The sequence below is a fragment of the Canis aureus genome, chromosome 23 (assembly GCF_053574225.1).
Source record: "Canis aureus isolate CA01 chromosome 23, VMU_Caureus_v.1.0, whole genome shotgun sequence".
In the NCBI taxonomy this organism is placed as follows: Eukaryota; Metazoa; Chordata; class Mammalia; order Carnivora; family Canidae; genus Canis; species Canis aureus.
The window spans coordinates 23678518-23822696 of NC_135633.1; the positions used below are offsets into that span (position 1 = coordinate 23678518).

Sequence of the window (144179 nt, forward strand, 5' to 3'; positions counted from 1 at the left end):
GGAGCTCATCACAGCAAGTGTACTCCTTAACACCCATCACGTATTTTACCTATCACCCCACCCACCTCCCCTTTGGCAGTCACTAGTTTGTCCTCTGTATTTAAGTACAAAAGTTTTAATTTTGATAAAGTCCAGTTAATTTATTTTTACTTTTGTTGTCTATGTTTTGGTGTCATAGCCAAGAGGTTGTCAAATACAATGTCATAATGTTTTTCTCTTTTTTTCCTAGCAATTTGATAGTTTTACCTCTCCTATTTAGGACTTTGATCCATTTTTAGTAATTTTTTATATTCTGGGAGTCCAACATCATTCTATTGTATGTGGATCTATTGTTTTTTTTATCACTGTTTGTTGAGAAAACAAACAAACAATTCTTTCCCCATTGAATGATCTTATAGAAATTATCTGACCCTATATGTGAGTTTATTTGGGAGCTCTCCTTTTTATTCTATAGGTCATATGTCTATCTTTAGGCCATTATCATTTTGGTTTGATTACTTTAGCTTTGTAGTAAGTTATAAAATCAGGAAGTATGAGACTTCAACTTTGTTCTTACTTTTCAAGATTTTTTTTCTTTTGGCTATTTTGGGTTCCTTAAGATTTTGTATGAATTTTACATTGGATTTTTCTGTTTCTGCAAAAATGTCATTGCAACTTTGGTAGAGATTGCATTGGATTTGTAGATCACTTTGGGTAGTATTGACATATTAACAATATTATATCTACCAATCCATGGGTATGGAATAGTTTTCCATTTATTTGTGTCTTCGATGGTATCTTTCAACAATGTTTTCTAGTTTTTAGTGTACAAGTAAATATCTGTCTCTCTCTTCAATTTATTCCTATTTTATTCTTTTTGATACTATTATAAATGGAATTGTTTATATAATTTCCTTTTCAGATTGCTCAAATCTGCAATTTTTGATTTCTGCATGTTGATTTTGAATCCTGCAATTTTTCTGATTTCTTTATCAGTTCTAGTAGATGTGTGTGTGTGCATGTGTGTGTGTGTGTATGTATGATCTTTGTGGTTTTCTTCTTATAAGATCAAATCATCTACAAACAAAGCTAATATTATATCATCCTTCCTAACTTGGATGCCTTTTATGTCTTTTTCTTATCTATTTGTCTTGACTAGGACTTCTAGTACTATGTTGAATACAAGGGACAGAAGAGAGGATTCTTGTCTTGTTCCTGATCATGGAGAAAAAAAAATGTTCAGTATTTCATCATTGAGTACAATGTTAGCACAAGGGCTTTTCATATATGGCCTTTATTATGTTGGGTTCAAGGTTGTTGGTTGTTTTTTATTTTTTCTAAAAAAATATTTCTAATATTTAAGAACAGTTAACAAGGAAATACTGTCATTATTTTAAATTGACCAATTACCAAAGCCATATAGTATTATGAAATGTATTTGTATTAGTCAGAATCTAACTAGGAAACAAAAAGCTCTTGAATATTGAAAGTTTACTCTACAAGGTATATTTAATACTGATAATTATATAAATTATAGAACTTTTGAGAAGTGAATTATTTGAAAATAAAGTCTCCCAGAAATTAAGGACTATAGGTATTCATTGGGGTGTGTGGGTGGCTCAGTTGGTTAAACCTCCAATCTTGATCTCAGCTCAGGTCTTGATCTTAGGGTGATGAGTTCCAGCTCTATGTTGGACTCCCATGCTAAGTGTGGGGCCTACTAAAAAAACATAAAAAATGAAAAAAAAAAAAAGGACTATGGAAAGCCATACCAACTCTAGGTCAGTGAAACAGAGAGAGGAACCAGCAGTTCAATCATAGCTCAAAGATATGAGTCTCTTAGTGGAAGCCGAAACCATAGAAAGATCTGGAGCCCTGGAGCAGACAGATGCAGTTGAAGATAGTGAGAAATAAGGAGAAATAAACCTGACTTTCTTTCCTTTTCCTTAATATTTTCTTGCCAGTGCCTCCACTGAAAAAACCCAGCATAAATATAGGTGATTTGTGATCCTGGGAAATATAGCCTATAATGCTCATCATCACTCCTGAAATACAGAAATAGGAGAGGAGGATGAGGAAGGACATATCTATAAGGAAAACATACCCACTATTTGTATAATATCCCAACCAAAATGCAAATAATGTTTTTTTTTGTTTTTTTTTGTATATGGGGATAATTAATATCCCACAATTGATCAAACAAGTAAAGTTCAGGGGGATTCACAAACAGCAACATGACCAGAAAATATCCTGGAGCTTCAGTTGTTTTTCAGAACTAAGTAAGATTCAAGTAAGTTACTTAAAAATATATGGAGTCAAAAAATAAAAATAAAAATAAAAATAAATAAAATAAATAAAATAAAATAAAATAAAAAATATATATCTGGAGTCATGTGGGGATGTTAATATGCATGCCCTAATTAATTCATAAACATGCGTCTTTCTGGTATCCCCCACTCCTAGCTCTCATCATATAAATTGTAAGAAGGCATTAATTCACAGCACCTGTGTGTGCTTAAGCCCAAGAGGTGTGATGAGTCAAGTATCTCCAGATCTGGCATCCAGAGGCCATCTCCTATTGGTTTCTAAGCTAAAAGCATAGGTGGTGAAGACACTAGTGACAAAGGATTGATTTCCTTCAAGAGACAAAATTATGCCTGGAGAGACTGGGAGAGATTGCTGAAATTGCTTACAATTAGATAGCATTCTCATGAGTGGTGATAGGCAAGTTATTCTTTACAAGCCTCTGGTCCCCCAGGATAAGAGGTATAATGGCTCTTGTAGTTATAGCCAATATTAAGCTGACCTTCAGGGTGAGCAATGAGACCATCTCATTGTAGAGGTAAGATAATTAGGTTATATCCTGCAAAATTGTAGTTGAGTTGGGATGGGAAAATTCAGTGCTTCTGTGAGAAGTGAATGATGGAGCCTAGCATGGTGTCCTAGATCCAGTCTTAAGTAGTTATGGCTCTCTGGAAGGTGGTTAAACTTCTTGACAGAAAAGTAAGGTATATGAAGATGAACTCAATCTTTAAGCTGAGAGGTAAGCTTTGTTCAGAATTTTTGTTAATCTACTCCTAGGATTTAATCCTGAACTGCATTGGTCAAAACCTTTAAAAAAAATCATACTTAGTTCTATTCAGAGTGAAAGGATACCTCATGCTATATAAGCTTACCATGTACCAATATTTGAACCAAAATAATAATTTATCAATTCAAAATTTAGTATTGTTAGGATACCTTTCCAAAATAATTTTTCACAAATTCTAAGGCATGCTTTTTGGCAAGCTGACATGTGGGAGCCAAGAGTTGCATTTAAAAGTTGGCTTCAGGAATCAGACCTGTAAACACAGGCAACAAACCATTGCTAGAGGGAAGGGCGGTGGGAGATGGACAAAATAAGTGAAGAGGAATGGGAGGTAGAGGCTTCCAGTGAGGGAATGAGTAAATCACAGGAATAAAAGGCACAGCATAGGGCATATAGGGAAAAAAAGTTTACTCTGGAAACAAAAGTCAGTATGAAGTGTGTTGTGTGATTGAAGAATGTATTATGCACCTTCTGGAAAAATTCGATGATCTTTTACAAGAAAAACACAAATATCTGGTAATTTGAATACCCATATTTTCCAGATTTGGTCATTTTCTCTATGTTCTTTGCTAAGAATTTTCTTATCATTCAATTGAACTGATTTTATAAAGATAAGTGTCCTTCATTTATTAGCTCGATGACTCACCTTTAAAAATATATCAGTTTGGTTCATACCTATCAATTCTGCCTTTTTAGCTAATTTCCCCAATTGTTATTTAGTATTTTCCAAGTCATCTTTCCTTTATACCTATAAGCCCTATCATTAGGAAGGACAGAAAGAAGAGGGTCTAAAATACCACAAATCACTGATCTCATTCATGACAGTGGTAGTTACACTTTTTTGCTTGTCTCAAATAGTAGAAAATTATATTTTTATACTCAGCAATAAATTTACTACTTCTGTAATACTATAATACTACTGAAATGCATCTGGCTAACTTAGCAACACTTTCTGAAAAAAGGCAAAGAGATTGATAGATGATAGATAGATAGATAGATAGATAGATAGATAGATAGTAGATAGATAGATGATAGATAAATGATAGATGCTTTTCTACTAGTATTTCTTACATGAAAAATATAGTCCCATATATTTGATGCATTTCAAGATTATACTACTGAAGAAATAGTTCAATAGCCAACATCTCTCCCACCCATAATGAAAAAATTGGTATTCATATATTTACAATTTTTGTGATTTTTTAAAAATTTGGACAGGGTCATGGAATATCTACTGTTAAATTACAACAGGACCAGTCTTCGCCCTACCACCTTCCTACTACTTGGCATTCCAGGATTGGAGGCTGTCCACACATGGATTTCTGTCCCTTTTTGCCTCGTCTACTTAGTATCACTGATGGGAAATATTGCTCTTCTATTAATTGTCAAGACAGACCACAAACTGCATGAACCTATGTACCTCTTTCTATGCATGTTGTCAGTAGCTGATTTGATGCTTACTTCTTCTACACTTCCCAAGATACTCAGCCTCTTCTGGTTCAATTACAGAGAGATCTACTTTGAAGCCTGCCTCCTTCAAATGTACCTCATTCATTCTTTGTCTACTATGGAATCTGGATTTATTTTGGCCATGGCTTTTGACCGCTACATAGCCATCTGTCACCCATTAAGACATTCCACTATCCTAACACCTGCAGTGATTGTAGGTTTGGGTTTGGGCATTGTTTTCAGAGGAGCTATACTCCTCAGTCCACACCCCTTTTTACTGCGGTGGCTTTCCTATTGCAGAACTAATGTCATCTCCCATACCTCCTGTGAGTTTATGGCCCTAATAAAACTGGTTTGCACTGAGACCAAGATTCGTAGAGCCTACAGCCTAATTGTGGCATTCCTTACAGGGGGGTTGGATTTCATATTGATCATCTGTTCCTATGTCCTTATTCTTTTCACTGTCTTTAATCTCCCATCCAAAGCTGCCCGCCTCAAGACCTTAAGTACATGTGTCTCCCATGTATGGGTCATCTTAGTGTTTTATACACCAGCCTTCTTCTCTTTTCTCACTCATAGGTTTGGTCACCACATTGCTCCACATATTCATATTTTTGTAGCCAATATATATCTTCTTATTCCACCTATGATGAACCCTATTATTTATGGTGTGAAGACAAAAAGAATCAGGGAGAGATTTTTTAAATTCTTAACAATCAAATGTGTTTGAAAGCATATCGTGTTTCTTTTAAGATTGCCCTTTGTTTTCTTTCAAAAGTTTGACACTTTACTGAAGAATATCTTCTTTTCATTCTATTTCAAATTTGCTGAGCTTCTTGTATATGAGGATTAAAGTTTTTTCTTCAATTTTTGAAAATTTTCAGCCATTATTTCTTTAAATGTTATTTCTGTTTCTATTCTGATTCTAGGATTTCCTTTCTAAGTATGTTGGTATTTTTGTTAGTATCCTGCAGATCTTTGAGACTCTTTATTTCTCTGTACTATTTTTTTTTTTTTTTGCTTCTTTAGCTGGATAGTCTCAATTGGCCTCTTTTTAAGTTTGCTTGTTTTTTCCTATAAGTCTAAACATGCTTTCAAATACCTGTAGTGAATTTTACATTTCGTTTATTATACTTTTCCATTATATTTGGTTCTTTTAAAATAATTCCTATGTCTTTATATTCTCTATTTGGTGACACATAATTCTCAAACTTTCTTTTTCTTCTTTAGACTTGCTTTCTTTTAGTTCTTAGAACTTATTTATAATAGCTGATATCAAGCCTTTAATTAGCAACCAAGATTTTTATTTTGAGTGCTTGTTTTTGTTTGTTTGTTTGTTTTAAACCTTGTGCATGTGCTATGCACTCAGGTATGAGGCTTTCTAGATTCCTAGGAATATTTTGGAACTTTTCAAATCCTCCTATGGACATCTCATTCTGTTTTTTGTTTGTTTGTTTAAGTTTTATAGTCAGTTTTTTGTTAGCCCACTCAGTAAGTTTGCCTTAAGATACTCTAATGTTAAAGAATTGCCACTACAAATGCCTTTTTCTCAGAGGGTGATTTCTGAGTCATGTCAAATAAATAAATAGACAAACAAAGGAAACCAAGCCTTTTAATGGGGCATTTTAGTGAGCTTCCAGTTGTGTCAAATAGTGACAGTTTATTTTGGTGGTGAATTTTGGACTGCCATCCCAATTTTATTTCTTTCCTTGGATGCTTAAATGTTGGTTTTCAATGATATAGAATGTATTTGTAAGGACTTTTAATGCCTATGTCTATTAATTCTAGTATCTGTATCATTTCTGGGTCAGTTTCAATTGATTCATTGTTCTCACTCATTATGAACTTTGTTTTTCTACTTCTTTTCATGACTGATAAATTGGAACAGATACCAGGCATTATATATTTTACCATGTTGGATGCTAAAAATTTTTTTGTATTTCTGTTTTAAAGCTTCATTCTGAGACTTGATTAGATTGAAAAATTGGTCGATCTTGTCAACTGTTGTTATTAGGCTGCACTATGTGAAAGCAGAGCATCTAGTACTCATTTTGCCCCACTCTCTGGTCTCCCTATATCTTTCTATGTCTACTGTGATATTGTTATATAGAGACTATAGATATAGATTTCACAATAAATTATGAAAAATCCCAGTATGGCTTCTCAAAAAGGGTTGGCTTCAAGTATTGGCCCAATTTTTTGCGTGTGGTTCTTCCTCCAGTTTTGGGTAGACTGATTCACACATGTTTTGGGTAGAGTAGCTCAAACTAATCTGAACTAATTAGTTGCTGCACATTTTTTTTCATGTGGAAAGATGCCTTTCCCCCCCATCTTTTACCCCAAACTCAGTGGAAAATCCTGACAGAGGCTTTCTGGCAGATACTACAGACACACAGTGGAGTGAAAAGAAGAGGAAGGGAAAATATTATTACTTGGTTTAGGGATGTAGGACCAGGGGCAACATGACACCAATGTCTGCCCTGTCTGTATTCTGAACCCACTGACAATTGAGGCATTTTAAAGCAAATACTTTGTTTTAAATATACCTTTATTAAAAGCAGAGCTGCTTTTGGAGGATATTGCTTTCATCTGCATGAACGTTGCCTCTATTTTTATTTGTAAGAAAATCTAGACATAATTACCCAATCATTCACAGTCAGGGCTTTATTGCTATCCATCTTTGCACAGGTGTTTACCCATATCAAATTTAGGGCACAGAAGAGCTAAGCAGAACTGGAGCCCCCTGAGGGCAGCTGGCTCTAGGGTATAAGGGAAGATTTCCCTTTTCAATGAGGGAAATTTTTTATTTTATTTTATTTTATTTTATTTTATTTTATTTTATTTTATTTTATTGTATTTTATTTTATTGTATTTTATTTATTTTATTTTAATTGGAGTTCAATATGCCAACATATAGACATGAGGAGAAGAAAATCTATGTACCATTTATTATCATGGCTGCAACTCCCATCATCATTAATCACTACTGCTTATTAATGTGATTCTATGTTATTCATTCTATTTAACACTACAGCTATATTAATTTATTCAAGCTTCATATAGACATTATGATATATGTACTACTAGGTCCATATTTTAAACTGTAGGAAATTTGAGCTTGTAAAGACTAAATTATTGAAAATGGTTGTACAGTCAGTAGATGGCAAAGCCAACCCTGAAACCAGGTCTTCTACAGCATAAGGTTCATCAGTTTTACCTAAAGATGCTCCTGCTGGCCTTAACAATAAAAGGAGGTTCGTCCATTGATAAATCTTAGCCACTTAGTTCCCCAGGTTTACAGAAGAAGACTAAAAACCTTACATTCAGAGTATTCTAGATTATTTAGTAATCAAGAGATACAGAAATATATGTATGCATATATTACTATCTATATATTAATGTATATATATCTCTATTTATTTAAATCTTTTTAAAAAAGAAGAAAAGGGATAGGATATAGAATTCCTGATATTTCACACATTTGTTTTATAATTTGACTATCTATGGAATAGATACTAGTATCAAATATCCTGATATTAATAAGAAATAGATATTAATATCAATATCTTGACATTAATAAGACTATGCTTTACTTGCAGTTTATGTATCAAGTAAGGGCCTTTTACATTACACTGAGAAAAAGGTCTTTGAGAAAGGAAACTCAGATCCTGGGATAAAATATGTTATATAGCATTATACATTTTTTCCTCTTTCATTCAAGTTGACATATTAAATCTCCCAATTATAAATGTGTTCTTTGAGACATCTTCAGTTACTTTTGTTTGAATTAGACAAATCATTTATCCTATAAGCTTTAGTGAAGATATCATAAGCAACATAAACATATGCAAAATTAGCGGTGCAGTTGACGGTCTAGGGAAGTCTGTAATAGCAGATTGGACAGAGAAGACTAATGACAGGAGAAGTAATAGAAAGGGGGACAAAATGACTCATTGAATGGTCTATTTTGACTTATGTCTGGGGTAATAATTGCTCCTTCATGGTCATCAATGATTGTCAGTACTAATTTAAAAGATTCTTTCCAAAGCTATCAATTAATCACAATAGGGAATTTAATTACACTGCTTGACATTGTTACTTAGTTCTTCATGTCCATTTGGAAATGGAAATCTCAAGCTTACATTTGAAAGGCAATATTAGAAAAAAACAGCAACAATAATAAATATAAAATGACATTTTGTCAAATAGTAAATAGGGAATTCTATTTTATATACTACTAATTTTAATATCACAGAACCCCAGAAAAATAGATATCATCCTCCTTTTTAAGATAAGGAAATAACATCAACTAAGCTGATATAACTTGGGCAATATCTGGGAGAAATATGAAATTTTAGGGAATATCTGGATAAATATGATCATTTCAAGCTATCTCTGAGGCAGGTACTGCATGGGTAATACTTTATTGGCATGACACCAAAACATACTGACTTAGAACTCTACTGTTCAGAAATGTGGGGCTATAGAAAGTTGAATCAACCTAATGTTGTAAAGATTATTTTCCCTATACAATCTATACTGTTTAGTCCAACAAAAGTACAGTTAAACAATCACCATTATGACCCTAATACCCACAGACTCTTTAATTCTTAGTTCCTGAGGCTAGTCCTTTGGTGACCAAAACTCTTGAAGACTGTCATCTGTCTCCTCTAGAGGAACAAAGAGATATTCTCACTTGTGATCATTGACAGCCAACTCCATGAAGCATTAATTTTCCATAACCCTCCTGAAAACCCCATGAGTACCAGAACAAGAAGTAGGAGGCAGCCAGTTTGTCTTATAGCCATCTGAAAGCCCAGTACAACACAGTCAAAGACCAGCCAGATGAAGAAATAGGAGGAGTACCTAAGATAGGCATTTCTACTCAAGAGAAAAACCGAAGAGTAATTAAAAACATTAAACAGCTTATATGGCAAGTTTAGTGAGCAGCAAATGGACTCCAACCTAGGAAAGAAACAAGGTCAGAAAGGTCTTCTGCTGGGCCAGTCTTTATGTCAAAAGTTAAATTGTAGGGGCATCTAGAGGGTCTCCAAAATAGGCTAAGGTAAGTAAAAGAAAAGCACTTAGGGAATTTAAAATGGAGGCTATTTATCTAAAAGAACAGAATTATTTGAACATAATATTTTATGGACCTACTGGTGCAGCTGAACAAAATATTTTGAAGATGTAAAAAGAAATTTAAGACCAAAATTAATGACAAACCAAATAAACTCTAAAATAGTGCTCATTTAGCTGCCACTCTAGTGATGTGTCTGAGAGGTATGGCTGGATGCTTTGTTTGAACTTCATAAAGTGAGATTAATATAAAGATCAAGTAAAGCCAAAAATTAAGGTTTGGTTTTTAAAACTAAAAATCAGCATGTTATTAAATTGGTTTTATATGATATAGGTCATCTCACTTTATTCACAATTTCCATATGACAGTGACTGGATACTTTTTCTCATAATGCAATTGAAATATTTTTTTGAAAATTCAAACAACATTGAAAAGGCAAAAGGAAAACATTTGTCTAGAAGCGTAAACACAGGGATGCCTAGGTGGCATAACTGGTTAAGCATCTGACTCTTGGTTTTGGCTTGAGACATGATCTCAGGCTTGTGAGATCAAACCCCACTTCAGTCTCCTCACTCAGCAGAGAGTCTGTTTAAGTCTCTCCCTCTACCCTTCCCCCCCTAAAATACATAAATAGATCTTTAAAAAAAGTGTAAATCCAGTATAATGACAATAAAGACAATGGACATTTTGTTAGTATTCCTTTCATGGAACTCTGTGGTTTGCAGTCTACATAAATATTATAATTTTCCATAATGTGCACAGTATACATTTTTGCTCTAGAAATTACCTTTTATTTTCTACCACCATTCCCTATATAGTCTCAAAGTCTCTCTCAAGTTAGATAGTGTGACCAAATTGTCAATCCTGTTATACCTTTTACCATTCTTATTTGTAGTTTAAAGAAATATTAGGAAAAAAAGAAATATGAAAATCAAGAGAATGTAGGTGGTTTTAAAAATTGCTGAAAATGGAATACATATTTTACATGATATTCTACACTTTCTGACTCTGAGTGACTTAAGAATAATGCCACTGTCAATATCTAATCCTTTCTGATTTCCACAAAATATTTGTTAGTATAGATATATTGGACCTTATTAAACTCATTCTCTGTTGTTAGGCATTCAATTTCTAAAGAAAAAATTCATTTATTAACTATCTAGTTATGTAAATTTTATTTTTTAGAAGACATTTAGTTTAGAAGCAAAATTGAGAGGAAGGTACAGAGAATTCCTATATACTCTCTGACCCCACATACACATAGCATACCCTACTATCAACATCCCTCATAAGGGGATGCATTTGTTACAGTCAGTTAACTTACATTGGCACTTGATTATTGCTCAAAGTCCACAGTTTGCATTAGGGTTAATCCTTGATATTGTACATTCTCTGTGTGGTGACAAACGTATCATGACATGTGGCGTGTATCCATTGTTATAGTATCATACAGAACAATTTCACTGCAATAAAAGCTTCTGTCCTCTCCATATTCTTCCTTCCCATCCCCCAGCTGCTAAAACTGTCTCCCTAGTTTTACATTTTCCAGAGTGTCATAGAATTGGGATCATATAATATGTAGCCTTGGCTTCTTTCATTTAATAATATGCACTTAAGGTTCCTCCATGTTTTTTTCATGGCTTGACTTGTTATTTATTTTTAGTGCTGAATAATATTCTATCTGAGTGTACCACAGACTTTTTTTTTTTTTTTTTTTTGTATAACAGACTATTTATTCATTCACCTACTAAAGAAGATCTTGGTTACCTCCATGTTTTGGCAATTAAGAATAAAGTTGTTATAAACATTCATGTGCAGATTTTTGTGTGGGCTTAAGTTTTCAACTCCTTTGGGTAAATACTAAGGATAGCAATTGCTGACTCATATGGTAAGGTATGTTTAGTTTTGTAAGAAACCACCAAACTTCTTCCAAAGTGAGTGTACAATTTTGCCTTTCCACAAACTACAAATAAGAGTTCCTATTCTTCTACAACCTCATCAACATTTGGTATTGTCATTGTGTCTTGAATCTTCCCAATTACAGCAGGTATGTTATGCTATATCATTGCTGGTTGAATTTGCAATTCCCTAATAGATGATGTTGAGCATCTTTTCATATGCTCTTTGCCATCTGTATAGCTTCTGGTGAGATGTCTGTTCAAATTGGGTTGATCATTTTCTTCTTGTTGAGTTTCAAGAATTCCTTATATATTTTGTGTAACAATCTTTTACCAGATATGTCTTTGCAAATATTTTCTCCCACTTTGTGACTAGTCATCTTATTCTCTTGACTGTCCTTCACATAACAAAAGTTTTAAATTTTAATTGGAGTCTAATAATCAATTATTATTTCATGTGTGGTGCCTTTGGTGTTGTAAAAACTGATCCCCCAATCCAAGGTCATCTGCATGTTCTCCTATGTTATCTTTCAAGAGTTTTCTAGTTTTGCATTTTACTTTTAAGTCTGATTCATTTAGAACTAATTTTTGTGAATGGTTGTAATATCTGTGTCTAGAATTACTTATGGCAGGAATTCAATTTACATTTAAGTTTATGTCACTAAATTTTGCTATGCTAACTACTATTGTACATAGTTTCTGCTTCTATTTATTTTATTATTTTATTTTTTAAAGATTTTATTCTTTTTTAAAATTTTTTATTGGAGTTCAATTTGCCAACATATAGCATAACACCCAGTGCTCATCCCACCAAGTGCCCCCCTCAGTGCCCATTACCCAGTCACCCCAACCCCCCACCCACCTCCCTTTCCACTACCCCTTGTTCGTTTCCCAGAGTTAGGTGTCTCATGTTTTGTCACCCTCACTGATATTTTCACTCATTTTATTCTTAAGTAACTTCTACACCCAACATGGGACCTGAACCCACAACCCCAACATCGATAGTCAGATACTCAACTGACTCAACTAGCCAGGCTCCCTTATTCCTTCTTTTAAAGTCATGTTTATTAAAATATAATTTATGAAGTGTAAATTCTATCCTTTTTAGTGGGTAGTTCTATGAGTTTTATTTATTTATTTTTTATAGTAGTCTCCATGCCCAATGTGGGGCTTCAGCTCATGACCCTGAGATCCAGAATCACATGCTCTACCAACTAAGCTAGCCAGTGCCCCTCTGCTTCTATTTGTATGCGAATTCTGAATCATTATGTTACTTGTTTTACTTATATTACTTGTATTATACTACATTTCAGTTCAAAGTTATATGCATATTGAATATTCTTTAATAAAATGAGCCATTTTTTAAAAAATGTGTAGTCCATAAGAATTGCTGTCTTTTGAATTACTTGCAGATACCCTTTCACTAACTTTTCTGTTTGTTTGAATTGTTTTGTCTTCCTTGATCCATATTTCTTTGTACATTGGGGAGTTTACCATTTTTGTGCAAGGTATTTTTTCTTCTAATCTCATTTTTTAAAAATTGTGATTGTGGTTTTTTTTGCAATGATTGTTAAAAATAATTTCTTAATAGTCAGGTAATTCTGTATTTTCATTTGATAATTCCTGCTTTAATTTTTTTATAACTAGCTAGCACGATAAGAAGATATGCATATATATATGTATAAAGAGGAGAGAATATAGATTATGATATATGAAATTAAATTCTATAATATAATGTAAGATATTGTATATACTAAACCATTTTGTTGTTTTTTATACATTTAAGTTTTCAGTATAATTTAGCTGAACCTTATTTTTCATATATATTTTGCATATAAGTAACCTGTTTTACTGGCACCAGTAGTTGCATAAAATGGATTTACCCTACAGATTTAGAAAACTATATTAGACATATGAAAAATTCCAATGTATATTGGGGTTTATCAATGGGGCTCTTTATATTTTATTATTGTTGGTAGCAGTGGTCTTATTTAAGTGAGCAAAGCCTATTTCAAGATAATAAGATATTTCTGTTTTCTTCTAAAAGCAATATTTTTTTATTTTTTTATTTTTAAGATTTTATTTATTTATTCATGAGAGACACACAAACACAGAGAGAGGCAGAGACACAGGAAGAGGGAGAAGCAGGCTCCATCAAGGGACTCGATCCCAGGTCTCCAGGATCATGCCCTGGGCACTTGGTGGGATGAGCACTGGGTGTTATGCTATATGTTGGCAAATTGAACTCCAATAAAAAAATTTAAACCATTGAGCCACCCGGGCTGCCCTAAAAGCAATATTTTCTAATTCACTAATTGTACAAACTATATAAAGTTGATTTTTGGGGGGAAGAGGGTGTAATATAGGGTGGACATACACATTTCCTTGATATGCCTACCTAATAATCTAATATTCTTTGTTAGAAACTCCATTCTATCCACACATTGTTATAGATCATATGTGGGTTTCTTTTTTCCAGTTTTTTCTTTGTTGAGGTACAATACAGATAACAAAAGATTTACCATCATAACCATTTTTAGGTGTACAGTTCAGTGGAATTAATACATTCACATTGTTTGCTGCTATCAACACCATCCATTCCATGCCTCTTCATTCTGTAAAACTGAAATTCTATGCCTATGAAATAGTAATTCTTCACTTCTTCCTTCACCCAGCTCCTAGCAACAAACAAATATATTTTCTCTTATGTTCTCTGTGCCTTTGGTTTCTTATTTAGTAAATCATTGCTAAATTCAATGTCATAAGGCTTTTTCCTGATATTTTCTCCTAAGAGTTTAGGTCTTTGATCTATTTTGAATTAACTTTCATTTATGGTGTTAAGTAAGAATACAACTTCATTCTTTTGCATGTAGATATCCAATATTCCCAGCACCATTTGTTGAAAACACTGTCCTTTCTTCATTGAATAATGTTAGCACTATTCTGTGGTTGTGAACAAATGTGAAACATATACTTTAGGGTTGTGAACTAATAGTAAATATACATATGTATATACCTGCCTCCAGTTTCTGACTCAGGGCTCCTAAAACTGTTGTAAATTTCTAAGTGATTTGAGCATTAGGAACATCTTTTATTCTAATGAGATGACTCAGTGTGGGCTCCTGGATCGGCACTGGTCACCAGAAAGACCAAACCATAATTAGAAGCTCGAAAGTTTCATCCCTAACCCCCTGCCATTACTCCAGATAGAGGAAAGGGGCTGGAAATGGACTTAGTCGTTGATCATGCCTAAATGACAAAGTCTACATAAAAATCCCAATTGTATTGGGTTGAGAGCTTCCGGGTTGGTGAAAACATCATCCACCTACCAGGAGGGTGATGCACTTCAACTGCACAGGGACAAAAGCTTTTATGCTCAGGACCTTCCTTGACCTTGTCTTATTATCTCTTCATCTAGCTGTTCATCTATATCCTTTATCATACCTTTTAATAAACTAGTAAACGTAGGTAAGTGTGTCTCTGACTTCTGTGACCCATACTAGCAAATTAATCAAAAGTGAGGAGGACAATATAGCAACCTCTGACTTAGAGCTGATAAATCAGAAGCACAGATGACAGCCTGGATTTGTGACTGGCATCCGAAGTGAGAGCACTGTTGTGAGACTGAGCCTTAACGTGTGGGATGTGATGCTATCTCTAGGTGGATAGTGTCAGAATTGAGTTATATATAGGACACCCAGATGGTGGTGCAGAATTGCTAGGTGGGGGAAACCACCCTCACATCTGGTATCAGAAGTGTTGTGAGTAAGGTAGTGGTGTAAGAGTAAATGAGAAATACAAGAGAAAGGACTGAGTTTTTCCTAACACAAAGGTTAAATCCCATTTGTTCATAGTGTGTACTCCTTCTAATATGCTGTTGAAGTTAGTTTGCTGGTATATTAATAAGGATTTGTGCATCAATGTTCATAATGAATATCATCTATAGTTTCCTTTTCTTTTATCTTCTGGAACACCACATATGACTTTGTTTTATCCTTATTCTGTTTCACTGATCTATTTTTCTATCCCTGAACTGATCCACACTGTCTTAATTATCTTAGCTTTTAATTGTTCTACTATCTTGTATTGAATGCCTTCTAGGAAACTCAAGGGGGGAAATCAAATCTTTTGCCTTTAGTGTGATGCTTATTCTAAGGTTACTTATTTATGTTTTGAATATATTTTCTTGGATAGAGGACATTTCATTGTATAGTCAATTTCTGGGCTATACTAAGACTTTTTATCTTTAGTAATGAATGGCTATTGAATTTCAATAAATGCTTTTTCTGCATATATTAATATAATCATATGTTTCCCTTTCTGTTATATGCATTAATATGAGATTATCAAATATTAAGTCAAACTTGCATTTCTTGACAATATTTTGATTATCATTAATGTTGAGAAGTCTTCTGTGAAGAATAATTTATATTTACATGCTTATTTGGGTAATCTGTCTTTTTATTCTATCTGCTTTTAAGATCTCTAGGAGTTCAGAACTCTTGACTTTTTTTATTTTTATTTTTTATTTATATTTTTTTAATAATAAATTTATTTTTTATTGGTGTTCAATTTGCCAACATACAGAATAACACCCAGTACTTCTTGACTTTTTTTAAGAAGTTATTTATATTGAGATACAGTTGATGTATGACATTGTATAAGTTTAAGTTGTACTGTTGTTAATTTGGCACATTTATATATTTATATATTACAGTGTTAATCATACTGCAATATGTTAGCATTAGCTAACATCTTTAATCATATCTTTTTTTAATATTTTTGTGTCTTAGTACCATTTTTTTGAAGGTAGGAACACTTAAAATATAATCTCTTAGCTACTTTGAAGTTTATAATATAGCATCTTTGTCTATAATCATTATGCTATGCATTAGATCTCCAGACATATTACTGGTTGCAACTTTCCATTGACTTTTTGTTAATTTTTAGAAGCATCACTCAAATCAAATTTGATTATCAACTGACATCATGTGATAGAGTAATTGTGAGAATAATTGTGTACTCCCTCTGGTATCATTTATACTTCTCTGAAGGTAAAGAAACATGTGTTGCAGGGTTTGAGCCCCTGGGACTGCCCCAGTAGAGCTATAAAATCTGAAATTAGCCTTCCATATGGGAATAATTCAAATCTCTGAGTTCCTGGCTTTGACTCAATACAACACAATTAATCTGGAGGGATAGACAACTCATCTATGTTTACTCAAGCTTAAGAAGTGAGAGAGGCAGTTATGAGGAGATTGTAATATATTAGTATGAGGAAGACCTTTCTGGAGCTGAAGAACAAATACTCAAAACTACTTTGGACTCCTGAGACTCAACTGGGCCAAAAATAAACTGAGAGCATAAAAACAGGGTGGTCCCTCTGAAGATAAGTTAGAAACTTCTCTGGATTGCCTCGTAGTTGACAGGTACATCAGTGAAGCCCCATCATAAAGAACTACCCACTTAGAAGGTTAGATGAAGATGCTCTTGAAGTTTTCCTCAACCATCCTTTAGAAATTCTGGTTCACAAGTCAACTGGTACCAACTTTGGAAAAGGAAGTGTATCCAGGTATATTCTCTGGGCTTAGGAATAATTTAGTAAGAAATAACATACTAACCATTAGTTTCAGTGTGAATTGATTTCACAGTGAACATCTGGCATTAACAGATATTGTAATAGAAAGTTTAATATTATTTTATGGATTTTATATAAGCCATATTAGTCAATCTATAAACCACAGTTATAAAACAAAGAAATAAGAATTTATGTCTTTATTGTCTCTGTTTATGCTGTGAGGTTCATTTATGATAAAATTGGTGAAAACCTTTATCATGAGCTTTCCCTTTGTTTTTATTGCATATTGTACTGGAACAAAGGTGAAGTATTGTTTTTTTTTTTTCTTTTATAAGATTTCATTTATTTATTCATGAGAGACACAGAGAGAGGCAGAGGGAGAGGCAGGCTTCCTGCGGGGAGTCCTATGTGGGACTCAATCCCAGGATCATGACCTGAGTCAAAGGCAGATGCTCAACCACTGAACCACACCCAGGCGCCCCAAGATGAAGTTTTGAAATGAAACTAGAGTGTGTTTTCCCTGATAATATGCTAATTGTGTGACTTTGGAGGAATAGTTAGCTTATGTAAAGTATAAGTTTCTTCTTTCAGGGGGATCCCTGGGTGGCTCGACGGTTTAACTCCTGCCTTTGGCCCAGGGCGCGATCCTGGAGTCCCGGGATCGTGTCCCGCGTCAGGCTCCCTGTGTGGAGCCTGCTACTCCCTCTGCCTGTGTCTCTGCCTCTCTCTCTCTATCTATCATGAATAAATAAATAAAATCTTTAAAAAAAAAGTTTCTTCTTTCATAGATTGAGAGTAATATCAGCATCACTAGATTTTATACAAATCAGGAATTGGAGCACCAGAAATGACATTTGCATTTTGTGTGGTAACATGTTACGGTACAAGAAGGTAGCCACTGTTACTACTTTCAAATGTTGATGTTGTTTGATTGATTTAGAGCTCATCAGTCCTTCTTTCCCAAGTGTATTCTGATTTCTTTGGTGTGGTAAGAAGCTCGTGTACCTTAATTAGCACTTCAGTATAAATTTGATAAGGAGAAAGATTTAATAACTTAATGAATAATGTATAAAATTGTGGAATCACTATGTTGCCTACTTGAAACTAGTAAAAAATTGTATATCAACTACACTTCAATAATACTAAAAAGAGGCTGTGTTCTTTAGCAAGTAACTTCCTCTCCCTGGGAATTGTTTTAAACAAAATTTAATGGTCATCCTTTTGGGGAAATTATATATACATATTATATATGTATATTGTATATATAATTCAATATATGTGTAATATGAATTACTATGAAAACATGGACAATCTATCTAAGTCACATTTCCCCAGGAATCCTAGAAAATCCAGGAAACGTACTTTTTTGGGTATGTCAATGACTTTGTTGCTGCTTTTAAAGCTATTATACATTTAAGTGCTCAGATGCTGGTTCTTTTATTGCCAAAAACTCCTCAGGGCAGCAAATTTCAAAGGTATTGTCATTCAAAGCATTGTTAAGTTTGGAAAGCTTATTATTCCTTCAGGTCTTGCTTTCAAAAATCTCTATTTAGAATTGACCTCAGGCAAAACGTTTCCAAGACCATAATTATTTTGGAGAGGTACTTTTCACTGAGGACAATGTTATAGGTTCCCTCCATTGGCTTGTTAATGTGAGGAATCTGATTTATTTATCAAAACTTTGGTTCAGCCTGGTATCACAGACAGAAAGAGAATACTTAGCATTAGGCAGAGTACTGTAGAGCTCTAGCTAGTTCTTAGTGAGATTAATAACTTGCAGTGAGTAATGCAATACTTGTAATTTCAGAGAAGCTCATCAAGGAGGACTAAACATTTGAATAAATTTGCACAGTTGTATTTTTTCACTAAGTAATTCTACCTTATATTTATCCGAGCGTATGTGCATTTGACTGCTCCTGGGACAAAGGAGGGAAAGAAAGCAAGAATATATCTTCAGGTAGCCAGAATCACCACCATGGTTGACTTTAACTCCACTACATTCACCAATCCTAGTACCTTCTTCCTGATGGGCATACCCGGTCTAGAAGACTTGCACATTTGGATATCCATCCCTTTTTGCTCAATGTATATTGTTGCTCTCCTAGGAAACATATTCATCCTTTTCATCATCAAAACTGAGACTGCCCTCCATGAACCCATGTTCTATTTTCTTTCCATGTTAGCCATCACAGACCTCACCTTGTCAACCTCCACTCTTCCCAAGATGTTGGGTATATTCTGGTTCAGTGATCATGAAATCAGCTTCCATGCCTGCCTCACTCAGATGTTTTTCATCCATGCTTTTTCTGGGGTGGAGTCAGGGCTTCTTGTGGCCATGGCACTTGACCGGTATGTGGCAATCTGCAACCCACTGAGACACTCATCCATTCTTACAAATTCTGTGGTGGCTTATGTTGGCATGGTGGCACTTCTACGTGGATTAGTACTAATGACACCACATCCCTTCCTGGTGAGGAGATGGCCATATTGCCAGTCCAATGTAGTTCCCCACACATACTGTGAGCACATGGCTGTGGTGAAATTGGCTTGTGCTGACATTTCCATCAATAGTCTTTATAGTTTGGCTGTCATCATCTTAATTGTTGGGACTGATGTGACATGTATCTCTCTGTCCTATGTACAAATACTTCGTACTGTATTTAATCTCCCTTCTAATGATGCCAGGTTGAAAACTCTCAGCACTTGTGGGTCTCATGTATGTGTCATCCTCACCTTCTACATCCCTGCTCTTTTCTCCTTCCTCACCCACCGTTTTAGTAAGCATATACCACTGCACACCCACACCCTGCTGGCCAACATGTACTTGTTGGTACCTCCTATGCTGAACCCTATCATCTATGGAGTAAGGACCAGACACATCCGAGAATGTGTTCTACAATTATTTATGACTAAAATCAATTGAGAATTCTGGGTCCTACTTTTCTACTTATTCTCATCTTCCTATAATTCTTTGGTACAAATTTTTTTTTGGATTCTATTCTAGCTTCAGTAAGACCAAGTATTAGAATCTTAATTCTTCCACTTACTCTTCTGTAAGTGGAAGTTATAGTTAATATATAGAGAATGAATATGGAATGTAAAGTGAGTCATTCCCATTGCTAGTGCAAACACTGTGTATCTTTCAAACTTGTGGAAACTTTCAATCAGAACTCTTATTCCTGAAATGAGCAAATAAAATAAAATGATGACTCATTTTGCATTATCTATCCACTCCTTATCTAGCAAGCATCTGTAATGTGCCTAGCATTTATATGGGCATAGAAAACATGACAGTAAACAAAAGAAGCAGAATTACTTCCCTTAGTGGAATTTATAACCAATAAAGAAAGGTGCTAAATGAAAGCAATTAATGTATACTCACTATAGCCTTTTCTAATACTGTTTAATATCATAAATTTCAGTCAGTTTTTTTAGTTGTATCCCACACTTTTTGATTGCTGATTTTCTATTTGTATTATTGGATACTAAAATAAGAATCTGAAATTCTCCAAATATAATAGTATGTTTGACTATATGTTCTTTCATTCCATCAGTTTCTCTTCATGTAATTTGAAGCTCTACACTTAAGTGCGTATGCACTTAGTATGGTTATGTCTTCTTGGAGGATTCTTTTTTCTTTATATAATACCCATCTTTATCTTTGACAATATTTCTTATTCTGATTTCTACTTTGTCTTATATTAATATAGTTGCTTCAGCCTCTTTTAAAAACTGTCTGCATGGAATATATTTCCCATCTTTTTAACTTACATATGTATTTATATTTAAAGTATGTTTGTGTACACAAATATAGTTTGGATTTTGTTCTTTTATTTTATTTCTATCTCTATCTTAAATAGGTGTGTTTAGAACATTTTCATTTAATAAAACTGGTGATATGGTTGATTTAAGTTTACCATTTTGATGTGTATTTCCTGTTATTCATCTTCATCCCCTTCCGCCACTGCCTACTTTTGGATTTGAATAGTTTTAGTATTGAGTTTTAATTTATCTATTGGTTTCTGGCTATAATTATTATATTTTTTTTAGGGATTGCTCCAGAACACGGTTTTCCAGTTTGAGCACGATTACTATTTTCAGCCAGATAATACTTTGATGCGAAGGTTGTCCTGTGTACTGCAGGATGTTTAGCAGTTTTTATGGTCTGTGGCTGCTAGATACTAGTAACAACCAATAGGGCCTCTGGAAATTGTCAAATGTATTATTGAGAGCAAAAATAACTGAAAACTACCCATCTACAGATTTCAGTATACATACCTAACCTTTCACAATTGACTTCAAGTTAATATTTACCACTTCAAGTGAAATCTAAATGAACCCTACCGTTATAGGATCCTGTACTTCCTTACATGCTGCAGTTGTCATATATACTCCACATGTCTGAAAACCCCACAAGGGCTATTTAAAAGTTATTTTAAACAACTGAAGCAAATGTGTTTTATATTTAGCCAAATTATTATAAATTCTGTTGCTCTTCCTTTACTACTGGTCTAATTTTCTCACTTGTATAATTTCCTTTCAAATGGATCTCATTTTAGGTTTTCATTTTAAGAATGTCTGCTGCTGATGGATTCTCTCAGATTTCCCTCATCTAGCAAAGCCTTTATTTCATCTATATTCCTGAAAAATATTTTTTCTGTATATAGAATTCTGGGGTAACTGATTTTTTAGAAAGTAAATTTCAGCATTTTAAAAATACCGTTCTACTGTTTTCTGATGTTTCAGCTTCTTTTGAGGAATTACAGTCATTCAAATTATTATTCATCTATATATAATATGACATATATTTCTGACTCTGCAATAAATTTTCATTATCTTTGGTTTTTATCAATTCCATGTTTTTTTCTATATGTATGATTTTCATCAAATTTACTTGTTTTGGGAGTCTTAAAATCTGTAAATTTATGTCTTTAACAAGTTTGAAAATGATTTCCCATTGTTTCATTAAATATATTTCTCTGTCCAATATTTTTTTTCTTTTCCCTCTGGGTTCCCAGTGACATGAATATTAGAGATTTTTAAATGTGCTCCACATCCCTGATGCTCTGTTCATGATTTTATTTTTTTCTCTATTCTTCAGATTGAATCATTTTTTCCTAATCTGTTTTCAAGTTTATGCTTTCCTCATCTTCATTCTGCTATTGGGTTCATCTGATGAATTTCAGATGTTAAGACTTTTACTTGTAAAATCATGGCTTTGTTATTTTTTAATACTTTCTATTTTCTCTGCTGAGGCCATCTCTTTTCCATATTTTAACAGTGTTTACTTTTAAGTCAGAATTTATAGTTGTAATGACTGCTTTAGAGTCTTTGTATAATAATTCCAACACTGAGTGATATTGAGATTGGGATCTGTGGATTATTCTTTCCCTTGATAGTCACATGTTTTCTGGTTTTTCATATGTTTAACAATTTTTGAAAAATTTTATTCTGGACATTTTGAATATGGATCTTTTAAAACTCTTTATAGGGAGTTGATTTTGTTTTCCTTCATTTTGTTTTGCTTTACCAGGAAATCAATTTGGTTATATTCAGGCTACAAGTCCACTTTGCCTCCTGTGGTGGTTCTAATAAGTGCCTTTTGTCTGTCCAATATTTGTGTTACTCATCCTGAGTTTTGGAGATGGTTTATACTGTAGTTCAGTTCTCAGTGCCTTCATGTGTTCTGTTGTGTCTGTCCTATGCATGTGCAGTTCAGGAGTAAGCTCATGGTTTGTGTCAGTTCATATACAGAATTTAAAGAGCTACTTATCCATTTCCCTTCTCTCCAGGATTCTTTTAATATTCTGCAGTTATAAAGGGACACCTCTCACATTTCCATGATCAAAAAGGCAGCATTTCTGAAAGAGTTGTAGCTGCATGTATCACCCTGCCGTCAAAACACATACTGCCCTTGGAGAAAGAAGAAAGGAAAGAGGGAAGGAAGAAAGGAAAAAAGGAAGAAAGGAAGAGAGGGAGGGAAGAAGGAAGAAAGGAAGGAAGAGGGAGAGAGACAAAGAGATAGAAAGAAAGAAGAAAGAGGGAAGATAATGGTAGGAATTTCACATACATTCTCCAGTATCAGCCTTATCTTTTTTCTTTCCTTTCCCCTCTCTTCCTTCTCTCCTCCCTCTTTCCCTCCCTCCCTTCCTTTCCTCTGTTCCTCCCTCCTCCTTTTTTTTTTTTGCTTTGCTTTTTTTTAAGATTTTATTTTATTTATTCATGAGAGACACACATACAGAGAGAGAGAGAGAGAGAGAGGCAGAGACACAGGCACAGGAAGAAGCAGGCTCCATGCAGGGAGCCCAATGTGGGACTCAATCCCGGGACTCCAGGATCACCACCTGAGCCAAAGACAGACACTTAACCGCTGAGCCACACAGGCGTTCCTTTTCCTGCTTTCCTTATTTTTCTTTCCTTCCTTCCTTCCTTCCTTCCTTCCTTCCTTCCTTCCTTCTTACTGACCAGAAAGGTAAACCTTTTCTTGGAGTTTCAGCTGATTGTACTTTTCTATGAAAGGGATACAACTTTCAGTTGGGTCCAGTAGAAAAACAAAGAATAAATCAGGAGGATCCTCCTCTTTCTCTTCAGCCCACAGACACCTTGATCCTCTGACCAGAAAACAATGAGGTTTATTTTGTAATTTTGTTCCCTGTAAAACCTGCTATGTCTCTGTGGGATGCTTGTTTTCTAATCAGTGGAGGAAACAAATATAGAGAAAATGTTCTTGAGAACCTATATGCTATAAGCCACTTCTTCAAAATTTGACTTCAATTTTAACTTGATTGATTTGCTAACTTTATAGAATTCTATGGTAACTGTTTTATAATTTGTCCAGATTTTAGTTTTAATCTGTTGGAGAAGCTGGCTATGGTGGACTTGTTGCATTTTAGTAAAACTAGACTCTGTTTATAATATAAAGTTTTAAGTATAAATATAGTAGAACAATTGAAGAGAAATGCTGTGGAAAAAATAAAGGAGAATGAAGAGATGTTGTGTATGCAGTGGAAGATATATTTCTATTTAGTGTTGTCAGAAAAGTATCATTTAATAGATAGTACATGAGAAAGTATTTGGAGACAACAGATTTAACAAGACAAACTCTAAGAGTACTTTAAGGAGAATAAATAGAAAAAAGCATTGCATTTTGCACTGTCCTTCAAATCTGAAAGAAATGAGAAAGCCAATATAGCTTCAGAGTAAGAAGGAAAATGTAAAGGAGAGAATAGTAGAAGAAATAGTTCAAGGATATCTCAACCCCACATGTAGAACACCCAGGTAATGCTAATGTATTTGGCTTATGTTATGAGTAAGAATGGCAGTCATTGGGGATATGTTTTAACAACCTTATTGATGTCTGACATATAGTAAATATAGTTAAAATATACAATTTAAGGTATGTTTTCATATGTATTCAACTGTGAAAGAATTGCCAAGATAATAAACATATCTTTTATTACTTTAAATTTCCTCATGTGCCTATGAAATACATACTTATTGTCTTCTCCTGAAGTCCATCCTGTTTTCCCAAGTAATGACAGCTTGTGTCTATAGATTAGGTAGGGGCTTTTGTTTTTGTTTTAATTTTATATAGATGTAATTATACACTATGTCTCTTTTCTTCTGGTATATTCTTTTTTCATTAAACACATTATTTTAATATTTATCCTCATGTGATATATATCATCAGCTTATTCTCTTATAATGCTGAGGGTATAATATTATGTAGATAAGCCTGAGTTTGTCCATAAAGTCATTATTGATAAATATGTGAGTTGATTCCAGCTTTTGGGTATTGTGAATGAAGTAGCTCTGAGTATTTGTGTATAAAACTTTCTGTGAATATATGCCTACAATTTTCATAGGTAAAATTATTTAGCGGTAATAAGCAATTACAACAATGTTGCAGGATACAAGGTTAATATGCAAAAGTCAGTTACTTTCCAGACTTCCAGGGAAGATGGTGGAGTAGGAGGACCCTAAGCTCACTCATCCAAGATTCAACTAGAAAACACTCACATCAGTGTAAATAAGCCATAAAATGACCTGAAAACTGGCAGAAGAAACTCCACAACTACATGTAGAGAAGAGGTCTAGACACACCTCAGAGGGTAGACAGTGTAGAAATGAAATCAGAAACTAAACAGACTTGTGGGACTGTCCACAACAAGGAGAGATGCTGTAGCCCTGGAGGAGAGGAAAGCAGACAGTCACACCAGGGAGCCCACATGGGGAAGATGAATCACCATAGGAGTACCAGAACACCAGCTTCTTACAACTAGCAGGACTTAAACCATGAATTTTTTTAAAAAAAATCAGTGTGCTAAGTTCTGGGAGAGCCTGGAGGATGAGAAGACACTGAGTCCTTGCCCTTAAAGAGACAGCATAACAAACAGCCCAAGGAGATACAGCATAGAAGCAACAGTTTGAAAGGTGCTTGGAGCATACAGGAGAGTTATTTACTAATCTCAGAATGTGTCCTAGAGGGACAGAAATCACTGGGGAAGTCCTCCAGGAACAGAGGAACTGCCAGAAGCCATTTCCCCTCTCAGGGTAAACACATGGCAACCTGTGGACTCCTTACCTAACTTGCTAGCACTGCTGTGTCCCCCCACTCCATGCTGTATTTCCACCCTCTGGACAGCCTCCTTCAATCTGGGTGGTATAGGTGCCCCACTGTACTGTACTTGAACAGATCTTCCTTTTCCAATACTCTCTTGGCAAGAGGCTATAGAAAGGGATACCACAGGACAGGCAGTGCATGCAGCCACTACAGTGTCAGCACCAGTCCAAAGTCAGTCCTGTTCTGGAAAGTGGGAAAGATAACCATACGCACTAGTTAGATAGAGATCCAGCAGTGGGCTGGAAGAAGACAACTGATCTGATTGCAAGCCCCACCCACCAAAAAAAGGTTCTCAGGAGACAACACAAGGAAAGCACCCTTCAGTTTTATGCAACTAGTCTGAGTCAACCAAGCCCAAGATATCCTTATACTGGCCCAGTAACACCACAGGAACCAAAAACTGCCCACAAAAGGCCATTGCAGATGACTGGACTAAAGGAAAAAGTGGCTCAGCCACAAGAGCAGGGCATACACATCACACATAAAAGATACCCTTGAAGTGCCAGGTTCCAGTGAACAGAGGCACTGCATGGTAGGGCACTACAGGACCTCTTCATCATAAGGCAATTACTTTCAAGTGCAGGAGATACAACTGTCTTTCCTAACACAGAGAAACAGACACTGAGTTAAACAAAATGAAGAGACATAGAAATATATATCAAATGAAAGAACAGGACAAAATCACAGCAAGACACTTAAGCAAGATGTAGATAAGTAGTATACCTAATAGAAAATTAATTAAGTAATTAATTTTATTTATTTATTTTTTAAATGTTTCCTTTATTTATTCGTGAGAGACACAAAGAGAGAGGCAGAGACATGGGCAGAGGGAGACATAAGCAGAGTCCTGCAGGACTCAATCCCAGTATCTCAACCTGGGCCAAAGGCAGATGCTCAACCACTGAGCCACTCAGGTGCCCCTGATAAAGAATTTAAAGTCATAAAAAAAAAAAAGAATTTAAAGTCATGATCATAAAGATACTGGACTTGAGAAAAGAATAGAGGACATCAGCAAAACCCTTAACAATGAGATAAAAAAAAGAACCAATCAGAGATGAAGAATTCAAGAAGTGAAATTTAAAACACACCAGATGGAGTAAACAAACTAAACAAAGCAAGAAAAAATCAGTGACTTGGAGGACAGAGAAATGGAATTAATCAAGCTGAGCAGGTGAAAGGAAAAAAAATTGCAAAAGGAGAAAAGACTTAGGGAACTCAGAGGCACTATAAAGCATAATAATATTTACATTATATGAATCCTAGAAGGAGAAGAGGAAGAAAAAAGGAATTGGAAAATTTGTTTGAAGAAATAATAGCTGAACACATCCTGAATCTGGGGAAGGAAACAGAAATCCATATCCAGGAGGCACAGAGATCACCAAATAAAATCAACCCAAAAAGGTCCACACCAAGACACATAGCAATTAAAGATGGCAAAAAGTAGTGACAAAGAGACAATTTAAAAAGCAGCAAGAGAAAAGAAAGCAGTTATATATAAGGGAAACCCCATTAGGCTCTTAGCTAATTTTTCAGCAGAAATTTTGCAGTCCAGAGAGAGTGGCATAATATATTCAAAGTGCTGAAAAGAAAAAAAAAAATCTATGGCCAAGAATACTCTATCTCGCAAAGGTTTCATGCAGAATAGAAGAAGAGATAATAGTTTCCCAGACAAACAAAAGTTAAAGGAATTCATGATGACTAAATGAGCCCTACAAGAAATGTTACAGGAGACTCTTTGAGTGGGAAAACTGTAAGTGAGAGTAAGGAAAGTAGAAAGCACAAAAGCAATAAAAATAAGTATATTCGTAAAAATCAGTCAATGTATTCACAGACTAAAAAGATATAAAGTATGACACTATATGCCTAAAATGTAGGGAGGAGAGGAATAAGAATGGGTTGAAACTAGAGCTACCATCAACTTAATATAGACTGCTATATACAGAATATGGTATATACAAACCAAGTGGTACCAACAAATAAAAAACCAATAATAGATATACAAAAAATAAAGAGAAAGGAATCTAAACATATCACTAAAGAAAGCCAATTTATTGTGAGAGAAGACAACAAGGGAAGAAAGGAACAGAGAAGAACTAAAAAAAAAAAAACAAAACAACAGGAAATATGTCAAATAAAAACATACCTATCAATAATTACTTTGAGTGTAAATGAGCTAAACACTCCAATTAAAGGACATAAGGTGGTGGAATGGATAAAAAAAAAAAAGTCCAAAACCCATCCATATGCTACCTATAAGGGACTCATTTCAGACCTGAAGACACATGCAGATTGAAAGTGAAAGGATAGAAAAGCATTTATCATTCAAATGAATATGAAAATAAAAGCCAGAGCAGCAATAACTTATCTCAGAAAAAAAAAAGAGACTCTAAAACAAAGATTGTAACAAGATACAAAGAGGGACACTATGCAATTATTCATGGGACTATCCAACAAGGAGATATAATAATTGTAAATATTTAAGTACCCAATATGGGAGCATTCAAATACTTAAAGAAGTTAAAAACAAATATAAGGGATATAATTGATAGCAACACAATAATAATAGGGCACTTTAACATCCCATATACATCCATGGACAGATCATCTAAATAGAAAACCAACAAGGAAACAGTGGTTTTGAATGTCACACTGAACCAGATAGATTTAACAGATACATTCAAAATATCCTGTGCTAAAATAACAGAATACACACTCTTTTCAAGCACACATGGAATATTCTCCAGAATAGATTATATATTAGGCAACAGCACAAGCCTCAACAAATCTAAGAATATTGATCATACCATGCACCTTTTCTGAGCACAATGTTATGAAACTGGAATTCAACCACCAGAAAAAAATTTGGAAAGATCACAAATACATGGAGGTTAAACAACATGCTACTAAACAAAGAATGGGTGATTGAAGAAATCAAAGAGGAAATCAAAAAGTACATTGAAACAAACAAAAATGAAAACACAACTATCCAAAATCTTTGGGATTCAGCAAAAGCAGTTCTAAGACGGATGTTTAGAGCAATACAGGCTTACATAAGAAGCAAGAAAAATCTTACATAAGCAATCTAACCTTACACCAGTAGGAGCTAGAAAAAGAAGAAAAAGTAAAACGCAAAGCCAGCAAAAGGATGGAAATGATAAAGATTAGAGTAGAAATAAGTAACATAGAAACTAAAAACAAAACAAAATAAAACAGGTCAATGAAACCAGGAGTTATTTCTTTGAGAAGATCAACAAAATTTATAAATCTCTAGCCAGACTTATTTTTAAAAAGAGAGAGAAAAGAATCAAATAAACAAAATTACAAATTAAAGAGGTGAAATAACAACCAACATCATAGAATACAAATGATTGTAAAAGAATATTATGAAAAACTATATGCCAACCAATTAGACAACCAAGAAGAAATGGATAAATTCCTAGAAATATATTACCTACAAAAACTGAAGTAGGAAGAAATAGAAAATTTGAATAGACTGATTACCAGTAACAAGCTTGAATAATAAAAAAACATTCCCAACAAATAAAAGTCCAGGACCAAATGGCTTCTCAGGAAAATTCTCCTAATCACTTACAGAATAATTAACACCTATTCTCAACTATTCCAAAAAATTCGAAGAACTTCCAAATTCAATCTATGAGGTTGATATCACCATGATACCAGAATCAGATAAAGACATCACAAGAAAGATAACTACAAGCTAATATCTCTGATGAACATAGATGCAAAAATTCTCAATAAAATATTAGCAAACTGAAAGTAACAACATTACAAAAATAAATCATCCATCATGATCCAGTGGGATTTATCCCCAGGATGCAAGAATAGTTCAATGTTCACAAATCAGTCAATGTGATATGTTACATCAATAAGAGAAAGGACAAAAACCATTTGATCATTTCAGTAGATGCAGAAAAAGCTTTTGACGGAGTACAACATTCATTCACAATAAAAACCCTCAAAAAAGTAAGTTTGGAGGAAACTTACCTCAACATAATAAAGGCCTTATATGGAAAACCCATATCCAGCATTATACTCAATAAGAGACTTCCCCCTAATATCAAGAACAAGGCAAGGATGTCCACTATCACCACTTTCATTCAATATAGTACTGGAAGTCCTGGCCACAACAATCAGATAACATAAAAGAATGAAAGGCATCCAAATTGGTAATAAAGAACTCAACTTTTCGGGATCCCTGGGTGGCGCAGCGGTTTAGCGCCTGCCTTTGGCCCAGGGCACGATCCTGGAGACCCGGGATTGAATCCCACATCAGGCTCCCGGTGCATGGAGCCTGCTTCTCCCTCTGCCTGTGTCTCTGCCTCTCTCTCCTCTCTCTCTCTCTCTGTGACTATCATAAAAAAATAAAAATTTAAAAAAAAATTTAAATATTAAAAAAAAAAGAACTCAACTTTTCACTATTTGCAGATGACGTGATACTCTTAGAGGAAAATCTAAAGACTCCACACACACACACACACAAAATAATAACCTGCTAGAACTGATAAATGAATTCTAAAATTGTAGGTTAAAATATCAACGGACAGAAATCCATTGCATTTCTACACACCAAGAATGAAGCATCAGAAAGAGAAATTAAGAATGCAATCCCATTTATAATTCCACCAAAAACAATAAAATACGTAGAAATAAACATAATCAAGTAGGTGAAAATTCTATACTCTGAAAACCGTAAAACACCAATGAAAGAAATTGAAGATGATGCAAATAAATGGAAAATTAACTATGCTTATGATTGGAAGAACAAATATTCTTAAAATGTCCACAATACCCAAAGCAATCTACAGATTTTATGCAATCCCTATCAAAATACCAACATTTTTCAAAGAACCAGAACAAATAATTTTAAAATTTATGTGGAACTACAAAAGACCCTCAATAGCCAAGACAATCCTGTAAAAGAAAAATACAGCTGGAGATATCATAATTCTAGATTTCATATTAAACTACAAACTGTAATACTCAAAACAGTGTGGAATTATCAGAAAAATAGACACATAGATCATCAGAAGCCCAGAAACAAACCAGTGATTAATTGGTCAATTAATCTTCAATATGGGAGGGAAAAATATATGATAGGGAAAAAATATTTTCAATAAATGGTGTTGGGAAAATTGGACAGCTACATGCAAAGGAATGAAACTGGATTACTTTATTACACCATAAACAAAAATGAATTCAAAATGCATTAAAGACCTAAACCATAAAATTTCTAGAAGAGAGCACAGGCAATAATTTCTCTGACATCAGCAATAGCAATGTTTTTATAAATTTGTCTCCTGAGCCAAAGAGGATAAAAGCAAAAATAAACCATTGGGACTATATCAAAATCAGAAGCAAAGGAAAACAATCAACAAAACTGAAAGACAACCTGCTGAATGGGAGAAGATATTTGCAAATGACATAGGTGGCAAAGTATCTGTATCAAGAGTTTATAAAGAACTTATACAATTCAACACCCAAAAAACAAATAATCCAATTAAAAATGGGCAGAGGACATGAATAGACAATTTTCCAGAGAAGACATACAGATGGGCAACAGACACTTGGAAATATGTTCATCATGACTTGTAAAAGGAAAATGTACATCAAAACTATGATGAGATATCACCCCACACCTGTCAGAATGGCTAAAATCAACAACACAAGAAACAACAGGTATTGGTGGGGATGTAGAGAAAAAGGGACACTAGTACATTATTGGTGGGAATGCAAACTGTTGCGTTTGCCACAAACTGTGGCAACTATGGAAAACAGTATGGAGGTTCCTCAGAAAGTTAAAAATAGTACTAAAAATATCCAGTGGTAGCACTGCAAAGAATACAAAACACTAATTCGAAAGAATATATTCATCTTTAGGTTTATTGCAGGATTATTTGCAATAGCCAAATTATGAAACCAGCCAAACTATCTATAGATGAATGGATAAAGATGCAGTATATATACGATCACATATCATTCAGCCATAAAAAATGAGATTTTGCTATTTGCTACACATGGATAGAGATAGAGAGTATAATGTTAAGTAAGTCAGTCAGAGAAAGACAAATACCACTCATATGTGGAATTTAAGAAATGAAACAAGCAAACAAAGGGGGGAAATGAGAAAGAGAAACAAACCAAGAAATACACTCATAACTGTAGAGAACAAATAGATGGTTACCAGAGGGGAAGTGGGTGGACTGATGGATAAAATAGGTGATGGGGATTAAGGAGTGCACTTATCATGATGAGCACTGAGTGATGTATAGAATTGTTGAATCACCAAATTTTTACACCTATAACTAATATAATACTATATGTTGACAATACTTGAATTAAAAATAAAACCTCTAAAAATGTCAATTACTTTCCTAAATACAAACAATGAAAAAGTGGAATTTAAAATTAAAAACATAATACAATTTACATTAGCAAGTAAAAAATGCTTAGGTATAAATTTTAAAACATGTGTACAATATCTATATGAGAAAAACTGTAAAACTCTGTAAAGAGAAGGATTAAAGAAATAAAAAGAGGAGTAGTACATGTTCACAGTAGGATGACAATATTGTCAAGATGTTAGATCTTCCCAACTTGATGTATAGATTTATTATAATACCAGTCAAAATCTCAGGAAGTGTTACTTGTGAATATTGGAAAATTGATTACAGTTTATATGAAGAGGAAAAAGATGTCCAGAATAGCCAATGCAACATTGAAGGAAAAGAACGAAGTTGGAGAAGTTATACTACCTGACCTAAAGACTTAGTATAAATCTATATAATTAAGACAATGTGATACAGACAAGAGAATAAACAGATCAGTGGAACAGAATAGAGAGCTCAGGAATAGGTCCCTCAAAATAGAGTCAACACATATTAAAGTCATCATAATATTTTTGGACTTCATAATAGTGTGTTGTATGTCACTGAGACTTTAATTACTTTAATTACATTTCCTGATTATTAATGGCACTGAGATGTTTTATGCAGTGATTTTCAATCTGTATATATTTTTCATTTTATTTTTTTTATTTTTATATTAAAAAAGTTTGTCCACTAATATTGAATGGTTAGTTTTTTTTAATCTAATTTTATTTTATTTTTAAAAAAGATTTATTTATTTGAGAGAGAGAGAGAGAGAGAGAGACTGAGAAAGAGGGTGCAAAAGCGGGGGGAGGGGGGGCTGCAGAGGGAGAGGGAGAAGAAGACTTCCCGCTTAGCAGGGAGCCAGATGCAGGCCTCTATCCCAGGACCCTGGCATCATGACCTGAGCTGTAGACAGACACTTACTGGCTGAACCATCCAGGTGCCCATCTTTTTATCTAATTTTAAAACTACCTTGTGTATACTAAATGCAAGTGCACTATCATATAATTAATTTGCTAGATTTTCTTGAACTCTGCAACTTGTGTTTTTATTCTCTTAATTAAACTTTGGAAGAACAGAAGCTCTTAAATTTTTATGAAATGCAGCTCAATAATTTAAAAATATATCTGATTATTAATCTTTAATATAATGTCTCCTAGAAGATTTTTAATTTTAGGTTTTACGTTTAGATTTATGATCCATACTTATTTTTGCATAGGATGGAAGGTATAGATTGAGGGGCATACTTTTGCATATGATCACCCAATTGTTCCAAAATCTATCCATTCTATATTGAATTACCTTAGCATTTTGTTGAAAATCAATTAAGACTATATGTGTGGATCTATTTTAGGCTTCCTATACTAGTTTGTTGATTAATTTGCATTTCTTTATGCCACTACTTTATGCATACTGTCTTTATTAAATCCTCCAACTTTGTTAACATTTTTTCAAAGTTGTTTGGTTAGTTACTTTACATTTCCACATATATTTTTGAAACAGTTTTTCAATTTCTACAAGAGAAAGCCTGCTGGAAATTAAATTGGAATATGATTAAATCTAAATATCAACTTGGAGAGAATAGAAATATTCACAATACCGAGGCTTGGATACATGACAATTGTGTATATATCTCCTTTTATATATGTTCTCACCATTGTTTTTTGTTTTCTTTCTGCAAGTCTTACTTTTTAAAAAAATAAAATGTGTCCCTAAATATTCTATCTTGAGGCTATTGCAAATAATATTTTTATATATTTTTCTAACAGAATGTCATTAGAATAAGAAATTTAAATGTTTGTTTAATAATCTGGTATCCTCTAAACCCACAGATTAGTTCTAGCAGCTTTTAGTATGTTATGTAAGATTTTTCTACATGGAAAAACCATATCAATAGTAAATTTCCTTCTAATATCAATGATTTTTATTTCCTTTTACTGACCTTACTACATTGGCTGGACAAAAGAAAGTAGACATTTTAAGAACAGAGAGGCTTGAATATTTTTGATAATAGAGAGAAAATAGTCTTTCTTCATTATGATGTAATCTACCAATTTCCAGAGGTTTTCCTTATCCTACTGGTGAGTTTCCTTCTCTTTCTCATTTTCTGAAATTTTTATCAGGAATTCATGATGGATTTTGTCAAATTTTTTTCTGCATTTATTAACATCGTATATAATTACCTTTGTTTGAAAATATGTTGAAAAGCATTAATTTATTTTTCAAATTAAAATTTCCCCTGCATTTATTAGGTAAGTGCTACTTGGCCATAATATAGGATTATGTTATTTATCATTAAACTCAATTTACATAATTCTTAATACTTTTTGCAACTGAGTTTATGAAGGAATTTGATAAATAATTTTGTTTTCATGAATGCTTTCCTCTGGTTTTGTAGAGTTGGCAACATAGAATGAGTTTAACTCTTTCAGAGACTCAGTTGAGTGATAAATAGCATGCAGACTGCCATAACCCTCTGAGTGAAATTAAGAAATATCACCTAGATAAAAGTAATATTGGCAGATAAATAGGTAATTGAAGAACAGATTCCAAAATATTGGTGCATCAATATTTTGAAAAACTGAAGGATTTTATGCCACCAGAATCTTTTTTTTTAATCAAATCTGTACATAAATTTCACTGCTGGCATATTTACACACATTTGAGAATTTTGTTACATTCTTTACGAAGCCCCACAGTCTTCTTTCACCTTAAATGAGAAAAAGCAGTATGTAATCTATTGAAAAAAGTGCAAATTACATAAAGGCATGATGAAGTGTGAATTTAGGAGACACTAATAAAGACTGAAGTGATGCCAAAGTGGCCCTTACATGATTCCAGTTTGGGGCACCTTGAGAGATATACAGGTTGAAGGTCAGCCTAAAAGAATTTATTGATTTTTGAATACATTTGGGTCACTCTTTCTTTACAAATATTTTCACAACTCGGTCCCGAATTTGCTTTGTCCTGACCCCATAAATGACTGGGTTTAAACAAGGGGGAACAACCACGTACAGATTGGCCAAGAGGATGTGAATGTAGCGAGGAATATTTCTGCCAAATCGGTGTGTCATAAAAGAGAAAAATGCTGGTGTGTAGAAGGCTAGGATGACACAGACATGTGAACCACATGTACTAAGTGCTTTGAGTCTGGCATCCCTCGAAGGAAGACAGAAAACAGCTCGTAGGATCTGAACATAGGAAAGGGCAATAAGGATCAAGTCAAAAATCAGGGCAGCAATGGTAAATAAACCATAGATGATGTTGACCCTTATATTAGCACAGGCAAGACGGGCGATTCCCATGTGTTCACAGTAAGTGTGAGGAATAATGTAGTGTCCACAAAAGGGCAATCGTTTGAGAAGAGGGCAGAAGGGGATGACAAGGAGGACTGGCCTCCCCACTACAAAGGAGGCCATGATGGCTACCACTCTGTTGGTGAGAATAGTGGTGTATCTCAGTGGATAACAGATAGCAACAAAGCGGTCAATTGCCATGGCCAGCAGTACGACAGATTCCATACCAGTATAGGTATGGATAAAGAACATCTGAATGAGGCAGCCTTCAAATCTTATCTCCCTGAAGTTGAGCCAGAATATAGCTAGCATCTTGGGAATGGTAGAAGTGGAGAGGCCTAGGTCAATAAAGGAGAGGAGAGCCAGAAAATAGAACATGGGTTGATGAAGACTCTGATCAGTCTTAATCACAAACAGGATTGTGACATTCCCCACAAGTGCTATCAGATAAACAACAAAGAAAGGGAAAGCAATCCAGATATGGAAAGCTTCCAAACCAGGTATACCCAACAGAAGGAAGGCAGAGGGATATGAGGCACTGTCATTGACAGAAGACATCCTGCTGAGAACTCTTGGAAAATACTCTATGGTCTTCTTCAGTATTTCTGGGGAGACACAAGGGAATATATATGGTGATTATAAATATATAATGGTACACCAACTAGACACTTACAAATATAATGGGAAAGAATGTAAGGATAATTGACCTTTAAATTTAAATTATTGACTATTCCATGTAATATTCCATGGAGACTGTGAAAGTTAAAAATAGTCTTTTCTGGTGGTAGTGTGTTGTAGTGATCCATGATCATCTTTAGCTCATTCTTTTGTGAAAATCTCATCTGTATTTACTATTATCAACTGAAAACACTTCCAGTAACCAAAATTTGTATTACATTTTCAAATCAACTTGGTGACTTAGTTGAGTGGATATGTAAGAGAAAACTCTACAAAAATGCTATGGAAAAAAAGAATGAGGAATTGGAATGAGAAGAACTTTTGATATGATGATCAAGAAAATATCTACTTACAAGGCTTATTTGTCTATCATAGTGCCCTCTTTGTTAGGTGTTACCTTTCCCTTTACTTGCCTTAATAAGACTGTATTTATATTTATATTTTCACAAAACTGTGCATTTAGGCTGTAAAGAACTTATTAGTAGTGTTTTCTACCTTTACTATCAAAAATTCACCACATAATACAAAAAGAGAGATAATTGTAGTACATGTAAAAAATATTCATTAAATTCAGAATCTAGATGTGATATTTTAAAAATAAGAAACTTTTAGCAAAGTAGGAGAAAAATAAAATGTGTTCAATTTAGTGAAAGGAATATGAAAAACCCATATAGTGAGTGGTGAAACACAGAAAGGTTTGTTTCTGGGGTTGAGAATAAAAGCAAGCATATTACTACCATCAATTATATTTAATATTTTACTGGAGGTTCCAACAAAGTCAATATATCAAGAAAAAGTAAATAAGAAGACATTAAAATTGGAATGAAGGAAGTAAACTTTCTTATTCATAAGTGATATGAACACTTACATAAAAATCAATAAATTTAGGGATGCCTGGGTGGCTCAGCGGTTGAGTGTCTTGCCTTTGGCTCAGGGTGTGGCCCCAGAGACCCAGGATCGAGTCCCACATCAGGCTCCCCTCAAGGAGCCTGCTTCTTCCTCAGCCTGTGTCTCTGACTCTCTGTGTCTCTCATAAATAAATAAATAAAAATTTTAAAAAATCAATAATTTAGAACTAATTATTTAGCTTACCAATTAATCAGATACAAGAATCAATACTTTTCTGTATACTTCCACCATACAATTAGAAATTAAAATTTTAAATTAAAATTTTGTGAAAATTCACATACCATTTATAATGTCATCAAAAGCATGGAGTACTTAACAATAAGCACTTAAAATTTTAAAAGACATTTTAAAACATACAACATGTCCATGGTCTGGAAAACTGAAATATGGTAAGATGTCAGTTCTTCCTAAGTTGATCAATAACTTTAAAACAGCTTCAATTAATACCAAGAAATTTAAGCTTTTTCTAAAATAATTATAAGAATATCCTAAATTCTTTGGAAAAATAATAACAAGACAGAGGTACTTATAATAGACTTCAGACTTTAAGAAGTTCAAGGAAGTGTGCTAATTGCACAAAGATGGACAAATAGATAAATACAGCATAACAGAAAGAACAGAATAGACATATTTTCCATCATCAGGTAAATTTTATAAAGTGAGCAATGTAGTAATTCAGTGTAGATAGGAGAGTTGTTTCTACCAACAATAATGGTGCAACTAAATATACTTATGGAAAACAAAAAAGAATCTTGATTCTAGCTTCACAACAAAATCAAATATTAATTACATTTCTAAAATAGACATAGATGTTGAAATTAAAAAAAAGCAACTCAAATTCTAACATGTATGAAGTCAAAGGAAGGAGAATATCTTTGCAACCCAATGGAAAGTGATGGTTTCTTAGAACACAAAAAGCAATACCATAAAAATATAGCCTCTTAAATGCTATTAAATTTTAAAACTTACTCTTAAGAACATGAATTTAGAGGTCAAAGCCAGGGAGAAATCAGTCACAACCTCTTATTTCTGTAAAAGGATTTGTGTTAAGAGCATATGACAGTGCTTACAGCTAGCAAATAACCAACAAAAACTGAACTCCTAGGAGCCTTCTCAAGATGAGTGAATGTATGTGTCCACACAAAGACTTGTACAAGAATCTTCGTAGCATCAATAGTGAACAGACAAATAAATTTTGAAATACTTATACAATGAAATTCTACTCAGCAATAAAAATGAATTGACTATATGTGTGTTAATGTAGATGAATCTATATCATTATAGTGAAATATCAACTGCTACTAATTACTAAAGAGTACTAATTAAATAACTTCATTTATATGAAGATCTAGACCATACAAAGAAAATGGGAACTGCAGCACATGGCTGTCTCAGTCGGTAGAGCTTGTGACTCCTGATCTCATGGTTGTGAGTTCAAGCACCAACTTGGGTGTAGAAACTACTTAAAATTATTTTTTTTTTTAACTACTTAAAATTAAATATTTAACAAAAAATGGATACTGAAAATATCTATTTAGTGGTAGCCCAGAGTTTGAAAGGGGTCACAGACAGACTGGGAAGGAACACAAAAGGACTTTTTGAGATGATAGAAAAATTTATATCTTTATAGAGGTATAGGATTTATAGATACATACACTTTCCAAAACTGTACAGATATTTTTATATTTAAACAAAATGCAAATTTTACTTAAAAAAAATCAAATCCAAGGCTGGAGAAAATAGAATGTTTACAGTTGTTGACACTGAATACTGAGAACATTATGCATCTCTGCTTAGTCTGTAAATGTTTGAAATGCTCCATTGAAATGGTATAATATATAAATGTAGTTGAAATAAGTGTCATCTTTAATGTTTTATAAAGTACAGTATCATTTGCTTTAATAAAATATTCAGTTTGGGAGCTTATTTTAAACACAGAATTATTTACCCCCCTAAAAATTCCCAAAATTTAAAATATTTCAAAATCCCACTCAAGGAGCATAACATATAATAAATAATCTATGTTAAGTTTAAAAATTCTGTAATAATTTTTGTTTCAAATGGCATTTAGCTTTTATTCCTGATATTTTCCGTTTTATTCACACTCATCAGCTTTTAAGTCAAATGCTAACTGTGGTATTTTCTTTATGATTATGTGCAACAAGTTCACTAACCAAAATCACTCTGAATAATGACAAATTTGAGGGGGAAGTACACAACCACATAGTATGCTAGCAGTGTATCCTAGGATGTGTTTTACTCTTCTCTCTGAGCTTTCTTAAATTTAGCATTTGTTTTGCAGTTAGTAGGGTATTTTTATGTTCTATTGAAATTTCCCAAACATCCTCAACATCTTCAACCAAATTTCAAATTACTCCATTATTAAAATTCATAATTTATTTTAGGAATCCAGAGGCATAATCAACTGAGAATGTACCAATTGAGATGGTCTTTGAAATATATTTTTTCTCTAGTTCAGGTACATACATAGATAATTTAGATACATACATAGATATTATTCTCCTTTATTTGACTGACTTTATGCTACCAAAAGGTCAAGCAAAGAAAAAAATATTTACCAAACACCAATACTCAATGCTTTATAAATATTCTCACTCAAATTTCAAAATGTCTCTCTGAAGTAGCTGTTATCATATCAGATTTATAGGCAAACAAAGCTAAAGTGAAAAGAGTCCAAGGTGTTTGTCTTACATAACTCACAAACATTTGTTGTATGATTAGAAATTGAATTATGTGTCTGTCTCCCTATTGTTAAATTTACCCTGGGCAAATTTAATACCACTGCTAAGGTAAATATAGAAGTAGGGATTAATTATAAATTAAAAATAAAAAACTTCTATTCAGAATTATAGAAATAATTTTATAATTATTAAATATTCATGTTTTTTTTTCTTCCTGTCTCATTTCCTGTAGTGTTTAGCAGTCAGATCCTAAAATAAAAACAATATATGTGTTCTTCAAGTATAAGAAGAAAGAGGTTGACAGTTTAGACCACAAATTATATGATCTAGAATTGGTGGGGGTCTAGAGTGATCCCAGGGCCAGGTAGAGGTGAGATTAGAAGGAAAGAAAAGTCTGAGGATTTCAGTGGTTCTTAGCAACTAAAGCAATGGAAATATGTTGAGTTTTGGGGGAGTACACAAAGGAAAAGTTAGTGAATTTCAGGGAGCTATTTTTACCTAGGAAAAATTGTTGTAATTAAAACATAGAAGTTTCGTCAAGAATGACTTGACAAAGTCATTCTTTGTCAAGAATGACTTGACATTCTCTAGGACCATTTCATCTTCATTTGCTGTTGTGTTGATGATACCATCTGATAAGTACATCCCAGTTGAAACACAGGCATTACAGGCATGTAAAAGGAAATTTCAATGGTTTGAAGTTTAATTAAAGAGAATCATAAATGTGAGGTTCATGGTGAAAGATTCTCTGTTAACAAAGTCAGTCTTCTCCTTAGTATCTATGATTTTGCCACCATTAGGGATTAGTAACTTATTTCAATATTTTCATTACATTCATTTCAGTATAATTCAGGGTTAAAAATATTTGACACCAACAATACATCATTAGATTATTGAGACTAGGTAGGCTTAATGCCAAAATTTCTCCACAGAGTACTTCCGGCATTCACTGTCTATTTATAGACATTTGCCTGACAGATGAACCAGTGTGTCCCATGCCTACCCTTTCTCAAAAGTTGTAAAGGTGTGGATTTATTTGAAAGTCTCATGATTTACATTGTTTCAGACCCTGACCAGCAGATAGAGCCTCTTACTAGACTGTTTTTGCCAACTGATGTACGCTCAGTGTCAAATTCATCTTTCTGTCCCTATCAGAACCCATCTTTCTATTGTGACTGATTAAGAATCAGTTAGGTTGGTGTTCAGTGACGCTCTCTTTTAACCCAGGTAAACATAGCTTTATGTCTTCCTTCACTCTCTCACATACTAATAACCTTTAGAAAGTCATTCCTTGAGCTTTATTTTACTTATCTGTAGAGGTTGAGATAATCATTGTATAAACTTCAAATAGATCTAGTGCTAATACAATAAGAGGCTGTATATATGGTGCCTAACAAAATGTCTTGATGCTATGACCTTAGCACCATTAGGTAGAATAATTTGTCATTGTTATCCATAGATGTGATTCCTGATGTTAATATTTGATTTTCTAAAAACAACACAAAGTGAAAAAAAAAACACTATTAGCTTACTAATACTTTAAACATAGTCCATAGAAAGGACCGTGAGAACTGAGTCCTCACCATTCAAGCTAAATCAAAAATTAAAAACTTAATCTAATTAGATTAGGAGATATGTTTTAAAGCATCTTCATAATATTCCAGGCAAGCATTGCTCATTTAGTTAGGGGACAAATGGTAAGACTTTTAAGACTCCTCTATCGAATTCCATTAAACTTTCTTCCTGAGATAAATATGCAAATTACTTTAATTTCATTCTGAAACACAGAATACATAGGTTGGATTTGATTCAACTGGAACAAAACAGGACTCTATCTCAAATTCTTCGTTTTTTATCACTCAAACTGAAAAACACTCTCATCTTTACAAAATCTAAACACTGGTTAACTCACAGGTAGAATGAATTTTGCAGCTCAGAGCGCAAAGGTCATCATCCTCACTACCACTTTTGTTTCCATGGTTCTGGCCTCTGATCACTCACCCAGGCTAACATCTGTAGGGAAGTGCTCCTTCCTGTGTGCTCCTTCTCTGTGGGGTAGCTGAAAAAAAAAGGACTTCCATCTGTGATATATCTGTAAGTGGCACTACTTGATGCAACTTTCCAAAACTCTCCTCAGTGTTCACTATGCTGAGCTGCCCCGCCCATCTCAACTTTTTCATGGGAGACCTCCCATAAGTATGAAAATATAACTTGGGCGACGTTCTCAGGGAAAATGTTATGCCTTCTTCTGCAGTGTCAGTCTGGCCTTTCTGCCCAGAATTCCTCAAGAAGACTTTATGCAGAGGATGTAGCTCCCGTGGGAAGGACATCATTGGTAAATCCCTTCAGGGACTGAGTATCTGGGGAGCTTGAGTCAAGCTTTCTGAAGCATCTGGGTTCATACCTGCTTCCAGGGAACTGAGAATTCTTTTTGTATTTGTCTCTTAGGCATGCTAATTTTTATGTCGTTCATTTTCATGTCCATCTTTTATATCTATTAATTTTCTCTATTTTAATGATAGTATATTCATATTCAAAGTATATATATATACACTATATATGTCATCTTTCATTCTCATTTCTGAATATTCATGCTCACTGTGTTATATAATTCCATTTTAAGCTACATAATAATATGTTGACACCTACATGTTTTCTTAACCTTTGAGCACCTATTTCACAGTCTGTTTCTATATTAAATTATAGCAAAGCAGGTAAGGGAAGTGTGCTGAAACTAAATAACTCATTTAAAATCCTGTTACATAATAGTTGTAAAAATTACTTAACTTCTGGATCTCCACTTAACTCATTATAAAATGTGAACTACCCAAGAACCAAATGTAGTTCCTAGAACATTATAAAGGGTCAAGAAATATTAGATGCCATTATTAGTAGCCATATTACCTCTTGCTTCATAGAGTTCAATGATTCCTAAGTCATAAGAGATTGTGGAGTGCATCTTCCCATCAATACCTTATATAAAGAGTTCATTTTTCTTACTAATAGTATCTTATCTCTACTTAAATGTAAAATTTACTTACTTGTTTTTGTCCATAGTCTTTTTTATATGCTCATGTTGTGTGTGTAGTTTACTCATCTGAGAAATGAGTTTCTATTTCAACTTTGAAAATAGTATTTACTCTAAAATAATGTTAATATGTAATATTATTATTGCTTCAGTTCCCTCAACTATAGGAAGGGAAAAAAATAGAAATTACTTATTGTAGTTGTAAGAATTTAAAGAATTAACACAAAGTCTTGAAAGCAGTGGCTGGCTCATAATATATGTCTATTTTTGTTATTATTTTTAAATTTTTATCAACTTCATGGAATTTTTTCATGTAAATGCTATTTTATTTATCACAATTTCTGGCATTTGTGATACGTGGTTGAAACTATGCTTATATTAAGTATTTATTATTGTTTCTTTTGGCTGACACTTTCTAAGATGAATGAAAGACTTTATACATCTGCACATAGGATACCATCTTCCCCAAACATTGTACTGTGGCAATTTTGGGAGTAGAGAATAAGTTCCATTTTCTCATACTCAAGCCTCTTAATTTCTGAAGTCCAAACTTCATAGTTTATATGTTAAAATTCTAGTTACTTTTTCTCTTATCTGCCTAGTTCTGACCTCATAAATTACAGGGTTGAGAGCAGGTGGGATGATGACATAAAAGTTGGCAAGAAGAATGTGGATGTATTGAGGAACATTTTGGCCAAATCAGTGGGTCATGAAGGAGAAAAATGCTGGAGTGTAGAAAGCCAACATTACATACACATGGGAGCTACAAGTGCTGAGTGCCTTCATTTGGACATCCCTGGAAGGGAGACAAAAGACAGCATGGAGGGTATAGACATAGGAGATGATAATGGCTATGATGTCAAACACCAAAATAGAGATAGCACATAAGCCATAGATGATGTTTACCTTTATGCTGGCACAGGACAGGCGGGCAATGCCCATGTGCTCACAGTAAGTGTGGGAGATGATTTGGTGTCCACAGAAAGGTAATCTTAAGATGAGCAGAACAAAGGGTATTGCTAGGGATAGCTAGGGATCTCAGAAGGATGATCAATGCTATAATGGATACCACATTGTTTGTCAACACCAGTGTGTACCGAAGAGGGTTAAAGATAGCCACGTAGTGATCATAAGCGATGGCCACGAGCACAGCTGACTCCATACCAGTACATAAGTGGATGAAGAACATCTGAATGAGGCAGCCCTCAAAAGTGATTTCTCTCAAGTTGAACCAGAAAATGCCAACCATCTTGGGGATGGTGGATGTGGATAGGCCCATGTAAACAGAGGAGAGAATGGCCAAAAAGTAGAACATAGGATGATGGAGACTATGATCAGTCTGAATCACAAAAAGAATTGTAAGATTTCCCAATAAGGCTGTCTGTTATATAACACAAAATGGAAAACCAATCCACATATGCATGTCTTCCAGCCCTGGAATTCCCAGCAAGAGAAAGAAATTGGGATGGAATTGTGTGTCATTAGAAGGCACCATGCTTCTGTAGAACTTGTACAGCTGCATAGACTAGATGTCTCCCAATGTTATTGATTTCCTACACAATGATACAAAAATATGTTTGAGGTTTTCTAATATCCCTGACCATCATGACATAACTGTGTGATTTTTTTTGAAAACTGAAGTACATGCTATTATTATTTTATTTCAACCAAGTTTTCAGATTTATTAGATTTGTTTTCATTCATTTCTATAACATAATTAAACTTTCATCAAGGACCAATAGAATATCATGCAAATGGCTAGATATTTGGTGTACAGATTATACATCGTTACTCTTCTTTAAAGCCGTTCTAGCTTAGGAATTAAAATAATAATAAAAGGTATGGTTTCTCTGGGATTTTTTTTTTTTATTTTTATTTATTTATGATAGTCACAGAGAGAGAGAGAGAGAGAGAGAGAGAGGCAGAGACACAGGCAGAGGGAGAAGCAGGCTCCATGCATCGAGAGCCCAATGTGGGATTCGATCCCGGGACTCCAGGATCGCGCCCTGGGTCAAAGGCAGGCGCCAAACCACTGCGCCACCCAGGGATCCCGGTTTCTCTGGGATTTTAATGAGTACATTTTCCTTTTTTATCCCAAGCAACACCATCTCATAGTCAATTGTTATAGCCTGTGGAAGTAAAATTTACACAAAAACCTTTAAATGTGTGAAACCTAATGGAAAAAGCAGCTAGGTCAATTCTTATACTTCTTTCTTCAGAAACATTACAATTAAGGAAGACTGTATTAAATGCAGGAATCCAACTCATGGTGTTTATAATACATACAATTGAGATGACTTCACCATTAGATTTTATAGTTGATTGTTGAAAATAGCAGAAGAGATAACGATGAAACCATAAGAGCAATTTGGGTCAAAGCAGCAGTAACAATCAAAGGTTGACTTTGCATTACCATGTAAATAAATTAAATTTGAATATTTTATGTAGTGTGAACTTTTCCTTATGAAGCTGTGGTAGGAGATATTTTTAATACCTGTGTAGAAACATTCAAAACAATAATAACAAAATAGTGCCAATCTGCATTAAAATAAATTTAGGGATCCCTGGGTGGCGCAGCGGTTTGGCGCCTGCCTTTGGCACGGGGCGCGATCCTGGAGACCCGGGATCGAATCCCACGTCGGGCTCCCGGTGCATGGAGCCTGCTTCTCCCTCTACCTGTGTCTCTGCCTCTCTCTCTCTCTCTCTGTGACTATCATAAATAAATAAAAAATAAAAAAAAAATAAAATAAATTTAGTATCTATGTGTCATTAGCATTGTTTCTATTTCACATCATAAAAAGGTGTGACTTGAATTTCTGACTGGCTTCAATAGCTGTTCATGGCCACACATCTTTTGCTATTTTTCCTACAGTTACATCCTCAGTCTGTTTGCATATATAGATACCCTATCTTTCAATTATTGAACTCTAAGTCGTACAGCCAGATCACACCTCACATTTTCCCCTCCCTCTTACAGATCTTTATTATCACCTCTGTTCCTGGTCATATCAAATTCTGTAGCCCGTGGTTCATTCTTTTTCTTCACAATTATGTATTTCCTGACAGTTTCACTTCTTCAACCCTCCAGATCAGATCCTTTCCCATCTCTCTGCACTTTTCTTTCTTTTGCTGCTATCTCTTCATTCAGTTGTGAAACCAACTGCCCCAAATTTAACCCTGACTTCTGCAACCACTTCCTTTCCAAGTGCTCTGGTTGCTGGAGCTAAACCTTGTTTTCAACACAGTGTCTAATGAAGTTTTTAATGTATTCACCTTTCTAGATCTTCACCAGTCTGTGTTAATAAACACAGCTTTGTGTCAACTTGTATACATTATTTAAGAATCCAGAAAGGGGGATGCCTGGGTGGCTCAGCAGTTGAACATCTGCCTTTGGTTCAGGGTGTGATCCCAGGTCTGGGGATCAAGTCCCATATCAGACTTCCTGGGAGGAGCCTGCTTCTCCCTCTGTCTCTCTGCCTCTCTCTGTCTCTCATGAATTAAAAAAAAAAAAATCCAGAATCCAGAAAGGTAGTAATTATTGACACACTTATAATGAAGAGGAGAGAAGGGCTCTGATGAATCACAAAACCACTTAGTAACCCACCCCAAAAACATCAGAATTAGGGTTTGGGATTCAAAGACCATACTAGTGACAATATGTCATGCTGCTTCCTAAGTACTTAACAAACTTAGTCCAAGGGCTATTTAAGAAATAATAATGTCATCGGAGTAGTGTTTATAAATTTAAATTAGAGAGAGTTGATATAATAGAATTTTTCATACAGGAGAGGGAAAGTCTAGATATTAAAGGTGCATAGCTGAGATGGGCACACTAACAGAATTTTCTGGATTACATGACAACATGGTCACTTTTCACTATTTCCTTCATTATTTTTTCCTCCTTCTTTATGCCCACACTCTACTTCATTTCTCTGTGTCAGATTCCAACCACCTTTCAAAAATACCTGTTATATTTCATTACTGTTTAACATTATCATTTTTCTCATATTTTCTAGCAAATATTTACCTTACCGTATCCTAAGAAATTGAAAGAAGTGACTTCAAAGATTTACGAGCACCTCATGTTTGGCTTCATTTTTGCCAGGTGGTTATATGTGTGACAATTGACTTGCTCTTCAAGGTTATCCCAAGTTAATGCAAGCAAGAAGTAATCAAAGCTCTGCATGAGTTCCTATAAATACACACTGAGAGAGGGTTTGCACAGCAGTGATTTCTAATCCTGACTTTTCATAATAGCCTGTGGATTATTAGACACAAAAACAGATTCTAAGTTCTGACCCTGAAAATTCTGAGATATTAGGTATGGGACAGTACCTTATGATTTCTATAAATCTCCTCAAGTTAATCTGATTTAACTTATTCGACATTTGGAAACTGCTGAAGGATAAGATAATATAGATAAGCAATTATATATGAATTAGAATGTGTTTTAAAAATATAAGGGTGAATTTAATAAAACAGTGTGAATTACAATATCTTGTAGCCCTGATTTTACATGTCTTTTTCTCTCCTTTAAATCCTCAAAACAAAAGATGGGCACTGATTCCATTGTGTACTATGATATTCTCAGGTTTTGTAGTGCTCTATCCCTTCCTCAACTAGAGTTAATTGTGAGAGAACTTTGCTTTACTGAAGTTGTAACTTTCAAGCACTTTTTGAAAAGTATATATTAGGAGCTCTCAAAAGAATTATGTCAAAGAAGAATGACTAGTATGTGGTAAATATAATAATAATAATAATAATAATAATAACAATAACAACATTAGGTAGCTACTAAAGATTTTCTCGGGGTTTTACTGTGTTGATGTTCTCCTTTTAGAGGCGAATAGAGAAGAAAAAGATAAATAGAATTGACGCAGACAAGACATTTTCTGTCTTTTGGAGTTTCTAGAGGTTCAGAGATTCTTAGAACCCTACTTATTCATCAACTCTCATTCAGAAGACTTCCATGAATTTCGCAATTTTTTTTTTTTTAATTTTATGATAGTCACAGAGAGAGAGAGAGAGGCAGAGACATAGGCAGAGGGAGAAGCAGGCTCCATGCACCGGGAGCCCGACGTGGGATTCCATCCCGGGTCTCCAGGATCGCGCCCTGGGCCAAAGGCAGGCGCCAAACCACTGCGCCACCCAGGGATCCCAAATTTCGCAATTATTATGCAAAACTATGGTTACCATGGAAAGGAATATTTTATTTTGTTGATCCTATTCATAGGAAGAATAGTAAGTTAGGTGGTCAGATCTTTTTCAGTTAACTGGATTATGACCGTTTTGGTGACAAGGAGAAAAAATAATAAATTTACATAGAAAAGACAGTGATTGGTAGCAATGATACATACTCAAGGGCAATAATTTGGAGTCAGAAATATAGAAAGGGCTTTATGGGATTGCAGTTTGGGCCCACGTAACCAAAACTGACTTTATGATTATGATATGTAATAATGGAAAAAGTTCAGGATTTGGAGCTAAAAAATTTTGTTTAAATCATAGCTCTGTTTCTTTCAAGCTATCAATATTCTGTAGCCCTATTTCTTTAAAAAATATAGTCTCCACATATGGTAATGAAATGATACATATCTTGCAAATTTAATTCATGAATTATAAACAAATATGATAACATATTAGGAAGACAACATAAATTAGGAAATTTTAATAATATAATTGCTAGATTATTTGAGTCTTTGTACTTGGTGTATATTGTCATATTGTTACCTTTCAATAAGGAAAAATTTTAAAGCAGCTTATAGAAATGAAATTTAGACAGACTATTGCTTAATGATCCTGGTATATATGGATTTAGATATGTTTGGAAAATTTTGGAATTGGTTTTGTAAATGATGAGTCAAGCCTTTAAAAAAACTGTTTTTTTGTTTTTGTTTTTGTTTTTGTTTGTTTTTGTTTTTTTTTTGTTTTGTTTTGTTTTTTTGTAATAGCTTTGAAAATATAAGGATTCTAGATCTGGTATTTTTTTCTGCCAGTTATATGAAGGCATGAATTGTGAAATATTTATCTTGAGAACTGAATGGAGAACAGAGGGGTATACAAAGTTGGGTAAAGTTCAGCAAGATAGATATAAAATGGTGACAGCTAAGAGAAGGCAAGACAAGATTGAAGGTAAAGGTACAACCATAGGAAGCAAAGGAAAAAGTAAATTGAATGACAAAGACTTAAGAAAGAACACAGAAAGCAAGTCAAAAAGGTATTTGCATAAGCATTCACACACATGCACATACCATTTATCCAAATATTTAAGAATGAGATTTATAAAGTCTTCATCATAGTACAAACCTGAGTTTGCATAAATTATTATCTTGTTACACTCTGGGCTCATTGATACGTTTTATATTCAGTGAGCTTTCCTTTTTTTCTCCATTTCCGAAATCTGTTTTATCTCTTCAATCTACATCTCAATGAAATGACCACAATAAAATAGCTTCTTTTTGCTTCTTTGTTTGAAAACAAAAAATGTTCCTGTCTTGGTGGATCCTTCTTGAACCCAAGGCCAAATTCATCAGCATAGCTTCTAACTTTCTTGATGAGCTAGTTCACCCACCTGCCCCAGAATGTTTCCATTTCCATCTGCTCTGACTGAAATGGAAGACTTATACTATAAACACTGACCTTAAAATGGAGTGTCTCTGAAGAAAACAGAGTTGTCCAGAGGCACTGAGCTACATGCTTCATAAATATGAAGCAAAGCATCATTGGTAATGAAAGAAAGGAAGGAAGGAAAGGAAGGAAGGAAGGAAGGAAGGAAGGAAGGAAGGAAGGAAGGAAGGAAGGAAGAAGGAAGGAAGGAAGGAAGGAAGGAAGGAAGGAAGGAAGGAAGGAAGGAAAAAAGAGAAAGAAGAAAGAAAGAAAGAAAGAAAGAAAGAAAGAAAGAAAGAAAGAAAGAAAGAAGAAAGAAAGAGAAAAAAGAGATAAAGAGGAAAGAAGAAAGAAAGAAAGAAAGAAAGAAAGAAAGAAAGAAAGAAAGAAAGAAAGAGAAAGAAAGAAAGAGAAAGAAAAAGAAAGAAAGAAAGAAAGAGAAAGAAAGAAGAAAGAAAGAAAGAAAGAAAGAAAGAAAGAAAGAAGAAAGAAAGAAAGAAAGAAAGAAAGAAAGAAAGAAAGAAAGAAAGAAAAGAAAGAAAGAAAAGAAAGAAAGAAAAGAAAAAAAAGTCCTGATTCTGGATGCTATTTCCCAAGCTTGGGATAACTTGTGATAAATTGGCTTATCTCTAGGCATGGGAGGCTATAAGGAGGGCTTACATCCCATTCTTTCTCCTCAAGATTCCTCTAGTTCTAGATTCCTCTCATGGGCTCCATGTACAAGTCCAGGTCACAAAAAATCTGGGGTGATTTTATGTAAGGGATTGGCAAGTCATTCTGGCTCTTTTTTTCATTACCATATTGTTTACATTACTGTTATCTCATCAATTTCTCCAAAACTTACCTACCTCCTCACTTTCATTCCCATCCTAAACACAATTCAACCTTAAATACTATCATGAAAAAATTGAAGTCCAGCTAGTATCCGTCATTCTATGGAGTATTCATTAGAACTTTGATGGGAGAGAAAATATAATAAATCAAAGACCAGTTGTTTTGAGCACAAATCTCTGCTTCTTGGTTCTTATTAATAGTAAAATATGACAGAGTTAATATACTCGTAAAAGGAGATCTAGGGGAAGAAGTGTGAGATATTGAAAATTGGTTCAATGGATGGACTTTGAGGCAGACTATGTGAGTTAGAATCCCATCTTCCCTACTTAATGGACATATGAGTTTGGGAAAGAAATTTAAACTCTTTGTCTCCATTTCCATCTCTATAATGACCAGGATAATACCTAATACAAAACATTATTGTGAAGAATTTAAAAAGTTAATACTTGTATAACACTTAAAGCATTTCCTGATATATAGTACATAATTTGTAATGGTTTGTTGATAATAATCTAAACTACTTAACTAATACTCAGTATTCCCAGGTTAGGATATTTTGTGGAAATTCATACTGATGGAGTTGCCATAGAGATGTGTCCTAGAGTCACTTTTGGGGTTTTAGGGAAGTTAATAAATATGATATCATCTTCCTTCCAAGATTTATTTCCAATAAAGAACAAAACATATGAGTAAAACAAATAGCTTTAGAACAACAGCATTATTACTGAGTAAAATCTCTGTAGTATTTCTTGGTTTAGTTGTACATCCAAACTGGTCAATTGGGCTTCCTAACAATCTTTTCCCTTTCAAGCCCCTAAATTTAACCTACCTCAAAAGCTCAGGTTTTTGGTTGGAGGCGCAGAGGCTTGTCAGGAAAGTTATGTAATTCCTGAATTTTGGAAAGTGATACTGGGATCTGCAATGTCAGCACTGTCATGTGACAATTAAATCTCTGAGTTTCTAGAATTCTCTATTCAGTGTATTCACTTTTTTTGTTTATTCTTTTGTCAGTTATTTTCTTTGATACTTTCACCAGTATATTAAAATTGTGGATACTTCGTAGAACATACCCTGTTTCTGTCTCCTAGGTATATAAGATAATTTCTGGATAACTGATTTTCTATCTGCTTTTTAAAAAGTGTATTTATAACACTTGTAGATTACAGAAAAATGAAAATATAGGACAAAGAGCTTTCATATAAACACATACATAATTTCCCCTACTAGTAACATTTATTATAATTGATAAAACAATATTAACTACAGTTCATATTTTATTACATTCATATTCAGATTTCTATAGTCATACTTTATGTTCTTCTCTAATGGGATCCCACCCAGGACACCAAATTACATTTACTAGTTTTATCTAGTAGGTCTCTTAGTTTCTCTTGACTGTGACAGTTACTCCAGCTTTTCTTAGTTTTGACGGCTTCACAATTTTTATAAGTACTAGTAAGGTTTTGGAGGTGCCTGGGTGGCTCAGCAATTGAGCCTCTGACTTTTGGTTTCCATTCGGGTTCATGATCCCGAAGGTGGTGGGCTTCCCAGCTTAGCCTGGACCCCTGCTTGAAGATTCTTTCCCACTGCCCTTCCTATCACTGGGACCCATGCGCATATGCATGTGCACACTCGTGCTCAAGTACATAAATTCCTTTCTTCTTTTTAAGATTTTATTTATTTATGAAAGACAGAAAGAGGCAGAGACATAGGCAGAGAGCAGACTCCCTGCAAGGAGCCTGATGCGAGACTCCCTGGGATCAGGAGAGGACCCAGTCCCAAGACCCTGGGATCAAGACCTGAGCCAAAGGCAAATGCTCAACCACTGAGCCACCTAGGCACCCCTCTTTTCTTTTTTATAAAGAAGTACTCGTCAGGTTTTTGTAAAATATCCCTAAATTGAAATTAGGCTGATTATTTCCCCCATGATTAGACCAGAGTTATGTGACTGGGGAAGATCAATGAAGTAAAATACTATTTATGTTAAACCACGTCAAGGATACATACTATCAACACGGTTTATCACTGTTGATATTGAGCTTCATCACCTTGCTGAGGTCATGTTTGTCAGATTCTCTTTCTCTTCCATTTCCAAGTTTTCTCTTTAGAAGTAAGTTACAAAGTGTATGCCACAAATTAAACAGGGAATAGTTATGCTCCACCTCTTGAACATGAGGCATCCTCATATATTGCTTGGATTTTTTTTTTTTTTTGCATGAGAGATAATCTATTCCACCTTTTGTTTATATATTCGCTCATTTATTTTTATCAGTATGGCCTCAAATATTTATTTTGTACTTTATGTCGTAATCCAGTTCTACTTTATTTTGTCACATTGATCAGCTTTGGCTATTGGGAGCTCTTTCAGTTAGCTCCTGTGTCCCTTTGATTTATACCCATAAATGTGTGTTCTTTTTTGGTAGGGGAGGGTCACTTCCTTATTTACCGAGACCATAGGATGCTACAGTCATATCCATACATCACCTGTCCAATCTTAGAAAATCTTAGAATGTGGTATTTCTCCAAGGATTACTGATACTTTTAATTGGATAATAGTATTAGAAACAAAGTTTGGGGTGTTGGATGTATTTGCTCCTGGGATGTCATTGGTTTAGACCATCTCAGCTGGCAGTGAAATACATATGTGTATGCCAACCTGTTTGCATATACACGTATCTGTGAACACATAACATCTATTTATCTATCATCTTTCTATCATCTGTCATCTATCTAGAACTAAACATAGTGATGTCTCTAATCTGTTACATGAATTATTCTAATATCCTTTCATGTTTCTCTATAAACTCATAAACTACAAAAATGAGAAACATAGTCCTCACTACATGCCATACATTTAAAAAATTATTCAATATGCGTATGTAGATGCAGTAGAATTGTTAACCTATAACTCCTTGGGAAAAAAAATTATCCAGTAGAGTACAGTGCTTTATGTGTAGTTCTTTTTGCCTACTCCACTCATTTCCAGAGTTACTTAGGTTAACACATTTTCTTCATCCACTTTAGTGAGGTTTTTTTTTTTCCCTACATTTTGAATGCATAGTATTTCTCATACTGAGCATTTCATCATGGAATTCCCTGAACTTCTCGATGATTTTTTAAAATTTGCAGACATTAAGATCATCTTTTGGGATTATAATTCTAAGGGTTTTGCCAAATGTATTATCAAACATCCACAATTACAGTATCATATAGAATAGTTTCACCAACCTAAAAATTTCCATGTGCTTCACATATTCAACATCTCCCTGGTCCTTCTTCTCCTGGCAACCCTGGATATTTTTGCAGTCTGTATAATTTTGCTTTTCCTCGAATGTAATTTCACTAGAATCACAATGTGATTCTTCATAGTGTGAAGCCCTGTCAGATTGGTTTCATTGACTTCAGAATATGCATTTAAGATTTATCTGTGTCTTTTCATGGCTCAGCATCTTATTTCTTATTAATGCTGGATATATCCATTGTTTTAGTTATACTGTATATACCATAGTTTGGATATTCATTTACCTATTGAGGTCATTTTGGTTGCTTCCAGTTCTTTATGAATAAAGTTGCTGTAAGTATCCATGTGCAGGTTTATGCATGGACATAGTTTAGAAACCCACTGGGTAAATTCTTTAGAATGTAACTATTGGATCATATGGTAAGACTGTATTTAGCTTTGTAAGAAACTTCCAAATTTTTTTCTAAAATGACTGCCATTTTGCATTTCCACCAAAAATGAATGAAAATTTCTATTATTTTCTTTGCTTGCTCACCTACCTATGGTATTGCTTTATTTATTTATTTTTAACTTTAACCATTTTTAGACGTGTGAAGTGGAATCATATTTCATTTTTTAATTTGTAATTCCTTGATGGAAAAATATACTGAGCATTTTTTCATGTCTTTCTTTTCAGTCTGTATATTGTCTTTAGGAGGTGTCTGGACAAATTTTTAGCTCAATTTTTAATTGGGTATTATTTTTTAAAGTTACATGTTTTATTTTTTAAATCAAATTGAGGAAGTTCTTTATTCCTTGTTACCGTGTGTTGTTATAAATGTTTTTTTGTCATTTTTTTTTAAAAAATATTTTTCTTCAACTATTGATATGATTAATATGATTTTTCTTCTTTAGGTTGATGTTCTAGGTTACATTGTTTGTTTTTTAAACATGGAGTCAGTCTTATATACCAAGAATAAATACCATTTAGTCAATGTTGTATAGTTATTCTGTAAATTGTTAGTTTTAATTTACTAATATTTCATTGAGGATTTTTGCATCTGTTCATGAGATGTAATTTTGAGACATGGCCTATATATATATGTTTGGGGGTTTTTTGTTTTGTTTTGTTTTGTTTTTTGGACATCTTAACTGACTCTGGTGTTCAGGTGTGTCCAGCTTCATAAAATTACTGAGTATTTTTTGTGCTTCTGTGATCTGGAAGTGATTTTAGAGAATTGACATCATTTCTTTCCTTAATGTTTGGTAGAATTCATCAGTGAAACCCTCAGAACCTTATTTTTTTAAGATTATTATTTAGTGATACAATTTTTAAATAAATATATTTAGTATTCAGAACTATAAATTTTCTTCTGTGGGCTTTATATCATTTATAAATATTCAGTTGACCATTGAACAACATGAGTTTAAACTGTGTGGATCCACTTAAATACAGTGCAGTACTATGATAAGTTCTTTATTATAAGAATACAGTATATAATACATATAACTTACAAAATATGTATTATTTGACAGTTTATATTATCAGTTAAACTTCAAGTCAACAGTAGGCTATTAGTAGTTAAGTTTGGGGGGTGTCAAAAGTTGTAAGTGGATTTTTGACTGTGTGGGGGTGGGAGGAGAGTGCTCCAATTCTTGTGTTGTTTGGGATCAAGAATCCAACAACACAGCGGTTAGAGGTGCTGACCCTATATGTATGACTTAAAGATATTTTCAATGCTCTTGCTGCTAAACCCTGCTTAGCTTTTAGTTGTAGTGCATAGAATTTACATTAAAAAAAAAAGTTAGGAGATGGTTGGAGACAATGAACATTATCACTATAAAAAACATGCTTAGAACATGAATATAAGGTAGCCATTAACATTTTAATAGAGAACATCATTACTTACAGATTAGCATATGAGAATCTTATCAATCAGAACAAATGGAAATATGTAGGAACTTTCCCTTAAAAGGTAAAATGCTGAATTTAGTTTTTTTGATAACACCTGCTGTTAATCCTGTGTGACTTTGGAGGTAGGGGGTTCCATATTGGATGGAGATTTAAAATCAACTTATAAAAATAAATAATTTATAAATATAAAAATATCAATCTTTATTTTGTGTATTTTATTATTAAATATTATTAAATTTGAGGTGTCCTTAAAGTAAGACACAACATCCGAATTAGGGAAAACACTGGAAAGAATGCTGTTGATATTCTTTTGACAAAAGCTCAGAATGTACATCTTTCTGTCTCTGAGAGAAAAGAGCATTTAATGTGCTCAAAGTGCTCACAGGAAATAAACTCTTCAGGTTCTAAATATCATATTTAGATATCCCTTGTGTCACTTTCCATTAACTCCTTTCAGAAAGTGTTTACTGAAATCTCTAGTCCATGCCCCTTACTGAAAGAATCTTCCAGACTTCCAAACCCTGAAGATACATGTTCTGGTTCAGTCACTTTGCAGAGTTGTACTGTCATTTTTGTACCATCAGATGGTGAACATGCCATCAGGAAATTAGTTCCTGGCGTCCTGAGCTGTCACTTTTGTGTTCTATTTCATGATTTTTTTTTTATGTGCCCAGCAGTTTCTGCTGACAACAAATTCAGGAAGAATAATAAAAAGATCTTTGATGCCCAGGAGTCATGGAGGAAATATGTCCCTATAAGATTACACAAAATGCTTGTAAGAATAACCAGCAAATTCTTGAAAACGTAGGGTACTTTGAAAACTTATTTTCCACCTCAACTTGTGAGATTCATCTACTTTGCAAAGCATCAACTTCCAAAGGATGCATATATGTTGCAGTCTACAAAGAAAGAAGGCTTTGGAAAGGCAGAACTGATGCTATAGATAAAAGGTTGCCTAAATACACTTACCGCACACATAAACACATACATACACACTTTACAACATACCACACACTCTCCCAAGGAAACAATCTGATTAATCATGACTCAAAACCACTGTTAGAATTCCATACATTCAAGCTTCTCTTAAAAATAAGATTTTCATTCTTTAACACAAGTATTATTTTCAGGTATGTTAACTTCATGCTTCTCCTGAAAAGGAGGTGGTGGCACATAGTGCCTACAGGTTTTATGAATAATAAAAAAAAAAAAGGTTGCTAAAATGAAAGGTAAAAACTGGAGACTTTTTTTTTTTAACTGCACTATATATCCCAGTATTGTCTTCAGTTAAATCAGACACGTTTAAATTTTTAACTGAGAAATCTATGAAGATCTTTCTAATTTTACATTCAAATTTAGTTCTTTCTTTCAGAGAAAGCAAGACAATTGACATAAACTAATTGTGCTAGCTGGAATATTATCCTATTTTCAAACACAGAGAAATTGAGACTCACAAAATCTCCATGTTTAAAAGGGAAAGGGCTCTCAGTGGGATGTTTCCCCTACTGTAATGGAACCCTATATTCAGAAGAATAAGCACTCAACACCAATACAGAGAGGAAACATTAAGATTTAAAAACATAAATCATTCTCCAGAGTTTGTACCTTTAGTAGTTGTAAGATCTCTTGATATGAGGAACATTTAAAAAGATAATCAACCTAGCATTAGGGTCAAAATTAACTTCTTTCAGCTACATCCATACCCTCAAGAACTAAGAAAATAAGAGACTCTACTTTGAGGTGAAAGTATGGATTACACGCTCACGAATCTGCTTTGTCCTCACACCATAGATAATAGGATTGAGGGCAGGTGGGAAGACCACATAGAGATTGGCAACCAGGATGTGGACATAACGGGGAATTTTTTTGCCAAATCGGTGGGTGAGGAAGGAGAAGAGAGAAGGTGTATAGAAAACACACATGACCCCAACATGTGACCCACATGTGCTCAAAGCTTTGTGACGAGCATCTTGAGATGGGAGGCGGAAAACTGCTCGAAGGATGTAGGCATAAGAGATTCCAACTAGCGCCACATCCAAAATAAGAAAAGAGGCCACAAAGAGTCCATAAATGGCATTAACTCTAATGTTGGCACAGGCCAACTTGGCAATGCCCATGTGCTCACAGTAGGAATGGGCAATAATTCGTGTCTCACAGAAGGGCAGACGATGGGTTAGGTAGAGAATGGGCAACATGAGCAGGACAGGGCGCATTATAATACCCACCCCAATGCCTGCTAGCACTCGGGGTGTCAGGATGGTTGTGTAGAGGAGTGGTACACAGATAGCCACATAGCGGTCAAAAGCCATAGCCAGCAGAACGGCAGACTCCATTCCTGTAAAAGTGTGTATCAGGAACATCTGAGCCACACATGTTCCAAAACCAATTTCATGTGCATCAAACCAGAAGATACCCAACATTCGGGGCACTGAGGATGTGGAAAGGGCCAAATCTATGGCTGATAAGATGGCCAGAAAGTAGAACATAGGATCCCGCAGAGCACGATCAGACCAGATGATCAGCAAAATTGTAGCATTGCCCAACAGAGCCATTAAGTAAAAGGAGCAAAAAGGCAGGGAGATCCAGCCATGGGAACCCTCAAGTCCTGGAATGCCTATAAGATAAAAGGTTTCTGGGTGGAAAGTGGAAGTATTTGTGTGGAACATCTTGCCACTGATGAGAAGAGAAACGGTTGACTATCTCTAGAAGGAAAAATAAGAGCTATAAATGCATATCTCAAAACTTTCCAGTAGAGTTAATTTTTATCTGTAGTTTTATTATTATAAAATCTAATACTAAAACTTGAGTTCAGAGTAATATGTAGGCAAAGACTGAGCCCCCTTCAAATGGAAGGAATATTAACTTTATGAAAGGTATCCCTCTCAAATTTTGGACGATAATATCTTATATCGATTTGCTGAAACTCCATATAAAACCTGGAATGAATTTTAAAAACATGAAAGGGCTTATATTTACACTGAGAAATCAATCTTCTTTGGAAACAAAATACACTTTACCTAAACACATCAACACAAAACCACAGAACAACTGAAACAAACACTTGCACACAGAATATGACAACATAATAAGAATATAAGTGTATCTAGACCTATAGAATGATAGAAAAAACAGCAGGACTTCTTAAACCAGTTTGAACAGCATCAGTTATTAATCCAAAATGAAGAACTGTGCTTCATTAATGCATCCCTCCATATTTACTCATATGCTCCCATAGACATTCTGGGCTATATCTCAGATATAGTAAAGTTGCACAAAGATGAATAGACACATTGTACTGTACCTCAGATATGAAAAGAGCCACACAAAGATAGGAGGGCAATGCAGATGGAAATCACCTCCAAGAGAGAAATGCATCCCTTTCCTCTACTGTTCTCGTGGGAATTAATTTAATAAAGAATCCCAGTTTCTGTCAGTTGCCAAATTCTCAAAAATTCCTCAAGATACCCAACAATTCTCCCCACCCTTGTATGTGTGTGAGGGAGAGGTTTGGTTGAAGAATAGTGAAAAGGTGTATTCAAAGGAGAAGCTTTGAGAGAAGTAAAGATTTGTTTCCAATGACAATGATGGTGGTCAACACCAGGCTTAAGAAACCCGTGCTCCTGATTCACTACACTGTAGTTATGATTTCTTCTTCCCTCTCTCCTTCCTTCCCTCCCTTCCTTTCTTTCCTTCCTTGCCTTACTTCCTTCTTTCTTTCTCTCTTTCTTTCTTTCCTTCTTTCTTTCTTTAGGAAAAAAAACCAAGCAGAGATAAGATAGTACTATAGAAAAAAGAAGGAAAGGATAAAGAACTATAGGGCTAGAGGGAGTAAAAAAAGAAGTAAAAAGGAAAGAAAAACAGAAGGAAGATAGGGAGGAAGATCATCTCAGCTCTAATTGACTCCTGAGAAAAGTGACAAAGACCAAATTTGAAGAAATATGTTATTAATGACATTTTAAAAATAGAGGCTCTCCAGCTAGTTTTAAGTCCTGCAAGACTGTACATAATGTTGTTGTTCATCTGCAGGCTGCTTTTTTCTCTGCTTCCCTCTTCGTAATCAATTTTATAAACCTACACTTAACTCTGGGCCTCTGATGAGCATATTTTTAAATTATTATTATGAAAGATCATACCCTAATGCACAATTATCACTGAGAATTGAGCTCATTTATAGCACAAATTCAAGTTCTTTCTACAGAGGGTTATTTTAAAAATTTAAGTTGTCTCAGTATAATCTAGTAAGGACCTCTTTCAATCTGGTAATCTTTCTACAGTAATGAGATACAATATATCAGCTTAATAAATTCAGTGGTAGCCTGTTCCTTAACTATTAGACAAGACTCTGATCATTATTCATTTCCATCAGGCATTTAATAAGAAACTCACCTCCAGCAGGACTAGAGCTAGAGAGCTCTGGTATATCTACTAAGGGGAATAAGGCTTTATACTACCCATATTTAGGGTCCTTGGTGGCCTGAAAACAAACCCAACTCAAATTCCCTGCATGAATCAGAACTAATCACCTAAAAGTCTCCTGAGGAAGATCTCATTCTCTGCACCTGGGATAAAGGGACTGATGCAGACATCTCCCTCATTCCTCTCCACCTAACACATCTTGTCAATAGACAAGAAGTCAGAGACACAAAACTAATGCTACCAAATGTATTCATATGAAATATGAAATGGGGGTTCCTGGATGGCTCGGTCGGTTAAAGTTTGACTGGCTCAGGTCATGATCCTGGGGTCCTGGGACCTAGCCCCGAGTTGGGGTCCCTACATTCCAGGGAATCGGCCTCTCCCTCTCCCCCTGTCTCTCCCCCCACTCGTTGTTTATGCTCTCTCTCTGGCTTGCCCTCTCTTTCCCTCTCAAGTAAATAAATAAAAGCTTAAAAAAAGAGAGAGAAAGATGTAATGAATAGAATCTCCTACTGAAAAAAAAAAAAAAAGAATCTCCTACTGTGTAAATTTTGCAACCTGATTTTTATTAGCTATTATAGAAATGCAGATTTAGAACATTAATGAACAATACATTTATCTCCCCTCCCCACACCCATTTCTTAGCAGTCTCTATAATTTATTAATATATCATAGTTATCAAATAAGACAAAATTTCTTGTTTCTTTTCTTTGTAGTGCTGGTCTTACTGGCTTTAACTAAAAGTCAATAAATTAATTTAACAGAAAAATAAAATAACATAAAATGTATTTGAAGAGACAAAATATGTGGAAGCCAAAGAAAGGATAGATGTTACCCTAATATTACAAGATACAAGTCAAAATGTATTTTTCAACATAATGAATAAAAGATAAAAGTGAAATGACATTACTTAGTCATAGAAAAATATAAAAACACCACTTACCAAAGTTTCTATTAGAATGGTGATGCAGTAGGAAAATCATTGACTTGGAGATGATATACCCATTATATATATATATATATATATATATATATATATATATATATATATTAAGCCCTTATATTAATAACACATTAAAATAGTGTATTGGAATTACTATAAGTCTACAGAGAAATGACAACTGAATATAAAATTATAAGAGCAAAAACTTATTCTGGCACTTTAAAGGAAAATGAAAATAAGGATTTACCCCAAAGATTCAGATGCAATTAAACGCCGGGACACCTGCACCCCGATGTTTATAGCAGCAATGTCCATAATAGCCAAACTGTGGAAGGAGCCTCGGTGTCCATCGAAAGATCAATGGATAAAGAAGATGTGGTTTATGTATACAATGGAATATTACTCAGCCATTAGAAATGAGAAATACCTACTATTTGCTTCAACGTGGATGGAACTGGAGGGTATTATGCTGAGTGAAGTAAGTCAATCGGAGAAGGACAAACATTGTATGTTCTCATTCATTTGGGGAATATAAATAATAGTGAAAGGGAATATAAGGGAAGGGAGAAGAAATGGGTAGGAAATATCAGAAAGGGAGACAGAACATAAAGACTCCTAACTCTGGGAAATGAACTAGGGGTGGTGGAAGGGGAGGAGGGCAGAGGGGTGGGGGTGAATGGGTGATGGGCACTGAGGGGGGGCACTTGACGGGATGAGCATTTGGTGTTATTCTGTATGTTGGTAAATTGAACACCAATAAAAAATAAATTTAATAATTCCAAATTATTAAAAAATTTAAAAAAAGAAAATTTTTTCATCACTTTTACTTATCAGAAAAATGTGAATTCAAAGTACAGTGTGACACCCTGCAACCTCTCCAGTATGGCCGAAATTAAGACTGCTAATTCTAAGTATTCTTCATAATAAGGAGCTTCTATGGACCACTTTGGAAAATGGAAGTGTCTATGTATTCTAAATATTCCCTATGTACCAGCAATTACTACTAGGTAAATGTTCAAAGCAAATAAATGATTGTGTTCACCAAAATACATATACAAAAATATTCATAGGAGTGTATTCAGAATAGTGAAAAAAATCAAACAAGTCAAATTATTCAACAATAGTAGACTACATTATTGGGTTTATTCATTAAAGAAAATACTATCTATGAAGAAATAAAACAACACATAAATAAAACAATAAGAAGCAAACAAATGGAAAAAAAGAAACACAACTGAACTATTGTTATATGCAAAATGGATTAATCTAACAGAAATCTTTTTTTTTTTTTTTTCTAACAGAAATCTTGTCAAGATAAAACCAGACACGTCAAGTTGTGCTCTTAAGATTTTTACACTTGATTGTTTTTATGTGGAATTTTGGGGACAAGAAACAGGAACAAAAAAACAAAAAACAAAAACAAAACAAAAAACCAAGCATTCTATACGCATGGATTAAAAGATAAATATAAGGGGTTCCTGGGTGGTTCAGTCGGTTGAGCATCCAACTCTTGATTTAGGCTCAGGTCATGATTTCAGGGTGGTGAGATTAAGCCCCACATTGGGTTCTGTGCTGGGTGTGGAGTCTAGTTGAGATTCTCTCTCTCCCTCTGCCCCTCCCCCTGCTGTGCTCTCTCACTCTTCTCACAATAAGTAGATAACATCTTTAAAAATATATTTTAAAAACAAGAAAAAATAAGAAGGAATGAAATGAGTATTAAACATTTCTGTCAAGCACACTTAAAATTACTTAGTATAACAAGGCAAGTATCTCTGCTCAGAAGTTCCATCTCATATACATTAGGTGTTATTCCTTTTTAATCCTTTATCTTTGCAATAATATTTTCTTCACCCGGTCATAGATCTGCTTGGTCCTGACTCCATATATGACAGGGTTGAGCATTGGTGGCACTATGACATAGAGATTGGCCAGGAGTATGTGGATATAGCGGGGAACATTTCGGCCAAAGCGATGTGTCATAAAGGAAAAGAGGGCTGGTGTATAGAAGGCAAGAATTACACAAACATGAGAACCGCATGTGCTGAGGGATTTGAGTCGGGCTTCACGAGAAGGAAGACGGAAAACAGCTCGCAGTATCTGAACATAAGAAAGGACAATGCCTATGATGTCAAATACTAGATTACAAATTGCACATAAGCCATAAATAATATTGATCTTGATGCTGGCACAAGAGAGACGAGCAAGACCCATGTGTTCACAATAGGTATGGGCAATGACACGATTCCCACAGAAGGGCAATCGCAAAATCAGAAACACAAATGGAATCACAGAAATAAATGCCCTCACTAACACACCAACACCAATCACAGAAACAACCCTGTTGGTGAGGATGGTGCTATATCGAAGTGGGTTGCAGATGGCCACGTAGCGGTCATAAGCCATTGCCAACAGGACAGCTGACTCCATACCAGTGAAGTTGTGGATAAAAAACATCTGAGTGAGACAAGCATCAAAGAGTATCTCCCTGAGACTAAACCAGAAGATTCCAAGCATCTTGGGGATGGTAGTTGTGGACAGACCCAAATCAATAGTAGCCAACATGGCTAGGAAGTAGAACATTGGTTGGTGTAGGCTGCTCTCAGCCTGGATGACAAACAGAATAGTGAGGTTTCCTAGAAGTGCAATCATGTACACAGCACAAAAGGGAAAGCCAATCCACATGTGGACTGTTTCCAGTCCTGGGATACCCAGCAACAAGAATGAAGAGGGATGAAACTGGGTGTCATTGGGAAGGGGCATCCTGCTTGGTAATGCAAAAGTCCATATTCTTACAGATGTGTGTTCACCAATCTGCAGGACACTGGGTAAAACTCTGCAACGTTTTAAACCTAGAGAAAAACAAAAACATCATACAATTGTATACATTCTCTTCGTCAGTTAATTCACACAATCAGAAATATACAAATAGAAATCCATATAGAGCAATATGAAGAAGTGAATTCTCAGCAAGAAGCCTTTGGAAGAAGTACGCAGTGGATTGCAATAAAACATTTTACATAATATATTCATCTTTGTTAGCACCTTTCTTTTCTTTAATTTATAGTGGTCTCACCACTGGTAACATGCTAAGATTTTGCCTTAATACCTATTTCATTAATTACCTTCTATCATCATCAATATAATTTACTTTCCATTTTTGGCATATATATGGGGATATGCCAGTATCTGTAAATAGTTATTTCTATTAGTTCCATTTGGTTATATGGTAACATATAGGTGTGATTTTATAAGGTGGTTAACTAACACAGAATCATTAAAATGTAGTCTAAACTATTAAAAACAAGTCGATGGGATTAAAATCAATCCATTTGTTAATATCCATTCATTATTATTACAAAATAAGAAGTAATTGTGGTTAAAACAGCAGTAATTGCCATTCATTAAGGTATTGCCTATTTCCAAGTTGCCAAACCTGTGCCATTATCAGCTCTAAGCTTTATAAACATATGTAGAGAAACATGGTTACCATATTTTTATATATGTATCTGAACCTAAAATAGTTCAAAACAATTGTCAAATGCTTGAAGTGCTTATAGTTACAGAAGTGCAGAGAGTAGAGAAGAAACAATTAAATCAAAATGGAAAGAGAATGGATAGTAAGGAAAAGTCATGCCTCAGTCATGTCAGACACACAGGTTTCCTTTGTCCACTCACAGTTACACAATCTCTTTTTAAACTCATATGCATTGGAATAAGAGATATCAGTGTCTTCATTATAAATTTTAATAGTTTAAGATACATGACAAATATCTTGAAGAAAAGACTAGATGGCATATTCTGAGTGAGCTGAATGGATCATTTTCAAAGTTACTCAAACGGTTCTTACATATTTTCATATACCTTATTTATTGCAATTGTTAGGGTATTTTCAAAGCATTTGATCATTCATTACATTTAATTGTTTTGTAGTGAAAAGTGTCTTTTTATCATTTTGTATCATTGGAGGATTCCAGAGGAGCAGTACTAAGGATGATCACAGTTTCAGTAAGACAATCAGGGTATTTACCAGACATGGTTATATGGAAAGCAAAGCCAAGAGTGCCATGCCCATGATAAATGAGTAATAGAAGGCATAGTACACTATGGGTAAAGAAAGCTGGAACTCTAGAAAGAAATGGTAGACATTTGAAAAGAAAGGAAGCAAAAAACAATAGATCTTATTTGTAGGAGACACTGTGAAATGACCATAAGAATAAAATCTTTCTTCTATTGTGTTCTGGGCAGATGATGGAATAATGAATACTCTAAAAAGGTGTGATGTGAACAACCAAGTATAAAAAGTATGATTCAATTATGAGGGCTTAATTTTCTGTGATTTATCAATGCCAGTAAAGTGCCAATGGCAGATTATCTTATTAATTTTTTTGTATTCCTCAAGAACATCTCTGAAGCTCAGGAATGTACGCAGCAGTCTCAGAAAGCTATAAAAACCATGCTTTCCTTTTTTCATCATACCCATACATAATAGATTCTCAGTAAATAAGAAAAGTACTTTACTTTTAGGTACAGAGGTCATCATTAAAGGAAAAAAAGAAGTTCCATTTCTGTTTTGTTGTTGTTAATAGAGAGGTAGATAATATGTTCTTTGTTAAAAAATAAAATAGTGGAGAGAAATAAATTAGTGTGTTTCTTAACTCAGATAATTATATCTTACAATGAGGCCTCAGTAGCTAGTGAAGCAGAGAGGCAGTGTTATGAGTAGCCAAGTAGAAATAGTTGGGAGACAGAGAGAACAATGAGATTTGGTAGTTGTCTGTCTTATGTTATTACCAATTAGTGAACTGGCTAGATCGAAACTCGGATTAACTTTGTATGGTGATGGATACTAACCAGTCTTATTGAGGGGATCATTTAGCAATTATACATCATATTGTACACCTGAAACTAATATAATGTTCTATGTTAATTATATCTAAATTCTTTTTAAAAAATTAAAAAGAAAAAATCTGAAAAGCATCTTCTTCCCCTTTCATATATTAAAAAAACTAAAAAGTCCACAACGGATTCTACTTTTCCGATATCTTTAAAATCAGTACATTTGTCTCCATCTTAATGGGATCATTTTGGGAATTTATCACAACACAGTACTTTACAGTGCCTAAAAGTATGAGCTCCTCAGTCTGACCAATTGTGTCGAAACCCAGCTTCATAACTTATTCACTCTGTAATCAAAGGAAAGTAACAAGTACTTTTCATCTATAAAATAGAGGTAATAAAAATAAAAACCTTAAGTACGTTGTTAGTTTTAAACTGATAATTTCTTAAAACACTCTGAGCCATCTTCCAAAGATACTAGTTGTTTATCCTTCCTTAGATATCAGACAGACTGATTTTTCCAAAATGCACATTGAATGGAATCAGGCTAAAATCCAAATGCTTTCACCAGGACTAGATGGTTTTTCCTAACATGATCCTACTCCTTCTCTAAGCATCAGTCTTAATCTTTCCACCCAACTTATCCCACATCTCTTCTCTTCCTTTCCTATCCCCCTTTCATTCCCTTCAGCCATCACTGTGAAGTAAGAATGCCCTGTGAGCTGGGATATGGGAAACTCACCACGCCGAGGACCAGGATGCAATGCTGTCTCTGTTTTATCTCAAACTGCTCAGTCTTTATGAGGATGCTGCTCTTTGCCGGGGGGGGGGGGGGGGGGGGGGGGGGGGCAGTTTTCAATAGAAAATCCCCTAGAGCCAATTTTGTAAAAAACAGAAGGTCTTTGAGGATTCTAGTGTCTAATTCTGATTCAAAAAGAGAACCATTAGGGGTCCCTGATTTCTAAGGAAATAAAGGCAGAAGAGTGAGATTTAGGTCAGCAAAATGACAGAATAGGAAGACTCAGCACTCCCCCCAATACAAAAACACAGATTTAACAAGCATTAATGAATGAAAAGACCTTTATGAGAGGACCAGAATTTGGATGAAAGATTACAGGACCCTGGCCGGGCATACAAGAAAAGACAAACTGAAAAGGAAAAGAAGAAAAGTTTCACTTTACCCACATCCCCTTTTCCCCAACCTAGTACTGTTCTATCCCAAGGGAAATTCCCTCAGCGCATGAGTTCTCTCATGGAAGAAAGAAAGGGCAAGCTGGCCCTGAGACGTGCGTGTTTGTGCGTGTGTGTGTATATGTAAATGTGTGTGTAGACACATATATGTATTCATACAAACATAGTCAGTTCTCATTATTTTCAATAGCTTTGTTCTATAAAGTCACCTTGAACACTGAATTAGACAATTTGGTGCCATTGCTCTTAAAGGAAATCCAGAGTAAGTTTCCCAAGCCTCTTGTCACAACATTTTTGTCAATCAATACATAACCTTTTTTTATGTGTTTCTGTGAAAAGATAGCTCCTTTCATACATAGTTATTATCATAGTTTAATCATAGTTCTTGATTAATCATAGTTCATAGTTAATCACAGTTCATAATTAACTATAGTTCACAGTAAATCGTAGCTCATCATAGTTCATAATTAATTGTGCAGCCTTTACATGATCAAAAACCAAAAAAAAAAAAAAAAAAAAAACAGAAGCTCTGGAGTCACTTGTGTTTCATTCACCAACATCTTTGTACAAGGGAGTCTCATCAGTGTTGAAACTTGTTTTCTACATAATCCTTTTCCGGAACACTTAATAAGCATTTTAAAAACTTTTCTAATTAGCAGAACCTGCCTAGACTCTAAGTTTAATATTGTATATGATTTGTTGCCTTTTGAAATGTGCTGGCCAGTCGGCATTAGCCTACAAGAGCTTGATTTTTTTTTTCTGACTCTGGGTAATGTAAATGTAAATATCTTTGACTTTGCCACAATGTTGTCCACTATACTTTTTGTGGAGGCCGAGGAAATTAAGGCCATTCCACCTTAAATTCAGGTTAGCACAAGTACAGCCATCTCAGGCCCCTGTGAATAAGAGCTGAATTTTACATTACTTCAGTTACAGGGAAAAAACAGTTTACAGCTTACCGCCCTAGAAAGCCCCATATTAGAATAAGAACAGAGCTCAAGCCAGTGGCAGGAAGCCCCAAATTAGAATGAGAACAGAGCTCAATGCTGGTGGCAGAAAGTCCCATATCAGAATGAGAACAGAGCTTAATGCCCTTGAAAGTCCCATATCAAAAAAAAAAAAAGAAAGTCCCATATCAGAATGTAAACAGAATTTGAGAAATTCCTCCCCCCTTCTGGAGGTCCCTTAGACCAGCCCATAAAACTAAGCTGGAACCCACCTCGGGGTCCAAGTCCCTGCTCCGCTGTGTCAGGTACACTTGGACCCAAGCTCAAGCTTGTAAATAAACCCTCATGCGCTTGCATCGATGTGGGCTTCTTGGTGGTTTCTGGGATTCACAATCTTGGGCACAACACTTTTATTAGTTGTCATCTCATGAATCCATAAATTTAGCCTCTTTTTAATCTTTTCCATATTCCTATCACATGCTACCAATGTTACTTTAGTACTTTCCAGAGTGAGTTCATATACAGATAGATGAATTTCCCCTTCCTTTGAATGGTTATATCATATTTTTGATTCATTAACTTTGAACTCACAAGCAACAGTGCTGCAACTCACACCTGAATGAAGTTTATCCAACATGGTTATTTTCTCCATAAAGAACAGTGCGACCTTCCTGCACTTAGGAACACTAGGAAAATATTATTGTATTCTGGTGCACTCCACAAATAAGTAACAAGGTATTTACTTATTCTAGTGCACTTTAGCACTAAACTGGAGCTCCATGTTAAACAGTGGAATCAACAAAAAGCACAAAAATAAGAAAAACCTGGCATTAAACTGAGTGTAAAAACAGTTGTTTATAGCTGAAATAAGAAGTCAGAACATCACTTTGTTCAGCCTCAGCTAAGAATGTGATTGTCAGGCAACTCAAATTTTTCTCAGCTCTTTGCATGTCTGCAAATGACAGCTAAAGTGCCATGAGAGGGGTGCCTGGGTGACTCAGTTGGTTAAGCATGTACTTTTGACTTTGGTCATCATCTCAGGGTCCTGGGATCAAGCCCCTCCTTGGGCTCCCTCCTCAATGGAGAGTCTGCTTTTTCCTCTCCCTTAGCCTCTCACCTCCCACTAGTGCATACTCTTTCTCTCTCTTTCAAATAAATTATTTTTAAGATATAAATAAATAAATAAATAAATAAATAAATAAAAAATAGCCATGAGAATTTATTTGGGGTTACAAATAAATTTTACCGAGTAGACAAACTTATAAATATGGAATTTACATATAATAGGTCCCCACTATATATATGTAATTTATATGACTGTACCCAAAACATACATACATAAAGACATACATAAAGAATATAAGTAAATGTGGGCAGCTCAGGTGGCTCAGCGGTTTAGAGCCACCTTCAGCCCAGGGTGTGATCCTGGAGACCCAGGACTGAGTCCCAAGTCAGGCTCCCTGCATGGAGCCTGCTTCTCTCTCTGCCTGTGTCTTTGCCTCTCTCTGTCTCTCTCTGTCTCTCTGTGTTTCTCATGAATAAATAAATAAAATCTTTTTAAAAAAGAATATAAGTAAATGTAAAATAATGTGATAAAATTCCAATTTAAAAATTGGTGAGGTTGACACAAAAATAATTTAGAAACTGTTCAAAGCTCTCAAAGGATCCTGGAATACATGTAAAAGCACAATCAATCTAGATGGCTGAGAGGATTGCATGTTTAGAGTTGTCAAAATTTCATTAATGTTTAGATGCAATTCAACTTTCATCAAAAACCCATTTTGATTAATTTTGTATAATTAAATAAGTTTTCTGTGAAATTTATTCTGAAAAATTACAAAAGAATAAGGCACTTGTCATAACATGCAATTTAAATTAGGATATAAAGTTTTAAAGTCTACTATGACTTGAATATTATAAATCATAGGAATATGAAAATCAAGGAATAAAATTAAACCAAATATCAAAATGACATTATGGTTGATGCTTGTTTTTTATTTATATTTTCCTATATTAAAAATAAAAAGGCACTATTTAAAGTGAAGGAAATAGACATTCATCTATCCTTTTTTCATACATACACATGATGTATTTAAGAACAAACAATTCTGAGACTCAAGCAATACTGCTGAAAGGCAGGCTCCAGAGACAGTCCAGAAAAACTCTCCTGCCCGCCTCCCCCCACCTTGGATTTCCCTCTTATTAAGATGTGAGCTCCAAAGACTTAGAATGAGTTCTGAACTCAAATTCAACTCCCAGTGGCCTCTTTTCTTGACATGTGGGGAGGCCATCCTCACTCTGTGCCCATGGGAGCCATAGAAATCAGGAGACATGTCTACAACTGAGCTCATTTAGAAACACTGTAAATCTTGAGAGAAGTAAAGGCTTCCTCAGACCGAGGTGCTCATTCTCATCCTCACAGAAACCCTGGTACTTAAGGTAGTTTTTAGTCACACTCATTTGTATCATGAGCTAAGTGGACAATAGCCAAATAGGTTTCAGAACTCTAATCAGAGCGAACAGGCTCTAGGAAAGATATCTTGTTTAACATTTCTTAGAACACCTGAATCCATTTGGGTTTGTGACCCCTGAGTGGATTGCTTCTGTTTTACTATGTTTGGGTTGAGATTAGGCTACAACTTTTACTGAGAATAAATGTGTGCCTGAGGTTCTCCACTTAGTCTAGTAGATCAAAGGAAAGCTGATAAAGGAAAGGATGAGGATATAGATGTATCAGTCCTATATCTTGAGCAAATCTATGGTATTTGAGCAAGGTTTCATGCTTCTCAAGTCGTCTTAAATGCATTATGCCATTTTATATTTATAAAACCTATGGAATGTTCATCTTCTATAATGTAAAGATTACAAACCTGTTAATTATACTTGGGTTCAAATTCCAGATTCTTGAATTCATAGCAGAATGGTTTTGGGGAACTTAAATTATGTTCTTAGGTGTTGGTTTTTTAAATCTGTGTTGTAAGTATAGTTATCTACCTAAAAACTCCCTTAAGCATTAAATAGGATAATGCCTACAATGTAAATACCATATGTACCTACTGTATGTCAACTCATGTTGATTTATTTTATTTTTGTAAAGAGAAGAATAGAGGCGTAGAATTTATCCAGAAGAAGACACTATAAGGTTTTTTTGTTTTCTATTTTATTCCTCCCCAAAAGCAGATATGAGTTTCTTTCCCTCCAATCCTTCTTTTTTTCCATGCTATGTAGTCAGGCAAGGAATCAAATGTTGGCAGATTTCGATTTTGTTGGAAAGTAATCACTGAGTATGTCTTGAAGATTTAATATTAGAATCAGGAAAACTATTAATGCACTTAGTGTTTGAGGATAGTGTGGACTATAATAAATTTATAGTGATTCCACTGGTTGTCTTAAATTTATATTGAAATTATTTACCAGAAAAATAATAACACTCAATTATCTTCTCCTTTTCTTTTTTTTTTTTTTTTTTTTCATTCTTTGGAACAAATATATAAAAATACACGGCCTCTGCTAAGTAAGAATCTGCAGTATAATAAAGGAGAAAAACATGATGAAACATAAAATACAATATGACAAGAGATAGAGGACAGGTAAGTACACGTATCATAGGAACACTTGAAGATGAATATCCATGATGGTTCAAAGTTTTAGAAAAATATTCTCATAGGAGCTGATATATGATCAGTCTTCAATGCTAACCATGTTACTAAGGGTCTGATTGTGTAAAGAAATGCCATGACAAACAAAGATATGGGGTTACCATCTTCATAAATTGAGTAGATGACCAGTTCTGTATATGCAAAGAGATATAGAAAAGGTATTTCCAGAGGTTAGAAAACTTGCTAACATTTGATAAGACATGGAAGATCACATTTTCTTTTTTTTTAATTTTTTAAAATTTTTATTTATTTATGATAGTCACAGAGAGAGAGAGAGAGGCAGAGAGAGAAGCAGGCTCCATGCACCGGGAGCCCAACGTGCGATTTGATCCCGGGTCTCCAGGATCGCGCCCTGGGCCAAAGGCAGGCGCCAAACCACTGCACCACCCAGGGATCCCAAGATCACATTTTCTTTGTGATTTCTTGGTCTGTATTTTTTTCTGATAAATAATGATTGTAATTCTACATTATTTATTTACTTACTTTAAACTGTGTGGCTAACACATGAATATGTATAGAATAAATACATTGACACTGTTTAAAAAGTCAAGCCATATAGATATAGCTAAATTATACTCTCTATATTCTTTTCCATCCATACTACATTTTAGATCTCTTCTACATTGCCTATATATCCTTTTTAGGTTATTTCTTATGTTTGTAAAATTCTCATTATAAATGTGTGTATATGCCTGTCTATATATATGCTTAATTTTTGCATATGTATCAATATTAATGGAAGATTCAAATTTTTGCTTCATTTTTTTCATTGTAATGCTTTTCTCTGTCAGTTGACATAACTATACTTATTCTAAGCATTTCTGGGTGTTCTATAATATAAAGAAACCACAGGTTTTTAAGTTCGGTATTACTTTATTGATGGACATTTTGGATGCTTCAATATTAATTTTATTATAGGCACTTTTACAGCGAGAATTACTTCGTATACTTCCTGCTATATGTATATGTGAACATTATTCCCTAGGATGGCAAGTAGTTAAATTGCTCTTCCTAGATCTTTGTTTTCAATAAGAATAGTTACTATGCAATTTTCCTCTAAGAGTAGAGTCAATTTTCTCCAATCAGTTGGGTGTAAGAACCACTCTTTAATCCAACTCTCACTAATGCTTATTATCATCAATCTTAAAAATTTGTTGGTTAAAAATATAATAGTGTATGAATTGTATCATATTCATTTAATTTTTAATTTCCTAATTTTCAGTAAGAATAAGTTTATTTTGTGTGATTGAACGTTTGCATTCACTGCAGTGTATTTTCTCTACATAATCTGTCCAGATATTTTCTTTCATTTTTTTAAAGACTTACTTGTTTATTTCAAGAGAGAGAGAGAGAGACCGAGACAGAGAGCTGAGGGGAGAGGTCAGAGAGAGGGGGAGAGAATCTCTAGCAGACTCCCCACTGAGCATGGAGCCCCATCCAGGGCTCTATCTCATGACCCTGAAATCATGACACTAGCTGAAATCAAGAGTTGGTCACTTAACTGCCTGAGCCACTCAGGTGCCCCCGTCCACATATTTTCTGTTGGTAAAATATGTATAAATTATGTAATGGCACAGGGCAAATAGAAGGAATGAAGGCAAAAGTGCAAGAGAAATATGAGAATGTTGATGGAACTACAAATATGGATAAAAAGATATGAAGTTTCATTGTAGGACAGAAGAAGTGAAAGTATGTGAAAATGCATTAATTTGATGTATATACATACACATAAACTTCATGGTAGGACAGGGTAAGATTGACAGAGCTATCTGGTTGCAAGTGTTAACCTCTCTGGGGTCAAGAGTTTAATTTTACCTCTGACAGGTCACCTATTGAAAGTGCAGGAAGGGTTAATTAAGAAAAGAAAGGCTTCAATTTGGACCAGTTCCCTTATGGACTATAGTTGGGGCCTTTCAACCAATATTCATAGTCAAATTAATGGTGATGGATTTCTTTACTGTTAGATACAGAACAATCCTCATCTTATATGCAAAAATGCAAACAGACTGTCACATCATTAGGGCAATTTTTATCACCACAGTTAAAAGTAAGTGCTTTAGAATCAGTAAATGGAGTAGAAGCAGGTCCATCACTTATCGGCTATTTAACTATATAGAAATTACCTAAATTCTTCTGATTTTAAAATGGAGATAAAATTTATGAGTTAATACGTGAAATGTTTTCAGGAAAACAACTGACTCACATCAAGCATTGTAAAATGTTTAACTATTACAGTTATTACATAATTCCCCAATAAGCTGGTTTCCCTAGATTTCTCTTCTGTCCCAATTCATCGTGTGCTTTAGACAGAAATGTTATGTAAATTTTCTATAGCTCTGTGATGCTGTATCCAGTTGATTTCACGTTCAAAAGATAATATTTATCTCTAGGGATCTTGAAGGCCAAGTAACCACAGTGAGCAGAAAATCTCTATGCATGAAACTTCAACAGAGAAAGAGGAAAATACGTGTCATCACTGTCACTCCATATTGATGCCCAGTCTGCTGTATATATTCCAATCTCGGCTTCAGTGAATACTCCCTTAAGGATTATTTTTTCTGATCACAACACTCCAAAATCTTCAACTGTCTGCAATAGTGATAGAGTAAAAGAAGTGTCTTTGGAATAGTGTCAATCGTGTTTCTAAGAAGAAAAGGGGAGGAAATCTGTTGATTATGGGATCAATATGACTTTCAAAATGTTCTAATAGTCTTAAGAAATGGTAAAAGTATAGTCAGCAAATCACAGTATGGGGTGGGGAGATGGATCATCCAATGCAGGAAGAAGTGTGCAGAGCAAAAGAAGGTCATGAGGGTAAGTTTGTGTGAAAACTGCCTTGAGAGGAAGCTGAATGGAGAGCAACTCATAAAGTAGTATATATACATGAATACATGCAAGGGAGTGGAAATTCATGATAGAAGTAATAATCACATTGTTGCAATTCTTGTCTGGGAAGTCAAGAGTAAACACAAATGAGTCCCAAGCGATGCAATGAGCTGGAGCTGTTCATTTCCTGACACACTGCTATCAGCCCCACTCTTGCCATCATACTTAATGAGTTCCATGTTGATGTCAATAAACCTCCTTCTGGTACTTCCAAAGCAAGCAATGTATATTCCCAAATTTCAGTGTTCCATTCTCAAAACTATACCCTATAACGGCTTCTTGCCATGTCCCAGAACTAAGATAGATAAAATCTAAAAAAGAAAGATATATTTTCTATTCAAAACTTCCTGTCATCCCTCCTGCCTGTCTAATTTGTGTTAGAACCATTTCTAAGCCCTCCAAATCCATGACTCTTACACGTTTTTCCCATATGATTCTACATAAATGGTTACAAATACATGTATCTTAATGAGAGAAGTTAGTTGAAGGAGCCATTACATACAGTGTAGTTCAATGAGGTAAGCATACAGCTATTCCATGCGCATCTATGCTTCTGTTTATTTTATTGTTTGTCTTTATTTAAGTTCTAGTTAGTTAACATATGATAATACAGGTCTTATATGTAAGTACTGAATCACTAAATTATACACTTGAGGCTCTTACACATTTTTTAGCTTTCAGCTGATACTACTTTCTTCTCAGTGGATAGAAGATTATGGGTTTTCATTTTTCATACAGTTAGCTCCAGTTTTTGGTACCTACATATTTTCCCTCATTTGGCATCTACAGATCAACCACACTGCAAATTACAACTGTGAAACAATATCTGATGGTCAGATATGATGATGAAATCATGTATAAAAACTTATAGACATTGTAACTACTCCATGACATCCAATTCCCTGCATTTTGACTGACTTAACTCACCAAAAGTTTAAAAAATTATAAGCTATTATTTTTGTTTGTTGTAGAGAAAAGCTCCTAAAGAGAAAGCTGAAACTTCTGAAGCTAGGTATGTCAGCATACAATAAGACTGATGTCCATCCATCAATCTTCATTCTCATTGGCATTCCTGGGCTGGAGGCAGCCCACATCTGGATCTCCATCCCCTTTTGTGTGGTCTACCTTTTGGCCCTCCTGGGAAACTGTTCTCTTCTGTTTATCATCAAGACAGACTCCAGCCTCCATGAGCCAATGTACCTCTTCCTCTGCATGCTGGCTGTGGCTGATCTTATTGTGTGTACTACAGCTGTACCAAAACTCCTTAGCCTTTTCTGGTTCCATGATGGAGAAATTCGTATTGAAGCCTGCCTCACTCAAGTGTTCCTGATTCACTCTTGCTCCACCATGGAATCGGGCTTCTTCCTGGCCATGGCTTTTGACCGTTATATAGCCATTTGTAACCCATTAAGACATTCAGCTATTCTGACACAGGCTGTAATAGGGGGGATGGGTCTAGGTATAGTACTCCGTGGCACGGTACTTCTCAGTCCTCACCCCTTTCTGTTACGTTGGCTTCCCTACTGCAGAACCAATATTATTTCCCACACCTACTGTGAGTTCATGGCCCTCATTAAGATTGCCTGTGCTGAGACGAGAATCCGTAGAGCATACAGCCTCATTGTTGCCTTCCTTACTGGTGGGGTGGACTTCATATTGATTATTTGTTCTTATGTTCTCATACTCCACACAGTCTTCCACCTCCCATCCAAGGAGGCCCGACTCAAGACCTTGGGCACCTGTGGCTCCCATATCTGTGTCATCTTAGTGTCTTATACTCCAGCATTCTTCTCGTTCCTCACCCACAGGTTTGGGCATCATGTGGCTCCCCATGTCCACATATTTGTGGCCAACATCTATCTTCTGGTCCCACCCATGGTGAACCCTATTATCTATGGAGTAAGGACCAAGAGGATACGAGACAGGTTCCTTAAATTTTTCAGTTTTTCAAAGTCTGTGAACTAAGTCTTATGTGTATATATGAGTAATATATGAGCAAATGTTATATTATCTACCTTAGAATGTGTTATTTCTTCATGAAACTCCTCTTTTAATGGTCAGAGGGCTAGGATTTTTCTGTGGGAAGTAACTCACCTAAAGATATATTTTATGTTGGAACAATCATCACATTATATGACTCGTCACCAAAATGTTAAAATATTATTTCCTAAAAAACACAAAACAAACATAAAGACTATATAGAATCATCTGTGGCTAAAAACAAGAAATATTTAAAATTAACATGATATATAATCACATATCTTTGGTTTACCATTTAAGATTTACTACCAGATTTACAGGTTTCCTTCTTTTCCCCAGTCATTTTTTCTTAACTAAAGTCCTTTCTCAAGTACATAACTCATTACTTTTTTATTGATAATAGTTTGGTGCTAACTTTTGTGTTCTATGTTCATCTACTGTTTTCTTTATTTCTTCCTGCATGATGCTTTTCTAACTACACAGTTCCATTCTCCAATTATTACATTTCCTTAGCCTTTTGAAATCATTATTCTACAGTCTTCTAGAATCTACTATTAGTTTGAAGAAATCTGTTCTTGGCCAAGTTTTTTTATTTTGTAGGTAATCATCTTTTCTGTCTGACTGTCATTAAATCCTCTTGCTTTCTTTGGTGTTCTATAGTATCACACAGATAAACCTTATAGGCATTATGCTAAGTGACAAAAGATTACATACTGTATGATTCTGTTTAAATGAACCTCTAAGAAAGGAAAACTAGTGTGGGGGTAGTATTCAGGCATTCATGTTTTAAAGTTCTGTAGGTGATTCTTTTTTTTTTTTTTTTTTTTTTCTGTAGGTGATTATTAAATGCAGCTAAGACTGAACTGTAGCTGTATAAGCTGAGGCACAGAAACATTAGTTGACCATAGGAAAAATATTTCAGTCAAGTACCTCCCTTCAAGCTAAAATGTGAAGAGAAGCAACATTTATTAAGTACTTACTAGATTCTAAGATTTTTTTTTTTAGATTCTAAGATTTTTATTGTGGGTTTTAGATACATAATCACTTAACAGTCATGATATTTTTTAGAATTAATTATCATAAATACCCACATAATAAGTAACTCAACAAACTCATATTCAATGCGCTAATTTAGAGGAGCTAGGATATAAAGTCTGTCTAGCTCTAAAGCCATAATTTTCTTATAATCTTACAATGGTCCCATATACAGCTAAATCACTGAATGGACTCCCATGAACACACTTCTCACCAGTAGGCTAGAAACATTTTGTTCCAATAGTTTTTTTTTTTTTTTTTATAAAGCTGATTCAGACATATAAGCATTTACTTTCAGTAGAATGACATGTAACACTTAGATAATGTGTACATTCTCATAACAACCCCAGAGTCCTTTACATACACCAATGCATTAAATTTTCATGTGAAATAAAAAGGATTTGTAGGATTCATATCCTCATTTTACAAATAAGGAAATTGAGAAATAGAGAGATCAGTTGACTCTCTCATAGTCACAGAAATGATTAAAAATGGAGAATTGGTTAAAAATGGAGAATTTGAACCTAGGAACTTTGACACCAGGTTTATATTCTCAACCATTACTCCATATTTAGTTACATATTGATATATACAGTGATGTATCAATGTGACAAGTGCTATGATAAAAATAGAAAGTAGATACATAATTAACCAAGGCTAGGGAGTATAGAAAGTCTAAAATAGTTCCAGAAGACAGGACATACATCAGGAACATTAGGTAGGCAACTAATCAAAATTCCCTGTGGATTAGGTCAAGATAGGTAGGATAGAGTGTGGAGTGTGTGTGTTGGGAATTAGAGTGTTGCCCATTTTGAGTTAGCTAATTCTGCATTCAGTCATTTCACTTCCTAAAGATTATCCCATTTTCTCCAACTAACAATCAACCAATTTTATTATTAAACAAGTTTCAACTTTCTAGAATGACAGTTTTCAAAATTTAGGCTTGAAGCCTCTTAAAAATACGTATTGCTTAGGCCCACACTAAAATTATTAGATTCAAAATGTCTGTGGCACATTGCATAAATAAAATCCTATTTACTTTTCATCAATCATTCTATATATTTATAATTTATGATCCACACTCCATCAATCATTCTATATATTTATAATTTATGATCCACACTGAGAATAAACAGTAAGAAGCTGAGAATAAACACATAGATGTCCTTGTACTCAGAAAATGTGGCATGATTTAAAATTCCTACCAAGATTTATAATTTTTACTTAGAATATAAAAGTTGAAAAGAATGTCACTCAAAACATTATGACAAAAAAAATACATATGCTGGATAATCAAAGAACACAATTTTCTTGGATCTGTCAGAAAGTTCAAACCACAATGCAACTAACTAATCCAAAATTCAAGGGAAGATAGGTAACTCCAAAAAATGATGGAACATGATCCTGTGCTTACTAGGAGCAGTCACCCAGTTTCTTTCCCCTAAGGAACAAAAGTTTTCATCTGAAGGAAGAACACAAGTGGAGACTCAGTGCTGCTGAGACAAAGGAACAGAAACAAACTCAATAACTGAAGATGAGGCAGGTTCCTTAGGGTCCTATAGTACTAGGGGAGGAACAGAATCACTGAGGAGGCTTCACTTTCAAGACTCAAGGACATAGTACATGGCTCAGGCAGGATGAACCAGCCCAATTGGTATTGTAATGTCCTCTGGCTCTTACCACCAGACCAGCAGGGTTTGAGTAACAGGTAACAGTGCTCTAGACCTGAGAGAGTGTGGAGAACCTGAGGAGTAGCCTTATTTGTACCACAGCAACAAAGGAAGATCTAACACTGAGAAAAATCCAACTCATCAGCCCACACCCTGAACAAAGATAAAGTTAAATGAATGTGAAGCATTCACAGAGGACATTCGAAACAAAGCATGAAGAAATGGATGACCTGAATAGTCCTTTACCTTTTTTAAAAAATATTTTATTTGTTTATTCATAAGAGACACAGAAAGAAAGAGAAGGCAGAGATATAGGCAGAGGGAGAAGCAGGCTTCCCACAAGGAGCCCCATGCAGGACTTGATCCTGGGAATCCAGGATCAGGCCCTAAGCCAAAGGCAGACACTCAACCACTGAGCCACCCAGACATCCCTAAATAGTCCTTTTACCTTTTAAAAAAAGTTCAATCTGTAGTTAGGAACCTTCTAACACAGAGGACTCCAGGCTCAGGTGACTGTATTGGTGAGTTTAGTCATTTAAATGCTAAATACCAATTCTCCACAAATTAGCCAAAACATATAAACAAATTGAACACTAAGCAAATCATTTAAGATAAGATACAACTGAGACCATATCATTAAAGTCCATTTCATAAGTAGAATAAATAGACAGAGGATGAGATCAGTGTCACAACAGGATTCCAGGAAAAGCCACTTGTGCCTATAATTATACAGCATACTGATTGCTTCAAAGAATTTCAAGTTCAGGATGTGATGTTAATTAATACAAATTCCCTCTACAAATTTACAACTATTTTTTCTGTTATAATAAGAATAAGTTGGATTTTTTTTCTTAAAGTGTATGCTATGGAATATTAGTGTAATAGGTTGGTCAAAGGAGCAATCTGAAGCCAATATTGTCTTAAGGTTTCAAATGAATATTTGTTAAATAAAAGATCTGAGAAATCCTGCAATAAAAATATAGCTAAAATTTTTGTTTTATTGACCAGGATTTACAAATATGTTTCCCCTGAATTCTTTCTATAAATAATGTCAGTAATAAGACCTAGAACTAGAGAACACTGAGTGATATCATATGGAACAAGAGTACACATGTACACATTTGGCTAATATTGGACTTGGGACATCACCAAAAATTCCTGCTTTCCATAAGAGGGAAACAACTCTAATAAACAACATAATATAGCTTCAAGGGGATCTCTGGATGTCCCAGAGGTTTAGTGCCTTCCTTCGGCCCAGGGTGTGATCCTGGAGTCCTGGGATAGAGTCCTACATCAGGCTCCTTGCATGGAGCCTGCTTCTCTCTCTGCCTATGTCTCTGCCTCTCTCTCTGTGTGTCTCTCATGAATAAATAAATAGAATCTTAAAAAAATAAAATAAAAAAATAACATAGCTTCAAAACAAAAACAAAAATCCTATGAATTTGCCAGGATTGCCAAGTTTTTACAATTCTGCTCATGATAGAAAATCTCACCTTTTCTCACATGATTATCATATTTGTAGGATCACTTTCATGTCTAAGAATACTAACATGGTAGAGTCAAAATAACATTCTTTTTGAGAGGGAGTCCAGGCATATGGGAAGTGTTTCAGCATCTATTATTTTGGAACCAGTATAGTAAGGCTGATATGCTATTTTTGTTTAAATTAGGATATTAAGGGATCCCTGGGTGGCGCAGCAGTTTGGCGCCTGCCTTTGGCCCAGGGGGCGATCCTGGAGACGGGGGATCGAATCCCACATTGGGCTCCTGGTGCATGGAGCCTGCTTCTCCCTCTGCTTATGTCTCTGCCTCTCTCTCTCTCTCTCTCTCTCTGTGTGTGTGACTATTAAATAAGTAAAAAATAAATAAAAAATAAAAAAATAAATTAGGATATTAAGAAATTTATGGGTTTTTTTTATTATTTGTGTGGTATTTTCTTTTTGGAGGGTTGGTTTTGCTTTAAAATGATACAAACTGTGGAATGTGATGTGTTCAGTCCTGATGGAAGTAGAACGAAGTGCTCATTTTCTTCCAAGTGGGGAATCTGAATTATTTCCAAACAATGGAAAATTATAAGACACTTTTATTCATGCATTGACATGGGCCTCACTTTTCATTTCTGGGTTTGAAAAAGAGGCTGACAGGCCTCTCCTGAGGCAGAACTGCATAACTTCCAAATGTTCTCTTTCCAATCTGAACAAAGAGAATTAGTGCTGTTCCCTTCTTTAATTTGATTCTTTACAAGAGTTATGTATTTTTCTTGGAAAAGACTTTCAGCACCTTTTCTCTAATCTGTTTTGTTCTGACACCGTAGATTACAGGGTTGAGGGCAGGTGGAATGACTACGTAGAAATTAGCCAAAAGGATGTGGATATAGCGTGGTATATTCTGGCCAAACCTGTGGGTCATAAATGAAAAAAACGCAGGAGTGTAGAAAGCCAGCATGACACATACATGAGAGCCACAGGTGCTGAGTGCTTTGAGCCGGGCATCGTGGGAAGGCAGTCGAAAGACAGCACGAAGAATCTGGACATAAGAAATGACAATAGCTATGATGTCAAACACCAGAATAGAGATGGCACATAAGCCATAGATGATGTTGATCCTGATGCTGGCACAAGACAGGCGGGCAATGCCCATGTGCTCACAGTAAGTGTGAGGAATAATTTGATGTCCACAAAATGGTAACCGTAGGATGAGTAGAACAAAGGGTATGGCAAAAGACAAAGGTCTCAGCAGGATTATCAATGCAATGACGACTACCACCCTGTTTGTCAGCACCAATGTGTACTGAAGAGGGTTACAGATGGCCACATAGCGATCATAGGCCATAGCCACAAGCACAGCTGACTCCATGCCAGTGTATAGGTGGATGAAGAACATCTGGATGAGGCATCCTTCAAAGGAGATTTCTTTCAGGTTGAACCAGAAGATGCCAAGCATCTTGGGGATGGTGGATGTTGACAGGCCCAGATCGATAGATGACAGAATGGCCAAGAAGTAGAACATGGGCTGGTGGAGGCTGCTCTCAGTGTCAATCACAGAAAGAATTATGATATTTCCAAGAACAGCTGTCAGGTACACAGCAAAGAAAGGGAAACCAATCCAGATATGTATATGTTCCAACCCAGGAATCCCCAGAAGGAAGAAAGAGTAGGGATGAAATAGGGTAGTATTAAGTGAGGTCATCTTTCTGGGATATTTTTTATAGTGAAATATATTATAGATAAGTATCTCTTATTCACTGAATAAGACTCATCCTTGCTTAGCACACAGAGAAAATGAAGAATTCAGTGAAACACTTATTCTATCTACCCATCACAGAGACTTGAAAATATACGAAATTGAGTGGCAAAGTGAAGCCACTTGTACTGCATCATAGCCATTCAATTAATTGAATATTTTTATTCAACCAAGATTGACTAAGTATCTAGTATATATGTGCCAAGTTCTGTGCTAAGACTGATTGCAAAAGACGAGTTAGAGAAGGTTCCTTTTTTCGATGGAACTTAGTTTTAGTGGTTGAAACAGTTAAGCAACTCAATCATTTCAATTAACAAAATAATTGTAAAGATAAAGTTGTTTCCTTGCTACCTAGGTACATGAAATATTTTACTGAAAATCATTTTTATGGAATAGAAAAATTATTTGATTTATGACTATATACATTATGTACAAGATAGGAACATAAACATAATGAGAGTCATTATAATTCTGTTTGTACCACATTTCTGAGCTGAACACATATAATGCACTCTTCAAAGAACCTGCAAGTGCGGTAAACCAGAAATTTCTAAGACAATTTTCGATCTATGTAGGCTTCTCACTGTTTAAGTCCCCAAAAACATTTTTCATGCCATAGTCATCTTGTGATCTCTCTTTTCTTGCTGGTGCCAGTATCAGAGAAGGTTTTATTAAAGAAGTTGTATTAAAGAAGTCACATAAAATGTCATTTCAGGATAATCTTCTTAATCCGGGTCTGCTTAAAATGGAACATACATATTCCTCTTCATTCCTGTTCTGATTATAGGTAAATAGAGCCTTGACCCTTAAGTGCTCTCCTGCTGATATCTGTCCAGAAAGAAACACAGATTGACAGGTGGGCACATAAATAATAATATTCAGGTTTATAAACTATCACAAAACTGTCAGGTAAAGTGAGTTAATTTATACACATGACTCCTGGAAATAATCATTTCTCTAAGATGTTACAATAAATGCACCTTAATAACTCAAGTACATTGTATCAGAGCTCTTGCTTTCCCTTTTGTATACTCTTGATAGATAGATAATAATAGATAGATGGTAAGTAGATAGATAGATGATAGATAGATAGATAGATAGATAGATAGATAGATAGATAGATATCTGCACACACACAGAGAAGGTCTGGCATTTAAAAGTACTCAGTTCAAATAAGAATTACTAATTTTCAGAAAATTACCACCAACAGGAAAGTAGATCTAATCCATACCACTAGGAGGGTATTTCCTTATTAACATGAGAAGTTTGGAAGAACTTGGAGGGCTGAAGTAAAATGTGTTATTGTGATATATCACCTTTGATGTACTTCACTCCCTTATAGACAGAACTGGGCCTTTCCATTGTTCTTCTGCTCAGTCTTCTGTGAGATTTCTAAGTCCTGTGCAAAGCAGGAATGAGCTATAAACTACATTAGCCAGACGAACTGTATTAGAATAGTATTTCTGGGGATGGAAGCATGTGTCTGTGTATGTCTGTGTGTTGGAAGGGTGCATTGCAGTTTGAGTCTTGGGCAAATTGCTTAAGAAATCCTAGAAAGAAGAGTTTGATCACAGGTACAGGAAGGAGACAGTTACAATAATTAGTCAAGCCAAGTAAATTACTAGATGGAGGATATAGAAGAGATTTTAAGAAAGAAATAAGAACTATATAGAAAACTATCCCTAATTTAAACAGGGATGACTAAATGCAAGGATTGGCTTTTAAACCCAGGGGATTTGGGAAGAGAATGAAGTAGAATCCTATAATCAGATTTATTTTTCTGTGTTTGAGGTTCAGCTAATTTAGAGTGTAGTATATGAGAAATGGCATAATGTTTAGAAGCACACACTAGGAATTAAAGCCAGAGTCTTTATGCCATGTGAATTTGGTTGAATTATTTCTCTTTTTTGGGTCTATGTTTCCTCACCTATGAAATGAGACTAAAATGCTTACATAGCAGAATTCATGCAAGTTTTGCATGACTCAAGATGGGCCATCAAAAAGTATAGTTGCAATTACTCATGAATCTATTGATAAGAACACAATAAAGTAGAAAGCTACAGTGGAAGTGGTTCCGACTTATCTCAGGCCTTCAGATAATCCTTACATCAGGGGTCAGCAGACTAAATCCTGATCCTCACTTTATCTGCATACAAATATTTTGATAGGGTTTCTAACATTTACAATAAAGTATATCTGATTACCCTATCCATAATAGCATTATCTCCCGGAGACCAAACCATTCTAAGAGGATTAGTACTACCTTTAGTTGGGAGAAAATAGCAAGTGTTTTGGTGTATTTTACTAGGTTGTAATTAGTGAGAGATAATTTCTGAATAGCTTAAGGTAAGTTTCATTATTGTTCTCCCTCTGTGTCAAAAATGCACCCAGGATAAGGACATTTATCCAACCTTTAAACTAGATTAGGGGACGCCTAGTGGCTCAGCGGTTGAGCATCTGCCTGTGGCTCAGGGCATGATCAAGGAGTCCTAGGATCCAGTCCTACATCAGGCTCTCTGCATGGAGCCTACTTCTCCCTCTGCCTATGTCTCTGCCTCTCTCTGTCTGTCTCTCATGAATAAAAAAATGAATAATCTTTAAAATAAATAATAAACTAGGTTAGAAGGGATTGAAGGAGAGATAACAGTGAGCAAAGAGACAGAACACATGAAAAGAAAGAACCTTAATAGATGAGTAATTAGGCTCCAGGTCAATGAAGAGCTCTATGCACAGAAAGAATGGCAGAGGCGTTAAAAGATTTAAGGTCTGTGCGCAGAGATGGTATAAGGATGTATTAGAAATGAAAGCAGTAGCTGCTCATGTGCACATGAGAGATTATGCCAACACATTCTTACGGTCAGTCCTCTCATCCCCTCCCTTTAGTCAGCAAGTTTTCCTACCGTCCCCTATCCCCACGCATCCTATCATCATCTACCAATCTCCCTTGTGCTCACCAGGCCACAGATAAGAATCCATACTTCTAAGGCATTACTTGCCAGCCAGGGACTCCCGGAGAAGTTAGCAAATCTCCCTTAGCATCCTTCTGAGCTCCATTTGCTTTGGTGGGAGGATTTTTTTATACTGTTGCCACAGCCTCTAGAGTGAGAACTTTGTCTGTCTTGGAACTCCTTGGGGGATAGTGGGGGCTACAAAGCTCTGAGATCTGGATTAACTCCTTTTCTAGTGTTAAGTGAATTAGTGGAACAGAATCACCAGACACTGAGAGACCATATCCTGATTCTGGACCTTGACTCCCAAATCTAGAATTAATATATATCCAGGAGGATAATTATTATTATTTTGGTCTTGTAAAATATGTAAAAACCATAGATTGTGTGTCTTGTAAAATTTTTCAACATTTTTTCCAACAGGGTTCCTGGAATTGGTTTTAGGCTATTAGTTCTGAACTCCTCAAAGCAGGGGGGCGGGGGGGGGGGGGAGATGCCATTGGTCCAGGCTCCAAATATATATAAACTGATGATTGTATTAAATTTGTGAAAATCTTCTTAGTATTGTTAAAAAAGATCTGTTCAACCCATAAATCTGAAGTTTTATGTTTCTTTAATTTTGAAGTTACTTTTTCAAATATTTCACCTCTTCATTTATTATTTCCCTCCTTCTAAAATTCATTACATATGCTTTTGGCAATTCTACATAAATCTTTCAATATATTCCTTTTTTTTTCATTTTCTTATATTCATTAGTGATAATTTCATAATTTCTTTATGACATATATAACTGTGTGTGTGTGTGTGTGTGTGCTGTTCAGTGATCTTACATGCAGAATTTTATATATATTGATTAGATCAACTCTATTAAAGTGTCTTTTTGTTCCAAATAGTCTTTATAGGAACTTAATTATGTGGAAGTTGCATTTGTTTCCTACTGCTGCCATAATAAATTATCACAAATTTAGTAGCTCAAAACAACACAAATTTATTATCTTATAATTCTGTAAGTTAGAAATTCAAAACATGTATCACTGGGCTAAAAATCCAGATGTCAGCAGGCGAGAATCCTTTTCAGGAAACTTTAGAGGTAAATCTTTTTTCTTGACTTCTAGAGGCTGCCCACATTCCTTGACTGCATGCCTCCTTCAGTCTTCAAGACTGGCAATGGCTGTTGTCAGTCCATTTGGGTTGCAATAACAGAACACCATAGATTGTGTGGCTTTTAGATGGCTGCCTTCTTGCTGTTTCTCCCCAGGGCCTTTCTTCATTAATCCCATCACAAGGGCCCCACCCTCGGGACCTAATCTGACCCTAATTACCTTCAAAGATCCATCTTCAAATACTATGATGTTGGAGGTTAAAGCTTCAATGTATGAATTTGGCAGGGGAGGGGGAGGGCATGAGCATTCAGTCCATAAGGGTGCCCTGAACTTGCAGGTGTGTCTGAGCCAGTGTCTTAACTAGTGCTGGCTGCACAATAGGAGAGACCCAGTATGAAGCAAAGGTGCTTGGCCCTTTGTTAAAAATACAGGGAAGAAAAGAGCTTTCATTTTTCTTCCATGGTTTCTCTTTTTTTTTTTTTTTAATTTTTTTTTTAATTTTTTTTTTATTTATGATAGTCACAGAGAGAGAAAGAGAGAGAGAGGCAGAGACATAGGCAGAGGGAGAAGCAGGCTCCATGCACAGGAAGCCCGATGTGGGATTCGATCCCAGGTCTCCAGGATCGCACCCTGGGCCAAAGGCAGGCACCAAACCGCTGCGCCACCCAGGGATCCCCCATGGTTTCTCTTTTAATCAATGATGGTGTTTCCCATTTTCTCTTTTATCTTGCTCTCTTTTGGGCTTGGGGAAAACCTATGGGGTAGGTGCAGACATGCACAGGTGTACAGGGTTATTGTCCTGTGAATTGGCGAGTTGGCTACAGGTGTGGATAGGATTGGGGTCAGGAGCTCTGAGCAGGACTAAGGTAGCAAGTAGCCAAGTAAGCATCTTGGGAATATATGGAGGGTAATAGCAGGTGAGAATGTATGAGTCAGGCTCCAAACCCCAGCACCTGCCCCATTTTCATGTCAGATTCCAATCGCAGAACATAAATGTGAAGATAAGATGGTTTAAAAAATTCAAGACAACATTAAAGCCCAAGTATGGCAGAGATTAAACGTCAAGTGTAGGGCCCCCTTTTGAAGGAGGGTTCTAAGTGCTGCAGTGATCACACACTCATGAAGAGCCTAATGGTATTAACTAAGCCTCTACTAGCCTAACTTTTGAGATATATTGGTTAGTAACTGGGCAAAAAAGAAAGCAAAAGGACTGTACCTGCACCAATCAAGTTTTTATTTTTCATAGAATAAGGATTGACTTGAAATACCCAAGACACAGTATTAGAATCTGCTTAAAATTATTGATTTACAAGATTTACAGGGTTCCACTACCAAATTTTATGTTAATTTTGCCTTTTGGTTGTAACTCAAAATGTAAGCACAATGTTAAATATCCATAAAAAGAAGAAAGAGTACATGATTACATTTGAGGTTAACTCTGAGTGAGAAGTAGGCTGGTGCCATAAAAGAGAGGGAACAACTGAAAAATAAATGGGAAACTGAATTCTCAGGTTAAATTGTCTGACCGATGTCATGTATCTCAGCAAATTGTTAGAGCTACAAGTAGAATAGCAGTGATCTGGCTTGAAAGCCCTGCTCTTGAACACATAATTATACTGTCCCCCAAAATGATGATGTGGGAAGGTGAGAGAATGACCTGTATCAGTCATCCTAAGCTCTAACACAGAGCAAGGAACTAAAAGGTTAATGGAGACTTGCAAAGTGACCAAGGGATCAAGAAACCTTACTTTTTCATGCCTTCATTTCCTTAAAAGTCATGGCTTTCTATTCCTGTCTCAGGACCAGATTAGAAACTAGTATCTTCAGAGACCTTGTGTTTTTCACAAAACTGGTTCCATGAGATTTTCTTTTTAAATATTTTCATCTGTTTATATATTTTAGAGAGAGTATGTGAGCAGGGAAGGAGTGAGGAGAGGCAGAAGGAGAGATAGAATCCCAGGCAGACTCCCTGCTGAGCGTTGAGCCCCATGGGGGCGGGGGTCAATCCCAAGACCCTGAGATCATACCCTGAGCCCAAAACAAGAGTTGGACATTTAACAGATTGAGCCACTTAGATGCCCCCTAGGGGATTTTCTATTGAAAGCTTCCCCCTGGCAAAGAGCAGCATCCTCATAAAGACTGAACAGGTTGAGACAAAAAAGAGACAGTATTGCATCCTGGTACTCAGTGTGGTGAGTCTTTCCCATCTCCCAGCTCACATGGCATCCTCACGTCACAGTGATGGCTGAGGGGAAAAAGAGAAATAGGAAGAGACATGAAGTAAGTTTCAGAGAAAGAAGGCTAAGACTGATGCTTAGAGAAGGAGTAAGATCATATTAGGAAAAACCACCTAAAAAGTTTTAGTGAAAGAATTTGGATTTTAGCCTAAATCCATTCAATGTGCATTTTAGAAAAATCAGTCTGTCGGATATCTAAAGAATCTAGACAACTAGTATCTTTGAAACATGGTTCAGTGTTTTAAGAGAATTATCTAAAATTAAGGGTTTCATTCTTAAAGGTTTATTTACACTTATTATTTCTGTTTTCTAGGTGAAGAAACTGAGGTATATCAATGTGACAGTTCTTGTGCAAGCATGCACAGCTACTAAGTAATACTTTCTTTACTTTCTTTCAACTCTAGAGTAAGTCATGAAGCCAGGTTTCAGCACAATTAACCTGACTGCAGAGCTCGTGCTCTCAGGCACTGGCAAGTGCTGTGACTTAATCAACCCAAGAAATGATGATTGGTACTGATTTTCATGCTATTTTTTTTTTTTTTTTTTTACTTATGATAGTCACACAGAGAGAGAGAGAGAGAGAGAGAGAGGCAGAGACACAAGCAGAGAGAGAAGCAGGCTCCATGCACTGGGAGCCCGATGTGGGATCCAATCCCGGGTCTCCAGGATCACGCCCAGGGCCAAAGGCAGGCGCTTAACCGCTGTGCCACCCAGGGATCCCTCATGCTATTTTTAGAAATAGAATCAAGAGTGTTTTTTGTTTTTGTTTTTGTTTTAACAGGTGGAGAAAGAAAATGGATGTTGCTCCTAATTCTGAGTGGACCCACTGGTTACATGGTAATGACATTTATCAAAATTAAACAACAGGGAAAGTAAGATGAAGTTAAAGCTAGAGTTTGGTAGAGGCAGGGCTGGGAATTCAATTTTAAAAATGTTTTATTTGTAATATTTGGCAAAAGAAAAGTGAAAGCAATTGCCAGAAGGAATTTAATTTTGAGAATCTGAATTTGATAAAATACCGAGGGTTGGGAATTATTATTTCGGGTTCTTCATTATAAAGATAGTTATTAAAGCAATGTATGTGAATGAGATTGTTCCTAGAGATCAAACTGGATGAGAAATAACAGTAGCTAAAGGTGATGGTTAAGGTTCACCAACAGTTAATGAATGGTCAGCAGAAAAAGTGTCTAAAGGAAGATGAAAAAAAAAATAAAGGAAAATGAGAAGATGAAACTAGAGAGGTGGAAAAAAAATCAGAAATGTTCAATATCACAGCATTTATCTTTCTGCAGCTTACAATAATGAAGTTACAGTCTACATTTTCACCTACAGATATCAGGATATAAGACCATGTTGACATTTACAAGGAAGCATTTGATCTTGCTATTAAGAAGAGGTATGTACATGTGATCAGAATGTCATAATTTTGAGAAATCCTACTCTGTATTAATTTTAAGAATAGACTGCATGATTATATTAAAATATTGATATAGATTTTCTTTCACTGATTGTAGGATAGTTCTGTGAATTTATTTATAGAAATTTGTTTTTCTTGCATATGCTTATTTATAAACACTGCATCAGATTATATAGAGCATTTTTTTATTACACATGATTGCACAGGCCTCAATTTTAAAATGTCTCAGAACAGTTTCTGACACATAAAAAAAAAAAACATTCTGTAGTATTTATTTAACCAAAGAGTAATGCATACGTTATCATGAAACTATTAACAAGAAAATTAGAGAATGAATTAGTCTGATCCAGGAATTCTTTATAACCATTAATTATTTAGTCTTAACCATTAATCTTTATTTATTAATACCAATCATTTTAAAATTATTAATCATTTAAATATTAACTTAATATAATAGACGCTGGACATTTGGCAAGTGGTTTACATTTTATTTTTATATTTTAAAGATTTTATTTATTTATTCATGAGAGAGACACAGAGAGAGAGAGAGGCAGAGACACAGGCAGAGGGAGAAGCAGGCTCCATGCAGGGAGCCCGACACGGGACTCAATCCTGGGACTCCAGGATCACACCTTGGGCTGAAGGTGGTGCTAAACCGCTGAGCTACTGGGGCTACCCAATGGTTTACATTTTAAATTAGATACAGAGATGTAAGGATGAGTGACACCTGTAATCATGCTGTAATACAGATTGGTATTAGATTTTGTAGGAACACAGAAGAGATCATGTCACCAACACCTTGTGTATGGATCTGGATTATGTCTTGAAGGATGCTTTTCAAAAATTGTTTTGTTTGAACTTTTCTCCATGAGAAGCTTAGACAGAACACTGATATTTTTTTATCAATTCAAACAGAAGGGAGTCAAGGAGAAAATATCGGGGTATTCCTATGGTAACATCAAATGGATAAAATATCTTGGGGAAGGAGTAAAAGTTCAAGATGGCTTAAGCATAATCTTGTACGTATCTTGGATTGAGAATATAAGAACCAAGATGACTAGACTAGTAACCTTTCCTTCAACACATCCATTTCATTGTAACTTTGCTCCATTTAAACTTTTGTAGAAGAAGAAGAAGAAGAAGAAGAAGATCTTGTCAACAGGGTTAGACTATCCTTACTATTCTGTCTCACTTTTATATATTTTTATATATTCACATTGCCCTTGGGGTTTTACAAAATTTATTCTTTAATAGTTATTTAAGAAAAACTACTTAATGTCCATAGGAGCATAAAGATAACTGCAGAGAAATCAGATCTTGTTCCTTTCTCCATATTTCCTATTTCTACTCTTGGTTTCTGTGTTCTTTGTCTATATTTTTCTTCTACTTGGTTTTTTCCTACCACTTTCTGGATACTTACCTAATATTATCTAATACTGTGTCATATAGAATATAATTGAATGACCGGGGAGACTAATTTCCCTTATTTTATTTGCAATCACAGAATACAGTACCATTCTGTCTCTCTTAGAAAAGCCAGAGATAGCTTATTGTTACCCTTTGCAATCAGATCTACAACTAGTGCCTTAAGTAAATTTCCCATCAACTGAGAAACTGTTGCATTATGAATACTGCAAAAAAAGGAAGAGTTTGCTGATTTCTTTTGCTGATTTCCACAGAAAAACTTACCTCTGGGTACTGAATCCTACTTTTACTCCTCTTATCCATTATCAATCATACCTTTTAAAAATGCTCCTAATTTCACTGTAATAACATAACTTTGTGGAAATAGCCTCTGTTCCTATTGAAACCGCCAGAGGATCTCTTGCTCTTGGCTTTGCTTCTTCTCGTTTCCCATCCATATTCTTTTTTTTTTTTCACTTGTTTTTATTGAAGTTCGATTTGCCAACATTAAGCATAACACCCAGTGCTCATTCCATCAAATGCCCTCTTCAGTGCCTGTCACCCATTACCCCAACACCCCCGCCCTGCCCACCTCCCCTATCACAACCCTTTGTTTGTTTCCCAGAGTTAGGAGTCTCTCATGGTTTGTCTCCCTCTCTAATTTTTCTCCCATCCATATTTAACTGCTTATTCCATACCTCGCTTATCACATTCTTCTGTGTATTTGCCCCTCTATATCAATGTCTAGATAATACACTGATTTTCATGCTGAAAATGAGGTCACCATTAGCATTGCCACCAAGGAATCTTCAAATGATCAGAAGAGAGGCTTCCCTCAATCCCCTCCCCCCAAAGGTTTTATTTATTTATTTAAGAGAGAGAGACTGGGTGAGTGAAAGAGAGAGAGAGCACAGGTCCATGGGGGAGAAGGGGTAGAAAGAGAGGAAAAAGCAGACTCCCTGCTGAGCAGGGAGCCCATGGGGTGGAGCGGGGCGGGGAAGGGGGTGACTCCATCCCAGGACTCCAGGATCATGACTTGAGCTGAAAGCAGACACTAACCGACTGAGCCACCCAGGTACTCCAGAAGACATACTTTTTACTATAAAATAATTGCACACATGAATGAGTATATATTTTGGAAATAACCTATCAAATGCTATACAAGCTACATGAAGACATATAATAAGGGTTTAGGGAACTTCAAAAATGATTGAACTATCATGTGTCTAATTATCCACTATTCCTAATTGTTTTCTCTCACTAGTTCTTTTATTAACATTTTGACCTGTGTCTTCAACTCTAAAGTCACAATTCCCTTAGCTAAAAATGAGAAATACTAACAAGTTTTATTCAGATAGGTGTTGTGATTTTTAAAAAGATTGTAATTTGTGTTTGTACATGTGTGGAGTATTGTGTGTGTGTGTGTGTCTGTGTGTATGTGGTTGTAGTACCTACAGATGCATAGGTAAAACACATCTTTTCCTTTATTTCCATTTGCTAATTTTCTTCCTAACTTAATTTCCCAGACCTTTCATTGAAAGCATTTTAAACTTCTGATAAGCTACTTACTCTTTGATCATTAGATAAGTTATATGTAAAATAAATAAAATTAATGTTCTTCTTGAAGGGCTTTTTTATTTAAATATTGGAGATGATTTTTGCATAGAATCTGACAAAAAGCCTTGTAAATAATAGGCAGCACCACAATAACTGGTATTTGATGTTGCTGTTTTCACTATTATTCCCAATTATATTTTGTAATAATAATTACTAAATACTAAAAGAAGGACCAATTTAACTAATTAAAATATTTTTAATATTTTGGTATATATTTTGTTGAATCTAGGTGTTTATTGTATAGTTATTATTCATCCTGTGTTTTAATCCCAGAGTGTTCTTAATCGACTGGAGTCGATTTCCATAACTATATTTAGAAGCTAGCAGAATCCTAAATTGGTCAAATTGAAGGGGGTGTCTGTTGGTGATGATGGTGATAATGAGAAGAAGTAGCTAATTAAGTGTCTTCTATTATCTTTAGGTCTCTAGCAGTATAGAAACTATCTGGTGACTTGTAGATTGGGTCAGCATACATTTCTGAAGATTTATTACCAAATAGAATGTTCCCTCCCAATAACACCCAATTCCACCTCTTTTCCTTCTTGTTGCTGGGGATCCCAGAAATGGAAACACTGCACCTCTGGATTGGCTTTCCCTTTTGTGCTGTGTACACAGTTGCACTCATTGGGAACTTCACTATTCTGTTTGTCATCCAGGCTGAGAGCAGCCTACACCAGCCTATGTTCTATTTCCTGGCCATGTTGGCTACTATAGATTTGGGTCTGTCCACAGCTACCATCCCCAAGATGCTTGGAATCTTCTGGTTCAACCTCAGAGAGATCATCTTTGGAGCTTGCCTCGTGCAAATGTTTTTCATTCACAGCTTCACACTTATGGAGTCAGCTGTCCTGTTGGCAATGGCTTATGACCGCTACGTGGCCATCTGCAACCCACTTCGATATAGCACCATCCTCACCAACAGGGTTGTTTCTGTGATTGGTGTTGGTGTGTTAGTGAGGGCATTTATTTTTGTGATTCCTTTTGTATTTCTGATTTTGCGATTGCCCTTCTGTGGGAATCGTGTCATTGCCCATACCTATTGTGAACACATGGGTCTTGCTCGTCTCTCTTGTGCCAGCATCAAGATCAATATTATTTATGGCTTATGTGCAATTTGTAATCTAGTATTTGACATCATAGGCATTGCCCTTTCTTATGTTCAGATACTGCGAGCTGTTTTCCGTCTTCCTTCTCGTGAAGCCCGACTCAAATCCCTCAGCACGTGCGGTTCTCATGTTTGTGTAATTCTTGCCTTCTATACACCGGCCCTCTTTTCCTTTATGACACATCGCTTTGGACATAATGTTCCCCGCTATATCCACATACTCCTGGCTAATCTTTATGTTGTAGTGCCACCAATGCTCAACCCTGTCATATATGGAGTCAGGACCAAGCAGATCTATGACCGGGTGAAGAAACTATTATTACAGAAACCATGAAAGGAAAAAGAATGACACCTAATACATGTGTAGTTCAATATGACATTGTATGAAACTTAAATCAGAGACATACCTTTTCATAAAAATTCTGTTAAAATATGTATCTATGTTGGCTCTATTCTTTCAGTATTGAAATGCATTTAATTTCCATCTGCTATTAAGGCCACTTCCCAATATACATTGCTACATCTTCTTCATCCCATAAAAATTCATTTAGTAGGTCATGTCTCTTTATTCATTTCAATATCTGATATTTATTTGTCAAAGTTTTTTTTTAAGATTTTATTTATTTACTCATGAGAGACACAGAGAGAGAGGCAGAGACACTGGCAGAGGGAGAAACAGGCTCCATGCAGGGAGAGCACCACGGGACTCGATCCCGGTTCTCCAGGATCACGTGCCTTATGTCAAAGTTTTGAATGCATCCATTTTCACTAGATTAGTTGATGTTTCATGGATCTTCTTTCTTCTCCGAATATAATCATTTTCTGACTGTATTTTCACAACTGCAGGCAGCTGGGGATAAAATAGTCACTATTCCACTTTCTCTGACTTTATGGAATTTATGGAGTTTAAATTTAGTCATCAAACTGAACTTATAAACATTCATCATTTTTCTTTCAGCCTCTTAATATCTTGATAACTAGATTTGTCTCTATTTACAAATATCAAAGAATTTATACTCAAACCAGTCTGACAATTTTTATATTTTAAATACGCTACAAATTTTATGCACATTTAACATAACTATTTTTTCTATTAATTAAATCTCGTATTTACTATCTTTTAATTCAACCTGAGACACAGATCTTACACAACAAAGATTTTCCTCTTTAGAATTTTCTAACCATGACTGTTAAATCTCATATACTTTGCTTTGATTTTATTCATAATTTTACGGTTGCTTTTGCCATTGTCCCACAGATGCCCATGCAAATTATCAAATTTTAATATAAACAAGCAGTCTTTCTGCTTTCTATTCATAAAGGATCTTTAAAAAATGCAGTCCTTTTTCTACTTTCTGAAATATAGTATTGTTGGTTTAATTCTCTTCTTATAAACTCTAAAACTTATACACATGAAGTTATTGTTTCAGAAAGTCAATATTCATTTAAATGTTTCCAAATATTTACTATTTCTTTGTTATCCATTCCTTCTTGCATCTTTACTACTTCATCTGTAAAGATTTCACTCATGCCTGAAGAATAAACTTAAATATTTCCTCATTACAACTTTTATGGTAGTGAGTTTCCTTTTCTTTGCCTAAAAATAACTTTGTTTCATCTTAGTTTTAAAGTTATTTACAGGATTCAGAGTTATAAATTAACAGTGGATCTCTCAGCTTTATAGAAATATGATTGACAAATAAAAATTGTAGTTTGTACAATGTGATTTTATATATATATATATATATATATATATATATATAAATGATTACACCATCAAGTTATTTAACAAATCCATCGCCTCACATAGTTACCTTTCATATTTTGTGGTGAGAAAACTTAAGGTTTACTCTAGCAAATTTTAAGAATACAATACAGTATTATTAACTATAGTTGACATGCTGTACGTTAGATCCCCAGCACCTATTCATCTTATAATTGAAAGACTGTACCCTTTATCAAGTGTCCTCTCTTTTCCCCCCTCCCTAACCACCATTTACTCTCTGGTTCTATGAGATTACTTTTTTAGATTCCATATAAAAATGAGACCATATAGTATTTGTCTCTGTGTCTGGCTATTGCACTTTGCATAATGTCCTCTAGGAAAAGATTACCTTCTTTTCAAGACTGAGAGTAGTAATCCATTGTTTTACCTATATCACATTTCTCTATCCATTCATTTGTTGATGGATGCTTGGACACTCTCCTTATCTGGGCTACCACAACTAACAATCCAGTGAATGAATCAGTGTGCATCTGTCTTTGAGCTACTGATTTTATTTTTATTTTTTTAACAATTTCAAATTTTATTTATTGTTTTGTGTATTTTTTTTACTGGAGTTCGATTTGCCAATGTATAGCATATTACCCAGTGCTCATCCTGTCACATGCCCCCTTCAGTGCCCATCACCCAGTCACCCGATCCCCCTGCCCACCTCCCCTTCCACTACCCCTTGTTCGTTTCCCAGAGTTAGGAGTCTCTCAGTTCTGTCACCCTCACTGATATTTCACACTCATTTTCTCTCTTTCCCCTCTAATCCCTTTCACTATTTTTATATTCCCCGAATCAGTGAGACCATATAATGTTTGTCTTTCTCTGATTGACTATTTCACTCAGCATAATACCCTCCAGTTCCATCCACGTCGAAGCAAATGGTGGGTATTCCTTGCTTCTAATGGCTGAGAATATTTTGTTGTATACATAGACCACAGCTTCTTTATCCATTCATCTTTTGATGGACACTAAGGCTCCTTCCACACGTTGGCTATTGTGGACATTGCTGCTAGAAACACTGGAGTGCAGGTGTCCTGCCATTTCACTGCATCTGTATCTTTGGGGTAAATCCCCAGCAGTGCAATTGCTGGGTCGTAGGGCAGGTCTATTTTTAACTCTTTGAGGAACCTCCACACAGTTTTCCAGAGTGGCTGCACCAGTTCACATTCCCACCAACAGTGTAAGAGGGTTCCCTTTCTCCACATCCTCTCCAATATTTGCTGTTTCCTGTCTTGTTAAATTTCCCCATTCTCACTGGTGTGAGGTGGTATCTCTTTGTGGTTTTGATTTGTATTTCCCTGATGGCCAGTGATGCAGAGCATTTTCTCATGTGCTTGTTGGCCATGTCTATGTCTTCCTCTGTGAGATTTCTGTTCATGTCTTTTGCCCATTTCATGATTGGATTGTTTGTTTCTTTGCTGTTGAGTTGAATAAGTTCTTTGTAGAGCTTGGAAATTAGCCCTTTATCTGATAGGTCATTTGCAAATATCTTCTCCCATTCTGTAGGTTGTCTTTTAGTTTTGTTGACTCTATCCTTTGCTGTGCAAAAGCTTTTTATCTTGATGAAGTCCCAATAGTTCATTTTTGCTTTTGTTTCCCTTGCCTTCATAGATGTATCTTGCAAGAAGTTGCTGTGGCCAAATTCAAAAGGGTGGTGCCTGTGTTATCTTCTAGGATTTCGATGGATTCTTGTCTCATATTTAAATCTTTCATCCATTTTGAGTTAATATTTGTCTACGGTGTAAGGGAATGGTCCAGTTTCATTCCTCTGCATGTGGCTTTCCAATTTTCCCAGCACCATTTATGGAAAAGACAGTCCTTTCTCCAGTGGATAGTCCTTCATGCTTTGTCGAATATTAGTACACCATAGATTGAGGGCCTATTTCAGGATTCTCTCTTCTGTTCCATTGATCTATGTGTCTGTTTTTGTGCCAGTACCACACTGTCTTGATGATCACAGCTTTGTAGTACAACTTGACATCCAGCATTGTGATGCCCCTGGCTCTGGTTTTCTTTTTCAATATTCCCATGGCTACTCAGGGTCTTTTCTGATTCCACACAAATCTTACGATTATTTGTTCGAACTGTCTGAAGAAAGTCCATGGTATTTTGATAGAAATTTCATTGAAAGTGTAAACTGCCCTGGATAGCATACATATTTTTACAATATTAATTCTTCCAAACCACAGCATGGAATATTTTTCCATCTCTTTGTGTCTTCCTCAGTTTCTTTTAGAAGTGTTCTGTAGTTTTTAGGGTATAGATCCTTTACCTCCTTGGTTAGGTTTATTCCTAGGTATCTGAAGCGTTTGGGTGCAATTGCAAGTGGGATTGACTCCTTAATTTCTCTTTCTTCAGTCTCATTGTTAGTGTATAGAAATGCCACTGGTTTTGGGGCATTGATTTTTGTATCCTGCCACACTGCCGAATTGCTGTATGAGTTCTAGCAATCTTGGGGTGGAGGCTTTTGGGTTTTCTATGTATAGTATCATGTCATCTGCAAAGAGGAAGAGTTCTACTTCTTCTTTACCAATTTGAATACCTTTGATTTCTTTTTGTTGCCTGATTGCTGAGGCTAGGACTTCTATTACTATGTTGAATAGCAGTGGTGAGAGTGGACTTCCCTGTCATGTGCCTGATCTTAAGGAAAGGCTCCCAGTGTTTCCCCATTGAGAAGGATATTTGCTGTGGGCTTTTTGTAGAAGGCTTTTAAGATGCTGAGGAATGTTCCCTCTATCCCTACACTCTGAAGAGTTTTGATCAAGAATGGATGCTGTATTTTGTCAAATGCTTTCTCTGCATCTAATGAGAGGATCATATGGTTCTTGGTTTTTCTTTGTTGATATGATCTATCACATTGATTGCTTTACGAGTGTTGAACCAGCCTTGCATCCTTGGGATAAATTCCACTTGGTCATGGTGAATAATATTCTGAATGTATTGTTGGATACTATGGCTAGTATCTTGGTGAGAATTTTTGCATCCATGTTCATCAGGGATATTGGTCTGTAATTCTCCTTTTTGGTGGGGTCTTTGTCTGGTTTTGGAATTAAGGTGATGCTGGCCTCATAGAACGAGTTTGGAAGTACTCCATCTCTTTCTATCTTTTGGAACAGCTTTAGTAGAATAGGTATGGTTTCTTCTTTAAACATTTGATAGAATTCCCCTGGGAAGCCATCTGGCCCTGGACTCTTGTGTCTTGGGAGGTTTTTGATGACTGCTTCCATTTCCTCCCTGGTTCTTGGCCTGTTCAGGGTTTCTATTTCTTCCTGTTCCAGTTTTGGTAGTCTGTGGTTTTCCAGAAATGCGTCCATTTCTTCTAGATGGCCTAATTTATTGGTGTATAGCTGCTCATAATATGTTTTTAAAATTCGTTTGTATTTCCTTGGTATGGTGGTGATCTATCCTTTTTCTTTCATGATTTTATTAATTTGAGTCTTTCCTCTTTTGTTTTTAATAAGGTTGGCTAATGGTTTGTCTATCTTTTTAATTCTTTAAGAGAACCAACTCCTGGATTGTTGATCTGTTCTACAGTTCTTCTGGTCTCTATTTCATTGAGTTCTGCTTGAATCTTTATTAACTCTTGTCTTCTGCTTGTTTTGGGTTTGATTGTTGTTTTGTCTCCAGTTCCTTTAGGTGCAAGTTTAGCTTGTGTCTTTGAGTTTTTTCCAATTTTTTGATGGATGCTTGTATTGTGATGTATTTCCCTCTCAGGGCTGCTTTTGCTGTATCCCAAAGATTTTGAACTGTTGTATCTTCATTCTCCTTATTTTCCATGAATCTTTTTAATTCTTCTCTAATTTCCTGGTTGACCCTTTCATCTTTTAGCATGATGGTCTTTCACCTCCACGAGTTTGAATTTCTTCTAAATTTCTTCTTGTTATTGAGTTCTAGTTTCAAAGCATTATGGTCTGAAAATATGCAGAGGACAATCCCAATCTTTTGGCATCTGTTGAGACCAGATTTGTGACCCAGTATGTGGTCTATTCTGGAGAAAGTTCCATGTGCACTTGAGAATGTGTATTCAGTTTTGTTAAGATGCAAAGTTCTATATGTATCTGTGAAATCCATCTGGTCCAGTGTATCATTTAAGCTCTTGTTTCTTTGGAGATGTGCTTAGAACATCTGTCGATTGTAGAAAGCGCTATATTGAAGTCACCAAGTATAAGTGTAGTATTATCTAAGTATGTCTTTCCTTTGGTTATTAATTGATTGATATCAATTGGCTGCTCCCACATCAGGGGCATAAGTATTCATGATTGTCTGGCCATCTTGTTGGATATACCCCCCAAGCATGATATAGTGCTCCTCTTCATCTTACTACAGTCTTTGGGATAAACTTTAATTTATTTGATATGAGGTTTGGTACCCCAGCTTTCTTTTGAGGACCATTTGAATGGTAAATAGTTCTCTAACCTTTCATTTTCAGCCTGTAGATGTCCTTCGGTCTCAAATGAGTCTCTTGTAGACAGCAAACCAATAGGTCTTGTTTTTGTATCCAGTCTGAAACCCTGCATCTTTTGATGGGATCATTTAGCCCATTCATGTTCAGAGTTACTGTTGAAAAATATGCATTTAGTGTCATTGCAGTACCTATTCAGTCCCTATTTTGTGGATTATTTCTTTGGGCTTCCTCTTTCTTTTACAGAGTCCCCCTTAATATTTCTTGCAGGTCTGGTGTGGTGGTCACATATTCTTTCAGTTTCTTCCTATCTTGGAAGCTCTTGATCTCTCCTTCTATTCTGAATGAAAGCCTTGCTAGATAAAGTATTCTGGGCTGCAGGTTCTTCTCATTTAGGACCCTGAATATATCCTGCCAGCCCTTTCTTGCCTGCCTGGTCTCTGTGGAGAAGTCTGCTGTTAACCTAGTACTTTTCCCCATATAAGTTATGGATCTCTTGTCTCTTGTTGCTTTAAGGGTTTTTTTCTTTATCTTTGGAATTTGCAACTTTCACTATTAAATGTCGAGGTGTTGAACAGTTTTTATTGATTTTGGGGGGGACCTCTCTATCTCCTGGATCTGAATGCCTGTTTCCCTCCCCAAATTAGGGAGATTGTCTGCTATGATTTGTTAATATGCTTTCTAGCCCTGTATCCCTCTTGGCACTCTCTGAAACCCCAATTATATGGAGAGTTTTCCTTTTGAGGCTATTGTTTATTTCCCTTAACTTTTCCTCATGATCTTTTATTTTTCTCTTTTTTCCTCAGCTTCCTTCCTTACTATCAACTTGTCTTCTATGTTACTCACTCTTCTTTTACCTCATTAACCCTCATCATTAAGATCTCCAGTTTGGATCGCATCTCATTTAATTTATTTTTAATTTTGGCCTGATTAGATCTAAATTTTGCAGTCACGAAGTCTCGTGATTCCTTTATGCTTTTTTCTGGAGCCACCAGTAGCTTTATAATTGTGCTTCTGAATTGGCTTTCTGACATCAAATTGTAATCCAAATTCTGTAACTCTGTGGCAGAGTACTGTTTCTGATTCTTCTGTGGTGAGTTCTTCTTTCTAGTCATTTTGCTCAGTGCAGAGTGGCTGTATGAGTGGGCTGAGTCAAGAATATCAACCATGACCTAAGTAAATTTCACCATAGATGATTCTGACTAGGTCAGAGACCAGAAATTGAAAACAAAGGTCAGAATGAAATAAAACAAAAGGACCACTGAAGTGAAAAACAAATTTTAAAACAAAGTAGTAAAAAATAAAAAGCCAAGAATCCCAGAGAAGAAGAGGAAAAAAAAAAAAAAAAGGAGAAGAAAAAAAGGTGGGGGGGGGGACTGAGAATTGGTGGTGGTGACGAAGTTGTAGTGGAGGGAGAATTTACTCTACCTGAGGGGTTCTAGAGGATGGTCCTCTTGTTTCTGAGTATATTAAGTTCTGCAGGTTATAACATACTCAGTCCCAAATTTACATAAACGAGAAATACTTGTAGAAGACTCCAACATTGACCACCAACATAAATGAAATAAAAGATGGAGGGTAGAATGGGAATGAAGCATCTCACAGAATGAACCCGCACAGTGTACCACTTGGTTCTGGGTGCATACTGGTTATGTTTTAGAAGGTATGAACTTCTGCCATTGTAAAACAAAATGAGGCAGAGAAAACAAAACACACATACACACACACACACACACACACACACACAAGCATATCCTGTATATCTCCCAAAATTGAGTATGTTGAAGGGAATCTTAGAAGTGGAAAATATATCTAGGACCTGTAATTGTAGAAATATGAAAATCTAAAAGGAAGCATCTTAAAAATGAAGAGGTGTTAAAATATTATAGTTAAGGTGAGAAAAGAGAAAAAAAATGGAAATTTACAGTCTGATATAAAAACGTGTTTTACTGAAAAAAGGAAGAAAAAAATAGGAAGTGTACCCTCTGGTTCTATATACTGTAAATCCCTCAACTTCCCCTGGAACTTTGCAGTGCTGCTTCGTCAATAACTTGCTTTTCCCCTGACCTTCCAGCCAGTCTTCTGGGGGAGGGGCCTGCTGTGCTGATTCTCAGGTGTGTGCAACTGGGGGAGCTGCCCCACCCCCTGCCAGGTGTAGGGCTCAGTGGGAGCTGTTTACCCCTGGAGGCCTCTGTTCCTTGGTGACCCCGCCCCTCCAGGCACTGAGTGAAACAAGGAGGAACAACAACACTGGTGGCAGGCAGCTCTCCAGCTCTAGAGTCAGTTCCCCCAGTAAGCACCCACAGTGTCCCAGTCCACACTGGCCTGGATGCTCCCGGGGGTGGGGGGCATTGACCTGCACAGCTTGGGTGAGCCCGGGGACAGGAGCATCCTCCCTGTCCTGTGCTCTCCCCCGCCTGTCCCGGGGGAGCACAGGATCCTGGGCTGTGACCTCTGTGCCCTGGGATCCGGGCCTGTGCTGCTGAAATTGCGCTCCAGGGACCACGGCTCCCGAAGGCAGCAGGGTGCAGCCCCCTTCGCCCAGAGCCCCCGCCTGACCAACCAGCTTCTCCCGAGGCCCCGTCGGGCACGAGATCCAGCCCTTTACCCACTGGGCCGGCGGTGTGGGGCGCTCTCCCCTGGGACGCACTTCCTCTGTTAGTGACCCCGGGACCTAGGGGCTCCACTGCCCCTCCTGTGGTTCTGCCCGAGTTCCCTGAGAGCACCTTTCCATCCAGAAAGAATCTGGCGCAGACTTTTTTTTTTTTTTAAGATTTTATTTTTTTTATTTATTTATTTATTTATTTATTTATTTATTTATTTATTTATTTATGACAGACACAGACACACAGAGAGGCAGAGACACAGGCCGAGGGAGAAGCAGGCCCCATGCAGGGAGCCTGACGTGGGACTCGATCCGGGGTGTCCAGGATCATGCCCCGGGCTGCAGGCGGCGCCAAACTGCTGAGCCAGCGGCACTGCCCTGGTGCAGATTTTTTAAAGTTCCTGCTTCTCCAGGTCTGGGCTTTCCTCTCCCGGAGGCTCTCGCTGCCCGGCCTTAACCCGGCTCCTCGCAGGGGCCCCTCCTCCAGTGGATTCTTTTTTATTTTTTCCACCTTCCTACCTTGTTAGAAGCGAAAACCCTTCTCTCTGTAGCGTTCCAGCTGTTCTCTCTTTAAACCTCAGGTCGAATTCGTAGGCGTTCAGGATGGTTTAAAAGTTACCTAGGTAAGTTGGTGGGGACAGGTGACTTGGGAATCCTACTCCTCCATCTTCTCAGCTCCCTGATTTTATTTCCTTCAGATATTTACCAAGAATTGCAGTTGCAGGATTATATAGTAGTTCTATTTTTCTTTTTTTGAAGAAAGTTCTTACTTTTCTCTATAATGCTTGTACTGAAGCTATCCTAGTAAAGAGATTAAGTCTAAGTATGTGGAGTCAGAGTGTTTGTGTTCCACACTAGCCTCTGCCAATTCCTAACTCTATGTCTTTGGGCAACCTACTTCACCTGTCCAAGCTCTTCAAGAAAGGGAATTTACACTCTCTTCTACCTCTCAGATTTACTTTGGGTATTACAAGTGCATGTGACAAATGCATGTCAAAACATGGATAAATATAATAAGGAGTCAGTAAACAGTAGTTGTGATCATTATAATTATAAAACCACACCCGTGTGCTTTTGTCTCTGCTTCCTGTTCATAATATCACGAATGCAACACTTTTTACACATCTCACATAGACAGATGCAGAAATCTAAAATGGTGTGTCAGAGATTCACCCAATAATTGTGTGCTTTACCTCTCTATTTCACCTATGATGTTTTATTCATTTCTTGTTGTCAGAAAAGTCAGTATATTTCACTTTTAAATATAAAAGTCTACTACATTTTATCATACACAACCTTCTGATATCTTTGCATTTCTTTTTTAATTTTTTTTATTTATTTATGATAGTCACACAGAGAGAGAGAGAGAGAGAGAGAGAGAGGTAGAGACACAGGCAGAGGGAGAAGCAGGCTCCATGCACCAGGAGCCTGACGTGGGACTCGATCCCGGGTCTCCAGGATCGCGCCCTGGGCCAAAGGCAGGCGCCAAACCGCTGCGCCACCCAGGGATCCCTATCTTTGCATTTTTATATTACTGCAAAATATTTTAAACTCAGAGGAAACAATAAATATATGAAAGTTTATATATCTTCCAGCCAACATAAAAGTAAATAAAAATTATATGCAAAATGGGATCATTTCTGGACCCACTGCTCTCCCTTATTTTCAAAGTATAACCACTATTTTAAACTTGATATGAATGATTGACATGCATGCTTAATTCTTTAAAAAATAAGAGATGTATGTGTATACATACAGTATTGTGGGGTTTTTTGAGAAATTTTTATAAAGAAAATCATAATGAATCTATTTTTGTAACATCATTTTCACACAATATTTCTGTTTTGAGATATATTCATATTGATATTTTCCTTGTATTTATCCTTTCACTGTATAAATATAAAAAGTTTAACCATTATCCTCATATTTCATTTTTAGGTTGTTGTCAATTTTTTTAAAGCAATATAAACCTCTCATCATTCAGGCTACAATTCTAAGATATGTTCGGTCCATCAGAGATGCTACTGCAATATTGTTGCCCACAATGGTAACCAATACAGCAATTTTATTGCAGTTTTTATATTTCCTATCATAGTGTCTCACTTTATTACTGTTTCCTGGGGTGAACTTCCAGGGCTATGCTCCAAGTCCTTGTCCAGGGCTATGCTTCCAGAGGAACCCAAACTAAGATATGGGCATTAGAAGGGTTACATGACATTACTGTATTAATAGAGGAGAATTGTTCAATGAAAGGAAATGTGGATCTAATTCTCTCTCAAGTTTGTGGCTGTGTGTGTGCGTGTGTGTGTCTGTCTGTCTGTCTCTCTCTTATTGAAGTGCTAATTGTTCTACAATCGTTTAATTAATAGTCCATCGTTTTCCCCACTGACAGACTACATAGAAGTGCTATGTATGTATACAGTATTTTATATGAAGTAAGTGGTTAAAAAAGTATCAATACGTGGAAGGTAAAATTTTATTCCTATTTTCATTTCTGAAAATGTATTTTCTTATCTCTCATAAGTGATAATTTAGCTGTGATTGACTTCTGAAATTGCCATTTTTTTCAGAATAGTAAAATAGTATTTAGCTCTTAACTCACTTTTTCTTTTTTAAAATATTTTATTTAAATTCAATTTGCCAACATATAGTATAAAGTTCTCATCTCATCAAAGTGCCCTCCTTAGTTCTCCTCACCCATTTACCCCATTCCCCCACCCACCTCCTCTTCTGCAACCCTTTGTTTCCCAGAGTTAATAGTCTCTCATGATTTATCTTCCTAATTTTTCCCCACTCAATTTCCTTCTCTTCCCTTATAGTCCCTTTCACTATTTCTTATATTCTACATATGAGTAAAACCACAGGATAACTGTCTTTCTCCTATTGACTTATTCCATTCAGCATAATACCCTCCAGTTCCATCCATCTCCATGTGTATGGTAGATACTCATCCTTTCTGTTGGCTGAGTAACAAAGAACTTTAAATCTGGCCAGCTTCTTTCCTTTTTTGGTTTTGGAATCTTCTTGTTTTTAAGTCCTTTTATTTCTCTTTATCTTTGATTAAGTGAAATTTTAATGCATGCGGTGTGATATAATTTTATAGTATAGGCTAGTAACTATTTCAAGTACATTTTAATGCAAATATAATTATTTTTATAATTAGAAAATTCTCATCAATAATATCTTTTTTTAAGATTTTATTTATTTATTCATGAGAGACACAGAAAGAGAGGCAGAGACACAGGCAGAGGGAGAAGCAGGCTCCATGCAGGGAGCCTGATGTGGGACTCGATCCCAGGTCTCCAGGATTAGGCCCTGGGCTGAAGGCGGCTCTAAACCGCTGAGCTACATGGGCTGCCCCTATATCTTTAATATAGCTCCTTCACCCTATTTTCCAATTTCTTCTTTTAAAAATTCTTCAAAAACTACTTATTTTTCACTTATGCTCAAAAGATGTAAATATTCAACAACCTTTCATTGTTTTACTCTTTTTTACTATATTTTTAGTGAATTATTCAGTATTATTTGGAAATTTTTTGTAGCTATTTCTTAGTTTCCCACTTTATTGTATTTGTATTCAACAATTGTAAAGTTTGACTACAATAATTCTTACATCATTTTATATTTTTTAGTTGGTTGTTTCTTTTTACTCAGCTATTATAGTATCTGTTTAAAATTTTTAATCTTTTGTTTTTGAAGGTGATAGATATAAACATTTGAATAGTTCTTCATTTTCCTTTTAGTTTATTTCACTCAGAAAAGTGTTTTTTGTATATTTATTATGTTGTACTGGGCACAATAATTCTTCCCTTTTTAAAAATGTATTTATTTATTTGAGAAAGAGAGAGAGTGGGGGGAGGTTTAGAGGGAGAGAATCTTCAAGCAGACTCATTGCTAAGCACAGAGCCCCACATGAGGCTTGACCCCACAAGCGATCAGATCATGACCTGAGCTGAAAGCAGGAGTCCGACACTTAGCCAACTGAGCCACCCAGGCTCCCCAAGTTCTTACCTTTTTAATCACTGAGTAATATTCCCTTCGGTAAATATACCCTGATGTGTTTATCCATTGTCCAGTGAAAGTGTATTTGGATTGTTTCCCCTTTGGCAGTATTGGGAATAAAGTTGCCATGAACATTTAAATGCTGGCTTTTTCTGTGGATAAATGCTTCCATTTCTCTCGGTGTAATGACCAGAAGTAGAATTTTTAGGCCACAGGATAGATGTGACCAAATGTATATTTAACATTATAACACTTTTTACCCTCACCATCAACTTAAGAGGTTCCTGGTTGCTCTCTATTTATAATGTCACCACATCATACTATCAATCTAGTGAGGCAGGGAAAGGCATTGCATTAGGAGTTAATATTTATTTGCCTTATGATTAAAGTTTCTAGGCATGTTTTACTGTTTATTGGATATTACATTTCTTTTTTTGTGAGTATATATGCAAATTTTTACCCACTCTTTTATGTTTTTTTTAAATTTCTTGATAATTAAATCATAGAAGATCCTTATATAGTCCAGTTATATATTGTAAATATTTTTTCCCTGTCTGTGGTTCCCTTTAAATTTTTTAATAATTTTAATAGAATAAAAGTGTTTAAGAAATCTTTTCCTTTTTCAACATCTCAAATATATTATCTTATTATTTCTTCTAGAGCACTTATCATTTGAATTTCAATAATTAGATTAAGAGCGTGGATTTATCTCAAGAAATGTTCAGATTCTGCCTATAATTTGAAGTCAGAACAAATACAGTTGACCAATAGCTTTGATGTGGATTGCTAGAAAAAGAGAGGTCAAGGAAGAGTCCATGCTGTATTTTTCTTAGGACACTAGAAATTGAATAGTGATGGTCAGTAATGAAGATATGTTATGTGTATGTGTACAGGAGTGTTATGTGCATTTAGGAACTTTGGCAATAATAGACTTATTTATAAGTGAAGTTAAAAAGTGACTGGAAAAATATCAAGTGGAAAAATGATTAAACAGGAAATATTCAATTTTATTTTGTTTTAAATCTTCTTTCTTTACTCTTAATGGTCTTTTATGATAACAAAAATTATATATGTTCAACATTAAACATTTTATACAATTAAAAAATTTCCATAAAAATAAATCTCACAGTCTAGGGATAAATCATTTAAAATCTGGTCAATTTGTGAAATTCGATTTTCCTAATGTTTTACATACTACATATAATTTTATGGCTCTCAATTTTTTTCACTTGACACTAAATCATGAAGAGAGTCCAATGAAAGAAAGTAAGCTATCTGAAAATAAATCATTAAAGATTATATATATTATTCACGTTTAGCATAGCTATAAACAAAAGGAAAGAAGAAAGAAGAAAGAGAAAAAGAAAGAAAGAAAGAAGAAGAGAAAGAAAGAAAGAAAAGAAAGAAAGAAAGAAAGAAAGAAAGAAAGAAAAGAAAGAAAGAAGAAAGAGAAAGAAAAGAAAGAAAGAAAGAAAGAAAGAAAGAAAGAAAAGAAAGAAGAAAGAGAAAGAAAGAAAGAAGAAAGAAAGAAAGAAAGAAAGAAAGAAAGAAAGAAAGAAAAAGAAGAAAAAGAAAGAAAGAGAAAGAAAGAAAGAAAGAAAGAAAGAAAGAAAGAAAGAGAAGAAAAAGAAAGAAAGAAAGAAAGAAAGAAGAAAGAAAGAAAGAAAGAAAGAAAGAAAAAGAAGAAAAAGAAAGAAAGAGAAAGAAAGAAAGAAAGAGAAGAAAAAGAAAGAAAGAAAGAAAGAAAGAAGAAAGAAAGAAAGAAAGAAAGAAAGAAAGAAAGAAAGAAAGAGAAAGAAAGAAGAAAGAAAGAAAGAGAAAGATCAAACGGTAGAATCACACTAGCTGGCTTGGGAACCAGGCTGCAGTTCTTACTAGCTGTGTGACCTTGGGCAATGTATTTCATGTCTGCATGTCTCACTTTCCTCACCTGTTAGAGTATAAAAATAACACCTGAGCCATAGGATTGCTGTGATAATGAAACCAAATAATATATGTAAAGTGTTCAAAACTGCCTGGTACACAGTGAGAGCTTTAGAAGCATTAGCTATTGTATGATTCTGAATAATTTATTTGTTTATTTATTATTAGTTCAACATTTAAGATCATACTGATTTCAAATACTACTGTTTTGATATCCATACTTAAATTTGTGGACACCTCCCCTTTGTCTTCAAAATACATCATTGTACTTTGAGGATATTAGAGTGTCTACTTCAGTTTGAACTAAAAGTACAGTAGGAAAATTTTTCCAATTGAATTTGGGAATAATGTGAATGCAATAATGTTCTGTCCAGTACAAAAAAATCAAGACTTTCAGGCAATGAAAAGAATAATCACTTACCATATACTAGTCCTGCTGTGTGTCAAGTGCAGTGTTGACATTTTGGTCATATTATCTCTTTTCCTCCTAACATATATAATTTACCTCTATCTTATACATGAGAAAGCCCTTAGTGTCACAGAGCTAGTTATTCTAATTAAATATCAAATTATTTACCTTACAAAATAAGTGGTGCATGATCTGATGTAGGGTCACTACCAGTTTTGGTTCCTACTCCAATCTTTGTTTTAACTAACTGCTCTACTTTACATATGAATCTGCAAAAAATAAGATTTTAGCAAATCTTCCTGGACATCCTCATGTTTTCTCTTCTTGAAATACTTTTGTGTACTACACTAGGAAAGTAGTCATTGGAACTGCATGCTAATTATTACCTTATACCTGAACATGTATTCTCTGCCTGAATAGAAATAATTCCTTCCTATTCAGAGACTCAGTAGTATTTTGTAGATCTATATTTTCACCCCAAATATATTTCATTGCAGAGATTCTATGTTTTCTATGCAAACACACAAGCTACTTTTGTAGGCAAATTACTTTTATAGCCAAAGTGTACAAATAATATAATAAACAAGAAATTGTTCTGAAAAGAAGGAGAGAGAGAGAGATGTTTGATATGACCAAAGCATATCCCTCATTGGCTTCTGAATGAACAGTGCTTCCACAAACCATCTACAGAATACTTTTAGTGAGATCGTTATGTATCTGGTTTAAAGATATTGAATTTCTAGTATCTCTAAAAATTCATTTTACTTCTGTTCAGTGCCCTGGCCTCCTGCCATTACTTATACTTCTCTGTTTCTAATTTCTTCTGATGTTGTCCTTTGACCAATTTTTTTTTTTCATGTGCTGGCCTCTGACCTGCTACACACTGGTTCTATGGCATGCTCATCACATTGGGGACTTAACTCCTTTCCTTCATTAACTAAAGTAATCCACTAATTCAATCAATAAAACCATTAAGTAAAAAGGTGTTTATACTTTGAGAGTAAATGAAATGAAGTACTAAAGTGAGAAGACAGGGGTCTGGGGGCAAAAGCTATAGTAGGACACAGCAAAGCAATCCAACAGAGAATTGGAGGAGAGAGGAAAAGAAAGAAAATGAATAACAGAAAAAAAGGAGGAGGAAGAAGAGGAAGAGAAGAAAAAGGAAAAGGAGAGAGAGACGGAGAAGGAAGAGGGAATTCCACTCATAGTGGAAATGGAAAAATGTCTTTTTTTTTTTTTTTTTTTTTTGGAAAAATGTCTTCTGTAACTCACCCCTCAGATCTCTGGGAACCATGAACATATTTATGTTCATCTTCATAAAAATAATATGGAACAGTTGCTCATGCACCTTGATATTTAGAGTTCATAGCTTCTGTTCTCACTGCCTGAATGGCTGATGCACAAAAAATGGCACCCTTCCAAGTAAGTGATGATGGCCTTACCTCATTTTCCCTTTTAAAGCCTCTTCTAATTCCTCAGATGCATAGATGTTAACATTTAATTCCCTGGTTAAAAACTGGAGATGTTCAGCCATTATTTACTTCTGGCTAAATATTCTGAGCACCCTTTCATGAATCTGCTTGGTTCTGACTCCATAGATGACAGGGTTGAGCATTGGTGGAATCACTACATACAGATTGGCCAGAAGGATATGGATGTAGTGGGGAACATTTTGGCCAAAACGATGTGTCAAAAAAGAGAAGAGGGCTGGGGTGTAAAAAGCCAAAATTACACAGACATGGGAGCCACAGGTGCTGAGAGACTTGAGCCTGGCCTCATGGGAGGGGAAATGGAAAACGGCACAGAGAATTTGGACATAGGACAGAGAAATGGCCATGATGTCAAGCCCCAGGATTGCTATGGTCCCCAGACCATATATAATATTGATTCTGATACTTGCACAGGCCAGACGCGCAAGACCCATATGCTCACAGTATGTGTGGGAGATGACATGATGTTCACAAAAGGGCAGTCTCAAGATGAGGAATACAAAGGGGAGTACAATGAAAAAAGATCTCGCAACCACCCCAAAACCAATAAGAGATACTACTTTGTTAGTAAGGATTGTGTTATAACGAAGAGGGTTACAGATAGCTACATAACGGTCATAAGCCATGGCAAGAAGGACTCCTGATTCCATGCCAGTAAAAATGTGAATGAAAAACATCTGAGTAAGGCAGTCATCAAAAGTGATCTCCCTGAGGCCAAACCAGAATATGCCCAGCATCTTAGGGATAGTGGTTGTGGACAGTCCCAGGTCAATGGTAGCCAGTATTGCTAGAAAGTAAAACATGGGCTGGTGGAGGCTGTGCTCAGTCTGGATGATGAACAAGATGGTGAAGTTTCCTATGAGTGCAATCAGATACATGGCACAAAAGGGAAAGCCAATCCAGATGTGGACTGTTTCTAGTCCTGGGATTCCCACCAGCAAGAAGGAGGAAGGGTGGAGCTGAGTTTGATTGGAAAGAGACATCTTGCTTTGGATTTCATATGAATGTGTCATTGCAGATGTGTGCTGATCCATATTGGAAGGTACCAGTCAGTTATGATGATGTTTATGTTACTGCAAAAAAACAAAAACCAAAACAAAAGTGGATATCTGTTTATCCCATTATCAAAAATCTCATCAATAGTCTTGCTGCAAGAATAACTGAAAACCTCTATCCTAAAACTTTTTTTATCCTAAAATGTTTATAACTAGAATTTAGTTACTGAAAGCTGGATCAATTTTATTACTCAAAATATTTGTTTCATAAGGCATTTCACTTATTCTATTCAAGACCTTGTTTTATTGTATATGTTTATATATCTACTTATTTACATATATATGCATACATATACACACATACAGTGAGGAAATTAGTGAATTAATGAATGAATAAAGATAATACACACATATACATATGAATGCATATATGTAAACATACATACTCACTACCCTCTATATGAGTTTATTTCTGTCCCTTTTTCACATAGCTGTGATGTAAACCAGGATCATGATTTCTTAGTTGCTTACTAACCAATTTGAGTTTGTCCCATATGTGTTAATGACACTTAATGGTTGCTTGTGGATTAAATATCCTAACCAAAAACACACGTAACATTCACACACACAAAACTGTTTCTCCTTCGTGGTTGTATTTAAATTTCCAAAAGAGCTCTAGAGACTACTGAAAACCACATGCTAGGAGGAAATGTTTAAATTCATCATCTTTGAATGATGATCCTCAGAGGTTTTAATATATTGATATCCAAAGTGGGTTACAAGCAAACTAAGATGGTACATAGAATGTTAGTAACGTATTATTTACCTCATTCATGAATGTTAGTGACCAACTAGTGTCTTAAAAAGACTTACCAACTGGGCCACCTAGGTAACCCGATATTTTTTCAAGATTTTATTTATTTATTTGAGAGAGAGAGAGAGAGAGCACAAGCAGTGGGGAGAGGGAGAAGCATGCTCCCTGCTGAGCAGGGAACTCAATACGGGACTAGATCCCAGGACCATGAGATCATGGCCTGAGCCAAAGGCAGACATCCAACTGACTGAGCCACCCAGGTGCTCTAAGTGTTCCACTCTTGATTTCAGCTCAGGTCATGATCTCAGGGTCAAGAAATCATGCCCCATGTCAAGCTGCACTGGGCTTGGAGCCTGCTTAAGATTTTCTCCTTCTCCCTCTATCCTTCCCACCACTACTTGTACTCTCCATCTCTCTCTCTCAAAAACAAACAAACAAACAAAGACAAAACATCAATCAACCTAAGTACTAAGGAGGATACCACATGGAGAAAATATAAATTACACTGGACTATGAGGAACAGTCTATATCTCATAATGACCAATTTATTTGGAACTAGTAAAATGTTGTAAATCTCAAGGGAGTCTTTCTGGTACTCCCACTATTATAGTGGAAAGCAGATAAAGCAAATATTCTCTCATCCAGTACTTGGTGATTTATAATTCTGTTATGTTAAAGGCAAAGTAAAAGTGACAGAATTTGTTGAAATGGATAAATGTTGGCCTTTACTTAAGCCAAAAATACCCAACCAAATAGAGGAGAGTGCCCATATCAATGGAAAGATCTCATTTAAATGCTTAAGTGCAGGGGTGCCCGGGTGGTGCAGTTAGTTAAGCATCCAACTCTTGGTTTCAGCTTAGGCCCTAATGTCAGAATTGTTTTTTATTTTTTTAAGATTTTATTTATTTACTCATGATACACAGAGAGAGACAGAGATATAGGCAGAGGGAGAAGCAGGTTCCATGCAGGGAGCCCGATGTGGAACTCCATCCTGGATCCCTGGGATCATGCCCTGAGCCAAAGGCAGATGCTCAACCACTGAGCCACCCAGGTGTCCCAACTGATGTCAGAGTTGTGAGATTGAGCTCCACATTGGGGTCCATGCTCAGGGCAGAGTCTGCTTGATATTCTCTCCCCCTCTGCCCCTCCCGCTTGTGCTCTCTCTTTCTCTCAAATAAATAAATCTTTAAATAAATTAATAAGTGCTTAAGTGCAAAAGCCTTGGGTAGTCTGAGAAATGTTTTAATCCAGAAATACAGTGAGAAAGGGGAAGGCAGGAAAATACTAGAAAGTAGGTATTATATAGTGGTTTCACTATATATAAAGTGGTTTCAGTTGAGCCTCTTCATTTTAACACATTTTTGAGCATGTCCCATGGCTTCAGAATGTGTCCTTCCTGTCAAGAACATGGAGTGTTAAGACAGGAGGCTAGGGCTAGGGTGATAAATATCACTACAATGGCATTTATATTACAATATATAACTGTTAGTGAAGTAAAAGTTGTACACCTTAAATTTATTTACACACTGTTGATATCAAACTTATTTAATAAAAAACGACGGGTTGCTAGAGAACTAAGAAATAATCATTTTTGGGCAGCAAAAAGTTACAGATGTGACAACAAAATCTTTTTGTCAGATAAGTCTTTGGTTAAATCTCAAATATCATCTTTATTTAACTTAATAAATGTGTATACAAGGCTGTAAGATGTGAACAATGAGCTATTCTTATGTTTATACATACATAAAAGTTGTGCTGACAGTTTGCTTACATTTTGCATATGGTAAAATCAATACAAGTAGTGGTTACAAAAATTATTGTGAAGGGATTGGTTTTTCTCCTGGCTGTTAAGGAAAATCTAAATTATTCTAATAATAATAAATATATTTGTAAAAATTGATCTTCCATCTCTCATAGGTATATTCTAGAGTGGCTGACAATAACGTTTTAAAAACTAAGAGGAAAGCAATACAAAAAGCCTCAGATGTTGATTGAGGTAGTCAGAAAAAGAGAAGAAATAAAATTTCCTGAAAATTCAGAGCGTGAGGAAGAAATACTGATAGGATAATCTCTCCTTTATATACCTATTTTCTTTGGAATTATCATTTTACAAAATTATGTGAAATTATATTTACCTGTTGTGTTAGTCTAATGTATAGGCAGCCCTTTAATGTTAAAGAAACCCTCTCTTACTTATATCTGTATATATAAAACCTAGTATTGAGCCTGGCATATCAGTTAAGAGAATGTTAAATATATATTTTAAGGGAGCTCTTTAAATTGAAGTATAATAAACATGCAGTGTTATATTAGCTTCATGTGTACAATACAGTGATTCAACAATTCTATACATTACTTAGTGCTCATCACAGCAATTTCACCCCTCCTTCTATTTCACCCATTTATCCCTCTCATCTTCCCTTTGGCAACCACCAGTTTGTTTGCTGTACTTAAGTCTTTTTGTCTTGTCCTCTTTTTGTTATTTTGTTTCTTAAATTCCACATCTGAGTGAGATAATATGGTATTTGCCTTTCTCAGTCTTATTTCTTTCACTAAGCATTATATTCTCTAGCTCCATCCATGTCATTGTATATGGCAAAGATCTAATTTTTTTCTTGTCTGAGTAATATTCCATATGTAATATATATATACACCCACTCACCACATCTTTTTATCCATTCATCTATTGCAGGACACTTGGGTTGCTTCCCTATCTTGGCTATTATAAATAATGCTGCAATAAACATAGAGTACGTATATCTTTTCAAATTAGTGTTTTTACTTTCTTTGGGTAAATATCCAGTGTGGAATTATTGGATCATATAGTAATACTATTTTTTTGAGGAACCTCTGTACTATTTTTCACAGTGGCTCCATCAACTTGTGTTCCCACCAGTAGGGCATGAAGGTTCTTTTTTCCGCACATACTTGCTGACACTTGTTATTTCCTGTCTTTTTGATTTGAGCTGTTCTGAAAAGTATAAGATGGTATCTCATTGTGATTTTGTTTGCATTTCCCTGATGATTAGTGATATTGAGAGTCTATGAGCCATTTGTATGTCTTCTTTGGGAAAATGTCTATTCAGATCCTCAGGCCATTTTCAATTGGATTATTTGTTTTTTTGCTGCTGAGTTGTATAAGTTCTTTATATATTTTGGATATTAACCCCTTCTCAGATATACCATTTGCAAATACCTTTTTCCATTACACAGTGAAAGAAACCATCAATGAAACAACAAAGCAACCTACTGAATTGGAAAATATATGTGGTATTCTCTTTTTAGTAGTGAACTTAAAGTTGTAAAGAGACATCTTTGTGTTCTGTTATTTAAATAGGTAATAAAATGTAAGTACTCTGTAAGATTTATTTCATAAAAATATAATGAAATATAGCTTAAATCATATAGGATATTTCCTAAAAAGAGTCTTAAGTCTTGAATGATGGAGATATTCAGTGAACTGAACCCAAGGGTTTCTGTCTATCATAGGAAGTTTAGCTTCTAAAGTAGGGAAATCTTTGTGGTTTCAAAAAATGGTCACTGTTGCTTAAGGGAACAAACTTACAAGGAGCAGTAATTAAGCCCTAAAGATCTAATGCAGTGTAGTGAATATAGACAACAATACTGTATAAATATCAAATTTGCTAAGAGACTAGGACTTCATTTTTTCAACCAGTAGAAAAGATAATTATGTAATATGATAAACGTGTTAATTATCTCCGTAATGACAATCATATGACACTATATAAATGTGACAAATTAACATGTTGTACCTAAATATATATGATGCTACATATAAGATATATTCCAATTTTAAAAAATGGTCTATCTTTCTGACACAAACTGTATGCCCATCAAAGGAATTACAACCTAAAAATCTTGAACCCTAGGAGATGGTGCCATATGCCAATGTTATACAAGGAAATACATTAACAAAACCTTGTGACTTCTACAGATATGCCATGTTTTTTTCCTAGTGTCCACACGTGCTACAAACTGTTTATACAACACATACTCTTACTGAGCATGAGGTCAAGTCTTAATCTGCACTGCACAAAGCAGTGCTCAGAAACACAGTGGACTCTTTCCACTGTTACTTTCTATATGTCTTTTACTTGTGATTACCCTATCCTTGAAGTGTGAGAGAACACATGTAGGGTTTGTTTGGTTTTCTTGCACCTTATCCTGATAGGAAACAATGGACAAATCTTTCTAGATTAAGACATCTGATCTTATAATGATTGAAAAGATAAAAATGCAAACGAGAGTTAGTGATATTTTTGTTATTATGTATACATATAGAACTTCCTTTGTGCCATACACCTAATCTCAGCCCCTCTGTTCTCAGCTTTATGACACTATTATCTTTTCTCCTTTCTTCCCCTCTGCTCTGGCTACCATCCTGCCTATGGGCTGGGGAAGGGTGTAGCCCACTCACCAAACTGTGCACCATAAGCCATTCTGAGCCTGTCTTGATCTCTCTATTTTCATATGTACCCAAATAAGAAATGGAGTTATATCCTTCATGTGATGCTCCCCAAAGGATAGCCTCCAACGGAAACTCTCTAGGGCCTTATCTGTGAAGGACAGGAGGGCCTTGAGGTCCCTGTTTTGAGCCAGGTCCTACACTAGGTAGAAAAATCCACTAGGGAGTTCTGCTCTTCTCTATGGATAAAGATGCTAAGTATCCAGAATCAGTGATGTGCACCTGAGCCTGTGAACCAAATATAGTCACTGCCTGGAAGATTGGCCATCACCACCATGATACTTCTAACACCCTAGAAATCAGTTCTAATGTGATAAAGCTCAAGCAGAATGGATTCTAATTGCAAGCTCATCCGCTTACTGACTGTGTGATATTGAACAAGCTATTTATTCTCATTAAGATCTAATATTCTTTAAAAACATGACTTTCTTTATTTATTCATGAGGGACACAGAAAGAGAAGCAGAGACATAGGCAGAGGGAGAAGCAGGCTCCCTGTGGGGAGCCTGATGCAGGACTCAATCCCAGGACCCCATGATCAGGATCTGAGCCAAAGGCAGGTGCTCAACCAATGAACCACCCAGGTGCCTCTCTAATATTCTTTTTATATGGAAAAGAGGAAATAAAATAGTATCTTTTTCATATGTTTTATGTGAAGTAACATGTAGTTTGCCTGATAGGATGTCTTTTACACAATAAGTATTTAAAGAATGTTAATAACAACTAGAAAATTCCACTAACTTTGGGGTGCTCCCTATTCACTTTATTACAAATAAATTCCCTCATGTTTCTTCACAGAGCCAAAACAGACTCAAGCTCCCACATGCATCTCAAGGTCCCAGCACGTCATTCCCTATTGCCTTTCATTTAGCGTTCACTTTCTTACACTTCTCAAGAGGGCCTTCATAATCTCCAGTATCCAACAAATGTATCATAAGTCATTGCATTGTTTGTTTCTTTGGTGTTGAGTTTAAGAAGTTCTTTATAGATCTTGGAAACTAGCCCTTTATCTGATATGTCATTTGCAAATATCTTCTCCCATTCTGTAGGTTGTCTTTGAGTTTTGTTGACTGTATCCTTTGCTGTGCAAAAGCTTCTTATCTCATTCATTTGGGGAATATAAATAATAGTGAAAGGGAATATAAGGGAAGGGGGAAGAAATGTGTGGGAAATATCAGAAAGGGAGACAGAACGTAAAGACTGCTAACTCTGGGAAATGAACTAGGGGTGGTGGAAGGGGAGGAGGGCGGGGGGTGGGAGTGAATGGGTGACGGGCACTGGGGGTTATTCTGCATGTTAGTAAATTGAACACCAATAAAAAATAAATTAAAAAAAATAAAAAAAAAATAAGTCATTGCAGACTTCTCCAAAGTGTTTGCATTTAACAATTCTTGTGATGAAATATCTTGAACATGGGAAGTCATTTAAGTAAACTGTGCACTTGGGCTTCAGCACAAATAAGACATGGATTAAAATGGAGGCATGTTCTGTACTCCTGTCTCATTTCCTCAGCAGGTAGAAATACTACTGTCCCAACTTTAGTGTTTATTGTTAGCATATTTTTTATAACTTTCTTACACACGCAAAAGTTTGTAAACAAGTGGGAATCATTCCGTGGCATTTACAAGGTCTTTGTTAATATTCTCTAGATGCCATATTCCAGTAAAATATTGTTCCAACTGGCAAAGCAATCTAAAGAAAATCTGATTCATCCTCTTAATTATCTTATGCAAGAGTTGACAAGCATTTTTTTTTTTTTTTATGATAGTCAAAGACAGAGAGAGAGAGGCAGAGACACAGGCAGAGGGAGAAGCAGGCTCCATGCAGGGAGCCCGACGTGGGATTCGATCCCGGGTCTCCAGGATCGCGCCCTGGGCCAAAGGCAGGCGCCAAACCGCTGCGCCACCCTGGGATCCCGACAAGCATTTTTAAGAAAAGTGACCACAGATGCCAAACTTTCTTTTTAGATTCCTTTTTTTTACCCTGCTCTGATAATTCCTTGACAACAGCAAGACCTCTCTGATCCCTTCAAACGCAACACTAATTTCATACATGTGATACTGCTGTTTCAGTTATTCCAAAATAGTGTTTACCAAATTATGTGTTCACCACCAGAAGAACCAGAAATTTTCAAATCCTATGATTCTTTTTCCTTTTTATTTTTTTATTTTTTTATTTTTATTTTTTTAATTTTTATTTATTTATGATAGTCACACAGAGAGAGAGAGAGGCAGAGACAAAGGCAGAGGGAGAAGCAGGCTCCATGCACCGGGAGCCCGACGTGGGACTCGATCCCGGGTCTCCAGGATCGTGCCCTGGGCCAAAGGCAGGCGCTAAACTGCTGCGCCACTCAGGGATCCCTCCTTTTTATTTTTAAGTAGACTTTTAAAAATGTTTGATCTCAGAAAAATTGAAAGGTAGTACAGAGTTCCTATGCAACCTTCACTGTTTCCCCTGTTATTAACAATGTACCCTAGTACATTTTTTGTTATTTAAATTCAATTAGCCAACATATAGTACATCATTAGTTTCAGATGTAGAGTTCAGTACTCATCAATTGCATATAACACTCAGTGTTCATCACATCAAGTCTCCTCCTTGATGCCCATCATCCAGTTACTGCATCTCTCCACCTCCCTTCTAGCAACTCTCAGTTTGTTTTCTATTGTTAAGAGTCCCTTGTGGTTTGTCTCCCTCTCCGACTTCTTCCCCCCATTCAGCTTTTCCTCCCTTGCCCTATGATTCTCTACACTGCTTCTTATAGTTTACATATGAATGAAACCATATAATTGTCTTTCTCTGATTGATTTACTGCGCTCAGGATAATACCCTCCAGTTCTATCCATGTAGAGTACATTTTTTTAAAAAATGAAGAGAGAGGGTGTGTAGAAAACAAACATGACTGTAGCATGGGAGCTACAATTGCTCAGTGTCTTGTGATGGGCATTTGTAATTTGAGGTGGAATACAACCCAGAGGATGTAGCCATAGGAGATTCCCAGCAGTACCAGGATGAGGACAAGGAAAAAAGTGGCTAAGAGACCACAGATAGCATTGATTTGAAAATTGGCATAAGCCAACTTGGCAATGCTCATGTGCTCACTGTTTTCTGGGCAATATTGTGGGCATCACAAAGGGCAGACACTGGATTAGGTAGACTGGGGACAGTGTGAGCATAACTGCACTCAGTGCAATAAACTATCACGATGATTGTATAGTGGAGTGGTGCACAGAAGGCCACTGAATGGTCAAAAGTCATTGCAGAAGTCCTGAAGACACCATTCCTGTGTATGAGAAACATCTGGGCCCCAGAGACCCCAAAGCCAATCTCTTGAGTGTTCAACCAAAAGATATGTGGTGCCAAGGATGTGGAGAAAGTCAAATATAGAACCAGAAATAATATAGGGGTCACAAGGATTCTGTCTGCCTGTATCACTATTTAAATTGTTACATTCAAATAAGAACTAAAATCTAAATACAACAGAAGAGCAAGGAAATCCAGGCATTGGTAGTCTCAAGCCCTGGCATGCCTAAAAGAAAAAGTGAGAATGATGGGTTGATGAGGAATTCTGAATTTGGCTGGAATATGAGGAGATCCAATTCATTCCTAGAAAGAAAAAAAAATGTTGGCAAATTGAACACCAATAAAAAATAAAATTATTACTAAAAAAAAGAAAAAAAAACATAATGCTTTCAGATGATTAGTTCATACTTAGTAGAGTACAAGAGAAGGCAGTGATATTGTTTCTTATCTGTATTGGCCTATCGGAGAGAGAAAAGGGAAAGTTCCTGACACTGGACACAGCTTGAATCTAAGGAACAAAAGTTTTATGACAAGTAATTGCAGAGCCAATGCCAAGGAATAATAGAACATCCTCTGTAGTTCTGAACCAAAATAATCTATATTCTGCTACTTTTTTATTAGCAAAGATTAGTGTCTGGATTAATATAAAATGTAAGGACTTCCCAAATTGAGCATGTTAAGGACAAACCTAAACAAACCATTAAGGCAGAGAAAGACAGATGTGGGTCTCTGAACAGAGCTGCACTAACATAAAGAACCATTATATGCCAACGGACTTAAGTGTGTTTCATTTGATACTAATTTTCACATGACTTCAAATTCAGAAATTCATCTCTAAAATCAATAGATATCCTCATGAAATTATTAAACAAATACTTGTAGATAAATACCATCAAACAAATGTTAAACTGAACTAGGCACAAGAGGATTTGGCCCATAATAAATAATCTGAGAGCCAAAATACTTGTGATTACAGCAATGTGCATCCCTTTGTTACTGGGATGATGGAAGAACACAAGGTAACAAGGAAGACTTCAGGTTTTTCCCTGTATACCAGGAGGATATACAAGAAAGACAATGATTGGAGTTGGTGAAAGTAGGAAGTTTGAGGGAAGTACTGATTGTGGACATAGCTCACCCAAGGACATTCTTTGTCCTTACCCCAGCAATATACATAGGACAGTGTCCCTAGTTTCTGATAATTCTTTTTCTAACAGAAAATCAGAAATAGAGAAAAGACAGGAAAACTGGAGAGTGGAAAAAAGTTCTATTTTTAACTTTTTGAGGAAACTTCATACTATTTTCCAGAGTGGCTGCACCAGTTTACATTCCCACCCCCTTTTTCTGCATCCTCACCAATACCTGTTGTTTCCTAGGTTGTTAATTTTAGCCATCCTGACTGTTGTGAGGTGACACCTCATGATGATTTTGATTTGTATTTCCTTATGATAAGTGGTGTTGAGCATCTTTTCATGGGTCTGTTAGCCATCTGGATATCTTCTTTGGAAAAAAATGTGTGTTCATGTCTTCTACCCATTTCTTAACCAGATTATTTGTCTTTTGGGTATTGAGTTTGTTAGGTTCTTTATAGATTTTGGATACTAACCCTTTATCAGACATGTTATTCACAAATATCTTCTCCCATTCCAAAGGTTCCCTCTTAATTTTGTTGATTGTTTCCTTCACTGTGCAAAAGCTTTCCATCTTGATGAAGTCCCAATACTACCTTTTTGCTTTTGTTTCCCTTGCCTCCAGAGACATGTCAGTATGAAGTTACTTTGGCTGAAGTCAAAGAGGTTACTTCCTATATTGTCCTCTAGGATTTAGGTCGTTTTCTGACTTACATCCAGGTCTTTCATCCTTTTTGACTTTATTTTTGTGTATGGTATAAAGAAGTGGTCCAGTTTCATTCTTCTGTATCTCACTGTCCAATTTTTTCAACAACATTTGGTGAAGAGACTGTCCTTTTTTCCACTGGATATTCTTTCCTACTTTGTTGAAGATTAGTAGACCATACAGTTTTGGGTCCATTTCTGGGTTCTCTGTTCTGTTCCATTGAAATATATGTCTGTTTTTGTGACAATACCACACTGTCTTGATGACTACAGCTTTGTAACATAGCTTGAAGTTTGGAATTATGATGCCTCCAGCTTTTCTTTTCTTTTTCAATGCACAGTCTTGCTGATAAACGATTACATGTCTCCTTCAGGAAGACCAGTGTATAAGTGTTTGCTCAGTAAGATCCTTCTTCAGGGGGAGATAGCCTCCATTTCAGTGGGCTCCAGGTTTCAGAGTTGTGTCAAGATTGAATTCAGGAAACACAGCAGAAATTCCTGACATCGTTCCAGACCTGCAGAAAGTAGCCCAAAAGGAACTTCTCCTGGCTTACCAGATTTTCCTTAGGAATATATTTCCCACAGCCTTCTTGAGGAGAGTGTTTTCTAGGGCCTCTCAGGCAGAGTTATAGGCTGGTTGAGCAGGCATGTAAAATAAATCCACTCTAACATTCTGTGTTCCTGGAAGTCTTTGGGAACTTTCCTTTATGGTTTTCTTCAGGGTAATTCTGGCATTTCATTTTACTGAAGACCATCTTTGAGTATAAGTTTCATTCTACTGTCCAACAGTTAGAATGATTCCCAAATGCATTGAGTCCAGAATCTCTACTTAAGGTCCTCTTATTACAATTCAGCCTCATGCTGTCATAAATTTTACTACTCAGATCCAGTACTTAGAATTTAGTATCACACATGTTCCCCAGATTTCTATTGTATAAAGTGGCAAAATCTTTCAATTCTTTTGGTTAATATATTTTACCCCCTGCAGGCATTTGTGTCCAATCATAGATTTAGAATTGTAATTTCTCACACACTGGACACTATCCATATATGATTATTGAACATCTAAATGTGGCAAATTCAACTGAAGGAATGTATTTTAATATTTATTTATTTCAATTAAAGTTTAAAGTCTGAAGCAGTATAAAATATTTTTCAGTTTGGCATGTTTTGTTTTGTTTTGTATTTTACTTTAGCCATTGAAAATTTAGTGTACAAAATAAGATGTGTTTTATGTGTTAAATACTAGATTAAGAAGATTTACTTTTATTATTTAAATGATATTAAATATTTAATTGATATGTATATTGATTTTATGCTTAAATAAATTTTGGATAATATTAAGTTAGATTAAATATGCTATTGAATTAATTATAATTTTTTTAGCTTTCATAACATGATTAATAGAAAATCTTAATTATATGGATGACCCACATTTTATTCCTATTAGATACCACTTTTCTCAGAAACCGTGCAGAGGGGTGGCAATTTTTCATGGCATAGATCACCAATCTATTTTAAGCCAACTACCTCAGGGAAAGATATTACATTTTCTTTGTATCTACCTCATACAAGAGAAGAAAAGCTGCTTCTAATGGTAAAGGGGGTTTGGCAGAACTCAGAATTTCCTTCATTGAAGTCTACTCACACAATGCTGTTCCAATTTTTAGAATTCTGTTTCTATCTAATAAATGTCCTAGCAGAAGATTGAGAGATTGTTTTATTTTGTTTTTTGTTTTGTTTTTTAGTGTAGTCAAAAATGCTCTGTTTTCTTGCCTGGGCCTTGAGTTGGATATTTAAAGTTCATTGTTTCCTTTATCCACATTCTCCAACTTCTTTATCAAAGAAAGAACAAATCTATACTTTTTTTTTATTCTTACTAAAATATTTGGCAGAAATACTTGGACACTGAAAGCCTTGTGTTCTTTAAGTGCTTGGTTATAGAGGTTAGTAAGAGTACACTGCATCCTGCATACCATCAATGTCTCCTTTGCCAATAGCAGCAGAGGCCCTACTGTCTCTAAGGCTAATTAGGCAAGAAACTAATTCTAAATTCCATTCTTAAGAATTTGTTACCCAGGAAGCACTTTTAGTACCTATACTTAGTGCCAGTTAGGGTTCAGAACTACAATGAGTATTAAGGAATAAATAATTTATTACAGGAATTAGATATGATTGTGGGAGGAGCTAGGGGGAAAAAGATCTAAAAACAATTTACCAGCCAGATTAGGCCTACATGAATGAGTTAATGTTTGCAGAAGATGAGGTACCCTCAGCTTCTGGGGTGGGAACACAAAGGGAGTGAGTGTAGAAATTTAAGGAAGGTGATTTGTTATCCCTGGCTACTGCTTCTGTGTTTTCAGTAAAATATCTAGTGGCAGATTTGCGATCCCTGTTGATGAGTAGGTCGGTAGCCATGGAGAGCTTTGTGTAGAGCTGAAGGACATGGGGAGAAAGTAGAATCCTCTAGTATCACTGTTTCTCTGGTTGGACTGTCACTACCTGTAAACAATATTGAACTACAGAAAATAGTAGCTGGTGTTTCACATTTGCTCCCACAGCTTATGCCTTTCTGATGTGACCAACTCTAAACTGGAAACTTAATAGGGAAGAGAATTCTGGAAACAAAGTGTTAGCAAGGTAGTCATAGTGCAGTCACGCCAAACACATTTTATCATCTGTGTTTGTCCAAGTGAGGAGCAGAATTAAGTCTCAGCTAATATTTTAAGGAATTAAAGACACATTATTTAATCAATGAATAGTAAATAAACTGAGGAACAAGTGAACTCAAAAAATTCCATCAGGGTAATTTTAACTATGGCAAAATGACAGTATGTTATTTTATTTTCCTACAAATTAGTTTGAACAACAAAGGGAGAGTGAAAAAAGCATAGGAGGATTAATCAGCTCTAAAAATTATTAAAATATATTATAATTCTGTAGTGATGAAAACATTGTGATACAGGTTCACGAACAAACAGACAAACCAATGATATAAATAAAAAGCAGACTCTTGCACAAGGTGAAATTTAATATGAGGAAGAATAAATGCAAATCAGTTCTGAAGTGATGAATTGTTAAGTCAATTATGTTATTCAACAGGTTGGAAATAGATACAGAAAAGTATTTCATTTTCTTAGATTTCACCTCCAAATAAATTGCAGTTAGATTGGAATTAGAAGTAAAACCTAACACACACACACACACATCCAAATAACAACATAGATGTTGGGATGTTGATATATAATACAGCTATGCAGAAGCCCTAAGTTTGAAAGTGATAAAATGCTGTGTTATAGGTATTATAATAAGTATTTATTTCATTTAAAACTTTAATCTGTCATATGAAAATAAGTTATTAAATATAAAGGACCTATAGTAAGGTGTTAATATGTCAAGTGTATTCAAAATCTCATGCTTTGAGACTAGGCAGAAAACTTGGAGAAGGGTCAAGGAAATTAGTAAATAAACATCATAAAAATAAATAAGAACATGACCTATTCAACCAGAATCTATTATCTGATGATCCTACTTCTACTTCTTCTAAGTGTAGAAACTTAAGAAATTTTTCAAATATGTGCAAAAACAATTCAGAAAGATATCTCAACATCAATTCTGGGTTAAAAATAACTAAAATAGGGATCCCTGGGTGGCGCAGCGGTTTAGCGCCTGCCTTTGGCTCAGGGCGCGATCCTGGAGACCCGGGATCGAATCCCACGTCGGACTCCCGGTGCATGGAGCCTGCTTCTCCCTCTGCCTGTGTCTCTGCTTCTCTCTCTCTCTCTCTCTCTCTCTTTCTGCGTGACTATTGTAAATAAATTAAAATTAAAAAATAACTAAAATATTATACATATATTCAAACGATGAAAAGATAAAATGCAAATGAAAGATTCTAGTACATTTAAGAGGAATACTAACATGTATCGACATAGATCTTTGCATTTAATATTAAGTGAAACAATTGTCTGTGAAATGATATACAATGCATTACCATTTACATGAAATAAAAAATCATAATCCCAAACCCCATGAAATTATTGAATTAAAAATGAACAATTTAGACTCTAAGAAAGATTGAAAGTATGTAGTGGTCATTCCTGTCTCTTAGGATAAGAAAAAACTAGAACTGGGTGGGATAAAACTCATAGGTCCTTTCAACTTAAATGTCTCATGTATTTGATTAAGAATAACATTCAAGATAAATAAATTACAGTAATAGTAGTTTTTAATTACATGTTGTGAGAACAAAGGCATTTGTTGTATGTTTTCTTGTCTTACTTTTGTTGAATGGAGGGAAAAATAAGACTTAAAACTTGTGGGGAGAAAAAAAGCACTGTTAACAAATGTAATGATGGGAAGTGTCATTGGTTGGACTGTTCACTCTCACACAGAGTGTAATAATGCAAAAAGTTCTTGCTTCCTTGAACTTTAAATATTTTGAAGATTCTTCAAATCATAGAATCAATAATGAGCCAACATCAAATGCTCTGGAATATAATTTGGCATCATTAAAATTAGACAGTGAGAAATCTCTGAAAAGAATACACATTTTCCTTGCAAGGTCAAAATGCTTGGTAAACAAAGGCAAGAGTACCTACTTTTTAGCAAAGACACGGAGCACTCGCTCTCGAATCTGTTTGGTCCTTACACCATAAATGATGGGGTTGAGTGATGGTGGGATAACCAAATAGAGGTTGGCAACAAGAATGTGAATGTAGCGTGGTATGTTGTGTCCAAATCGGTGAGTGAGGAAGGAGAACACTGAGGGGATATAGAAAACACAGATGACCCCAACGTGAGAACCACATGTGCTGAGTGCTTTTAGCCGAGCATCCTGTGATGGGAGGCGAAAGACAGCTCGGAGAATGTACACATAAGAGATGCCAATTAGGACCAGGTTCAGCAGAAAGAGAGAGACCACAAAGAGCCCATAGATGGCATTGACACGGATGTTTCCACAGGAGAGTTTGGCAATGCCCATGTGCTCACAGTAGGAGTGAGCTATTACATGAGCCTGACAGAAGGGTAGGCGGTAGATGAGATAGACTATGGGAAGTGTAAATAAAACTGGACGAATCACAATGCACATGCTGATGCCGACCAGCACTCGGGATGTCAAGATGGTTGTATAGTGGAGGGGAGCACAGATGGCCACATAGCGATCAAAGGCCATAGCTACCAGGACCTCGGCCTCCATGCCAGTGAAGGCATGGATTAAAAACATCTGGGCCACACAAGCTCCAAAGTTAATCTCATGAGCATCAAACCAGAAGATTCCCAGCATTCGGGGCACAGAGGTTGTGGAAAGGGCCAAATCAATAGTTGAAAGGAGAGCCAGAAAATAGAACATGGGCTCCCTCCGCAAGGTCTGCTCCATCTTGATGACTAGCAAAATCGTGGCATTGCCCAGTAAAGCTACAAGGTAAACAGAGCAGAAAGGCAGGGAGATCCAGGCATGGGCCCCTTCCAGACCAGGGATTCCAACGAGGAAGAATGTGGCTGGGTGAAAAATGCTCCTGTTGGGGTAAAGCATCCTTCCAAATGACAGAGAAGGAGATGTCTTTCCTAGAAGGAGGAGAAAAAAGTTTGAATATGCTTATGAAAATGACTACCTTAGTGCTTCAGTATATAGCAAAAATGAAGAAAAGTTGCTATCTGCAAGGGCTTATGAATGTATCTTTTTTATTATGAGCTGAACCATACTCATTTGAATAAGCCAGTCTCAAAGAATTTAATCTTTTTTTTTTAACTTCCAAGGCTTTTCAGGAAGCCAATGGCAGAATTATTAAGACACAGAACTTGCTATTAAATATGGAATAATTTTGTATAGCTTTTACCTTTTGTAAAGCTTCTGTCTGAAGAGAAACACACAAAAAATCAAGGATGGACACATGGAAATGCAGATGTAATCCAAAAGGCGACAGGCCATCTAGAAAGTAAAGTGACAGGATAGATGTACAATACACTTCCATAAATAGAAAATGCAGAAATTATCTAATGATTCATGCATCACTTATTGACATAGAAAAAATGCTAAGATCCAGCCAAATATCCTGTCAAAGTGAAACAGATTATCTGAAGTACACATTATCACAGACAAAAGCACAGATACTCTGGGATTCCCGCCAAGGAGCAGATTGGGTCATATGCCTCTCTACTTGAACCATTCCAGAAAAAAAAAAAAAAGATAATGATAAACCTTAGGTGTATTTGTCTTAATGTCCCTGTTTTTCCAAGACCATCCCATATCATAGCCCAATGCATTTCAGAGTGTTAAAGGAATGGTGGCTTCTAATGGAGTTTGAAACTTTCTTCATTTACTCTCCACATCACATCAGTTCCTCTGGGAAAACCTGCTGATTTCACCACTGCTACAGAACGAGCATGTACTGAGTTTACTCCTTCTGCTTAACTGGGAATGTGGGTAAAAGGCTGCCTAGAAAGCATCAGATGGCATGGACCTGAAGAAAGCATTCTGAGCAACATAAAACTGTCTGAAATAACAAAGTCTGTACAGAACTGCTTTCTGTAATTATCTAAAGGACATGGAGAAGGCTGCTTTTGCAATACCTTCAAAACAATAAGCACCTATCACTCACAAGTTCAAGTAATGAAATAAAGGGAGGTGCTCTGCATATCCACCTTGAGTGGTTAAAGTAGCACAGACTCCAGTTTTTATCCTTTACATAGCTCCATATTTCTATGGGAAACATAACAAGTTAAAAAAATAAAGTAAATGCTATATCCATTCTAAGATTACATGTTTATGTATGTGTGTGTTTGTGGGAGTGGATGGTGAAAGGAGAGAGAGAGAGAGAGAGAGAGAGAGAGAGGAGCTATATTTTGCAGGGTCTCCCTTATTCTTTTTTTTTTTTTTTTTTTAAGAACTGAAACTCCAGGAAACAGCCATTGTCCAATAGCAGGATGCTGGGGCCAGAAACAAGCCTTTTAACACCCTGATGCCTATCTTGGATTTTTCTCTGAAAATAAACTTTCAGCAACATGCCACACTCACCTTAGGTTTTCATTGTGCTTCAGAAGTCCATTTCATTCATTCCCTAGAACCCATAGCAGAAACAGAAATGATATTTTATCAACCAACTATATAATCATTTTGTAGAAAAACTTTAAATGCCTTGGATCTTCTAGATAATTTTAAGGATATCCAATATCCATTTAAAGGTTGCAAGGTTAAACTTGGAACATCAAAAAAAAAAAAAAAAACTGTGTGAGATCCCTCGGTGGCTCAGCAGTTTAGCATCTGCCTTTGACTCAGGGCGGGATCCTGGAGTCCTAGGATCAACCATGTCGGGCTCCCTGCATGGAGCCTGCTTCTCCCTCGGCCTGTGTCTTTGCCTCTCTCTTTCTCTCTCTCTCATGAATAAATAAAATATTTTTAAAAATAAAATTAAAAATTAAAAAACTGCAATAAAAAATAGTTTTCAGTAAAAAAAAAAAAAAAGTTGCCAAGTTTCTTTTCCTGTTAGATTCAGAGATTGGACCACATGATGCATATCGTATCAAGCCAGCACTTCTCAGCCACCATTTACCATACCTCTTTCATTTGACTGCAACACATACCAAAATCAAAACAAAATTCATATTTCATGTTGCATTCTTCCACAGGAATAGAGACAGGAAAAAAATCAAGCAGCACAGCTCTATGTGCTTCAAAAAAATACAGTCCAAGGAGAGTTGTTTTATACTAAGACTTTAGCTGCTTACAAAATTAGAAAAATGAGCTAAGTCAGTTTTCTAATATAAATTGTCCCCTGGGATTGAATCCCTTGAGATTGCTGGCAAAATTCCCAGACTAGGATTAGAGAAATAGAAGCCTAATAAAATATGACATGGATAGGAATTTATATGGATAAAACTATAAATGTAGGGCAAAACCACACAAATGTTATCATTTCTGTAAGATATAAAGATAGATATATCCCAATACTTCTAAGTAATATTTTGCATCCTAACTCTATGGATTACTGTTTCCTGGATAAAATTGTATTTAATCTATATTTGAAGTTCAAACATAATAATCTGCCATAGGAGACCCCATTTACAACCGGAGTGCTCATTATCTCCCTGCACTGACCTGACAACGTGCTCCAGATTCATTAAATGCTTAGCTATGGGGATTGACATCTGTGAGCTTTTCGTCACACTGTCCTTTGTCTGTGATTAATTTTCTCAATATTCCCCTTTGACAATTTTTTGTATCTATGAAACAGAGGTCATAGAAAGAAGTGGTGAAAATACCCAATCCTAGAGGTGGTCTGATTCAGTTCAGATACTGGATCTCCCACTTACATGATTTGGAAGAGTTTGTACAGTGTTGTGAGATATTAATTCCACTTTACACATACAGTTCACAAGGGAACATATTTGGACCAAGGATTCTCAATATAGGAAATATTAGACTACTGGCAATCTAGAAGAAATGGACGCATTTCTGGAAAACCACAAACTACCAAAACTGGAACAGGAAGAAATAGAAACCTGAACAGGCTGATAACCAGGGAGGAAATGGAAGCAGTCATCAAAAATCTCCCAAGACACAAAAGTCCAGGGCCAGATGGCTTCCCAGGGGAATTCTATCACACGTTTAAAGAAGAAACCATACCTATTCTACTAAAGCTGTTCCTAAGCATAGAAAGGGTGGAATACTTCCAAACTCATTCTATGAGGCCAGCATCACCTTAATTCCAAAACCAGACAAAACCCCATGAGAAAGGAGAATCATAGACCAATAAGCCTGATAAACACAGATGCAGAAATTCTCAACAAGATACTAGCCAATAGGATCCAACAGTACATTCAGAATATTATTCACCATGACCAAGTGGAATTTATCCCAGGGATGCAAGGCTGGCTCAACACTTGTAAAGCAATCAATGTGATAGATCATATCAACAAGAGAAAAACCAAGAACCATATGATCCTCTCAATAGATGCAGAGAAAGCATTTGACAAAATACAGCATCCATTCCTGATCAAAACTCCTCAGAGTATAGGGATAGAGGGAACATTCCTCAGCATCTTGAAAGCCATCTACGAAAAGCTCACAGCAAATATCCTTCTCAATGGGGTAGCACTGGGAGCCTTTCCCCTAAGCTCAGGAACAAGACAGGGATGTCCACTCTCACCACTGCTATTCAACAGAGTACTGGAAGTCCTAGCCTCAGCAATCAGGCAACAAAAAGAAATCAAAGGTATTCAAATTGGTAAAGAAGAAGTAGAACTCTCCCTCTTTGCAGATGACATGATACTGTACATAGAAAACCCAAAGACTCCACCCCAAGATTGCTAGAACTCATACAGCTATTCCGCAGTGTGGCAGGATACAAAATCAGTGCCTAGAAATCAGTGGCATTTCTATACACTAACAATGAGACTGAAGAAAGAGAAATTAAGGAGTGAATGCCATTTGCAATTGCCCCCAAAAGCATAAGATACCTAGGAATACACCTAACCAAAGAGGTAAAGGATCTATACCCTAAAAACTACGGAGCACTTCTGAAAGAAATTGAGGAAGACACAAAGAGATGGAAAAAGATTCCATGCTCATGGATTGGAAGAATTAATATTGTGAAAATGTCAATGCCACCCAGAGCAATTTACACATTTAATGCAATCCCTATCAAAATACCATGGACTTTCTTCAGGCAGTTGGAACAAATAATCTTAAGATTTGTGTGGAATCAGAAAAGACCCTGAGTAGCCACAGGAATATTAAAAAACAAAACCATAGCTGTGGGCATCACAATGCCAGGTTTCAGGTTGTACTACAAAGCTGTGATCAAAAGCTGTGTACTCTAAAGTTGTGTGGTACTGGCACAAAAACAGACACATAGATCAATGGAACAGAATAGAGAATCCAGAAATGGGCCTTCAACTCTATGGTCAACTAATATTTGAGAAAGCATGAAAGACTATCCACTGGAAAAAAAGACAGTCTTCAATAAATGGTGCTGGGAAAATTGGACATCCACATGCAGAAGAATGAAACTGGACCACTCTCTTTCACCATACACAAAGATCAACTCAAAATGGATGAAAGATCTAAATGTGAGACAAAATTCCATCAAAATCCTAGAGGAGAACACAGGCAACACCCTTTTGGAACTTGGCCACAGCAACTTCTTGCAAGATACATCTATTAAAGCAAGGTAAATAAACAAAAGCAAAAATGAATTATTGAGACTGCATCAAGATAAGAAGCTTCTGCACAGCAAAAGAAACAGTCAACAAAACTGAAAGACAACCTACAAAATGGGAGAAGATATTTGCAAATTATGTATCAGAGAAAGGGCTAAGTATCCGAGATCTATAAAGAACTTCTTAAACTCAACAGCAAAGAAACAAACAATCCAATCATGAAATGGGAAAAAGACATGAACAGAAATCTCACAGAGGAAGACATAGACAAGGCCAACAAGCACATGAGAAAATGCTCCGCATCACTGGCCATCAGGGAAATACAAATCAAAACCACAATGAGATACCATCTCACACTGGTGAGAATGGTGAAAATTAACAAGATAGGAAACAACAAATCTTGGAGAGGATGTGGAGAAAGGGGAACCATCTTGTACTGTTGGCGGGTATGTGAATTTTTGCAACCACTCTGGAAAACTATGTGGAGTTTCCTCAAAGAGTTAAAAATAGAGCTACCCCAGGACCGATTGCACTGCTGGGGATTTACCCCAAAGATACAGATGAGCTGAAATGGCAGGACACCTGCACCCCAATGTTTATAGCAGCAATATCCAGAATACCCAAATTGTGGAAGGAGCCTCAGTGTCCATCAAAAGATGAATGGATAAAGCAAATGTGGTCTATATTTACAATGGAATATTACTCAGCCATTAGAAACAACAAATACCCACCATTTGTCAACATGGATGGAAAGGGAAGGTATTATGCTCAGTGAAGTAAGTCAATTGGGGAAGGACAAGCATCATATGGTCTCATTCATTTGAGGAATATAAAAAATAGTGAAAGGGATCATAGTGGAAAGGAGAGGAAATAAGCGGGAAATATCAGAGAGGGTAACAAAACATGAGAGACACCTAACTGGGAAACGAACAAGGGGTAGTTGAAGGGGAGGTGGACACGGGGATGGGGTGACCCGGGTGATGGGCACTGAGGGGGGGCACTTGATGGGATGAGCACTGGTGTTATGCTATATGTTGGCAAATCGAACTCCAATAAAAACTATACAAAAAATGAAATATTTGACTATCAATTGAACTACAAATGTCTACTCAAATTTTATTTTTCATCTTCATTATCTATAAAGACATTTTGAGTTAAACAAAAACTGAAAGACTTTATCACCAGCCAATCTGCAGGACAAGAAATGGTAAAGGATTACTACCAGCTGATGGAAAATGGCCAAAGCTTTTAAATGGTTATTAATGAAGAAATGAGAATTACTGGGAATACTGAATAATTAGATTACCTATTTCAAATATCAAATTAGCTTAGTGCATAAAAATGTTTATTATATTACTTTGGATGATTGCAAAAACAAAATAAGTACTGAAATGGAAAGAAGAATCTATTCACTCAAAGATATTATACTCTCATTAAAATTAATGTGCATTAGGAGTCTACATATACACACTTTTCTTTATAAATGTACATGAAATATATAAAATAATATATGATATATTTTCAATGAACAAGTAAAAAATACAAAACAAAGTATTTTGAAATAGCATAACAATGTCAAAATGTTTGGAGGTCACTGCAATACAGATAACATTATTGACTCTCATTCAATTTATGGAATTGAAACTGTTTAAGTAGTGACCATACAACACTTTATTTTTTTTTAATTTTTTTTAATTTTTATTTATTTATGATAGTCTCAGAGAGAGAGAGAGGCAGAGACACAGGCAGAGGGAGAAGCAGGCTCCATGCACCGGGAACCCGATGTGGGATTCGATCCCGGGTCTCCGGGATCGCGCCCTGGGCCAAAGGCAGGCGCCAAACCGCTGCGCCACCCAGGGATCCCGACCATACAACACTTTAACAATGAAAACTATTAACTGGAAAAATGACTCCACTCAGACCTATTGCCAATAGGATATACTAAAAAAATTGGTTTCCCATGCTTTTTAAAAACTAACATGGCAGTTTCTGTTGTCAAGATGACAGTTTATGTAAGTACTGTCATTCCTCCCAGAAAGCTTTAGGTATTTTAAAATCGATGTTAAAACTATGTTATATATATATATATATATATATATATATATATATTATATTTAAAATCAATAGAAACAGTTATTAAAGGATAAGAGTGAACAGTCTAGCAGATACTTGCAAACACGAGGGATAGTTATTTCAAAGATAGGGAGGGATGTGAATCTTTTTGTCTTGAGGTTTTCAGAGAAGCCAGAGGCAAAAAGGACCAAAAGCCAAATTCCTAAAGAAATAGGTTCCACAGTAGTGCCTCCACTACACAAAACTCCTTCCCTGGTTGGGTTTTACAACAGATACAGATGCCACAATGTGTCATCCATATCCTTCTTTCAGATCAGAAGTTCTCAGCCATCTAACTACTGAGAATATAACCTTCTTTACTTCGTCTCTTGCCTCAATGAAACTTCTTTGTCTAACACCACATCCCCTTCCTAGGGAGCCCCCATAATGACTGGTTGATGAAGAACCATAAGCTTACCCTATTTACCCTAATCAGGACAAATTTGAAGTGACACTCCAGCTCCAGAGACTCCTGTATAAACATCTGGCTGACACTTGTTGCCCTTTCATTACAAATAACTTTCTCCCTCTTTCTTCACCCACCTCTCCCAGGTGCTGATCTTAGGAGCAAAGCTATATTAGTTTTCTAATGCCTCTTTGCTAAATGACCAGAAATGTAGTGCCTTAAATCAACAAAAATTTATTTTCTTGCAGTTCACTTGGTTAAGAAGCTGATGCATATCTTGCTGAGGTAAAATCAAGTTTTCAGCAGGTCTGAATTCCTTTCTGGAGACACTAGAGGTAAACATATTTTGTTGCCTTTTCCAGATTCTATAGGTTGCCCACCTTCCTTAACTCATGGCTCTCTTCTCCATTTTTGGAGCCAGCAATGAAAGCTTAAGTCCTACACATGTGGTATTGCTCTTACTTTTCTTTAAATATGTATATGTACCCCGATGTCCATAGCAGCATTGTCAACAATAATTTCTTTATCTATCTATCTATTATCTATCTATCTAATCTATCTATCTATATCTATCTACACACACACCATATACTAAGTATACTTAGTATATATTAGTTTTATATATACTAATATATATTAGTTTATATATATTAGTTTTATATATATATATATATATATATATATAAATTTACTGAGCCATCAAAAAAATTTAAATCTTGCCATTTGCAATGATGTGAATAGAGCCAGAGAGTATAATGCTAAGCAATAAGTCAGAGAAAGACAAATACTATATGATTTCATTCCTAGGTGTAATTTAAGAAACATAACAGATGTTATATTACAGATAACAAGGAGGGGAAAGAGAGAGGTGAACTATTAATCAGACTATTAACTATGAAGAACCAACTGAGGGTTGCTGGAGTGGAGGTGGGGGCGTTAAATGGGGTGATGAGGATTATGGAGGGCACTTATGATGAGCATGGGTGATGTATGGATGTATTAAATCACTAAATTCTACACTTGCAAATACTATTGCAAGGTGTGTTAAATAACTGGAATTTAAATAAAAACTTGTAAAAAATAAATGTATAAATAATTACACAATTGAGTCATCATATCTTCTTCACTGACTCTTTCTTCTGTTCCTATTATTGTCCACTTTCAACGACTTGTGATTACATTGGCTCTACATTGATAGTCCAGGACACTTCCTATCTTGAACAACCTTAATCCCATGTGCAGTGTTAGTTCCTCTTTACCTATAAAATTTTACATATTCACAAATTCTGAAGATTAATATGAGGATGTCTTTAGGGGGGCATTATTCTGCCTCCATGAAAATCTCCATCTCAGGATGTGCTTTCTAAGAAACTCAACCTGTGGGATGCCTGGGTGGCTCAGCAGTTAAACATCTGCCTTCCACTCAGGGCTGATCCGGGAGTCCTAGGATCAAGTCCTACATCAGGCTCCCTGCATGGAGCCTGCTTCTCACTCTGCCTCTGTCTCTGCCTCTCTCTTTCTGTGTCTTTCATAAATAAATATATATATAAAATCTTAAAAAAAAAAAAGAAACACAACCTGCAAACACTGCTTACACAGTGTCTTGGAAGAGCCTACCAAGAAATCACAATGGCAAAGAAAAACTCACTGTAAATAATCACCAAATGTCCAAAGACATTTTTTAAAATGCTACCAATATAGTAAAAACCTGTGTGAAATAGAATTAAAAAATAAACCACTTCAGGTTTTTACAATATATGTAATTGGAAGCCTTAAAGAGATGAAAGAGAGAAAATTACAACCATGAAGAAAGCACAGGAGATTTTTGTTAAAAGGATCAAAAATTTAAGTGTTGAAAGTAATTATATTAAGGGACTAAAGAGTAAAATGGAAACTGCTGAAAATAAAAATTTGGGGTTTTAAAAGTAAACATGTATTTTTAGGACTATAGCCAAATAAATGATGGAAGGAAAGAAAAGTTAAAATACATGGAATAAAGATAGGGCATTCCAACTTTATTTTTATGTACTTACAAAAGAATATGGTGGGAAGTGGAGAAGGAAATATTCAAAGAAATAAAGTTTGAAAAGTAATAGATAAATATCTGGAAGCAATAGATATATAATATATATCACATAAGAAAATAAGGATTGAATACTGAACATGACTTTTATAAAAATTTATAAATCTAGACTTATAATGAAATTTCAGAACTTTGAAATAAAGATGGTTCCAAAAAGAAAAAGAAAAAAACCCTTTCAAAAGAGTGAGAAAATGATTGGCACCAGTTCCATTGATAGCATTAGTTGCAGGAGAACAAAAAAGTTGAACAATAAATTCAGAAAGATGGTGGAATAGAACTTGGTTCCAAAATTCAATAAATTCTTTATTTATTATTCAAATATGAGAGCAGATGAGGATATACTTAGACATAAAAGTAAAATTAAATATTACCAGACTAAGCAGGGTTGTAGCTAGTAGGAAAAATAGATATTCTCCATAAAGACTGTGAATGCCACAGAAAGAAGATATTCATGAACATTTATTGTAGAAAGAAATCATTAAAAATATATATATATATAATCAAATAAAAATGGCCTGGAAACACAGTTCCAGATAATTCCAAAATGAGAGATAGAGGTATACAAGAACAGGACAAGGCAAAAGGGGTATAAAATTTTTGTTTTGTTCAGAGTAGGATAGTTATAAATTATTATAATTAGAAAACCAATATTTGACTAATGCTACAAAGTTAATGAAACAAAGTTAAATTAAGAAAGCAAGAAAGGGGGCACCTGGGTGGCTCAATGATTGAGCTTCTGCCTTTGGCTCAGTGGTGATCCCAGGGTTCTGGGATTGAGTCTTGCATCGGGCTTCCCACAGGGAGCCTGCTTCTCCCTCTGCCTATGTCTCTGCCTCTCTCTGTGTGTCTCTCATAAATAAATAAAATCTTTTAAAAAATCAAGAAAGTTAGAAAAAAGAAGGTATTGAAAAATGTGAAATTTTTAAGCAATCAAAAACAAAGATCAAAAAGGCAGAAATGTATTCTTATTGATTACAATTCTGCTACTCAATAATTTTACCAAAAATTATAGAACCTGCATAAACTATCTTAAACTTCACCAAAAAAAAAATGCAAGGAAATGCAAGATGCTTTCTAATCAAATAATAATAATAGCATGAATATCTACTAAGAGATGAATACATAAGTAAAATCAAATGTTATAAAACAAAACATGAAATGTTTTAATCTATATAAATTAATAACAAATGACCTAACTAAAATACCATGACTGGTTGTAAAATTTAAAATATCTGTACTGTGTGTCAGAAAAACAAATGATACATTTGCCTCTGGAAAAATAGGACAAAATCTGTGTTGGAGCAGTGTTGAAAGTAATTTTCACTTTAATTCTGTATATATTTGTATTAAGCATTGTGTTTGAGATGAGTGCAATGTTGAAGGTCATTAATTCATGGAGTTGTAAGAACAAGGATTTGCATTATACTTTTACTTTAGTTTCTTTTGTAAGTAGTCTGAAAAAGAAATTTTTTTAATGTAAAGACATGTAACAAGTCTGATGATGCAAAGGGTCATTGCTTGGTCTTTGGGAAATATTGAACCAACTAAAAGCGCTCAGTAGTATAAAAAAAAAGGCAACTATTCATAAATTCATTTCAGAGCTTATACATTAAGTCAGTGGAGGAACTAGAGATAGATCATGAGTCCAGGATGGGAGCCCTTGTTTGGGAAGATGGAATATTTCAGGGTCAAATGTAGATTGAGAGAACAAAGTGAATAAAGTGATAGGCAAAGACCAACATATTTCACATAGAAATAATAAACATAATTCAATTATAAGATTACACTTGTGTTTATGGACCTTACTACAGTGATAGTCATTAATATGATACTATAGATAAGTAACAAATAATTTGGGGGTGCCTGGGTGGTTTAGTTTTGCATCCAACTCTTGATTTTGGTTCAGGTCACTAGCAATGTCCTGAGATGGAGCCCTGTATCTGGTTCTATGCTCAGTGGGGAATCTGCTTGAGATTCTTTCTCTCCCTCTCCCTCTGCCCCTCCCACTCTCTCTCTCTCAAATAAATAAATAATCTAAAAATAAAAAAGAAATAGTTTTGAAATTGCATGTTTGTTTTGGCTATCATTCCATGGAATCTTACATATTTGGCAGATCATTGCACTTCAAGCTACAGATTTGGCAATGATTTTTTTGAACCCATTAACTTGTTTTTTTTTAAAAGAATGTAACAGAATGCAACCTCCTAGAAGGCCAGACATTTTGTGTTAACTTGGTTCATGCATTTATCCCTAGCAATTAGAATGAGTCAAGACAACAATAAACACAAAATGAATATAAATTAAAGGCATAATAAAATGAATGCACAATGAATGGACAAACAAACCAACGCATGATGTAGGACACAGGGTCAGATCTCCACTGCCACATTTATCTAATTATAGAATGCAAAAAACAAACAAACAAACAAAAAAAACAAAAAAACATATAACATATTCTTTGCCCAGAAAAAGAGAAGCTTTATATTATGAAGGACTCTGTGGGAAGACATGCAGACAGAGGCCACACAGCTCCTTCCAAGATAGCCCTTTGAACTTGAGATCCAGTGAAGTTTCCACGAGTTTTAGAATCCATTAGTCAGCAATTATGAATAAATCAGCTTGTATCTCAATCTGGCAGCAACAGATTAGGACTAGGAGATGTTTGCTAAAGCAAGAACACACAGGTCTTTGTAGATGGATGAAAATCCTTAGTAAAAGAACATGTCATGAGTCTTATTTTTTTATAAAGACATGGAGCACTCGCTCTCGAATCTGTTTGGTCCTTACACCATAAATGATGGGGTTGAGTGATGGTGGGATAACCAAATAGAGGTTGGCAACAAGAATGTGAATGTAGCGTGGTATGTTGTGTCCAAATCGGTGAGTGAGGAAAGAGAACACTGAGGGGATATAGAAAACACAGATGACCCCAACGTGAGAACCACATGTGCTGAGTGCTTTTAGCCGAGCATCCTGTGATGGGAGGCGAAAGACAGCTCGGAGAATGTACATGTAGGAGATGCCAATAAGGACCAGGTTTAGGACAAAGAAGGAAACCACGAAAAGCCCATAGATGGCATTGACACGGATGTTTCCACAGGAGAGTTTGGCAATGCCCATGTGCTCACAGTAGGAGTGAGCTATCACGTGAGCCTGACAGAAGGGTAGGCGGTAGATGAGGAAGACCATGGGAAGTGTCAGCACAACTGGACGAATCACAATGCACATGCTGATGCCCACCAGTATCCGGGATGTCAAGATGGTTGTATAGTGGAGGGGAGCACAGATGGCCACATAGCGATCAAAGGCCATAGCCAGCAAGACCTCAGCCTCCATGCCAGTAAAAGTATGGATCAAAAACATCTGGGCCACACAAGCTCCAAAGTTAATCTCATGAGCATCAAACCAGAAGATTCCCAACATTCGGGGCACAGAGGTTGTGGAAAGGGCCAAATCAATAGTTGAAAGGAGAGCCAGAAAATAGAACATGGGCTCCCTCCGCAGGGTCTGCTCCATCTTGATGACTAGCAAAATTGTGGCATTGCCCAGTAAAGCCACAAGGTAAACAGAGCAGAAAGGCAGGGAGATCCAGGCATGGGCCCCTTCCAGACCAGGGATTCCAACGAGGAAGAATGTGGCTGGGTGAAAAATGCTCCTATTGTGGTATATCATCCTGTCACTGGTCAAAGGAGGTGAAGTTGCTCCTGGTCTAGGGGAAAAATGAGAGAGAATGAGAGATAGAGATCAAAGGAGAGATCAGAAGGAGAAGGAGATGCCATGTCAATCGCTAGCTTAGTGTTTCAGCATAGAGTTGATGTCATGCTTAATACATAGTAAGTCTGTTACTGAAGGACATATATGAGATATCTCATAGCCATTTGATGAAGCAGGTCAAGGCAACTTTCAGATTTTCCACCCTGTCTGCTCATTGAGTTCTAATCCCAAACATGGAGTTTTGCAGTAAGCTCAGTGAAGATTTCTAATAGTTGGAGCTTATCATTCATTTTGAAGGAGAATAGGATGTGATTCCACTCTGGAAAATATATTCTGGAGAGTGACACTGGCAACATCAAGACTACAGTTAAGGTCAAGTTAACACGCTACAGGGGTAGTCAAAAATGACTTTAAGGGAAAAAAAAAGACTAAGACAAAGAAAGAAAATATTTTTAAGAAATCCATAATGAAAATAAATTATAGATCCAGGTGTATAGGTGCTCACACAATTAAAATCTTAATTCTTTTGACTGATATGTTAAGAAATTCTGACCCAAGCCCAGCAGCCTCTCACAGACACCAAATCAGATAATAAGGGCCCCTTGAGATACTGGCCAGGAGTAGAAACAGCCATTGTTTATGACTTACAGATGGCACCAAGTACCAGTTGGGAAAGAGAAAAGGAGGACTGTGTTTTGCCTTTTTCACACTTGCTCACTCTCCACAGCATATCCAGTACTCTCAGAGCACCTATTGATTTTACTGGTGTTAATTTTACCACTGCTATGGAGTGAACACTTGCTTACCAGTTCAAAAACACTGGAAATCTGGATAGAGAAACACAAATGGTTTTGGTACTAGAGAAGGTATTTTTTTTTTTTGCAGCTCTCTGGGACAGTCATGTCTCAATAGAGAAGAATCTACTTCCACAATGATCTTCAGAGAAAGATACTTCACAGTTTCAGAAACTACAGAATGCATCAAACAACTCAGAATGAGATAAAGGAACTTGCACTGGAATATAAGGTTCAGCAGTTTAGCCAAAAATAAAGCAGAGATGGGGCTCCTGGTGGCTTGGTCAGTTACATATCCGACTCTTCATTTCAGCTCAGGGTCTTGAGATCAGCATAGACTCTGCTTGAGATTCTCTCTCTCCTGCTCCCTTTGCCCCTCCTCTTCTCAGGCATGCATGCTCTCTTTTTTTTCTCTCTCTCAATAAATAAAAATTTAAAAACATAAATCAGAGATATCCATTTTTGTCCTTGACATAGCTTCACTTTATCATTTAAATTTTTTTTTCAAAATAGGAAACATATCAAGGTAAAAAAAAAAAAAGAAACTGTCATTTATTAGTTCAATCCAACAATGAAAGAACAAATGCTACAAAGTGCAGAGACTCTCACTTGTCTGTAAAAATGTCAACACCCTTGCCAAGTAAGAAACCATTGCCTAGAAAAATGATGGCCAAGGCCAAGGTGGAGAGTCCTCGTTGTTTACTATGGAGCAATGCTAGGAGCCCCCTCTCAACAGCAGCTCTCCACTGGCCTCATCCCTTCCTACCAACATGGAAATTTATTTCATCCAACACAACTGACAGGATGATATTAAATGCATCGGATCTTCCTGAGACTTCTAAAAATAATCTTATTATAACCTAAAGATAGAATGTGTTTTTTCCTTCCTGCTGCAGTTGGCCATTTGGTCCAGTTCTCAGGCTGCTCTACCCATGTATGTCTGCATTTCCTACAATGCCTGTTCACCAGCTGATTCACCTTTTCCTTCCATAAGGAATCAAGACTTACACACAGCATCGAGCAGCACAGCCCTTAACACTTCTCTCTGAGGAATGCATGGAGAGTGCCTTTATGTTAGGCTTCTAGCACCTAAGGGATATTCCTAAGAAAACAGCCCATTTTAATCTCAGCTTTACACCAAGCTCTGGGATTGAGTCCTTGGAGACTGCTCACAAACCTCTAGATTCTATTCCCCAAACCTAAAATCCCAAGGAACATAAAAGCAACCTGAAGTATACATAAATAAAAGTTGAAGAGTGGGGATAAAGCACATAATTACTGTCATTTATACTTGACACATGTGAAAAAAGATACACTGTGTCTCCATGTGAATGTGACTATGTGGGTCAATTCTATGGCTTACTGACCTTCTACATATAAAAGAAACTAGCTCATTTATTTATTTAACCATTCATTCATTCATTCATTTATTGGAACTAGCTAATTTAAATTCAAATATTTGAACTAGCATAGAAAGCTTTTTAAAATTTTACTATTTCTTTACCCTAAGTTTTTTTTCCAACCTCCTCTCATATAGCTGCTTTGAGTTTCTCCAAGTAGCACTAAAGACATAGATCCATGATTCTTTTCCCACACTATTTTCTATACATTTTCCCTGTCACAACCATGATTTCACCTGTACAAATTTCAAAAGTCCTGTTGATAAGCGCCTACATTTTTATCCTGGAGCCAGAGTGCTGGTGTTCAAGTTCTGACTCTGCCACATATGAGCTGCTTGACTTTGGGTGACTCATGTAGCATTTCTGTGCCTCAGTTTCCTTAACTATAAAATGGATGTCAAAATAGTGCCTTCCTCATTGGGTACATGTACATTTGAGATACAAATTAAATGTCTCTGAGGCATTTAAAAGTGTCCCGTACTTAGTAAGTGGTTAGTTTTATCTTGTTTCTTCTTCTTCTTCTTCTTCTTCTTCTTATTATTATTATTATTATTATTATTATTATTGATTTCATCTCACAAGAACAACTGCATAAATATTATTCAGGCAGAGCAAGTTTAGGAACCACTTACCAATCACTGTAGCCAGTTTTCTTCTGAAACCTCTGATGATATTAGATATTTACTTTTCAAATTTTAGAATTAATCAGGTATATATCATGTATATCCTATCAGAATGTGATTTTTTTGGACTGAAAAAATAATATCTCTTTATCACACAACTGAAGTTTCCACAAGTCTCCCTAAGACAACAGTTAGGCCTATGAAATAAAGCACTGACTACAAAGTATGAGAAGTAATATTTTTATTTGACCTTGCCAATCTTCTCCATCATTCTCTACAAGCATTAAAGTTATCTCCTACAAATTTATAGTTTTTGTTCACCTGTACATATACAGTGAAATATTCTCTTGTGTCTAATAAGGTCTTTATATACATAATCAAAATCATAATCAAGACATTTGTTTAACAGCACATTTCTTCCTCCATGAGTGTGAAGCAGGACACACTGAATCTTGAGAGTTGCTAAAAGATATCTTAGATCCATAAAGGGAGCTAAGTTTAGGATCGAATAAGACACAGAATCTCAAGAGCAAATATTAAAACAAACTTGGTCCATAGTAAACACAGTTTAGGCATTCAGCTGTTATATAAAACCAGACCAACATTTTTATTGTAAAAGCCAATAAATTATTTTAATGACAAAGAAAATCTGAATTATCTTTTCAGAAACATAAAATGTAAAATATCTCAACAGACTTTATTTCTTTTCTTTTTTTTTCTTCTGAAAGACCTCCCTCACAGTGGCCTCAATTCTGTAGCTCCAATCCGAACTGATTGCTTTTCATGTGCTTAGTTGGGAATGCCCTACTCTACTCTCCTGTCTTCACTTTTTTTTTCATACCTCATGCCTTCCCATTTCACAGACAGCTCCCTAGTTTTTCAGGAACACATCCTTATATAATTTCCAAAGACAGTATGAAAAGAGATATAATTTCAAAATATCTAT

At 35.6% G+C, this 144179-nt stretch overlaps 11 protein-coding genes and 2 pseudogenes across 17 annotated transcripts; 4 read left to right on the forward strand and 9 right to left on the reverse strand.

The window, feature by feature from the left end:
- Positions 1-4289: 4289 nt before the first annotated feature.
- LOC144295424 (olfactory receptor 52D1-like) lies at positions 4290-5246 on the forward strand. Its single transcript, XM_077867818.1, has one exon. The coding sequence runs from the start codon at positions 4290-4292 to the stop codon at positions 5244-5246; it is 957 nt and encodes a 318-aa protein (XP_077723944.1).
- A 13798-nt stretch (positions 5247-19044) lies between these two features.
- On the forward strand, positions 19045-29116 carry LOC144295425 (olfactory receptor 52E2-like). Its single transcript, XM_077867819.1, has 2 exons — positions 19045-19957; positions 29115-29116. Coding segments are annotated over exons 1-2 (915 nt in total).
- A 5425-nt stretch (positions 29117-34541) lies between these two features.
- Positions 34542-46946, reverse strand: LOC144295427 (olfactory receptor 52E4-like). 6 transcript variants are annotated; one of them, XM_077867826.1, is made up of 4 exons: positions 46727-46946; positions 41668-41725; positions 36924-37076; positions 34542-35982 (listed from the first exon to the last, which is right to left on the reverse strand). In XM_077867826.1, the coding sequence occupies exon 4, from the start codon at positions 35933-35935 to the stop codon at positions 34997-34999; it is 939 nt and encodes a 312-aa protein (XP_077723952.1). In that variant the 5' UTR covers positions 35936-35982; positions 36924-37076; positions 41668-41725; positions 46727-46946; the 3' UTR covers positions 34542-34996. The 6 variants fall into 6 exon arrangements, with proteins under 6 accessions (XP_077723952.1, XP_077723950.1, XP_077723949.1 ...); XM_077867824.1 differs by having other exon boundaries at positions 36924-37082; XM_077867823.1 differs by having other exon boundaries at positions 41579-41725.
- Positions 43042-44189, reverse strand: LOC144295426 (olfactory receptor 52E1-like; annotated as a pseudogene).
- A 10053-nt stretch (positions 46947-56999) lies between the features above and the next one.
- Positions 57000-57935, reverse strand: LOC144295428 (olfactory receptor 52J3-like). The gene has a single exon (XM_077867827.1). The coding sequence runs from the start codon at positions 57933-57935 to the stop codon at positions 57000-57002; it is 936 nt and encodes a 311-aa protein (XP_077723953.1).
- Positions 57936-62452: 4517 nt separating this feature from the next.
- On the reverse strand, positions 62453-68026 carry LOC144295429 (olfactory receptor 52E2). Of its 2 annotated transcripts, XM_077867829.1 has the most exons (2): positions 68006-68026; positions 62453-63364 (listed from the first exon to the last, which is right to left on the reverse strand). In XM_077867829.1, the coding sequence occupies exons 1-2, from the start codon at positions 68024-68026 to the stop codon at positions 62453-62455; spliced, it is 933 nt and encodes a 310-aa protein (XP_077723955.1). The 2 variants fall into 2 exon arrangements, with proteins under 2 accessions (XP_077723955.1, XP_077723954.1); XM_077867828.1 differs by lacking the exon at positions 68006-68026 and having other exon boundaries at positions 62453-63388.
- Positions 68027-75134: 7108 nt separating this feature from the next.
- Positions 75135-76112, forward strand: LOC144295430 (olfactory receptor 52D1-like). The gene has a single exon (XM_077867830.1). The coding sequence runs from the start codon at positions 75162-75164 to the stop codon at positions 76110-76112; it is 951 nt and encodes a 316-aa protein (XP_077723956.1). The 5' UTR covers positions 75135-75161.
- Positions 76113-81079: 4967 nt separating this feature from the next.
- Positions 81080-82021, reverse strand: LOC144295431 (olfactory receptor 52E1-like). Its single transcript, XM_077867831.1, has one exon. The coding sequence runs from the start codon at positions 82019-82021 to the stop codon at positions 81080-81082; it is 942 nt and encodes a 313-aa protein (XP_077723957.1).
- An 11280-nt stretch (positions 82022-93301) lies between these two features.
- LOC144295432 (olfactory receptor 52E2-like) lies at positions 93302-94240 on the forward strand. Its single transcript, XM_077867832.1, has one exon. It carries the CDS (start codon positions 93302-93304, stop codon positions 94238-94240), a length of 939 nt encoding a protein of 312 aa, XP_077723958.1.
- A 16318-nt stretch (positions 94241-110558) lies between these two features.
- Positions 110559-111500, reverse strand: LOC144295433 (olfactory receptor 52E2-like). The gene has a single exon (XM_077867834.1). It carries the CDS (start codon positions 111492-111494, stop codon positions 110559-110561), a length of 936 nt encoding a protein of 311 aa, XP_077723960.1. The 5' UTR covers positions 111495-111500.
- Positions 111501-119666: 8166 nt separating this feature from the next.
- LOC144295162 (olfactory receptor 52J3-like) lies at positions 119667-124361 on the reverse strand (annotated as a pseudogene).
- A 2176-nt stretch (positions 124362-126537) lies between these two features.
- On the reverse strand, positions 126538-127476 carry LOC144295434 (olfactory receptor 52J3-like). The gene has a single exon (XM_077867835.1). The coding sequence runs from the start codon at positions 127474-127476 to the stop codon at positions 126538-126540; it is 939 nt and encodes a 312-aa protein (XP_077723961.1).
- Positions 127477-139435: 11959 nt separating this feature from the next.
- LOC144295435 (olfactory receptor 52J3) lies at positions 139436-140374 on the reverse strand. Its single transcript, XM_077867836.1, has one exon. It carries the CDS (start codon positions 140372-140374, stop codon positions 139436-139438), a length of 939 nt encoding a protein of 312 aa, XP_077723962.1.
- Positions 140375-144179: the final 3805 nt, after the last annotated feature.

What these genes read in the sequence shown, in the direction of transcription:
- LOC144295430 (XM_077867830.1), top strand. Translation starts at nt 75,162, where the DNA reads ATGTCAGCATACAATAAGACTGATGTCCATCCATCAATCTTCATTCTC.
- LOC144295429 (XM_077867828.1), bottom strand. Translation starts at nt 63,388, where the DNA reads ATGCCCCTTCCCAATGACACCCAGTTTCATCCCTCTTCATTCTTGTTG.
- LOC144295433 (XM_077867834.1), bottom strand. Translation starts at nt 111,494, where the DNA reads ATGTCTCTTTCCAATCAAACTCAGCTCCACCCTTCCTCCTTCTTGCTG.
- LOC144295434 (XM_077867835.1), bottom strand. Translation starts at nt 127,476, where the DNA reads ATGCTTTACCCCAACAGGAGCATTTTTCACCCAGCCACATTCTTCCTC.
- LOC144295435 (XM_077867836.1), bottom strand. Translation starts at nt 140,374, where the DNA reads ATGATATACCACAATAGGAGCATTTTTCACCCAGCCACATTCTTCCTC.
- LOC144295424 (XM_077867818.1), top strand. Translation starts at nt 4,290, where the DNA reads ATGGAATATCTACTGTTAAATTACAACAGGACCAGTCTTCGCCCTACC.
- LOC144295428 (XM_077867827.1), bottom strand. Translation starts at nt 57,935, where the DNA reads ATGTTCCACACAAATACTTCCACTTTCCACCCAGAAACCTTTTATCTT.
- LOC144295431 (XM_077867831.1), bottom strand. Translation starts at nt 82,021, where the DNA reads ATGACCTCACTTAATACTACCCTATTTCATCCCTACTCTTTCTTCCTT.
- LOC144295427 (XM_077867826.1), bottom strand. Translation starts at nt 35,935, where the DNA reads ATGTCTTCTGTCAATGACAGTGCCTCATATCCCTCTGCCTTCCTTCTG.
- LOC144295432 (XM_077867832.1), top strand. Translation starts at nt 93,302, where the DNA reads ATGTTCCCTCCCAATAACACCCAATTCCACCTCTTTTCCTTCTTGTTG.
- LOC144295425 (XM_077867819.1), top strand. Translation starts at nt 19,045, where the DNA reads ATGGTTGACTTTAACTCCACTACATTCACCAATCCTAGTACCTTCTTC.